At 37.3% G+C, this 144,179-nt stretch overlaps 10 protein-coding genes and 1 long non-coding RNA gene across 19 annotated transcripts in view; 8 read left to right on the top strand and 3 right to left on the bottom strand.

The window, feature by feature from the left end:
- The window catches only part of LOC110723179, a 23,164-nt gene extending 21,631 nt beyond the window's left edge, over positions 1-1,533 (top strand). For all 4 annotated transcript variants that reach the window (XM_021902508.1, XM_021902509.1, XM_021902510.1 and 1 more), the window contains 3 exons: positions 1-302; positions 823-1,026; positions 1,195-1,533. The exon at positions 1-302 is cut by the window's left edge and continues 129 nt beyond it. In XM_021902508.1, coding sequence (XP_021758200.1) covers positions 1-302; positions 823-985 — 465 coding nt within the window. In that variant the 3' untranslated portion in view covers positions 986-1,026; positions 1,195-1,533. The remainder of the gene's footprint in view (positions 303-822; positions 1,027-1,194) is intronic.
- A 27,926-nt stretch (positions 1,534-29,459) lies between these two features.
- LOC110723178 lies at positions 29,460-31,266 on the top strand. The gene is made up of 2 exons (XR_002511677.1): positions 29,460-30,329; positions 30,896-31,266. It is a non-coding gene; the product is annotated as an uncharacterized LOC110723178 (long non-coding RNA).
- A 21,768-nt stretch (positions 31,267-53,034) lies between these two features.
- Positions 53,035-55,937, top strand: LOC110723177. 4 transcript variants are annotated; one of them, XM_021902506.1, is made up of 3 exons: positions 53,035-53,206; positions 53,908-53,982; positions 54,692-55,937. In XM_021902506.1, the coding sequence occupies exon 3, from the start codon at positions 55,115-55,117 to the stop codon at positions 55,685-55,687; it is 573 nt and encodes a 190-aa protein (XP_021758198.1). In that variant the 5' UTR covers positions 53,035-53,206; positions 53,908-53,982; positions 54,692-55,114; the 3' UTR covers positions 55,688-55,937. The 4 variants fall into 4 exon arrangements, with proteins under 4 accessions (XP_021758198.1, XP_021758196.1, XP_021758197.1 ...); XM_021902504.1 differs by having other exon boundaries at positions 53,035-53,233; XM_021902505.1 differs by lacking the exon at positions 53,035-53,206 and adding an exon at positions 53,240-53,516.
- A 2,066-nt stretch (positions 55,938-58,003) lies between these two features.
- Positions 58,004-61,026, top strand: LOC110722994. Its single transcript, XM_021902267.1, has 3 exons — positions 58,004-58,868; positions 58,961-59,919; positions 60,037-61,026. Exons 1-3 carry the CDS (start codon positions 58,004-58,006, stop codon positions 61,024-61,026), a joined length of 2,814 nt encoding a protein of 937 aa, XP_021757959.1.
- Positions 61,027-63,913, top strand: LOC110722993 (ATP-dependent DNA helicase PIF1-like). Its single transcript, XM_021902266.1, has 3 exons — positions 61,027-61,162; positions 61,213-62,271; positions 63,843-63,913. The coding sequence occupies exons 1-3, from the start codon at positions 61,027-61,029 to the stop codon at positions 63,911-63,913; spliced, it is 1,266 nt and encodes a 421-aa protein (XP_021757958.1).
- Positions 63,914-65,659: 1,746 nt separating this feature from the next.
- On the top strand, positions 65,660-66,819 carry LOC110722992. Its single transcript, XM_021902265.1, has 5 exons — positions 65,660-65,718; positions 65,804-65,915; positions 66,056-66,234; positions 66,321-66,441; positions 66,712-66,819. Exons 1-5 carry the CDS (start codon positions 65,660-65,662, stop codon positions 66,817-66,819), a joined length of 579 nt encoding a protein of 192 aa, XP_021757957.1.
- Positions 66,820-70,887: 4,068 nt separating this feature from the next.
- Positions 70,888-78,208, bottom strand: LOC110723176 (alpha-galactosidase 3-like). Of its 2 annotated transcripts, XM_021902502.1 has the most exons (16): positions 77,948-78,208; positions 77,501-77,559; positions 76,594-76,650; positions 76,408-76,442; positions 76,180-76,283; positions 75,996-76,068; positions 75,154-75,212; positions 74,993-75,058; positions 74,811-74,894; positions 74,403-74,467; positions 74,244-74,326; positions 73,268-73,358; positions 73,038-73,096; positions 72,745-72,885; positions 72,356-72,465; positions 70,888-71,107 (listed from the first exon to the last, which is right to left on the bottom strand). In XM_021902502.1, the coding sequence occupies exons 1-16, from the start codon at positions 78,175-78,177 to the stop codon at positions 70,912-70,914; spliced, it is 1,512 nt and encodes a 503-aa protein (XP_021758194.1). In that variant the 5' UTR covers positions 78,178-78,208; the 3' UTR covers positions 70,888-70,911. The 2 variants fall into 2 exon arrangements, 1 of the variants encoding a protein (XP_021758194.1); XR_002511676.1 differs by lacking the exons at positions 70,888-71,107; positions 72,356-72,465 and having other exon boundaries at positions 72,819-72,885; positions 73,180-73,358.
- An 11,492-nt stretch (positions 78,209-89,700) lies between these two features.
- On the top strand, positions 89,701-92,047 carry LOC110723175 (probable sugar phosphate/phosphate translocator At4g32390). Its single transcript, XM_021902500.1, has one exon. The coding sequence runs from the start codon at positions 90,499-90,501 to the stop codon at positions 91,591-91,593; it is 1,095 nt and encodes a 364-aa protein (XP_021758192.1). The 5' UTR covers positions 89,701-90,498; the 3' UTR covers positions 91,594-92,047.
- A 16,635-nt stretch (positions 92,048-108,682) lies between these two features.
- On the bottom strand, positions 108,683-111,645 carry LOC110723174 (protein NRT1/ PTR FAMILY 6.2-like). The gene is made up of 5 exons (XM_021902499.1): positions 111,471-111,645; positions 110,950-111,167; positions 110,307-110,854; positions 109,704-110,044; positions 108,683-109,464 (listed from the first exon to the last, which is right to left on the bottom strand). The coding sequence occupies exons 1-5, from the start codon at positions 111,562-111,564 to the stop codon at positions 108,938-108,940; spliced, it is 1,728 nt and encodes a 575-aa protein (XP_021758191.1). The 5' UTR covers positions 111,565-111,645; the 3' UTR covers positions 108,683-108,937.
- Positions 111,646-116,757: 5,112 nt separating this feature from the next.
- LOC110723173 (putative pentatricopeptide repeat-containing protein At5g59200, chloroplastic) lies at positions 116,758-119,429 on the bottom strand. Its single transcript, XM_021902498.1, has one exon. It carries the CDS (start codon positions 118,745-118,747, stop codon positions 117,305-117,307), a length of 1,443 nt encoding a protein of 480 aa, XP_021758190.1. The 5' UTR covers positions 118,748-119,429; the 3' UTR covers positions 116,758-117,304.
- Positions 119,430-129,074: 9,645 nt separating this feature from the next.
- Positions 129,075-138,774, top strand: LOC110723171 (AFG1-like ATPase). Of its 2 annotated transcripts, XM_021902496.1 has the most exons (14): positions 129,077-129,333; positions 130,495-130,631; positions 130,728-130,870; positions 132,279-132,424; positions 132,558-132,637; positions 132,734-132,991; positions 134,086-134,196; positions 134,938-135,060; positions 135,183-135,304; positions 135,376-135,445; positions 135,532-135,624; positions 136,237-136,364; positions 137,237-137,378; positions 138,527-138,774. In XM_021902496.1, exons 1-14 carry the CDS (start codon positions 129,228-129,230, stop codon positions 138,659-138,661), a joined length of 1,794 nt encoding a protein of 597 aa, XP_021758188.1. In that variant the 5' UTR covers positions 129,077-129,227; the 3' UTR covers positions 138,662-138,774. The 2 variants fall into 2 exon arrangements, with proteins under 2 accessions (XP_021758189.1, XP_021758188.1); XM_021902497.1 differs by lacking the exon at positions 134,086-134,196 and having other exon boundaries at positions 129,075-129,333.
- Positions 138,775-144,179: the final 5,405 nt, after the last annotated feature.

Here is a 144,179-nt window from a genome sequence, read left to right as displayed (position 1 = left end):
GTAAACACAAATGCCTTTAATTTTTCGATTGAAGATTTCCCTATTCTTCCTGGAAGTAAGCCCATACCTATTAAAGTCAACCAATCGAATCCCCCGGAGACTAAGCAGGTCAAAGAGACATCAGTGTCATTGGATAGCATTGAGTTTGATAGCTTCAAACATTCATCTCCGAGATCTCTGTCACTGTCAGAAGCAGGGAAGCTGTCAGATTCCGATGTTTCGGCTATTTTGGACCTTGTGAGTGACCCAACAACTGTGACAGTACTTGAAGACCAGGATTTATCTAAGAGCGAGGAAAAAATGTACGAGTTTCTTATGCCCTTGTTGCTTTTGCACATTCAATTTTATTCTCGGTTCTCTTTTAAAACTCTCTTGATTTTTACTTGGATGCTCTTTCTTTTTCTTGCTTTGCACACCTTTTTTTCAAATTTTTTCAACTGATTAAATTGTTATGTCCCTTACGGGTTCCTTATGATGATTCATGTTAGCCGACCCCAAATCATTTTGGGACTAAGGCTTTGCTGCTGTTGTCATGTATATATGTTTGTGTGTGTGTGTGTTGGGGAAAGGGGGGGGGGGCGTGTGTGTGAATTTTCTCACACTGGAGAAGGGGTGAGACAATAACAACCTCAAAAGCCTTGTGAGTTTTTTAATACACTCTCCTCCGCCATGTGTAGCTCAGACCCCTTGTCAGTTTTCTTCTTAATTTAACGAATTTTATTTGCCATTTTTATTGTCTACCCCTGCCAAAGTTTTGCAGCTGCTTCATATAATCATATTCTGATTTGTCTAATCCTTCATCCCTTTGTTTTGGAAATGTAGGGTGGTCCCTGTGCAGCCATTGCAACTGGCAGATGACAGTGAGTTCCCCCCTCTAAGCCGTCCTCCAGAACCTGTTATAACGCTTAATAAGAAGGAATTTCCTCCTCTTCGGGCATGTTTGAAGTCACAGAAAAAGGGGAAGTGGAAATCAGTATTTAAATAGGTGCAGCAAGGGGTGTGGAAAGGAATTGCAACAATATGAAGGTATTGAAAGGAACAAATACACCACTCTCATCTTTATGATGCATGTAACTTTTTCGACTAACCTCTCCCTTCCCCCTCCCTCCCTTTCCCGAGTTTTGTTGATAATTGCTGTATGGTCGGCATATATGTGAAATTGTCATTTTAACAACTTACTTGGTGAATTTACAGGAGTAGGGTTTGTTGCTGTGATTCTGTGACTAATATGATGACTATATAAGAGAAGAAAGCCAGTGATCGCTAATATGAGGGATAGAAGCTGTAGCTGTTTAGAAGTAGTTGCATTTGCAGCAAATAGTTCAGAACATGTTGTAAGAACCTCTTAGTTATAGATGCTCGCTGAGCTCGAGACATTCTATATGTTTCCGTTTTATTCAATTTAACCTTATTCAGATGCTTTAGCAAAAACTTGTAGGCAAAAATACATGGTTTTTGCTTAAACTGAATTCTCTGAATGTCATCAACAACTTACCGGAATTGAAATCTTAGAAAGACCAAATTGGAACTGTATGACCAAAATACCCTAAAACCTTTAAAGAGCATGTACTTGACACGAAAAAAAAAAAAAAAGTATACATTTAGTGATTGTATTTTGAAAACATTTAGTGATCTTTTAATAGACCATGAATAATGGGAGAAGTGGAAATCATTAAGAAACGTGATTTTACTTTCTTGATTACAACTAAAAAGATAAATATTTTTCCCAAAAATCTAGAATTCAAGACTATGTTTAGTGGACTGTCACATTGAATAGGATAAACAAATATCGACTAGCTTAATTGATATGATAATGGGTGTGATAAACTCATAATCACCTTATATCAGCTTCAATTTGTGGGATCTATATACAATTACAAAAATTCGGTACGACAAGGGTTCAATTTAATGAGAAATTGGTAGATCAAATCGTCTCGTCTTTAAAAAAAAAACAAATTTTATTTATTTCCAAGAAACAAAAGTAGCAAGAAACGTCCAGATACAAATTTACAATATGCTTTAAATCTGAGTATACACTTTGCACTTTGTAATCCACATTTCACGAACATTTACATCAAAAACAAAATCCAAATGAAACCACTCATCATCCGAAATAACTCGAGTTCTCTTATTCATTGTAAAAATGAAAGTTGCTCCAATTTTGCAATAGAAATGATGTTAAATTTACATAGCAGAGTACGACTCCGACATCTTAGGGGTGAATATGTACATTGCACAATCATGAGACTCTACAGAAGCTCCAAATGACGATACTGCATCACTGGCAACTAAGTTGTGCTGCTACCAACAAATTCAGTATATTAGTATAAGATATTAGCTATCAGAACATTATTTCAAATATCATTATTTGAAATTTTGAACTCGATGACCACATGCTTTGTTTATATTTTACATGCTATTCATGCTTCCTTATTTCTATTGAATGGATCATAGTGTAGGAAATTTGGACACGAGGAATGCTTGAATGTGCCAAGAACAAGACACTATATACCAAAATCTGATCTTAGGATAAAACTTTCCATATTGGCAAATTGAATAAAAAGAAAGAAAATGTTCAATTACCTTCCACAAGTCTCTAATGGAGACGCTGATTGACGATTGAAGTCCTAGTACACTCCATTCAGCAGTAATCAAAGCAGCACTTGAACATCAATATACTACATATTAAACAACAGTCCAACAACCCCTTCCCTCTCCAGAGATAATCAAACAAGGCAAAAACAAAGGTCTATCCATCTTTTCCAGAGCCATGAACCCTTCTTCCCTGGACACCAAGAGGATCTACGAAGACAAAAGATTCATAATCCTTAATTAGCATATATAATATTAGATACAATGTATATTTTAGATACAATGCATACATTATTCCCTATGTTGCTACATTGATGATTGTATAGTCTTCCCCAGGTTGTATATTATTTCCCAAGATAGCATTTACCTAGAAACTATCGTATATATACTCTGCCAAGCAATGAGAATGGCAAGGGATTACTTTCTTACATGGTATCAGGTTAAAATCGAATCCTCTGCCTTCCCTCTGTCTCTTCTTCTTCTTCCTCCAATCAGCCGCCATGTCCTCTGACCCACCAAAAGCTCTGGCTTTCCATCCCGCTATCGCTGTCAACAATATCAAAAGTCTCATACCTATAACCTTGGAGATGAGCAAAACTCCATTATACTCTTTTTGGGCAGAGCTATTCAAAGTCCACGTCCGTGCTTACGACCTTATTCACCACATAATCCCACCAGAGGAACCCAACACCACCGCTGATGCCGCAATCTGGGCTCGCCTAGATGCACTTGTCCTCCAATGGATATATGGCACTATCTCTCGTGACCTCCTCACCACCATTCTCGAACCAAACTCCACAGCACAGCAAGCATGGGATCGCTTGCGTGACATTTTCCAGGACAACAAGAGTACACGAGCTGTGCAATTGGAAGGTCAATTTTCAAGCCTCGAGATGAAAAACTTCTCCGACGTCTCTGCCTACTGTCAAAACGTCAAAATGGTGGCCGAACAACTAGCAAACGTTGATGCTCCGGTATCAAATGAACGCCTCGTCCTCACTCTTATTCGAGGCCTCCCAAAATCCTTTGATGGAGTTGCTGCAATTTTACAACAAACCGACCCACTCCCTTCTTTTCACAAGGCACGTTCTATGCTCGTTCTTGAGGAATCCCGCCTCGCTCACCAAGCAGCCTCCGAATCAATCGCCGCCGGCACAACCCTACTCACCGCCGGAAGCGAACCTGATACTTACCTTGATGAAGCACACTCTTCTCACGATGCTTCACGCACTCACCATCGCCAAAACAGAGGAAGCAACAACCGCGGCGGTCGCAACCGCGGTGGTGGTGGCCGCGGCAGGGGCCGCCACAATAACAACCACGGCCAACACCGTGGAGGAACCAACGGTGGCAACCACCAGCAGCAGGGCTACTGCAATCAACAATGGCAGCCTTGGGGTCCTTGGGCTCCGTGGCCTCAATATCCAAACCCCTGGGCCCAACAACAGCCACAATGGCCCATTCCCCCTTGCCCATACCCCACCTCATGGCCACGCTCCTCTAGGCTTCGTCAGCAAGGGATTCTCGGCCCACGACCTCAACAACAAGCATTCTCAGCCCAAGCACCATCAACAGTCAATTATGCGCCTACCGATATCGATGCCGCATTGCATACTCTCTCCCTTACACCACCAGATGATGGATGGTACATGGACACCGGCGCCACTTCCCACATGACATCTCACCAAGGTACTCTCTCGTCTTATTTTAATTTGAGCACTCAACGCAATATTATTGTTGGTAATGGGCATGGTATTCCAATTAATGGTGTCGGTAGTGCTTCCCTTCCACCTCCCCACCCTCCCTTTTCCCTTAATGATGTTCTTCATGCCCCCAAATTAATCAAAAATCTGATTTCGGTTAGAAAATTCACTAGTGACAATTGGGTTTCTATTGAGTTTGACCCGTTTGGTTTTTCTGTGAAGGACCTTCCGACGGGGACAACTCTTATGCGATGTGATAGCTCCGGCGACCTCTATCCCCTCACCACCGCCATCTCTCAAGCTCCATCAAATTTTGCTGCCCTATCCTCCTCCCTTTGGCATGATAGACTAGGTCACCCCGGCATAAATATTTTGCATTCTCTAAAGGGAAATAATTTTGTGGATTGTAATAAGATTTCTACTGCTAGTATTTGTGCTTCTTGTCCTCTTGGAAAGCATGTCAAACTCCCCTTTTCCCCTTCCCTTTCAAGTACTTGTATGCCATTTGACATTATCCATAGTGACCTTTGGACATCACCTAAAATGAGCTCGGCCGGACATCTTTATTATGTATTATTTTTGGATGATTTTAGTAATTTTTTGTGGACTTTCCCCATATGCAAAAAATCTCAAGTTCACTCCTATTTTCTCCAATTTCATACTTATGCTAAAACTCAATTTGAAAGAGGTGTTAAATGTTTTCAATGTGACAATGGTAAAGAATATGATAATGGCCCATTTCGACTCTTTTGTGAACAAAATGGCATGGTCTTTCGCTTCTCTTGTCCTCACACTTCTTCTCAAAATGGTAAGGCGGAAAGAAAAATTCGCACCATCAATAACATGGTTCGTACCCTTCTAGCTCACTCCTCCATGCCTCCCTCCTTTTGGCACCATGCTCTACAAATGGCCACATATTTACACAACATCCTACCATCAAAAACCATTGGTCTCAACTCTCCCACACAAATTCTCTACCAAAAAGATCCATCATACTCACACCTTCGTGTCTTCGGTTGTCTTTGTTACCCTCTTTTCCCCTCTACATCCATCAATAAACTACAACCCCGTTCCACTCCATGTGTCTTTTTAGGGTACCCCGCCAATCATAGAGTATACAAATGCTATGACATGTCCACCAACAAAATATTCGTCTCCCGTCATGTCCTATTTGATGAGTCTCAATTCCCTTTCTCAAAAGTCCATACTCCAACTGCCACCACCTATGAATTCTTGGACCATGGCATTTCTCCAACATTACTGCAACAATTATGCTCCCAGCCTTCCTCTACGGGCCAGCCCACTCCCACGGCCCAAACCGTGACCCCTCCCACACAAACCCACTATCCCACTACTCCTCCCTCTCCTACACGCCTCCCTTCTCCTTCTCCAAATGAAGCCCAGCCCATTTCTCCCATCACTGCCACCACAATTCCAAACCCACGGCCCACTTACACAAATCAGCCCACTCCACAAATAAATCCACCAACTTCTCCTCAAATGGCTACAAGGAGCTCCCACGGGATATTTAAACCAAAGCGTTTATTTAATCTCCATACTTCTATCACACCCTCTCCTCTTCCCCGTAACCCCATTAAAGCACTTGATGACACTAATTGGAAAAATGCCATGCTTGAGGAATACACTGCTCTAATTAAAAATAAGACGTGGGAGTTGGTCCCCCGTCCTCTTGATGCAAATATTATTCCTTGTATGTGGCTTTATCGCCACAAGAAAGATGCTAACGGTGTTTTTGGGAGGCACAAAGCCCGACTTGTTGTTAATGGCAGGAACCAACAGGTTGGAGTTGACTGTGATGAAACTTTTAGTCCGGTGGTCAAACCGACAACCATTCGCACCGTCCTTAGCATTGCCCTCTCCAAATCATGGTCCATTCATCAAATGGACGTCAAAAATGCATTCTTGAATGGTGATATTGAAGAGACCGTCTACATGCATCAACCACCCGGTTTTCGTGATAAAAATAAAACGGGTCATGTTTGCCTCCTCAACAAGGCCCTCTATGGTCTCAAGCAAGCTCCACGGGCATGGTACCACCGATTTGCTACTTTTGTGTCAACTCTTGGGTTCATTCATAGCAAATCCGACCACTCTCTATTTATCTATAGTCATGGAAAACAGGTTGCATACATCCTTCTCTATGTTGATGACATCATCCTCACAGCTTCCTCCGACACTCTCCGCAAGTCTATAATGGGTAAATTAAATTCGGAGTTTGCAATGAAGGACCTCGGCAATCTCAGCTCCTTTCTTGGTATTTCGGTCACTCACCATTGCACCGGCTTATTTATCTCAACAAGCTTATGCTAAAGACATCATAGCTCGAGCCAATATGTCTTCCTGCAAACCCTCTTCCACCCCGGTCGACACCAAGGCTAATCTAAGTGCAACTTCCGGTCCACCCACCGAGGACCCAACTCTTTATCGTAGTTTGGCAGGAGCTTTACAATACTTAACCTTCACCCGCCCCGATATTTCCTATGCAGTCCAACAAGTGTGCCTCTTCATGCATGACCCACGCAAGGAACATATGCAAGCCCTTCGCCGCATTTTGAGATACATACAAGGCACTTTGCAGCTCGGCCTACACTTGTACCCCTCCTCTCTCTCGGGGCTGCTATCCTACACCGACGCCGACTGGGGTGGCTGCCCGGATACAAGGCGCTCCACCTCAGGCTATTGCGTCTTCCTTGGCGACAATTTAATCTCGTGGTCAGCAAAACGACAGCCCACATTGTCACGTTCAAGTTCCGAAGCCGAATATCGAGGGGTAGCCAACGTTGTTGTCGAGTCTTGCTGGCTCCGCAACCTCCTTCTTGAACTTCGATGCCCCATCAAGAAAGCCACGGTGGTCTATTGTGATAATGTGAGTGCGGTTTATCTCACCGGCAATCCCGTTCAACACCAACGCACTAAACACATTGAAATGGATATCCACTTCGTTCGTGAAAAAGTAACTCGGGGTCAAGTCCGCGTCCTTCACATTCCCTCTCGTTACCAAGTCGCTGATATTTTCACCAAAGGGCTGCCACAGATTCTATTCGAAGACTTTCGTGATAGCCTCAGCATTCGATTACCTCCCGCTGCGACTACGGGAGTGTATTAGATACAATGTATATTTTAGATACAATGCATACATTATTCCCTATGTTGCTACATTGATGATTGTATAGTCTTTCCCAGGTTGTATATTATTTCCCAAGATAGCATTTACCTAGAAACTATCGTATATATACTCTGCCAAGCAATGAGAATGGCAAGGGATTACTTTCTTACATATAACAAATGAAGGTATCAGGAATTTCAAGTAAAAACAAGCTGAAGTAACCAGCAATTTGTCTCCATATCCCTACAATAAATTCCCTCTAATGCAATTGGAAGATCTAGATTGTATATTTATGGAGTACCTTGGTTTACGCCAATCACTTCTGTGTTGCTAAGTATTTATGGAGTACCTTGGTTTACGCCAATTAAAAAGTAGATTTTTATTTGGATAAAATAATATATTAAGATTAAAAACTAGAGTTTTATTTAGATAAAATAAATAATAAGATTAAAAAGTAGAATTTCATTTAGATATATAAAATAAAATATTAAGATAAAAAAGTAGAGTTTTATTAGGATTAAAAAGTTAGTTATAGTATCAGTACACCTCTAATAATAAATACTTAATATTAATATATTTTGATATTTCTCTCCAAATATTTTGATATTAATTAATTAAAGTAGAGTTGTAGAGTTTTATTAAGATTAAAAATGTTAGAGTTTTAGTATCAATACACCTCTAATAATATTTACTTAATTACAAATAAATTATAAATTAAATTAAATTAAGGTTAATGATATGCGTCAACTAAGCAAACCATATTAAGATTTAAAAGTTAAAGTTTTATTAAGATTAAAAAACTTAGAGTTTTAGTATAATATATATATTTCTAATAATTGTCAAAGTAATTAAAAAACAAAGATATTTTGTTGATTAATCAGGATAATATCATATCATATAACTAATAGTTAAAGCTAATATTATACATAATGAAGTGAACCAACTAATAGTTAAAGCTAATATTATACATACTAGTAACTAAAATATAAAGCTAAACTTTTAGCCAGGAGGCGTGAGAGAGAGACACTTGGCGCTCCAGTTTTTCGCCAAGTGTCGCTCCACATAGGCGATGATTAGATAATAAATAAATTAGGATAAAAAATTAATAAAGTAATAAATAAACATATTTTTTTTGACGGAATAAATAAACATATTTTATGATAGAATTGTTAGTTTAGAGTTTTATTTTCAATAAAACTTCTCATGCTTCCCACGTGTAAAATAAGATATGACTTTCACAAAATTTAGGATAAACTTTAATAAAATAATAAGTAAATATATATTAGGATAAAATTGTAAGCTTGGAACTTTATGTTCAATAAAACTTTTTAGTTTCTCACGTATAAAATAAACTATAACTTTAAACAAATGAACACCGACATTATTATATATATGAATTTTTATTGTGAAATAATGTTGAAGAAGAATTAAATTAACACATATTTTGAACAATTAAAGGTGAATAGATTTACAAATTAGTTATAATAATGCCTCTAGAGAAAAATTATTACTTTATTTATACTTATTTCATATATAATATTAAAACATAAACATTATTTAATTGTAAAGTGAACCCGGGGCATCGCCCGGGGTACATACTAGTAACTAATATATAAAACTAAACTTTGGCCAGGTGTGATGAGACGGCGACACTTGGCGTTCCAATTTTTTTGCCAAGTGTCGCTCCACGTAGGCAATGATTAGATAATTAAAAAATTAATATTAAAATTTAATAAAATAATAAATAAATAAATATTTTAGGATAAAATTGTTAGCTTACAATTCTGTTTTTAATAAAACTTCTCATGTTTTTCACGTATAAAATAAGTTATAATCCTAGAAAAATTTAGGATATAAATTTAATAAAAATAATAAGTAAATATATATTAGGATAAAATTGTTTGCTTAGAATAAAACTTCTCATGTTTCTCACGTATAAAATAAACTATAAAAAACATTCAGTTTAAATTCGGGATTATTGGGTAAAAAAAATGAGTTTGGGTCATTCCTAGATTCGAGTTGGGTTTCATTTAGGTCAATAATTTGGGGTTATATTCAGGTCAGGTTGGAACAATAATGTCTTCCAAGAAATAATTATTACTTTATATTTATTTCATACGTAGCAAATTAATCTAATGAATGTTAAAAGATAATTAAGGATATATATAGTATAATAAACCCGGGGTATCGCCCGGGGTACGTACTAGTATCGACCCTAAATATATATATATATATATATATATATATATATACACACACACACAAAGTAACTACCAAATGGTAATGACACCATTTTACAACATTATCATATATATAATTATATATATCTTATGCCAACTAGTCGCATACTCCCTCCATTTTTTTAAATGCAAAACTTGTAATTTTACACCATTCATTTATCATGTTAATAAATACAACCATATTATACATCATTAAATAGATTCATCATAATGATGTTCATTTTGATAATATCATTTGTTTACTTTTCATATACAATTGAATATCATAGTTTTTTTTTGAATAAAGATTGATTCATAAATAAAAAGTTATATGACATCTACATAGAGATTTATATCTAACAAATACATAACACTGAATCAGATAAAAATATCTTTTCAAAAAAAATTGCGATCATTGTTGCAAATTGTACATTTTTCTTACCCTCTTTCATATCGACGAGGGGGTCTATAGATCCATTGTAGCTTTGAAGAAATTTAGTATCTGACTCTCCTGATTGTAATTGAAAGATTTACCTCTTCTTCAATCCCCATGAAACAACTACTTGTACCACACGAAACTGATAAACCAAAACTAAAACAAAACTAACCATAAAGGTACTTACTACATTCAAAACCCAGTATAGGGGTACTTACTATCATCAAAGAATGTAGGTTTATTGAATTCAATATCAAAAGCATAAAGGAATTAAAGGGAAAGGGTCGGAAATAACCAAATTTCTGGACTATTTCGGGCCTATGAAACACTTACTTTGAAGAACCCTAGAGGAAAAAAATAAATAGAGGAAACGACTAGGGTTGTTATTTTTTTTTTTTTTTTATTTTTTTTTTTTTTTTTTTTGGTAATTGAATATCATAGTTGATGATAAAGTAGACAATAGTAAAATTAGAAATATAATTTTGTAAATAATAATCGGTGATTCATCCATCCAACTGTAGTGTTCGGTACGGTGTTGGTTATGGAAGGGACGTAAAAGTCTGGGATGGGTGGTATGGTTTGTGTAAAACCAAGCTCTCGACAAAAGTATCAAAAGAAACACATAGAAATTCCCTGTGATTGGCATATTCATCATAACCCAAGCGAACACAAGGAAGCCGAGGTATATAATCCAAAGGAACCAAATTAGCAGCAGCATCATCATCTTTAGAAAACGATAACCTCCAATTCCAATTCAATGTCTCCTTTTCGTATTCGAGTATCCATATGTGAATACTCTGAGAGGTTATTCTGCAGACTGCTATTGAATCATCATCGAATTGATATACAAATATGTTAGTCCTAGTCCTAGGCCAAGTCACATCATCCCCTACAACAGTAGTAGTTGTTGTTGTTGGTTCTGGAATATTGAAGAAGGTAAGTTGTTCAGTATCAAGGTCGAATCGAAAAAGATAAGTATCATAATCATAAATACCAGTAGCAGGAACCCAATACGCAGCCCCTTGAAAGAAAATCCAAGCAGCTTGCATTCCCATCAAGGAAAGACCGGCGACATTGATTCCGGAATCAATTTTAATCGTCCAACGATGATCCACGAGAGAATAGACGGCTATTGGCACTTGTGATGGTACAGACGAAAATATTATCATCAACTCTAAAAGCGACTACTTTGTAATTGCAGTTGCAACCAACTCCTAAAGCATAAAATACTTGTTCGAGTTTGGTACCAAACATAAGAGGGCAACATTCCCAAAAGAGGGGTTCCATAGTCGCAAGTTTCTTGAAAGATACTGTTCGATGCCCGGAACCTCACCCCACCGCTCGTGCATAATTCTGTTAACTTGGATAAAACGATCATCCTCCTCTTCGTGTTCCACCAATGTCAACCCATTACAGCAACCATGATAATAGAGTGGCGCCGCCCGACTTTTATACTTCCTCCGTTTTTTTTTATTGCATCATAGGGTTTTGGAGGCAAAATTTGGTAGTGGAAAAAAGTAAGAGAGAGAAACGTAAAAATACAAAATTGTCCATGTAATGTAAGATAAAATAAAAAGTAAGTGTGAAAAAGTAAGGGTATGTTGGGTATTTGCAATGTAAACATAGATATTTTTTATCCTAAAAAGTAAATGATGCAATAATAAGTAAACTTCCTAAAATATTAAGTGATGCGATAAAAAAAGAGCGGAGGAAGTATACTTCTTCACGCCTTTCCCATAATAAGCTTCTCTTATCACTAATACTATTACTAATACTATATTTTGTAAATATGCTAGCTACATCTGTTGCGTTAATAATGTGTTCCATCATTAATACACAACTGCTTCTATTACTATTACTATTATTTTTTTTTTATTATAAACTTTAAGATGCCTATCTATAAAATATTCAGAATCGATCATACTTCTCCAACTTTTACAAACGCACTTCATTCTAATAACACTTTTTACCGGCAACTTCACCAATATCTCCTCTCAATATGTCCCATGGCAATATCTCCATATTTCTCTATCTGTAACCCTACCAATCTCCAATATCTCCGCTTTTTCTTTTTTTATTTTTGTACATTTTGTATTGATATTCTTGGTCAATATTTATAGCCTACAAAAAAATTACCTAAATTATATGGAGTATAAAACTTTCCATATGTCTAACTTTTCTAATTCAATTTACAATAATATCATGTTACCATAAATAATCTTATGCCAACTATCAAATCTAATGAGCTCTAATGGACGGTCGAGATTAAAACATAATGGAATGAATTTGTATGATAATCATATAATTGATTATTGTTACTGAAATTAAAGCATAGTTACTCCAATTACAATATTGCTACAAAATTAACACGGTTATAAGGAAATACGGAGTAAAAACAAAAAGATTCCTACTGCAATTCCTCACGGTTATTAACAAAAAAGATTCTTGCAATTCCTCAAAACTAATTACTCCTACTAAATCACAATATAATTCGCGAAATTCAAATTTATCACCGTGAGAGATGAAATATGTTACTCACGGGGCAAAAGCGGGGGCAAAAGCGTCTTTTTACTTGTTTAATTGGACATGTCATGTGTATGACTCATTTGGTTGACTGACGGTGCAAACCGTCTCCCAATCGGCCAATCTGCCTCAACGAAACCCTTGGAGTGAGAAAATCTCAAACATTGAGGGAGTCCTTTTGAAATCGCGAAGTTGTTCGAAGATTGGAGCTCCCTAGCTGGTAAGTATACTATAGAGCCTTAATTTTTTGTCACCTGGTTGAATTTCAATATGTTAGTGATGTTTGATTTTCAATTCGAACTTGTTTGATTTTCAATTCGAACTTGTTTGATTTTCAATTCGAATTTGTTAGAATTATTCCAATTTTCGTAGTTGAACTTGAATTTCAGGTCACGTTTGATGCGTACTTTAATTTCTTAGCTTAGCATTGTTTGAGTTGAGTTCCTGAAATGAGCTTAGCATTGCATTAAAATGTATTTATTGCATTTAATCGCCTTTGTGTCTATTTTGGAAATTGAAATTTTATATTTTTGTGCTAATTAGGTTTGTTTGTTATGTGCAATTGAATTCCTACCTGAGAAACTAGTGCTGCATCAAATGGACCATATTTGTATATGCAGTGTAGATTGTAGGAAATTAGTAATTTGTTTGAATATTGTCAATATGCAGATTGTAGGCCTTGTAGCAATTAATTAGGATAATTTCTTCGGTGGTTGGAGGCTGACTATTGGAAAGGATGGTAAGTGTCATTGTTATCTAACGCTCTAGTTGAACCTTACATTGATAACTTGAAATGTGTGAGTTTGTGTAGTTGTGATATGGGGATTTTGTTTATTTTGAACAGGGCGATATCAACGTATTAAATCATACTAAGAGGAAAGTCTTAAGCAAGGAAGTCTTTATGGTATGTTAAGCTGGTAAGTTTGTCTGAAATGTAATATTCAGTCAAATGTAATAATCCATTGCTTGGTGGTCTGTAGGATGATACTTTAAGCATTGGTGGTATAGTGAAAGCAAAGGGTGAAGTTATAAAGCAACAATGTAATATTTTCCGTCGGGTATGTGATTAACTCGGTTGTATTAATAACGAATAAGAGAACCACATTTGTTAATGTCCTAAAAGTAACTAGTGTTCTGTAATGTGATTGCAGCCACCAAACATGAATTGTCGAGTTGAGACTTTTTCTAGGATATGCAATACATTTGATGAGAGGAGGACACGATGGGTAAATGAAATAGGCTTAGGTGGGCTGTTGAAAGTCCCAACTGACATTCATTTTCCCCGACAAATGGGTTATTGGCTAATGAGTCGTATTGATCCGTTGAATAAGTTGCTAGTTGCTCCGGGTGGAAAGCAATTTAGGTTATCGGCTAATCAGGTACACTGGGTTCTAGGTATCCCAAATGGTGGGTTAACTGTTCCCACTGGGAAATCCATGTTAGGTGATCTGCAAAAGAAGGTGAATGAAATCTAGCAAAAATATGGCCAATCTTCAAAGACCAGATCGCGCAAGGATGGAGGGCGTGTTTATACTTCTGTTGGAATACTTGTGAATTCCAGGTTGATGGAAAGGTTGGAGGGTGAATGGGATGTTGATGAGGAAGAGGAGTTTAAGACTATTTTCCTGTTATTATCATTGGATATGGTTTTATGTCCTACGCAGTCTCCTAGGCTGGCTTGTGATTTATTTCCCGCCCTTACGTGTGCTATGAATGCTGCCTCGTACAATTGGTGTGAGCTTGTTCTGAATAAGTTGATGGAAAACGTTGCTAGTTTTGCGCGTCGTTTTTATTCTACGGGAGTAGCTGGAGGATGTGGTGGATGTACCATTTTTGCTATGGTAGGTTTGTGTGCATCTCTATATTACTATATGCCTTTACATTGTACCGCCTTATGCCCTTATTACAAAGTTCTTGCATTTGTTGCTTGTAGGTATTCTATTTGGATAAGCTGGATAGGTTTCCCGTTCAGTGGGGTGAATTCCCTAGGATTAAGGTTTGGAACATAAATCAGATTAGCTTAGCCACTAAAGAAGATCGTATTGCTTGCGGTGGTGATTATGGTGTGATGGGGGTTAGTAATACTATCAATTTTGTTGCATTGTCTGTTGCCAATCATATGAATGAGTGTTTATCGGTGGATTAACCCCGTGTTGCTTCTTTGTTTTACATTTTATAGATGATGGATGTATCTTATGGTGAGAGCCACCCAAAGGAAGCATGAGACACAGATAGACCTTGCAGGTTAAATGAATATTTTCATACTCCTCAACATGGCTGTAAAGCGAAGAAGAGGAGGGGTGCACCACCAAACTCCTTTCCACATCAAAGTGAAAGCTCGAACCCTTTGTATCATGGAAGCACGCTATTTATTTCTGATCAATTGGTTTCTATACCCCCTGCCGCTACAAGTCAAGAGTTGTATGAATTTCTCCCAATGGTGGCAACATTAAGATGATGGTTGTGTTGTTGATCAGCCCAAATAACTTGTATTCTATGCATTGTTTTTACTTTTATTTTAGCTTGTAAATCCTGATTGTTTAATTATCTATTAGAACTAACTATTAATAGGGAATAACTAATAATCATATTGAGTATTTGGATGCATAAACCTGAACATCAGTAATTGGGCTGATTGATGTGACTGATTGGGCTGGACTGCGTAATAGAATAGGTGTATGCTTTATAATACATTTGTCCCACGATAGTCTTATTAGCGATTGGCCCAGCATGTACATAAGCATTATTAGTTCTAACTGGTTTACATACTCACACTCAAACCATACTAACATCTTAATTAGCATGATTAAACTAATTGCTTTAAAAAGATAATCTAGTTACAAATGGTCAAGATACGATTTAATTGTTCATAAAATCAACATATATGACCCCATATCAGTAGAGTTGTTCATAGACGGGTCAGCCCGCTGAACCCGTCCAATCTGGCCCCTTTATATCAAAGAGTAATAGGTTAATGATTTTTAAGTTAGTTGAATATGTAGTATATTTTATAAAATAAATACAAAGAGACTATATTGGACTCTAACCTATTATTAGCTACAACTGCGTTTTTCAATTTCATATACTTGTATGAAATAAGTTCACTCTTTCCTTTTTTTTTTCACAAACATATGTCACAAGTTAAATATGTTTTTGTCTAATGTCATTAGTGTTCAAGAAATTTTTAAATAACTAAATCGAAATAATATTAACATATGTAAATGATATAAAAAATAATAATAATTAGGGTTAGATATATGAGAAACAAAGATTGTAGGCCCGTGAGCCTGTGGGCTAGCCCGGCCCGTGAATAGAGGGGGCTTGGACATTTTATGAAGTCCGCATAATAGGGCTCGGGTTAGTTACAATTAGATCTACATAACAGATAAGCTAATTACATGTCCAAAACACGATTACATTGATCTCAAAATTACCAAAATACCAAACTGCATCATCTAACTAAAGTTCCATTGTTAGTTAATAAACTAAACATGTCCAAAATATGATATAATTGATCTACATTATCAAATATGATCCCCTAACAACTAATCTAATTACATGTCCCAAATACCATTAAATTGATCTCAAAATGACCAGAATACCAAACTGCATCAATATACGGAAGTACGTAAACATGTCCAACATGCGATTTCAATGTAAAATACATAAGCAAATATATTCCCATAACACATTGAGTATTTCACGATAAAAGTACGGCTTAATTGATCAGATAAGTACCAAAATACCGAAATGCATCAAATTAAACATGTCCAAACCACGATTTAATTGTTCATTACATCAGAAAAACCCAAGAAAAATCCAAGCAAAAACATACTGTTAAAAATCAACAAAGATGAAAATGTACTATCAAACCAAACAAAAATTTAAATGTAAGCCAACTAAATCATGATATATCAAATCCTTAATCAAATGTAATTGGCTTCGCTTACTTAACCTCTTTCTGTCAAACTTTTCAATGGTGGAAGCCGAGTGACCGTAGTCGCTTTTTCCTGGTCAGAAACCTCCGGGGACCACTGGTCACGGTGATGCGACATCCTTGGGGCTGTCCGAACTCCGCTGCCTCACCTGCCACTGCCTTGGCCTTAGCCTCACTGGTGCCGCCACTGGTGCTGCCACCTCTGGTGTTGCCACGGCTGGTGATGCCACGACTTCCTTACCTTCCCCCTTTGCTCTGGCTGCAGATTTGTCTCCTTTCCCATCACCAACTGGTGCTTGCGCTGCTGCACCACCCCGACCAGTTGCCCTCTTCATTGCCGTTGTCTTCGCTGCCTTGGTGGGTCTTGTTGTAGGCCCCAACCTTAGCGGAGTATCCACCGCCTTCTTGCTCTGTCGCTTTTGCTTCGATGCCTGAATGGACTGTGCCCGTGGACGGCGAATGTTAGAAATGGCTGAAGTAACTCGATTCAATTGGGTCTGCAGGCTTTGACAAATGAACTGATGGTCGTTCAATTGCTCACTCAACATTTTCTCCTTCATCTCAAGGAATTGAAGTTCTGTGTATTTTGGCGCATCTGAGGGCTCCATTGGCTGTTTTCCTTTGTTCTGCTTCACCATTTTTGCAGGTTTGGAAACTTTGTAAATTTTGGAAAAGACAGTTGCAAAATACAGGGAGGGGAAGTTTGGAATAAGCAAAATGAAGTTTGGAGAGAAATACAGAGTGTGGAAGTTGATATAAAGATAGTGGGAGAAGAAGTTATGTGATCAAGGGGTGATTTCATACGTAACTCCTCAACTCCCTAAATTCTTCGCGCCAAACTATGTGTAGGAATTAGAAATGGAAGTTAATAATGCCACGTGGACCTTGTCAATTCATTCTTTTTTTTTTGACACAATTCAAATTTTGGTACATTATGATTATTTATGTGACACAATTAGCAAGTTTAATTTCTCCATACTTTTGAAATTCCTATGGAATTGTCTGAGTTACTGCGACCAAAATTCACGAGTAAAATATTAACTAGATTCAATCTGGTCTGTGTTTCCGCAAAGAACAAGCAAGATAAGTATCAATGTGCGGTCAGAATGCTGGATGACACCCACCATATACGTCCTCCGTTTCTATTCAGTTGACGCATGTTTGATTTAGGCGTATATATTAAGGAGATGGGATAGAGTGAGAGAGAAAGAAAATTCAAGTAGCTTGTAAATGGAAGGTAAAATTAAAAAAAAACTTTCCTAAAATGAAATGCGTGTCAACTAAAAAGAAACGGAGGTAATACGCCTTACCCTTTTAATAATATAACGTAAGAGATACGAAAAATTCGTGTGCGTGAATCTATCAAATTCAATTCTATAGTTTTTTCTAATGGCATTTTTTTTTTAATTTGATTTTGTTTTTTTAATTTTAGAGGTTAGTTACTTTTTAGATGGTAGTTTTTTTAAAGGATGGTATTATTTTCTTAAAAAAAAAGGAAAGACAAAAATAAGAGGGGTATTTTGGGAAAGTAAAATTTATCACCCAAAACCCCCTCTCACCTTATACATAGGATTTGGTATTTTTTTTTTATTTTGTGTGGTAGACTATCCTTTACATGTGAATATTAGGGGTCCTTACGCTGCGAGTCTAGATCGGGAATGGGGTACTGCTACTAGCCTCGCTATCATATTAGATCGTGCTTTATATAGTCGAGTTATGACCGATCGTTGACGAGTCTAGTTTGTTCGAATCCAGTCGATTTCGACTACTTTTCAACTTGTATCATCTTTGGTAAAACTCCCTATTCACTAGAACTTTTCTTCATTCTCGGAAAATTTTGTTAATTGACAACATTATATGTGATGCTCCGAGTACATACGTAATGTTTATTTATTTCTTAATGATCTTAAATAGAACGAAGTAACTTATAACTAACGAAATGTGAAGAATCTTGTAAGTAAATTTGAACGAAATGTATATCAATGTTTTAAAATTTTACATGATTTATGTAATGTATCCTTAATATTAAAAGTGTGATCTCACATTTCGTTTAATTTGGTCGAACAAGATCAATCCGTTTTGATCCGATATAATTTTCCATAAAAAATACAATTCGTTTCCCATATGCTTTAATGTTTGGATCCGATCCAAATTAATAATTCAGCTCAAAGAATAATGCCCACCCCTAGAATCGACTACAAATGAAACGGATAAAACTATCCTTCTACTCCGGGATTGTTCTTATTTGAGTACGAAGTCCATAAATACTACGAGTACGGAGTACGACATGAAATCATCATACATTAACCAAAAGTTCAAAACACAACTCTTTATTGGGAAATGTTTTGTCTAATTTTTTTTTTCTATTTTTTACGTATACAAACATGCAAATAATTACAACATTGTTCTGATTGGTCAATTTTTGGGGCTACTTCAGTTTTTTTTCCCCTTAATTTACTCTGTGGGTCCTGCTCATTACTTCTATTCTCTGTCTTCTTCAATCGTATTTCCTCTATCCTGCAATTAATTCTCTGTAACTCTCCTTTCTCACACTCCAAAAAATGGAAACTGGAAGCCAAAGCACTGCAACACCAACACCTTTCAACCTACAGTTTTGGAAGCCCGATCCAAGCAAAAATTCAGCTGAAAACCTAGCTAGCTTTGACGCTTACTTCATTTTCCTGATGGCTGATATCACCTCCTACCGTGATTACCTTGAAGCAAAGGAGAAGACGAATGGATTCATCTCTGATAGCGAAGAAGAAGTCGAACGGTTGGCTGCTGGAGAAAAAAAGGAAAAAGATGAAGGCGATGATGAAACTGAGACAGACACCGGTGATGAGGAAAACCAAGAGGGTGGGGAACAGGACAATCAGGAGGTTGACAGGGAAAATAAGGGAGGGCGGGCAAAAGATACCAAGGCTAGTGGGCAAGACTGGAACTACGACGGTGACATCTGGTATGATTCTGACTCTGAGGTGGACTTCGGCGCCAACGACTCTGACAGTGTCAACAACACTAGCAGCCAGTATTGGGGCGGCCGTTACATCTAGTCTCCAGATCACTCACAAGGTTAGGGTTTGATGTTCTTGATAATTGCCTAACTGTATTATACACTATGTTCTTGATATTTGTGTAGTTGTCTCAATGCATTTACCAGTATTTTACATGAGGGCTTGTAGTTGATTGGTTAATCTTGGGTGTGTGAAAAATTTGTGTAGATTGTCTTGTTCTGTAAGAATGTCCTGCTCCTGCTCATTTTCGGAAGAAAATTAATGCGGTTTGTTTCTTTAATTGAATTCAACTACTTTAACTAGTGTCATCTAGAATGTAAGATCCTTTGTAATTCTTTACATCTTTTGGATTTTGATATTAATTCATACAAGAGTATGCTATTGTTAGTGTTTGTAGGCTTCAATTTAGGTATGATAGGGACAGTGGAATGTGTAATTGCGGCTCATTTATGTCTCATTGTTTGTCATTGAATCAATAAATAGAGTATTGTATGGTGGTTGTCTGATTTGTGTATTGCCATTTCTAGTATAACTGGTATACCATATGTGTGTTTGATAAGATTGTGTGTTTGATAAGTCTGTGTGTTGTGTGGTCAGATCTGGGTATGAAGTGAAGTGTACTAGCATTGGTTGATAGACCCGCTTAATCATAAATTATGTAATAACCCTTGATTCTACTATCACAATCACACCTAACTGGATTCTAAGTTCGTCTAAATTGAAATCTATTAACCCCTATCTAGATTACATTACATGAAATATATTTTGGCCTGTAGAATAATCAAATGCATAGGGGCTAATTGGTCATATTATTATACTCACACATGTCTATAGAATGGAATGAATATGATCACACATGTGAAATTGTATCTGTGAGATCGTATAACGGTTATATTTTTTATTTTGAACTGCCATTTATAGTTTCTGACTTCTTAGGGCTAAGGATGAACACATAATTTGAGTTAAGTAATAGAATTGAAGCCTTTTCTATTCGAACTGCTTGATATTTTAGTTAGTTGTATATTAGCATGAGTACGTGTTAAGTTCACCTCTATTCGATTACTTCTTCCCACTATTCTTTGGCTTGTTTTCCAGCTATGGTTTCGCCTCTTTGGGCTTAGTCAACTAGACAACTACATATCTAAGTATCATTAGTTCGTGAAATGCTAGAATATGTAATTCGTATATATTGTTTGTATATTCCCTTAGAAGAGCTCCTAGTATCTCTCACACTCTCCCATAATCTTCTGAATATCCTGCTGAATATCTTCTGATTATGGAATCTCCTATGAGATCATGAGTGGTCTTCAAAACCATGTGAACAAAGTGGAATTGTGAGATGTTGGTAATGGTTTCTCAATTAAGTAGTTATCCTATATTACATGGTGAGAATGAGATACAATACATATGAATGCCAAAATTCGGACCCTTTATTCCATGAATTGATATCTTAACCTTTAAAAGACACATTTTTATATGCCAATTCCCTTAGGGGCTAATGTGATTTTCAGTGTTTGGGTGCCTAGTTGTGTTGATCAAGAGCTATGGAAGTAAAATTTTGTATTGCAATAATGTTTCCTTCACAACACCCTTTCACTTGATCAATATATATATAGTAGATCAATATTTGTCTAACACCTAAAAACATCGACACAACATTCTACCCTGATTAAGGATTCAATGCCACACTCGTGATGCTCATTCAATTCCTAACTACACACTCAATGCAGGCCTCTATGCAGTTGATATCGAGGATGTAGGTTATGTGGATAGCGAAGCCAAATCGACCCTTTACCCCCTTTTGAAGGTCCTCTTGGAAGCTTATGCATCATCTCTCTAGTCTGTATGCTGTACTGATGTAATTAGGATTAAACACTTAAGACTTTTGTACTAGATTGATTTATTTGTGAATAACTGTATATTGCTCTATGGGGACTTAACTTTGGCAGGTCTGTAATTATTCAACCTATCTTTTGATGCCTTTTATGGCTTAATCTAATATTGTCATGCCTTTTAGAGCTACATATAATTGTCTGATCCCTTTTAGGGCTTAATCAATTCATATTAAACAAAATCAATAAAAATTACTACTAAAACCACAATAGGCAGTCAAAACAGGTAGATAAACATGCAAATCCACACATAAGTAGCACATGTAGGAATACATCCCACATATTAGTACATAGTTTCCCAAGTCAGCACTTGAGCTTAGTTAATACATACCATAGAGTTTAATAGGTCCACATCAAAACATAGTCATAACATAAATTAAACAACAGTATCAGCTTAACAGCATAACAAAATTAAACATAGTCATCATAGAAAATCCAGACACATAGAGATAGCTGAGTGCCACACCATCCAACCTCCATCTCCAGCCTAGGCCACTCCATCTGACTGCTCTCCATCTCCTGTCACTCCCCCGGAAGGTCCTTCACCACCAGATGGCTTATCAGCTTCCTGTGCAGGGGTTTCCTCAGCAGCCTGTCAAATTATGCCAATACATGTGGTAAATAAAGTGAACCTAATATATGGACACACAAGGATTAACATTGTATGTGAATTTACCTTAAGGGTTCCTAGCATCCTAAGAGGGGTCTCAGCATCAGCACACACAAGGATCTCATCAGATTTAACCCTGCTCTGGTCCCAAATTATAGCAAATCCACCACTCAGCCCTACACTCTCATCAAATGTCCAATTCATATCACCCTCAATTGCCTCCACAACCTGCTCAAAGGACTTCTTACCAACCCTAGTCTCAGAAATGATGAAAATCATTGGCTTGTGGACTTCCTGAATTCTAAGGCCATTTTTCTTAAAGGATGGCCTAGTAATGCCATGAGCATTCCACAGCACAATAGATGAACCTAACTCAAAAGGCTTTTCACTATCAACATAGCTTGTTTCAATGCTAACATCCATGAACCTAATGAAGGGGTCGACCTTGTACTTTCCCAAACAAGCTACCACATCGACAGTACTAATCTTAGCATGGAGGTACAAGATTTGCAGACCATCAGAGTAACAAGCAAGTTCAGTTCTTGTTTTCTGAATATTAAGTGGGTAAACAGGGCCCTCAATCTCTAACACAGGGATTGAGTCAATTATTTTAGCCAGAAAATAGGGCACAATCTCACTAATCTTAGATTTGTCATAAATTACATCAGGATTATCACCATATAGTTCCTTAAACACATCAACTAAGTTAATCATACCAACAATATCAATCAAATTAGGGAGATGGGCTAGAACAAATTCACCTGAGGGGCCAACCATGACCATTCCATCCAGTTCCTCGCTCAAGGGACTATCTGGACTGCGAATGATCTCCCTGATAGTCCTGTCACTGACAATATCCCTCGTTCCATTTGCCTTTTTCCCAGTATAGTACATGAATCTGTTGAAATCTAGTTCTGGAGTTCCAGCCTTCCTACTTTGGCGGAAAACTGTTTTGGCTTTGGTTGCAACAGGATAACAACCATCTGGGTAAGTTGGGTTTTCAGGATCAAAGTTTGGGTTCGCCATGCTAAGAAAGTTTTGAATTTGCTTTGGTTGGGTACTTTAGGTTATCACCTGTGTGCAAAATATCTGTTCAAAATCTTATATAGAGATGTCCATTTAATTAACAGGTGTCCATCATCTATCCTTCGAAACTTAAATGTGGCGGTCATCAAACTTGAATGGATAAAAACTTCACGTCCATTGCATTAGTACATTGAGAAAAAAAATTAAAAAAATTTCCCCAAAAAATAAATCGAAGTAAGATTTTAAAAATTGATATTTTAGCAGAGCAATTACTACTTTAAGTCCTACTGACTTTGCAAAACAACCTATTGTCAAGAATTGCAGCAAAATTTTTGATTTAATTTTTTGAAAAAACTATTTTTCTATGAGTTGTCTTGTCATAGCTTTTGTAAATTGAAGAAAAGCATTAGCTGACTGTATGCATGTACTCTGTGGCTGAAAATCTGAAGAAAAATGTACTGACATCTTAAAGCCCAAGTATATCTTTTGAAGATTTTGTATGATATTTACAGCAACTTCCCTTACTAAATATTTATTATTGGACAATGTACAGTAACTGAATTTCTATGGGTCTTCGTAATTATGCTTCCCTTTACGTTTTTTAAATTTTTATTTATAGTCCTTATACACAAATCAACGGTGATATATGGCTACATGTGTTCAATCCGTGTAAATGAAGTAACTAAAGTTGTTAAAATATGATATGCAGATAAAGATTTTATAAATTAAGAAAAATTTGTGCTCATTAAATAAATATGATTTATAAACAATTTTATTTTTTCCCTTTTTTTTAACAAAATAAAAATTATGCGACTTCAAAATGACCACGTTAAATTAAAATGAACGGTAAACATTGACACGGTCATCCTTACATTCAATTATAACTAAGGGTTCGGTTACATTTAATGAAATGAGCTTCACTGAATTAAGTTAGCTGAACTGAACTATAGTTAGTTGATTTGTCTAGAAATGAACTGAACCGAGCTGAATGTGAGGGAGTTGAATTGAGCTAAACAATGAATTAATTGTGAAGCGGTCGTAAGAATATATACTAGTTACACACATGATCAGTTTTGTAATTTGAAAAACATATTAGGATGATGGCGAGGAAATATATTATGTGAGGAAACATTGTTTATGATTCACAATACACGGCGAATTGGACGGGTGTGTATATACTGGATAAGTGCGAGTGTCGGCTTTATACACCAGCATACAGTGCGTGGTCATCTTTGGGGTGGTGTGCATATAATATACGATGCAAATAAATCAAGATGTGAAATAAACCGACGTTAGGAATTAATAACATCGTTTTTTATTATTGATCACACGGATTATGGTAGTGAGGGGTACCATTATTTCCGATTCGATCAATCCACACAAATCAATTGACGGTTATGGTAAGTATATTATCAACAAAATGCATGTATTATATTAGCTAAATCGACCGACCCGACAATGAGAATTACATAATGTTAGAACACCTTGAAATCAATTTCAAAGTTGTTACTTCGTAATATTTTGATGAACCGGCGAGCATGATGTTAACTTTGTATGTATTCATGATATTGTTAACGCGTTGAGGGTTTTGAGTTTAGGCTTCTGGATTTATATTCGAGCTCGTAGCGTCGAGGGTTTAGTGATTAGGGCTTAGGGTTTTAGGGTTTAGGGTTTAGGGTTTAGGGTTTAGGGTTAAGGGTTTAGGGTTAAGGGTTTAGGGTTTAGGGTTTACGGTTTAGGGCTTAGGGTTTAGGGTTTAGGGCTTAGGGTTTAGGGTCTTGGGTCTAGGGTTTAGGGTCTTGGGTTTAGGGTCTAGGGTCTAGGGTCTAGGGTTTAGGGTCTAGGGTCTAGGGTTTAGGGTAAATGGGTAAAATGGTAAATATATCGACTAATAGTTGTTTATTTTCCACGATTTTTGAGAATAACTATTTCTTTAGGGGACCAGATTGAAAGGGAGAAGTTTCTAGTCATGTCTTTGTCCTATATGGGCTATATCCTTTGTTTTTTTTGGCCATAAACTCCTCCGAAATATCCAATCAAGAAAAAATATAAAAATTTAAAAAACACTTATTACTGGCATAATGCAAAAGAATCCAAAATCAATTATCTCCCAATTGCACAACCTTGAGCTTGGTAGATCAAGGCGCAAAATCAATTTCCACCCTCGAAATAAAACAATGTATCTCAAACCTGTGTGTGCATCTACTGAGTCGGAATTGAAGTTCAACAAAACAAAATACTATCACGTTGATAGTGATTTTACACCTGATAATGAGCTTTCTTTATATGCTTTATTTTCTGAGCTTAATACGTATCCAGAGAATGGATCCCAGTTTATGTCTCAGTTTTGGACGATGATAGAACACGATCAACAGGATCAGTTCCTACCGGCATATATCCCTCTTCTAGATGATATGGATGCTTATTTACACAAGGGTGTGTCAGTGTTCATGAAATGGTTTTGCTACAATGTTGAAGACATGGATCCTCCGTTCATTCCAGATGATTTAGTACCCATTTTTGATATGAAGATCATTATGTCCCCGGATGAGATTCCAATATTCTCGGTCCCTTCGGATCCAAGAGAAGTTGTGTTTGGAAGTAATATGTTTGGTGTTCACGTGTTGGAGGTCGATAATATGATAACACATGTTCACTTAAATGTCCTCTCTTTTGTTGCTTCATTGAGTCAAACTAGGTTCTACAGCGTATGTATTAGTTCTCAAAGAATTACGGGCTCATTAAAAATTAGATGTTTCATGAAGGGCTCTAAGTTAGTGATATGGAATGCTAAGAGTATCCATCGACCTTCGTTTGATGAAAATTTTGCCATCCTATTTGAAGCTTATTCGCCTATGGTCGTTGTCTTGACTGAAGCTAGAGTAAACAAGCCATTTGTGTACTTAATTCGCAAGGTCTTGGGTGAAGATTACTTCATCGAGGTTATTGGTCCTGACAATGGATTAGGGGGTCTTTTAGTTATTTGGGATAGACGTGCGATACCATATATTCATATGAAGCAACAGACTTTATCGGGTCATGTATTGTCCACAACTATAAGTGTAAGTCAAGATTTAGGTTATAATTAGTCTATTTGTTGTATTAACTTTGGGTAATTAACAATATGAAGCCTTTGTTTTGATTTTGTACAGCCTGGTTGGCAGCCTAGAGTGATTTTGATGAATGAGGATGATTTAACTACTCATGCAGAAGAAGATGAGGGCAGCGATTGGGATTGATGTTGGTGTAGAGTTAAAGCGTACGAGTATATGTTATGTATTTGTCGCCTTGACGAGCCAAGCTAGAATGAATTGCTTTGTTAGTGACTAGTAGTTGTAGTGTTACTTTGTATTTGTTTTGAACTTAAAGAGCCTGATGTGGTTTAATGTGGTAATTGGTGATTATTGCCCTTATTTAACTAAGATCAATCAAAAGCATTCCACTTGTGTGCGTTTTTGAACTTCATATGTAATTAAAGGGAACTTTTGCCTGATCAACCCTCAATAACCTAGGGTCTATATTATTATAAGTTGAATAGTTGAAGCATCATAAGGTTTTGCAAATAGTATGGTGTCATAATCTACGGAGTATAAAGCTGAATATATACACCTATTAATAAGAACAAAATTTTACTTAAACAAGTATGGAGAAAAAGCCAGTAAAAGATCAGGATCAGCTGCCTGGGAGAGAAAAGGAGCAATCAAGAAAACTGCAATGCAAATTAGAGCAGTCATGATTATGTATAATTATCCGAAGGGAGAGTTTGTTTTGTACTATATTTGATATCCGAAGACTGTATTTAAATAGCTCAATAAAACGTGAATTTGTCAAAGGAAGGTAAAATATATAATTATGCAGTTAGATAGCTGAGAATGATGTTTATACATAGAAAATATAACATTGCTGAGAGGAGAAAAACAAAAAAAAGTAAATTTATAGCAGTAGCTGTTGTAGACTTGGTCATTAATTAGCTAGACTAATTCACTTGCTGAACATGGAATAAGGTCATATCTTGCTTATAATTTAATATGGCAATCGCGCATCAACCTAGAGCAGGTTCTGGGAATGATGTTGATTGAGTTAGTAAATAAATCTTCGATGTCAGAGATGTTAAGCAACTGTGTACAAATGACTGTTATTATTACGGAGTAGTTTGTTCTTATATTGAGCAACAACATTTATCCTAGTGATAGGACAGATTTAGATTGATGTTAAAACTTCAGTGAATTTCAGCTTGAAGTTCACTAAAAGGAGAAAATTCACTTTTACTCAAAAAAAAAAAAATAAAGAAAAAAAAAAACTCACTTTTATTTATTTATTTTTTTGACGTCTTGTAGTGCCCCATGATAATTTAATTTACTCCGCACTAATATACTACTTCCATTTAAACATCTAATCGATGCAAATATTTTAAAGGAAAATTTGTCAAAAAAAACCTTATAAAAGCTCGGTTTTGTCAAAAAAAAAAAAAAAAACCTTATAAAACAATTTTTGCAAAAAAAAAAAAAAAAAAAAACCATTTTGTGCTAATTTTTGTAAAAAGAAACCAGAATTTCTTAATTATTACAAATATATCCAATTAGTCTTTAATCCTCCTAAATTATCCTCTAAACTAAACACTTAGCCATTTAATAATGAAATTAATTTTAAAAAAAGAAAAACAAAAACAAAAACCCCACCCCCACCACCGGCCCAACTACCCCTCCCCAACCGCCACCCCTTCCGGCCTCCCCCCTCCCCCTCGCCAGCGGCGGCCGGCAACCCCACCCCCCTCCATTTCCCCCTCTCACGCATCCCCACCCCCACCCATTTTCCCTTTTTCATTTTTCCCCAACCACCACCCTTAAATTGAAACCACCCCTTCCACCCTATTCCCACGGCCGGAAAACGGCCGCCCTACCCATCCCCCACCTTCAATTGAGTCCCTACCCCGAAACCGACACCTCTTAACCCAAAACCACCACCCTAAATTTACAAGATGAAAACTTTGCCAGATTATACACTCCTAAACCTAAATTTACAAACTACAATCCATGTCAAAAAAGGTTTTGCTACCAAAAATGAGTCACAAATCAATAACAAGAATAGCAGTCAAATCTTACAAAAATATCAGAAGCAACAAATAGAGCAAGAATATCAAGAATCAAACCAAGAATCAACACAGTGAGCAACCCAGAATCAACACAGCGAGCAGCCCCAACAAAAGACAAATAGACCACACAACAGCCGGAACAAGGATGAAAAGCCATAAACCAACCTTGGGTAAAAAAAAAAAACAACCATGAGACAGGTGCCAAGGTTTCTTAGTGAATGACTTAAAAAATACAAATACACAGTGTAAGAATAAATACCTACCAAGCTACTCATATATGAACCTTATTGGTTTTAAGATCCTTCCACTTAATTCATTGTGCAAAATCAAGGTTTCTTTGTATTTTTCTGCATATTTGATCTTACAGTAAGCAGCTTCCCTGACCCAATCCATTCGTTGACTAACAAAATCGTAACAGACCATCCTCTTAACACGATCTCGCATACTAAACTCCGCCCAAGTCAGTATATAGAGTTTCTCATTGTATGCTTCATCAAAAATGACTTTCACACGTGCTGGGTTCATGACATAATCGTGTAACTCTGTAGTTGTTAGAAAACTGCTAAAAACTTCCCAATAGTAGCCTCTCACTTTAGATTTCCTAACCCACATGACCGTCCTCAATGTGGAAAACCCAACAAACCTAATTTCCCCCAAAAGTGAACAAGTGAGGCTGCATTTCATGCTCCGGAAGCTCCATTTTATGAAACATTTCATTTACATATTGAAAACATACCACAAACTTCATCCCATTCATCTCCATCAACCAATTCGAGGTTGATTCCTTTTCACAATAAAGTGGAAAATCTGATTTTAAATTGTCTATAATCTCATTCATCTCCAACAAGTGAGGCTTTGGTATAAGGTTCCACACTCTTTTTTTATTTGAAAAAATTTCAGCTTTATAATCTGTCCTGTTAGAATTGGTAAGTACTGCCACGACTTTGCATTCATTTGTGGAAGGAACGAATCCAATCGCGAACCTAGATCTTAAGTGCACTAAAGGGCGGACATTATAATCAGAAATTGATGGCAACCTAAGACATATGTTTGTTACCAAGTTGCATATGTGCAGCTGACCTCAACCCAGACCCACACCTCACAACCCAGACCCACACCTCACAACCCAGAACAACAGCCCGTTTGCCCCACAACCTACTACCCAAACTCACAACCCAAACCCAAATACACACTCACAACCCAAACCCAAAACCCACAAACACACAAACCACATTCACAACCCACAAACCCACACCCACTAACCACAAATTCAATTCAATTCGCATAATTCAATCAAATTTGCATAAAAACAGAGCATGTAGAAATCAACAAGTTAGAATCCACAAACCCATAAATTCAAACTGTTAAAATATGATTGAATAAAAAAAAAAGAATTTGAAAAAATTGAGCATACTGAGTGGTTGGTGCTGATGTCGGAAATGGTGGTGGAAGCCATGAATGTCCACGTATGAATGGAGAGAACCACAAAAAGATAGAGGAGAGAAAGAGAGGAAAAATGGTGGTGATCAGAGAAGGGAGAAAAGAGAGAAAATAACGCCGGAAAATTAAGGTCGGTGTTTGAGTTGAGTTGTGGAGGGAGGAGAAAATACAAGTTTTTGAAGCTGAGATACTTGCATTCCATCTCATGGGGGTACGCTCATCATTTTGCAACTAATAGTATGGGTAAATAATAAGACATTTTACTCGTTTAGGTTTTACGCCAAATCAAATATCAGCGTTAACAAGACCGTTAGTTGTTGTTAACTGGAGGAATTTGGCGTTAGTTTGCAAACGGACCCCCGTTTCATCCTTTTTTTTTTTCGACGGACCCCCGTTTTATCCTTTCCTTTCAGAAGAAAAATTCATAAGGGACGAGTCAATTGAGGGAAATTGAACCCTAATTCATAAGGGACGACTGAATTGGGAGAAATTGAACCCTAACTTTCGGCTGGGACGACTGAATTTGGGGAAATTGTAAAGCGAAGACTGAATTGGGGAGAACGGTCTGCTGGGGCCGCTACGAAAGGGAGAAAGCTATGGTTGTTTGCGACTACGAAAGGAAGGTCTGGTCTGGTCTGGTCTGGTCTGGTCATTGCTACTGTCTGTTGCTTGTTGTTGTACTCGCCACAGTACTACTCGTCGACCTTCTGTGTATAAGGTAATTACTATGCTGTTATGCTGGAGTTTTAATTCTAGAATTTGTATTTCAATTCACGAATGTTTCTCTTTGCTTGGGGGATATGAATTAATTAATGGAATTACTTAGTGGAATTGTAACAAATTGCTAGGTAGGGTTTTAGTTGCGTACTCTGTAATTCTGGATTTGTGGAATGTTTATTTCAATTTCATGAATGTTTGTCTTTGTTGGGAGAAGGGGAAGGGGAAGGTCAATTAATGGATTTACTTACTGGAAATGTAATAACATTTTTTACAATAATTGTTTTGGAATTGCAACCTAGGGTTCTTTAGCGTATTCTTTAATTATGGAATATGAATACCTGGATTTTGATTTTTTGTAACAGTAATTAATGACTTAGTACTGGAGTTTGATTTATAGTGAAAAGTAACTGATGCATACTGTCTGGTGATAGCCTTGATATATCCTAGTGTAGATAAACCCCATTGGTCCATTTCACTTAGATTGTAGGCAGCACTTCCTTTATCCCTGTTGGACTCACCTTTCTCTTGGTCTACATCCATTCCTGCTGGCTCATCGGAATCTAGAGTCAACATGTCAGTCTGACTAGAGAGCAGGCGAGATGTTCCGATTGGAGAGTCCTCAGGGAGACGATCAAGCAGGACAACAGAGAAGTTCTTATACAAGGAGAGGAACAAGGCCTCATTTTCACTGAGGGCACGAAAGAGAAGTGCTTCTTTTGCTTCCAAGGAGTCACGTAAAGACACCTCTTCCTCTTCTGCCTTCTCAGAAGAAGAAATTAAATATTGTATATTGCCATTGAGCATGATTAAACCTATCAAATGACCAAACTTAACGTTTGTTTAACGTCATGATTATTGTAGCAATTAAGGTAAAATTATAGGGGTACCGCTAATAATGAAAGTTTAATGAAGGATATCATTGATAAAAGTCAAAACGACGAGGGTATCATTGATAATATCCCATAATTTTATTGTACATCGAACATTTTTGCGAAAATTGACCATTTTTCTTTACAAAAGTTACCTTTTCTATTACAAAAGTGACCCATACTTTCACAAAAGTGGCCCTTTTTTCATATAAGTGACCCTTTCTTTTCACAAAAGTGACTTTTTTTTTTTTTTTTTTTTTTTTTTTTTTTTTTTTTTTTTACCAAACAAAACAGAGAAGTAACATAGGAATTTTCATCAATAACCACTATCATTCGCTTTAAATTCGAGAAGCAAAAAATCCCAAATTCACCGGAACAATCAGCATAAATGTTTGTGGGAAACACCATAATGAAGACTAACACCGTAGCGAAAAGAAACGAAGATTAATTTGCCATACCAAATAGCCATTTTTGTGCCACTTCGATAATGATTTGAGATGAAGCTAATCATCTATTTTTGTGTCTGAAGGTTCATAAATGTTGATAGAAACAATTGATTGAATTTCAATTATATAAATCAAAAACTCAATTTAAACAAAATATTGAGAAAAAATCGTCATTTGAGAAATTGGTTTTACGGTCGAAATTTTTTTATCAACAAAAGATTAATTGTAGGTTGAAAATTTCAGAATAGAGGAAGTGATTTCTTAGGCATGGAAGATTAAGAGAAAATGAAAGATTAAAGTAGGAGAGAGAGGAAAGTAAGAGTAGAGAGAGAAACTGAAAGAAGAGAAAAGATCTAGAAAATGAAAAATAAGGAAGAAGTTGTAAACAGACAGATGATAACTTACTTTATTTGAGCCGATTTACAATAATGCTATTGACACCGGGTGTTTTATAATATTTGTGTTTTCGTAATTCTTTATTACGTATGCATGAGGAGAAACAGTCAATGATTCATGTGATGTTTTGTTGATATATACTTTTCAAATATTAATTTTTATATTTAGTTCTAAAGTAAAATTGGAAATGTTAATGGTAAATAGTGAATCGGCATAAAAATAAGGAAGTGCATCTTTTTTTTTTTTTTTTGAAGAAGTATATTATATTTTAATTGTTCATTTTAAATGGTTTACTACTCGAAACATCAAAATAATTAAGCTTATAAGTAAAATTTAATTTACTATTCATATAAAAATGCATGTCAAAGTCACGCATAAAATATTGTAATGAAATTTTTTTTCCATTCTTAGCTATCTATGTTATATCATTTTTCTTAATAAAACTATACAATTAGTTTATTGTATATTATGTTAGTTTATTTTTTTAAAATATAAATTTATTCATCAAACAATTACTTACGTGAGGGACGGATTCAATTTCATACGAGAAATTCTTTTCCTATTTACGTTAAGTAAATATTTGTAGAGAAGTCAATGAGGGGAGTTTTAGTGGAGATCTACCATGCATTGCCCCATTTAGATGGAAATGAGTGAAGGTTTTGTGGGCGATGAACTAGGATGGAGTAAGCTTTGTACCAGCCATAGGTGGTGGGACAAGTGTGGATTTAATGGTGTGCTTGCCTCATACCTACAGATTTAATTTACAGTAGAAATTATTATAAGGTATTTATAGGGATGTCAATGAGGCGAGTTTTAGTGGAGACCTGCCTCACATTTGTCCCATTTAGATGGAAATGGATGAAGGTTTAATAGGTAGTGAGCTTGGATGGAGTAAAAGGTGTATCCGCCATTGGTGTTGGGACTAGAGCTGTCAAAAACTTACCCGACCCAAGAACTCGACCTAAACTGACAATGATCTGAACCCAACCTGTTCCCGGACAATGGGGTGAAACTAGTGACCTGTAACCCGACCTAAACCTGACCATATGTTAACCAACAACCGATTTGATCCAATACTTTTTGACCTGAATCCGAACCTGATTCCGACCTGAGAGTAACCGCCAACCGATTTAATCCGACCCAACAACAATCTGAACCCGAACTAGTACCCGACCCAATTAGAACATGTACCCGAGTCATGGAAGGTTTAACACTTTTTAAGGAAATTATTGGAATTGAACTTGAACCAAAACCCAACTCCACACTAGCTCAAACCCGAATGTCCCATCTATTAACCCACTCAAACCTGAATCACACACAACTTGAAATTGAATACAATCTGAATTTGGCTTGAATTGAACTCGACATATATCCGAAAAGGTGAACGACCCAGAATAAACTTAACTGAAATTGATCCGACCCAAACTTGAACCTGACGTGAGGCTAAATTGACCCGATATATAACCATATCCTAATTATACCCAAGACACGATTTGACCTAACCCAAATCCGACTTGAATACCCGAATCGATAACTCTACTATAATACACGAAATCGAAGCGATTTAGGAGGTGTCGGGAGATGGTGTTGGAATTTCACATAACACTACGGGACAAATCCCCCCATATAATATTGTGTGGACCCATATATCACCATTATCCGGCGACGTAAAGACCCCGAGCCCCAAAACCTCAAAACTTCCTTAAAAAGCGTGGATTATAGCCTTCAATTTTGTAATTTTTTTACCTTTATCGCTTGAAAATAAAAATTGCCGAGATTCTTACCATGGTCCCTAATACCCTCCAAGAGTTCAATTGGGTCGGTGGAACCATCTAATATGCCCTTAAACGGTCATTTTACCTATTCACAACTTGAATTGATTTCGTAAACTCAAGCCTACCACGGACGTTTATGACAACATATAATGATCAAAGGTGGTTTCAAACGGAATTAAATGGCCCCGAGATATATCCCTTAGGGTCTCAAGGCTTTTCGCCACCGAGCCCCGAAACCTCAAAATTTCCTCTAAAACATGGATTATAGCCTTCAATTTTGTAATTTTTTGACCTTTTTCGCCCGGAACTAAAAATTGCCAAGATGTTTACCATGATCCCTAATACCCACCGGAAGTACAATTGGGTCGGTGGAACCAACCAATATCCCCTTAAACGGTCATTTTACCCGTTCACAACTTGTAGTGATTTCGTAAAATCAAGCCTACCACGGACGTTTATGACAACAGATAATGATCATATATGGTTTCAAACGACATTATATGACCCTGAGATGTATTCCTTAGGGTTTCAAAGCTTTTCGCAACCGGACCCTAAAACCTCAAATTCCTCAAAAAGTGAGGATTATAGCCTTCAATTTTGTAATTTTTTAACTTTTTATCGCCTGGAAATTAAAATTTTTGAGATGTTTACTATGTCCCTAATATCCTCCGGGAGTCAAATTGGATCGGTGGAACCATTCAATATGCCCTTAAACGGTTATTTTAACCGTTCACAACTTGCACTGGTTTTGTAAACTCAAGCCAACCACGGACGTTTATGACAACATATGATGATTATATATGGTTTTAAACGGCATTATATGACCCCGAGATATATCCGTTTGGGTTTGAAAGCTTTTCGCCACCGGGCCCCGAAACCTCAAAATTTTTTAAAAAAGCGTGGATTATATAGCCTTCAATTTTGTAATTTTTTGACCTGTTTTCGCTCGAAAATAAAAATTGCCGAGATATTTACCATGGTCCCTTGTATCCTCCTGGAGTCAAATGGGTCAGTGGAAACGTCCAATATGCCCTTAAAAGGTCATTTTACCCGTTCACAACTTGAAGTGATTTCGTAAACTCAATCCTATGACGTAATTTTATGACAACATATAATGATCATATATGGTTTCAAACAACATTACATGACACCGAGATATATTCCCTAGGGTACCAACACTTTTCGCCACCGGACCCCAAAACCTCAAAATTTCCTAAAAAAGCGTGGATAGCCTTCAATATTGTAATTTTTTTGACCTTTTTCACTCGTAAATAAAAATTATTGAGATCTTTACCAATGGTCCCTAATACCCTCAAAGAGTGCATATGGGTCGGTGGAACCAACCAATATGCTCTTAAACGGTCATTTTACTCGTTCACAACTTGCACCAATTTCGTAAACTCAAGCCTACCACGGACGTTTAAAATGGTATTATATGAGCCCGAGATGTATCCCTCAGGATCTCAATGTTTTTTGCCACAGGCTCTAAAACCTCAAAATTTCCTAAAAAAGCGTGGATTATAGCCTTAATTTTTGTAATTTTTTGACTTTTTTTCGCCCGAAAATAAAACTTACCAAGATGTTTACCATTGTCCCTAATACCTTTGGGAGTCCAATTAGATCGATGGAACCATCCAATATGCCCTAACACGGCCATTTTAACTATTCACAACTTGCAATGATTTCGCAAACTCAAGCGTACCACAGACGTTTATGACAACATATAATGATCATATGTGGTTTCAAACGACATTATATGATCTCTACAAGTATCCCTTAGGGTTTAAAAGCTTTTTGCCACCGGTCCCCGAAACTACAAAATTCCTCAAAAAGCGTGGATTATAGCCTTCAATTTTTTATTTTTTTGACTTTTTTTCGCCCGGAAATAAAAATTGGCAAGATGTTTACCATGGTCCTTAATACCCTCCGGCAGTCAAATTGGGTCGGTGAAACCGTCCAATATGCCCTTAAACGTTCATTTTATCCGTTCACAACTTGTAGTGATTTCGTAAACTCAAGCCTACCACGGACGTTTATGACAACATATAATGATCATATATGGTTTCGGCATTATATGACACCGAGATGTATCCCCTAGGGTCTCAACACTTTTCGCCACAGGACACCAAAACCTCAAAATTTCCTCAAAAAGCGTGGATAATAGCCTTCGATTTTGTAATGTTTTGACCTTTTTTCGCCCGAAAATAAAATTGCCGAAATGTTTACCATGGTCCCTAATACCCTCCATGAGTCCAATTGGGTCGATGGAACCATCCAATATGTCCTGAAACGGTCATTTACCCTGTTCGCAATTTGTACCGATTTCGTAAACTCAAACCTACCAAGAACATTTGTGACAACACATAATGATCATATATGGTTTTAAACGGCATTATATGACCCCCGAGATGTATCCTTTAGGGTTTCAAAGCTTTTTGCAACCTGATTAGGGGATTTTTCCCCACCAATCACCATCTGACAAGTGAACCAATCAGGTTCTTCCATGTGTCCGTCACATGGGCCAATAGGAGCCTGCCACGTGTCAAGCAATGATCCGTCCACCATGGACCAATAACGACACGACACGTGTCCTTCCCATGACACCTGGGATAACCGGTCACCTAGGCCCAACTCTCTGAGGGAAGCCCAATCAGCCCAAGGTTAACCTAAACCTAGGATTGGCACGTTTCCCAAGGTTATAAATACCTCCCTTAATCCTCATTAAGGGAGATTACGCAAAAGATTCAGCAATTGATGACTCTCACCTAGACAAGTCTAAACACATTGATCACTCCTCCTCTAGAGGAACCAGATCTCCCACCTTTAATTTCCGCATCTATTACTCCTCAAACAAAGTACTAACTTGATCGTTGGAGGCGGAGCTCCCACCACAAGGAGTCTCCGTTGTTTTGCAGGTACAGGCGTCCGGTTCCAGTCTCGGAATTGTAACTCTCTCGCAGGACATCAGAAAACCCCGAAACATTTGGCGCCGTCTGTGGGGAGAGTACTTCTGAGATGGCATCCACGTTTGTACCGACTCCTGAAGAGAGACGTCCCCTGGACGACCTTCTAGTTCAGTCGGACCACGATACTGAGAATGAATTTGAAGTTGAAGCTCACACAGCTTCAGACGGGACCCTAAGGGCCCGACGTACCCGTCATACCGAAAGGAGGGAACGGGAACATCTTCAAACTGGAAGTGAGCCAGCAGGCGCACCGCCAGTTCGGCAGAAGCCGACTGATGGGTCTGCTCCCATCACAAGGAACGAACTCATGACCTTCATGAGGGACTTTAAGGGAGAAATTCAAGAATTGATCAACAAGAAGCCGCCTGCTCTGGACAAGGAGCAGTCGGCTAAGAAACCCTCCACTTCACTGAAGAGGAAACCAGTTCAAGGGCGAGAGGCGACCCCTCATCCTAAATCTAGGAAGTGGGAGCCACCTGCCCTTGATTTCACAAAATACCGTTTTCCTACTCCAGGAAATAGGAAACCTGTTCGTCATATTCAGGCGGACGGGTCGAGGAAAACATACACAGACGCTCGGCTACTGCTAGAGCAGAAGAAGAGTGACCGATTGTCAGAGTCGGCCTCTACTTCAAACTTCCAAGACAGTCTGCGAAATACCTCGATGAGGCATACTCAGTCGTATCATGAGGGTCAGTCAGGCGGCACCTCCCGTCAGTCCGGCTTTCATAGCGACCAGGCGGTACCAAACTTACCGTTTGTACCACAACAACAGTATTTTTTACAGCCACCTCCGTTTGGTGGACATGCAGCAAAAAATGTCCAACCTATGGACTGGCAGCTACGGTTGCTTAGACTTGGTGAACAGCCATCGGCCTTCTCCAAGGAAATTACTGAAGCCGCTCAGCCGGCCAAAGTGAAAAATGTATTAGTAGGCGCCTATGACGGCACTACTAACCCAGAAGACCATCTGATGGCATTCACCAACCTGATGTACCTTCAAGGGTTGGATGATCCCACTTGGTGCAAGTGTTTCCCAGCGACTCTCAAAGGAATCGCACAACAATGGTTCGGCAACCTGCCGACTGGTTGTGTAAAAAACTTCAGGACGCTTGCTTACTTATTGACCTCCAACTTCGCCATGAACATCCCTGCGAAGAAGACGACCCTTGACTTAGGAACAATTCAGCAGGGCGAGAAGGAGGGGCTTCGTTCTTACATCAGGCGGTTTAACCTGATGAGAATACAAATTCAAGGGTTACCGGATGAAGTAGCCTATACTGACTTTTTCAGAGGTCTCAAAGACGGGTCGACCTTCAAATTTGATTTGGTCCGAAAGAGGGTGGCGACTCTTCAAGAGGCCTTGATTGAAGCGGAAGCCTATATACAGGCGACTGATCTTTGTAGTACGGTAAAACAGTCAGACGGGAAAAGGTCCGACAAAAGAGAAGGACGACAGAAACAGTCGTCAAACAAAGACGAGAAGAGAAAAGAGGTCTGGGCGGCTGATTCCTCTAAACAGCCGGCCCAGAAAAAGAAAAAAGAATTCAAACCATACTCCCCAAAGTATGCGCTTAACAAGGATAGCCAATTTATCCTAAAGGAAATCAAGGGACGGATCTCAATTGAGAAGCCGGTCCCCATGAAGGGTTCTGCAAACTATCGGAACCAAGAAAAATTCTGTGATTATCATGAATATGTTGGTCATCACACCAATGATTGCATCAGTCTCATGCGGTATCTGGACCGCCTGGCTGAGCAAGGTGATCTTGACACTTATGTCAAGAAATCTACGGGGAACACTTCCTCAAAAAAGCAGTCGGCCAAAAAGAATCAACAGGCCGACAGTTCCGATACAGATGATGCAGTCGTCTACACCATTGCAGGCGGCTTCTCAGGAGGCGGCCCCACTATTAGGGGCAACAAAGACAATATCAGACGGTTAGATGTAAATTCCGTTCACCAAGAACGACCCTCCAAATATTCATTTCCTGAGATTGTCATCACTGAAGAAGATCTAGGAGGGGTAAGAGGGCCGCATGACGACCCTATCGTTATTGAATGTAAAGTGGCCAACCAGAGAGTTGGCCGAATCCTCATAGATACCGGAAGCTCCTCAGATCTCATTAGTAGCAAATGTCTGTCGAAACTAAAATATCAGACTGATTGCATACATCCGGCATCCCACCCTTTAGTAGGGTTTGGAGGAGGAGTCGTCCATCCAGTGGGACGAGTGGATTTACCCATCCGCCTGGGCGAAAAAGGGGAAGGACGACACATGGTAGTCCGGTTCCTGTTAGTAGAAGAACTCTCGGCCTACAACATGATTCTGGGACGACCAACCTTGAATAATTCCAAGGCTGTTATAATCCCATCTCTTATGTTGCTCAAGTTTGAGAGGGATAATGGAACAGTCGGGTCCCTAAGGGGAGATCAAAAGATGGCCCGAGAGTGCTATCTCTCGGATGTCAAGCCCACTGTTATGGCCACTGGGTCAAGTGGTGGAAAAACAGACCTTGACAATGTCAAGGAGAGTGCGCCTGTTCAAGAAGCAGGCGGCAAGAAGAGAAAGGCATCCCAGACGGGGGCCGCAAGAAAAGACATAAAATAGCAATCATTGGCAGAGGAGCGGTCGGATGAATTCCGCCCTCAGCCGGCTGGTGAGCATACGGACCTGATCTTAGACGACTCGTGTCCTGACCGAACAGTCAAAGTTGGGACGACTGCTCTGAGAGTCCTGGGTGACGACTTTTACAAACCATTGAAATAATACAAGGAAATCTTTGCATTCGAAGTCCACAAAATTCCAGGCATTAGTCCTGACCTGGCGGTACATAAACTGGCTGTGGATCCGAAAAAGAAGCCGGTAAGTCAGGCGGCAGCCGCCGAAGTTAAAAAATTACTTGATGCAGGGTTCATTCGGCAATGTTACTTCCCAGACTGGGTTGCAAATGTGGTGCTTGTTAAAAAGCCGAATGGCACCTGGCGAATGTGTGTAGACTACACAGACTTAAACAAGGCGTGCCCCAAAGACAGTTACCCTCTGCCTAAAATTGATAACCTGGTCGACTCAACAGCCGGCCATGCTTTGATGAGCTTTATGGAAGCCTACTCTGGTTTCCATCAAATTCCTTTATGGAAGAAAGATCAGGAGAAGATGGCCTTCGTCACTGATCAGGGGTTATACTGTTACACGGTCATGTCGTTTGGTCTTAAGAATGCCCCGGCCACTTTCCAGCGAATGATAAACACTGTGTTCTTTGATCAAATTGGGAGAAATGTCGAGGCATATATGGATGATATGATTGTCAAGTCTAAACTTCAGAAAGATCATCTGTCGGACCTCCGAGAAACTTTCGCCACACTCAGGCGGCACCATGTCATGCTCAATCCCAAGAAATGTGTCTTTGGAGTTGAGTTTGGGAAATTTCTCGGATTCCTTATCAATCAGAGGGGAATAGAGGCGAACCCTGAGAAGGTGCAGGCGGTCATTGACATGCAGTCGCCTCTTACCATCCGAGAGGTTCAGAAGTTAACAGGTTGTCTGGCGGCCTTGGGAAGATTTCTAAGCCGATCAGGCGACAAATGCCTATACTTTTTCCAGGCAATTAAGAAAAAGGCAAGGTTTGAATGGGGGCCGGATGCTGAGGCGGCCTTCCAGAAATTGAAAGTTCACTTGCATTCCTTGCCGAGGCTGGTCAGCCCTTTGCCCAAAGAAGTACTCTACATGTACCTGGCCGTCTCTGATCATGCGTTAAGCGCTGTTCTCCTTGCTGAAAGAGACGGCTGTCAGCTCCCGGTCTACTTTGTCAGTCATATACTGAAAAATGCCGAGTTGAGGTATCCCTTAGTGGAGAAATTTGGTCTTGCACTCTTCATGGCTGTTAAAAAATTGAAGCCCTACTTTTTGGCACATGCAGTCGTCGTGTATACAGACCAACCTATCAAGCGGCCACTGACAATCATGGAGTCGTCAGGCCAAATGATCAAATGGGCCATAGAAATACAGAGCCTCGAAGTTACTTTCGAGCCTAGAAAAGCAATGAAGGGGCAAGCCTTTGCTGACTTTATTGTTGAGATGACTCGTCCTCCTGACTTTCAAGTTATAGACCAAGTCTGGAAGGTATATGTGGACGGAAGCTCTACTTCAAATGGTTGTGGAGCAGGCGTCATATGTCAGTCGCCAGAGGGCGACAGGTACGAGTATGCTCTACGCTTCAGTTTTCAGGCCTCAAACAATGAGGCAGAATATGAAGCTTTACTAGCCGGAATCCGCATGTGCAAGGCGGCAGGGGCAAGAAAAATAGACGCCTGTTCCGATTCACAATTGATAGTGAGTCAGTACAATGGCGAATACGAAGCAACCCATCCGGCCATGATCAAGTATTTACAGGCGGTCCGACAAGCAGTCGGCTCCCTTGAGGATTTCCATCTGACCCAAGTGCCGAGATCAGAAAACAACCAGGCGGATGCACTTTCAAAATTAGCATCATCCGCCTCCTGTGATACTCCTCGAACTGTTTTTTGGGAAGTAATGGAGAAGAGAAGCATCGAGGAAGACCCTATTGGAATCCTAGACAGAAGCTCAACCTGGATGGATCCAATCAGGGCATATCTGACAAACGGTACCCTGCCGGATGATCATCAACAGGCGGCAGCACTGAAAAAACGAGCAACCAGTTTTGAAATAATAAAGGGAGAACTTCACAAAAGGGGGTACCTTCAACCCTTCTTAAAGTGTGTTTCTCCAGAAAAGGGACGAGAGATACTAGACGATCTTCACTCTGGTTACTGTGCTTCCCATATAGGCGGTAGAACGCTTGCTCAACGGGCAAGGCGGCAAGGCTACTTTTGGCCTACTTTAGAAGCAGATGCAATGGAGATGGTGAAAAAATGTGACAAGTGCCAAAGGTTTGGAAAACTAATTCACCGTCCGGCTACTGACCTCACTACCATTCATAGCCCACTACCGTTTGCTAAGTGGGGCATGGATATTCTGGGTCCATATACGCCTGCTACAGGCGGAAGGAGGTACATACTTGTTGCCGTCGACTACTTCACTAAATGGGTAGAGGCGGAGGCTGTAAAGGGAATCAAGACGAAGGATGTAATTTCATTCATTTGGAAAAATGTCATCACTCGGTTCGGGGTTCCCATGTCTAAGGTTTTAGATAATGGTCCTCAATTTGAGACGCCTGTTCTCAAAAGTTGGTTGGGTGACCAAGGAATTGCACACTACTTTGCATATGTCGGTCGTCCACAAGCAAACGGCCAGGTAGAAGCCTTTAATAAAATCATCTCAGACGGTCTCAAGAAAAAGATTGAACGAGCAGGCGGCCTATGGGCGGATGAATTACCACATGTTCTCTGGGCCATTAGGACGACTGAAAAAGGGGCGACTGGAGAAACTCCATTCCTCCTAACTTATGGTGCGGAAGCTGTTCTTCAAATAGAACACTACGAGCCGACTCTTCGAGTAATGTTATATGACGAAGAGGCAAACTGGGAAGCCATGCGCCTGACATTAGACTCACTTCCTGAAAGGAGGGGCAATGCTGTCTTGCGCCATGAAATTTACCGCCTGAGAATGACTAGATCATACCACAAAAAAGTACACAGGTGTCCACTCAAAGTGGGGGACTTTGTACTTAGAAAAATGGAAGCAGTTGGTAGGGCTAATGAGTCTGGCAAACTAACTCCCAACTGGGAAGGACCCTACCGAATCTGTGAAGAGGTCAGGGACGGTACCTACCGTCTGGGAACACCAGACGGACAACCGTTGCCTCGAACTTGGAATGTAGATAATCTTAAGAAATATTTCTTTTGAATGATGTAAATAGTCAAGGGCTACTTAATAAAAGTTTGCATACTTAATATTCAATTTTGTACTAAGAGGGGCACGCCTACTAACAAACAGTCGGCTACTCTCCATGTTTAATTTTTATTCTTACTTCAGAGGGGCATGTCGTCTGTACCTTTACAGTCGGCTACTCTCCATTGAGTATTTTACTCTATCTTCAGAGGGGCATGCCGCCTGTACCTTTACAGTCGGCTACTCTCCGTTGAATATTTTACTCTATCTTCAGAGGGGCATGCCGTCTGTACCTTTACAGTCGGCTACTCTCCATTGAGTATTTTACTCTATCTTCAGAGGGGCATGCCGTCTGTACCTTTACAGTCGGCTACTCTCCATTGAGTATTTTACTCTATCTTCAGAGGGGCATGCCTCCTGTACCTTTACAGTCGGCTACTCTCCATTGAGTATTTTACCATAGGGGCATGCCGTCTGGACATATAGTCGGCTACTCTCCATAGAAGAGGGCCGACTGGTTCCAAACACACAGCCACCCCCCTTATACTTAACTAAAAATGATCAGGGCCTGGCCGACCCTGTGCCTAAACAGGCGGCTACCCTCCTTTTACTTAGCACCTACGTTCACCAAGAACTAACCAAGGCCACAGGCCGAATGATCAGACCAGGCGCCAAGCCAACTGATCCAATCTTCAAAACTAATACGACCTGTCCCAACATCATAGCAGGCGTCCGGCGGCATCCCTCCGGATGAAATTCGTCGCAGAGAGCAGCTCCCTTTTTGGTGGAACATTGCTCTATAAACTAATTACACGGCACCTATACGACTGTCCCCAAGGGCAACCACGTAGCCGTTTTTGAGACAAGGATAACTCTATCACTAACCAAACCAGTGGTAGCAGTTGACATCTGAGTCAGATGACCGCCTGTATTACTTGGGATAAATGCAGGGGGTACCTCTTGAGTTAATAGCCAACAAACATTGGCGAATCAAAAGGTTCAGCCGGCCTCCGCCGCCTGGTACCTTTACTACTCAAGCAGGAGTGACGGCGACTGAGTAACACCAAAGTTAACTCATAGTCACTCTCTCAAACTTAGTCTGGAGCCTATAAGGTATGAGTCGTCCGCCTGTTTTTAGCAAACAGGGGCTCTCAACCACTACTCCTGCTAGGTTAACAACCTATGAGTTAAAAGCCAACAAACGTTGGCGAATAAAGGGGAACAACCGGTACCCACCGCTTGATACCTCTACTACTCAGTTACTTGGCGACTAGGTAACAATCATGTTTACTTGGTCACTCCTTAAAAATTTAGTATGAAACTAAAAAGGTGTTCATACAGCACCGGCTCACACTAAATTAAATATGGCGGGGAACAGTCGGCCTAGACGGCCTAAAGTCTCTAGCCTAAAAACATGACAAGTAGGAAAACACTTTCCTACTTGGTTAATTTTATATGACAGAACCGCCTGCCTAAAGGGGATCCAGTCATTAAAATGGTTCGAATACCGATTGGATAAATGGCCGACTGATCGTCTAGCCTGGAAACAGACAACCAGTCGTCCAGGGGCATAGGCGGCGTGACTAACTATCTGTACCTGTCTGCAACTATCGGCCATGTAAAACAGTCGGTATAGTGTACAATTGGATAGCAGAATATTCAATACTTAAACAAATTTGAAGCAAAACAAAAATATTCATTAAAAAGAAGCCGGTCATTAAAGACCGACAAAATATTCAGAGCCCCGGCCCCCTGGCCGGGTAAATACAAACAAACGGCACGCAGGCCGTGGAAAGAAGACATAAAGCTTAAGGGGGCAGATCTTCAATATTAGCAGTTGTCGCCTGGTCAGCACTCTTCTTGCTGGACTCGGCTTCAGCTGCATCCTTCTTTGATGCATTACCCCCAAGCGGCACAAGCGCCACTACCGGCTGCTCCTCCTCCTCCAACGCCTCTCCCTCAGCAGCCGCCAACGCCTCTTCCTCAGCAGCCGCCAGGATCTCCTGATTATATCTATCAGAACACTGGCAGTACGTTTTTTCCCATGAGGCAAAGTCGGAATTGGGGAAGAGGCGGCCCCAAGTCATGCGCTGGATTTGAGCAGAGTCTTCCATCATCTCCCGGACCAGCTCTTTCTTTTCTTGCTCGGCCTTTTCCGAGAGCTCCTGAGTAAGACTCTTCTCCTGGGTCACCAGGCGTTCCTTTACGCTCGCCAAGGATTTCTCCAAGGTTTCGTATGAGGACATCTTGTGGCGAAGAGGTCTCAGCTCGGCCTTGAGGTTGTTGATGGTCGCCTCCAGCTCGCTATTCCTCTTCTGGGCCGCTCTAACTGAGCCCGGATAGCGGCGGTAGCCTGCGCCTGATAATAAAGAATATCAATGGTCAGAACTTCATTTTGGGCAATTTGAAACATCGCCTTATCACAGTCAGAGGCGGCCATAGCTTTTGCAGCCTTTACCTCTTTGTTCTTCCGGTCAAGCGGCTTGCGAAGGTCGTTCACTCGGAGCAGGGCCTAAGTAAAAAGGGGAACATGCGTCAGTTTCCAAACAAAAAGAAAACAGGCGTCCTGGAATTCAAATACTCAAAAATATGCTAAGTATACCTCAGTAAGGACCCCTGCAATCCCGTCTAAGTCAAGGGTGCCGACACCCCTGACCGCCTCCCTTTCAGCTGGAGGAACGGCCTTGATCATAGACTTGGCCACCTCGACCAAGTCAGGCTCCTGAGGGCCGGCTGCATCAAGCATAAACAAACGGATTAGACCTAGTAAAGAAGGGAGCAAGTCTAAAATTTACAAGGACAATTTCATACTTCTAGGTGGCCCAGCTGGAGTTTTAGAAGAAGTGGTCGGCTGTTTCTCAGCCGCCGCATGTTTCCTGGCAGAACCAGGAGAGCTCGCAACAGTCGTCCTCCGGGCCTTGGGGTCCGGCTGTTGGGAAGAAGAAGCTCTTGGAGCGCCCGTCTAAAAAAGAAGAAAAGAGTCAATATATGCATAAACACAACTCCAAAAAGAGGGTGAAAGGTTCGAAGCCCACCAAGGGTGCCCCCTTGTTGGGGGAGTCGGTTGAAGACTGTTGCATGATGGAGGCCCGCAACATGGCCGCCGCAGTCTTGGAGGCGGTAATTTTGCTCATGGCGTCCGCTGCAAAAACAAATAGCAAAGTTAATAAAAGTCATAACAAGAAATGCACGGAACAACAGAGTATTCGACAGGCCGGCTACCTCTTGAGCACCGACTGCTGAGGCCACAAGCGGCCAAAAAGTACTCGTCGTAGAGCCATTTGAAGCTCGGGACGCAGTGCAGGGGTACTTGCTCTCGTACCCCTGAAGTAGAGTTCACCTTCGACTCTACTTTGAAGAGTCCTTTATCTAGGATCTCTTTCTTAGCCTTGGGGGGAACAGGCGGCATGCTGCGGCCGCCTGCAAGAAGGTGCGGATTCCTGTTCCACCTGTTGAAGCGCTTGTTCAGCTCTGTGTCTGAACTCTCAATGATGAGGAAGGTGCTCCGCCAGTCCTTCCATTTGTTTGCTTTACCTCTCGTCATGAGGTAGCCCCTGTGGCTCGTCAATTGATACCAGCCGGTGTCGCCTGCCTTAGGGGTCCGGCTGAGGTAGTTCATGTGGGCGAAAGCCTCGAAGCTCGGCTCCACCCCGTGTAGTTCGCACCCGGCCACATAGCCGAGTACGTTGACCCAGGAGTTCGGGGCTAACTACCATAACCCCAACTCATACTCATCCAAGATCCGCTGAACAGCCGGATGTAGTGGGAAGCGCAGCCCAGCCTTGATGGCCGCCTCGTAGCAGCCAAAGCAGGCGCTATCATAACTGGTACCAGCCGGCCAGACGACTGTGTCTTCTGGATCCGGCACGAACACTAAAAAGCCGGGGCCCATTGTGTGGTTTGCGATAAAGCTCTCCACTTTCTCTTGCATGGCTGTGATCCGGCCCCGAGGTACCGTGCAGTAGTAGGGGGTATTTTGCTCTCGGTGAGAGGCGGATGGCTCCGCCCATTCGTCCCCCTTCTCAACTGCGTGAGAAAGCCTCGCCTCTTGCAGGCGACTGTTTTTCTCTTCTGTGTCCAGAGAAGCATGGCCAGAAGAGCTAGACTCGGAATCGTCCTCTGACGAGTCCGAAGAGGACTACTCCTCCCCTCTCCCGGAGGGGCCCGCCTCCTCTCCTTTAAAAGGAGCAGGAGAGAATGTAGAATTGTCAACTGTAAAATGGGAAGGGGTCACTTTGACTCCTCCCTCAGAACTGTCGGCTTTCAAGCCGCTTTGTTTCACTTCCACATCTGGCGCCTGGTCAGATGTTTCACTAATCGGCACCCTGTGGGAGGAGCCGTCTGAGTTTGAGATCCTGGCAGTCTTTTTTGTTCTGGCCATCATGCTCTGCATAGACACAGATACAGTCGGACTTTGTATAAAGGGCAAAGATGGGTCCAGAAAAGGGCAGGCGGCACTCCTAGTCCTAGATTCAGCCGTCCCCGGTGACTGGCTGATCACTAACCTAGGTCGTGTCGTGTGCTTCCGTGGTTCCATTTCAAAAAAGAATAAAGTAAAGAGAAAAGTAAGAGTAAGAGAACCGACGGTTACCTGAACGAGTGACGATTGATGAAGTTTTGAAAATCCTTTGCAGTCGGGTTGTCAGAGCAGGCGGTAGGCAGAAAGGGTCCAAAATGTCAGAGCAAGTTCAGGGGTCCGAATGTTCTCTCACAAAGTTTTCAAGTGTGAAAATGACCGAAGTCAACACTCCTTTATATAGGCGAAGTGAGAAGGCGAAGGGTCACTTCCAGAATTCAAAATTTTGGCGGGAGAATCTCTCGGCCTCTCGCCGAGTGACACCTGTAGCAGGTCGTCGCCTGTTACAGGGCGATACCTGTCACAGGTAACACGTGACCAGTCACGTGCCACCTGTGAGGGGCAAATGATTAGGGGATTTTTCCCCACCAATCACCATCTGACAAGTGGACCAATCAGGTTCCGCCATGTGTCCGTCACATGGGCCAATAGGAGCCTGCCACGTGTCAAGCAATGATCCGTCCACCATGGACCAATTACGACACGACACGTGTCCTTCCCATGACACCTGGGATAACCGGTCACCTAGGCCCAACTCTCTGAGGGAAGCCCAATCAGCCCAAGGTTAACCTAAACCTAGGATTGACACGTTTCCCAAGGTTATAAATACCTCCCTTAATCCTCATTAAGGGAGATTACGCAAAAGATTCAGCAAATGATGACTCTCACCTAGAGAAGTCTAAACACATTGATCACTCCTCCCCTAGAGGAACCAGATCTCCCACCTTTAATTTCCGCATCTATTACTCCTCAAACAAAGTACTAACTTGAACGTTGGAGGCGGAGCTCCCACCACAAGGAGTCTCCGTTGTTTTGCAGGTACAGGCGTCCGGTTCCAGTCTCGGAATTGTAACTCTCCCGCAGGACATCAGAAAACCCCGAAACACAACCAGTCCCTGAAACCTCAAAATTCCTCTAAAAGTGTGGATTATAGCCTTCAATTTTGTATTTTTTTTACCTTTCTTCGCCCGGAAATAAAAATTGCCAAGATATTACCATGGTTCTTAATACCCCGCGGGAGTCAAATTGGGTCGGTGGAACCGTCCAATATGTCCTTAAACGGTAATTTTACCCATTTGCAATTTGCACCGATTTCGTACACTCAAACCTACCACACGGACGTTTATCACAACATATAATGATCATATATGGTTTTAAACGGCATTATATGACCCCGAGATGTATCTTTTAGGGTTTCAAAGCTTTTTGCCACCGGGCCTGGAAACCTCAAAATTCCTCAAATAGCGTGGATTATAGCCTTCAATTTTGTATTTTTTTTTACCTTTTTTCGCCCGGAAATAAAAAATGTCGAGATGTTTACTATGGTCCTTAATTAATATCCTCCGGGAGTCAAATTGGGTCGGTGAAACCGTCCAATATGCCCTTAAACGATCATTTAACCCGTTCACAACTTGTAGTGATTTTGTAAACTCAACCCTACCACAGACGTTTATGACAACATATAATGATCATATATGGTTTCAAACGGCATTATATGACACCGAGATATATCCCCTAGGGTCTCAACACTTTTCGCCACCGGGCCCCGAAACCTCAAAATTTCCTCAAAAAGCGTGGATAATAGCATTCGATTTTGTAATTTTTTGACCTTTTTTCGCCTGAAAATAAAAATTGTCGAGATGTTTACCATGGTCCCTAATACCCTCCAGGAGTCCAATTGGGTCGGTGGAACCATTCAATATGTCCTGAAACGGTCATTTAACCCGTTCGCAATTTGCACTGATTTCGTAAACTCAAACCTACAACGGACGTTTATGACAGCATATAATGATCATATATGGTTTTAAACGACATTATATGACCCCGGAATTTATCCCTTAGGGTTTCAAATCTTTTTGTCACCATCCCCGAAACCTCAAATTACTCAAAAAGCGTGGATTATAGCCTTCATTTTTTTTTATTTTTTTTTTACCTTTTTTCACCTGGAAATAAAAATTGCTGAGATGTTTACCATGGTTTTTAATAACCTCCGGGAGTCAAATTGGGTCGTTGGAACCGTCCAATATGCCATTAAACAGTCTTTTTACCCGTTCACAACTTATAGTGATTTCGTAAACTCAAGCATACCACGGACGTCTATGACAACATACAATGATCATACATGGTTTCAAACGGCATTATATGACAATGAGATATACCCCCTAGGGGCTCAACATTTTTCGCCACCGGGCCCCGAAACCTCAAAATTTTCTCAGAAAGCGTGGATAATAGCCTTCGATTTTGTAATTTTTTGACCTTTTTTCATCCAGAAATAAAAATTGCCATGATGTTTACCATGGTCCCTAATACCCTCCAAAAGTCCAATTGGGTCGGTGAAAACATCCAATATGTCTTGAAACGGTCATTTTACCCGTTCACAATTTGCACCGATTTTATAAAATCAAACCTACCACGGACGTTTAAGACACCATATAATGACCATATATGATTTTAAACGGCATTATATGACCCCGAGATGTATCCCTTACGGTTTCAAAGCTTTTTGCCACCTGTCCCTGAAACCTCAAAATTCCTCAAAAGCGTGGATTACAACCTTCGATTTTGTAATTTTTTGACCTTTTTTCACCCGGAAATAAAATTTGTCGAGATGTTTACTATGGTCCCTAATACCCTCCAGGTGTCCAATTAGGTCGGTGGAACCTACCATCCAATATGTCCTGAAACAGTCATTTTACCCGTTCGCAATTTGCACAGATTTTGTAAAATCAAACCTACCACGGACGTTTATGACAACATATAATGATCATATATGGTTTTCCATGGCATTATATGACCCCGAGATTTATCCCTAATGGTTTCAAAGCTTTTTGCCACCGACCGCGAAACCTAAAAATTCCTCAAAAAGCGTGGATTATATAGTCTTTAATTTTGTATTTTTTTTTTACCTTTTTTTCGCCCGGAAATAAAAATTGTCGAGATGTTTAACATGGTCCTTTATACCCTCCGTAAGTCAAATTGGGTCGGTGGAACCGTCCAATATGCCCTTAAACGGTCATTTTACCCGTTCACAACTTGTAGTGATTTCGTAAACTGAAGCCTACCACGGATGTTTATGAATACATATAATGATCATATATGGTTTCATACGGCGTTATATGACACAGAGATATATTCCCTAGTGTCTCAACACTTTTAGTCACTGGGCCCTGAAACCTCAAAATTTCCTCAAAAAGTGTGGATAATAGCCTTCGATTTTGTAATTTTTTGACCTTTTTTCGCCCGAAAATAAAAATTGTCGAGATATTTACCATGGTCCCTAATACCCTCCAAAATTTCAATTGGGTCGGTGGAACCATCCAATATGTCCTGAAACGGTCATTTTACCCGTTTCTCAATTTGCACAAATTTCGTAAACTCAAACCTACCACGGACGTTTATGACAGCATATAATGATCATATATGGTTTTAAACGGCATTATATGACCCCGAGATTTATCCCTTAGGGTTTCAAAGCTTTTTTCCACCGGTCCCTGAAACCTCAAAAGTCCTTAAAAAGCGTGCATTATATGACCCCGAGATTTATCCCTTAGGGTTTCAATTTTGTATTTTTTTTTACCTTTTTTCACGCGGAAATAAAAATTGTCAAGATGTTTACCATGGTCCTTAATAACCTCCGGGAGTCAAATTGGGTCGGTGGAACTATCCCAATATGTCCTAAAACAGTCATTTTACACGTTCGCAATTTGCACCGATTTCGTAAACTCAAACCTACCATGGACGTTTATGATAACATATAAAGATCATATATGGTTTTAAACGACATTATATGACCCTGAGATGTATCCCTTAGGGTCTCAAGGCTTTTCGCTACTGGGCCCCAAAATCTCAAAATTTCCTCAAAAAGCTTGGATTATAACCTTCAATTTTGTAGTTTTTTTTTACCTTTTTCGTCCGGAAATAAAAATTGCCGAGATATTTACCATGGTCTCTAATACCCTCCGGGTGTCCAATTGGGTCGGTTGAACCATCCAATATACTCTTCAACGGTCATTTTACCCGTTCACAATTTGCATTGATTTCGTAAACTTAAGCCTACCACGTACGTTTATGAAAACATGTAATGATTATATGTGGTTTCAAACGGCATTATATGATCCCAAGATATATCCCCTAGGGTTGCAACACTTTTTGCCACCGGACCTCGGAACCTCAAAATTTCCTCAAAAAGTGTGTATTATAGTTGGAGTTGTCAAAAACTAACTCGACCCGAGAACCCGACCTTAACGGACAAAGATCTGAACCTTGTCTGTACTCGAACAATGGGGTGGAAGTAGTGACCATTAACCTGACCTGAACCTGATCTTAACCGAAAACCCATTTGGTCCAATACTTTATGACTTGAACCCGAACCTGCCCCCGACCTGATAGTAACCGTCAACTGATTTAATCCGACCAGAAGACAATCCGAACATGAACTAGTACCCGACACTATTAAAACATGAACCCGAGTCATGCATGGAAGGTTTAATAAAATTTTATATACCTTTTATTCAGCTTATATACTGGTATAATTCTGTAAACCCTCAATCCGATTTGATAAAATCTTTTGTTCAGCTTATATAACTTTTGTTCTCTATTACTCGTATATAGGTTTAAAAAAATCTTGATGATGCTTGATCAAAATATGGAAGGCGTAATTATATAGTTCAACTTGGCCACATCGATATTTATTAGAATTGAACTTGAACCAGAACTCGACTCAACACTAACCCGAACCCGAATGTACCATCTTGTTAACCCATCCAAACCCGACTCAACACAGCCCGAATCTGAAATTAAATCCGATTTGAATTTAACTCGAATTGAACCCGACCTATATCCGAAAAGGTGAACGACCCGTTATAACTTGTACTGAAATTGACCCGACCTGAACCTGAACCTGATCTGAAGCTATATTAACCCGACACAACCTGATCCTGATTTAACCCGAGACCTAATTTGACCCGACCCAAACCCGACTTGAATACCCGAATTGACAGCTCTAGCTGGGACGGGTGTTAATTTTATGGTGAACCTGCCTCATTAGTCCCCTTCGCACTCACTTCTTGACCCTACTACTGCAATTTTTTTTTTCAAATGTCACTTTTTTCATACTTCCTTCGCTTGATTTTTTTTTAATCGCAATGTTTGAACATATATAATTTTACACACACCCTTTAGTTGTCCTTTATGATTTATACTTTGGAAAAAATATTATCATGTGTGATCTTGTTATAATCATCTCAAAATATACTTTTATCATATCAACTTTTTTGATTATTATTAAAACGTAATAACATATATTAATGTTATAAAATGTGCATTGGCAGGTATGAAATCCCTACTGTTGCGATTACAAAGGAACGAAGTATATACCTTGAAAAAATATAACAATATAAATTATGTAATACAGTATAACTATAAGCCATTTAATTACACAATATTAGTGTTATTTTTTTTAATTATGTATTGAATTGAAATTATAACTTGATTTGACAGGTAAGGTGATATTGGATATTAGATGGGGATGGATATCAAGTGGGTGGTAAGGAGGTGATGGATTTTTGTATTTGGTGGGGGGGGGGCAAAAATGGGATGAAATTATTACTTGTCATGGGTAATGAGACAGAAATAGAATAAAAATTTAAAATGTGGATGGAAATAAAGGGACCAACATTTGCATCCGACCTGTTCTATTGTATTCTTATATCTTTAAACCTTATAAACATGCAAATGTAAATACTGTAGCTGGTGAATAGTGCTGTGTGGTGCTATTACAGCCTTGCCCTTAATTTTAATGCATTTCCGATATTGCCCTTGCTTAGCTTTATTGCAAATTTTTGCCGTGTGAGCTGAAGCCTACAGCAGTCGTTCGTTCTGTCTTTGCCTGCCAGCTAAGGTGTTGTTCGTTCTGGTTTTGAAGGTTCATTTTGTTCTTGCTTTGTTATTTTGCTTTGGGTCTTTCCTGTAGTTGGGTTTGTTGCGTACACTTCTGGGTTGATGATGAGGTCTGGAATGGATTTCGTACGTTTTAGGTATGGTTGTTTCTCGCACAGTGGCTGGTATGTTTTCTTGTTCCTCTGGATCGTGGTGTAGGTTATGTTGTCTTTGGTGTAGCCTTTGTGTTACCTTAATGGAGTCATTTACTTGGTCGTTACTTCAGTGTCTTATTTTCTGTAATTAAAAAAGACTTTGACTTTGAATATGAATGGAAAAGTCTTGTAGTTCTAGGGTTATGTAATTGGGGTGCCATTGGTTACCGTTGTCTATATATAGAGAGGGAGAGTGTTCCTTTTCTGAGTGTGGGCGATCTGAATTTCTTCTAGAGGAGTGTATGTTTAAGAGGTTGTGCTTTGTTATAGATGAAATTATATTCTGTATTTGATCGACTTGCTTTGTGAATATATAGTTTTTTCGGATTCCCTGACAAATTGGACCTAAGATTATCGAAACTTAATTCATGGTAATATCTTTGCCGGTGTTCTTTTGCTGTTTGACTCCCCGTGATAATGGTTTGATCTTCGTTTTTGTGTTTGCTTGTGGTGTTGGAAGTGGCTCTTTAGTGGTATAATTGCTCTGTGGTGTGTAGGAATTATTTGAACCATTAAATAGGTCTCTGTGTCCTTAAATGACCGTAGTAATTTCAATACTTTGTGAAGGCAAGAATTAGTGGGAATACTTATTAATGAACATATGGATTGGTTTATTCTTACTGTGGTTGTTTGTGGGGTTACAGGTTTGCTGGTTATGCTATTTGCGTTGTTGCTGGTCGCAGCTCATTTTCCTTCTTCAGCTTACAACATTTTTTAAGGTGGTTGTTATGCTTATCTTGCCTCTTGCTGTTGAACTCCTTTGTTTGATAATATGCTTTTTCCTAATGTGTTGCTATTAGCTTTAGGTATATCATGATATTTTAAAGATTTGTTTAAAAAAAAAAAAAAAAGAAAAGGCACAAAGTGTGTCGATTTTTTAGGAGAGTTAAGGTTGCCTGTTTTGTTTGGTAACATGAAGAATATGGTGTTGCATTCATTTGTTAGACTTGGTGCATTAGTTAGTGAGATGGTTTAAGCAAGGAAACCATACTCTTTGATGGGTGATCGCTATTGTGTTGTTATAAGTTTAAGGCTTAATGTATTATAGAATTGAAGGATTCGGGTGATGATGTGCATTTACAAAGGAGTATGTAGGAGGAAGGAAGATTGAAGGAATCATGTGCCTCATGTTTAATTGAAATATATACTGGTTGGCTTCTTTACACCTTTCCAGTTGTTGGTATTTTCATTCGTATTACTGTTTGTAAGTTGAGGGTATAATCGATGTGTTGTTACTTATATTGCCATTAAACATGGACTTACTGTCTTTGTATAGCAGGGTTCTCTTTGTATAGACTTGTTTTTTTCCCTTTGATTGATTACAGTTTATGTTAGTTATTGTAGATAGGGCTTAGTGCTTTCTTTGCGAGAGAAAGAGTGTGTCCTGTTCTACATACTTTGTCCTGAAAATAAATTTTGCCATTACAGGTTATGGCTAGAGGATCAAATAGAGTCTTTGTTCCTTTCCAGCCTCTTTTGGAAAAGGTGGTTGCTTGGCTGCAGTTTCCATCTCCGGTTTATGGCTTTATAGATGCTGCTAAGAACAATGTTTTTGTACGGGTTAGTAAGCCTAGCTGCCGTACGAATTTCGTTTTCTACGGTGGAGATGCTGCTTCTGTCGAAGAATCTCGTGAGAGAGCAGCTCATAAGGCTGTGAAGAGATTAGTCAGCCGTTTTAATGTTCGCGTGTCTGATTTCCCTATGAACGGATTAAGATGTACCGCCTGTGTGTAAAATTATATAAAAAAAAATAGATGTGCTGAGTTAGTACAGCACAGAGAAGATTTGAATTCCATACGTGCAGAGTGCAGTACAAGAGAGGTTGTATCGTTTCATGATGTTCATGTTGCAATGGATTTTGCACAGTTTTTGGGAGTCTTAGTGAGAAAGACTGGTGTCACTGTGATTGGTATTGAGACCACTAGGTTAGATGGCCATGTCTATATGTCTTGGCTGATGGTTACCTGTGCTCACAATAGTATTGCCATGGAATGCATTTTCAGTGACCCTTGTACTGAACCAGCAATTGCTGAGCAAAGGGTTACAAAGAAAGCATGCTTCTTTATAGCTTTTGTGTTCAATCTAGAGATAGTTGATGCTATCTATGGTGCTGCAGCAAAGATGAGTGGAGAATGTTCTCTGATAAGGGAGAGGTATTTGGTGCTGAAAGGGCATATTGAATGTTTGGAAAGGAATGTTGTTCAGCCTCAACCTGCTACCTGTTTGGCTAGCGATTCATGTGTGATGCCAACTGACGAGGCAAACCAGATTCCAGTTCTGGCACTTCCGCCAAGTCTACCAGTGAAGCGTAGGATCGAGAGAAATGAGCTGAATGCAAGTGGCGTAGGAGTCCATATTTCTGATCAGATGGTTACTGGTCTAGCTGAGTTATCTGCTGTTTACAAATGTGCTAGGACTGAATAGCTCTGTGTATAAGGTCTAGCTTCTTTTGGAATTTATATAGTTAGGGGTGTGTGTCCAGTTGTTAGGATTTTACTGCTGTTGTGGTCAGCTTTACTTTGTATTTAACTTTTGCTTAGCACTTACGCTTGTCTGAACTAGCGGTGCTAGCTGGTATGATGTAGCTGGAATTTTGGGCCTGTAATGAAGCCCGTTCATGTATTTCCTATTATGGCTACCTTTTAATGAATGAAATTATTATTTATTTAGTGTTTATCATGTCAGGTTCTGAGTTTTGCCTTATTCTGTTTACTTAAACAGGTCAAATAAATCAACCTGAACCCGACCTGGTTTTAAACGGGTCGACCTAAACCCGAGCCGTCTAAACCTGTTTTTTTTTTTTTTTTTTTTTTTTTATTTTAAAAATACCCTTGTAATTTGTTTAACATGTATTTATACATGTATCATTCAACTAACATAAAATACAAATTCAAAGCAAACATAAATCCATTATAATTCCATTACAGTTCATACAATCCTACAACAATAAAATTAAATATGATAAACTGGCTGGGTATTATCAAATAAATAATAAATAATTAGGCAATAAAATCAAAACAGGTGCTGCTGCGTTCGACATAATTCAGTATCTTCATCATCTTATTCGGATTCGCATGTTCAATGGGTTCAGAAGGAATGAGGCTGTCAACTATCTGTTGATTAAGAATAAATTAAATAAATAATTAAGCCAAATGCAGAGAGAAATCACAAAAAATGCAAAAAATTAGTTAACAACATTCACACCATTCCAAGCTTCCAACTCATGATGAAAAAATCAACTCATAAACAAGCTGAAATATTCTCATAAACTCATAAAAAAATCAAAGTAAATCGCATAAATAGATGATAAAAAATCAAATAAAATCGCATAATCAAAGTGATGAAAAAATAGCATAAACAAATAAACCCATAAACAAACAAACTTCAATCAGATTAAAACAAGTAAATTATTGAAATAGAAGAAATAAAACGCATAATAACATGTAAATTACTGAAATTGACGAAAAAAACGTATCAAAACACAAAAAAATTAAGTAAAGAGAATGAAATTAACAAGTAAATGACCTTGGGAATGTTGAGATGAATATTCAGCAAGCTAAGCTTCAATCAACAATTTTAATGGAAAAGAATTAAAAACAAGAGGGTAAAGAGAGAGAACTAGAGAAGAGAGAGGAGAGAGAAAGAGAATGAGTAAATATTGAATGAAAAGCGGCGTGAGGTATGATTTTTTTTAGGGTTTTTTATTAGATAGTTTGGGCTTAATTGGCCCATATTTGAAAATTAGGTTGTAGAAACAGAGTGGTAAACAGGTTTAGGCGGGTTGGGTTCGGGTTGACCCGACCTGAAACCGACCCAATTAAATAAATGGGTTTAGGCAGGTTGGTTTCAGGTTGGGATTTCCAACCTGAACCCGACTTGTTTAACTTCAGGTTGGGTTCGGGTTGACCCAATTACATAAACGGGTTGAAATTCTCTATCAAAACCCATTTATTTCGGGTTGGGTTTGGGTCGGGTTATCGGGTCGGGTCAGCTTTTGCCAGCCCTATGCATTACCAGTTAAATAAGTCAAAGTGCTGTCCTTGGTTTGATTTACTGCTTTGTGTAATTATAATCTGGTTTTTGGTAGATTGTCACTATGGCATACCTCAATTATCTCGAAAGCGATGCAGTAGATTAAATAAGGCTTCCCAAAGGACATCACAGTCAGCATTTGCTAGGTACATACATTTGGCAATGTTGTATTACTTAGGAATGCTAGCAAGGGTTTTCGGGAAAGAAAAAAAATAATCTATAGCTTTAAACGCAGCCCGCCTTTACCAGACACCCAGCTTGGTGTTAAAGGTCGTCCACGGACATGTATATCAAAGCGACAGAAATGTATACAAGAACTTTCTATGCCTCAGTTGGATAGGTATACCATATTAACTGAATAGCCCCTTTTATTGTCATCTTTTCTGCTGTTTAAATAAAGCCTCCTTTTTCTGTACATAAATGCTAGCATGCTGTTTTTTTCCATGGTAGTGGCTATACTGTGTTACATTGTCTTGAAAAGTTTGTCTTTAGCTGTGATATACCGTGCATGATGAAGCCTCTGATTCATGTAGAGTAGCAGAACCGAAAAAAAATGCTTGTAAAAAAACACAGAAACAAGCTAACCTAGAAGGTAAATGATTCTGTGGTTATATATATTGCTTTCTTTGCTTTGCATTCTTATGAGATTTCTCATGTGTTTTTTTTTTTCTGCTCTTGATTCTTTGGGTAGATGTTCTTGCTGCTTCTATGGATAGACAGTTACCGGCAGAACCTTTCAGACTTGCTATGCCTTTCTTCTGTGACAAATGCGGTGCAAAAAAATTTATGTTTGAGTCCTTAGATTTTTGCTGTGGGAATGGAGACATTACAATAGCTGAGAATGTCTATCCTCATGAACTTGTGTACTTATTTACTTCTAAAGATGAAGGTGTTGTGCATTTTAGAAAATATGCTAGACTATATAATAACTTGTTTGCATTTAGTTCGCTTGGGGGTCATTACTATGCAAGCACTTACAAAGGGATTTATGTATTCAAATTGCATGGGCAACTGTATCATTTTGTTCCAGATTTATTGCCTGATGAGGGTAATCCAAAATACCTCCAGCTGTACTTTTATGACGGCCAGCATGAGGCAGAACATAGGCTGGGTTGTTTTCCTGAGTTAAGAGAAGATGTGATCAGTATTCTAATGCAGGTATCTCAACAAAATCCTTATGCTGTGTTCTTTCGGACTTTAAGAGATAAAACTATTCATGCAGATACAAGAATTGTGCTAAATCAAGCCCCGGTTCTTGATCAACGCATCTATAATGCTCCTACTGCTGATGATGTTGATGTCATCTGGCCAGAGAGTGCTTCATCTAGCCAAAGCTTGGGCCCTCATATATTAGTGACTGCAACATCTAATGAGTCTCCCCGAATCTACCATAATTATGGTCGCTATGATCCGCTCCAATATCCTTTGTTATTTCCTCGGGGAGAATGTGGCTGGACTCAGGGTCTTAAAAAGAATTCTCATCCAAGTCGGATAGCAACAGATACAATTCCAGATCCTATTATGTCTTGTGTTGTCCATACGGCAGCTGAATTATTAAATCAGGAAGAAACCCGTAAGCATTTCTTATCCTAAGCTATCTAATTGCATTTTTTTTGTTCTTATATTTTTGGATTTGAAACATTTAGGTTGCCCTTCTCACTGTAGGTTCAAAGAGGAAGAATACTAAAGCAGACAAGTTTATCTCTGCTAGGGAGTATTATGCGTACAGATTGCAGATCAGGCCTAATAATATGCTGCTGCGAGCAGGAAGGTGTTTCCAACAGTACATTGTCGATATGTATGTGAAGATTGAAAATACAAGGCTTGATTACTTTAGAAACAATCAGGACACAATAAGAGCCGATTTGTATAAAGGTATTTTGGATTCACTGGATATCGGGGAGACTCTTGGGGAAAATCTTGGTCGTAGAGTTATTTTGCCTCCTACTTATATTGGTGGTCCTCGTGATATGAAGAAGCGTTATTTAAATGCTATGGCTTTGGTCCAGAGATTTGGCAAGCCAGATCTTTTTGTAACAATTACATGTAATGCTAATTGGCCTGAAATAAAGGCTGAGCTTGGTGCTGGTGAAAATGCACAGGATAGACCCGATTTGGTTGCAAGGATTTTTAGAGCAAAGCTACTTGCACTGAAAAAAGAGATTATGGAGAAAAAAGTATTTGGGGAAGTTGCTGCCATGATCTATGTAATCGAGTTTCAGAAAAGAGGGCTCCCACATGCTCATTTCCTGATTATTCTGAAACCCGAATACAAGCTCAAATCTCCTGCTAACTATGATAGATTTGTCTGTGCTGAAATTCCTGCTGAGACTAATCTCCGGTTGAGAAGAATTGTATTGGCGCATATGATGCATGGCCCTTGTGGTATACCGAATCCAGAGTGTCCTTGCATGCGCAAAAATGGACTTAGGCGTACCTGTAAAAACAAGTATCCTAAGCAGTTCTGCAGCAAAACAACAAATAATAAGGATGGTTATCCTATGTATCGCAGAAGAGAAATTGGAGAAAAGGTTAGTATAAGAAATGCAGAGCTAGACAATCAGTGGGTTATTCCCTACAATCCTTATCTTTCTATGCTGTTTGATTGCCATTTGAATGTCGAGGTATGTTCGACTATTAAAGCAGTCAAGTATTTATACAAGTATGTATACAAAGGTCATGATAGAATTTCATACAATGTTGTGGATTCTAATAGCACTCCTGTTGATTAAATTCACCAGTATCAATCAGGAAGATGGGTATCTCCTTGTGAAGCTGCATGGAGGATATTCAGTTTTGATCTGTTTGACATGTATCCTTCCGTTTTGCCTTTACAAGTGCATTTACCTAACATGCAGACTGTTCGAGTTCATCCTCATGAAAGGTTACAGTCTGTTGTTTCAGATGGTAAACGATCAAGAACTCAGCTAACTGAATTTTTTGCCATGAATGCTGCTTCTAAACATGGCTTAGGATATCTGCATGGTGAATTTTGCGAGCACTACATGTGGCATCAAAGTGATAAGATTTGGAAACAAAGAGTTCACAACAGGATTTCAGTTGGGCGGTTAGTGTTTGTCTTTCCTGCAGAAGGTGAAAGGTTCTTCCTTAGATTGCTATTGTTGAATGTAAGGAGCCCTATGTCATTTGAAGATTTACGCACTGTGAATAGTTGTGTGTATCCAACTTTTCAAGAAGCTGCTCTAAAGCGGGGTCTTATTGAAGCTGATGATACAGCTAATTCGACAATGGCTGAAGCATGCGATACTCATATGCCTGTTGCTTTACGTCGCCTTTTTGCAACGGTTCTGATGTTCTGTCAGCCAAGAGATCCTGCTATTCTTTGGAATACCTATTATTCCTTCCTTGCTGAAGATTTCTCTCATAGGTTTCCAAATCAGACAGTGAAGATACAGCAACTCACTGTTAGAGCTGTTGAGCAGCACCTTGAAGGCATGGGAAGATCTCTTGCTTTTTTTGGACTGGAACACTTAACATTAGAAGTTAGTGATGAATTTAGCCGTACAAAAGATATCATAGATGCTCTTGATGCACCGATCCCAGAGGAATGCTTAGGTTGTCGATCAAAGCTAAATGCTGCACAGAATGTAGCCTTTGAATGCATAATGGAACATGTGCTGCAGCAGAAAGGTGGCGCTTTCTTTATTGATGGTCCTGGAGGGACAGGCAAGACTTTCTTGTACAATGCTCTATATGCAGAAATACGGTAGATGAACAAAATTGTATTGCCTACAGCTACATCAGGAACTGCTGCAGCAAACATTCCTTCGGGTAGAACTGCACATTCCCGATTTAAGATTCCAGTTGACCATAAGGGGTCATTAGTGTGTGATGTTCTAAAACAGGGTAGTTTACAGCATTGTTGAAGGAAACTACATTGATAATATGGGATGAAGCTTCTATTGCTAGAAAGGAAAATCTAGAGTCTTTAGATCTTTTATTACAGGATATATGTGGGAATAAGGTGGTCTTTGGAGGGAAGGTTGTTGTATTCGGCGGAGATTTTAGGCAGGTTCTGCCAGTCGTTCCTCGGAAGACTATGAAAGAAGCAGTTCAAGCAAGTATCGTTACTTCTTATCTGTGGCCTAAGTTCAGGAAATTTAGACTAACAGAAAACATTAGAGCGAGGGAAGATCCAGTGTATGCTGATTTTTTGCTTCGGTTAGGTAATGGTGAAATACAGCAAACAGAAAATGCTTTGGTCAATTTGCCAGAACAGATTGTACAGTGCACTGAAAGCATTCCAGACTTAGTGCCTACTGTTACTGTAACAACATTTCCAGAAATTGGTAATGTCTCCTTTGACAGTGAGGTTTTCACTAAAAAGGCAATCTTGACACCCCTGAATGATGACGAGGATTGTATAAATACATTCATGATTGAGAAGTTTCCTGGACAAGTTGTTACGTACAAGAGTTTTGATGCAATCCTGAACGATACATGCAACATATACCCTACTGAATTTATTAACAAGCTTTGCCCTGGTGGAATGAGTCCACATGAGCTTGTGTTAAAAGAGAACTTCCCTGTTATACTGTTGAGGAACTTGCTGCCCTCATCAGGGTTATGCAATGGTACCAGGTTAATCTGTAAAAAGTTTTATCCGAATGTAATCCAGTGTACGATAGCAGTTGGTCATTACAAGGGCGAAGAAGTATTCATACACAGGATAAATTTAAGACCTTCTAAATCTGTGAACTACCCGTTTATGTTTGAACGGAAACAATTTCCTGTAAAATTAAGCTTGACAATGACTATTAACAAGTCTCAAGGGCAAACTCTCAACCAAGTATCTGTCTATCTTCCACGTTCATGCTTTTCTCATGGGCAGCTTTATGTTGCATTATCAAGAGCCAAGAAATCAAAAGATATTTCTGTTTTTACCACACGTGATACAGATCAGCACTCTGCTAATAGTGTTAAGAATGTCGTGTCATTTACCACATGTGATAAAGGTAATTCAGTATAGCTATAACGACCCTTCTGTTATGATTATGCAATGTTTGGTCACCAGAATATACTTGGTTTCGTTTTAAGACTAGAATAGTCCATTATAGCTTAGTAGTACTGCCTTTGCAGTTGCACTACAGATTTTCCTCGGCTTAAATATGCTATACTTGTGATACACTCTTTATAGTAGCTTAGAAGTATCTGTTCGAATACTATACTCGCATATAAGATTTCATTTTTTTTCCATTTAGTATGCATAGAGTAAAATAATTTGTTGCCTAGAATAGATTAAGCAAGTCACAAAAAATGGTAGCAACCGCAAGTAACGTAGCCCGTAGGTTCGGGAGAACTTATGTTATTTAGAGCACTCCCAGCAGTGAGGAGAAAAGCCCTCACGAGTAAAAATAAGGGTGTAAAAAAAAAATCCGAACACTACATCAGTGAGTGAAAAAACACTCACCGATGAGTGAAAATAAAAATCCTCAAGAGTTGAGGGCTTTTGGTGATGAACAGTAACATGTGGCCCCCACTGCTTTTGTTGTTTTTTTACAACGGTTATATTTTGTATTTGAAATATAACCGTTGTAATTATTTTAAAAAAAAAAATAAATCACCAACGACCATAAAATTTTTTTCTCTATAAATAGACATGCATTTTGATATACTTTCAAAAAAACCCATAAATTAGAGAAATTAACATATTTTCCCAATTTCTTCTTGTTATTATTATTATTATAATTATTTCTTATAAAAAAAATTTCCAGTTAGTATTATTAATATTTTTAAACGTAATTATAAATTTTTATTAAATTATTTTTAAACGTAATTAAAAAATAAATTAAAAAATAGTGGAGGAGAAAGTGATGAGAGGTTTTTTTTTCTCCTCATTGCTGTGGTGAAAAAAACATTTGGTGAGAGAAATTGTATGGGAGGAGTGAGAAAGTGGGTAGAGAGAGATTGAGAGGTTTTTTTTTTCCTCACTGCTGAGAATGGTCTTAGAGTAGTAATTCTTGTGCCTTTTAAATTTTTAATAAAGTTTGTACTGTATTTTAAACTGAATATGTTTTGGGCTTTATTATTGTAGCCCATACAATTAGAATTACAAACTTTGCATACTAAGTTACTCTTTATAAATGAAATATGAGTACAGCTCATTTGCATAGATACAAGAGAAGAAGTACAAGTCAAAGGCACTATTCATAGTAAACAAGGCTATAAAATATCAGTCTTGTACTTCCTCTTTATTTTAGCCACAAAAAAAAAAATTCTGACTGCCCATTTAAGTCCCTAGGTGTTTTGTTAGCCATAATAATTACTTAATTTAAACTTATTGTAGAAGGAAAAAAGTACAACTCAGATTATTATGCTTGCTAGCTGTAATTATACTTGAGGAAAAAGAAAGTTAACTGTGACCAAACGGTTACTGTTAAGAAAAGGGTTTTTTTAACTTGCTTACCTACTTTTTCACCCTATAAATACCAAATTAGTTCAGCCCTTTTGAAGCATCAAATTATTCTCTAGGCTTTCCTCCTTAGCTGTGGTATATTCTCCTTTTTTCCTTGGTTTTTTTTTTAAGGGTTTTCACTTGAACGAATGAATCCTTACACTGTAGTTCCTGTTCACACAAATACAGCAGAATCTCTATAGATACATGCCTTACTAAAGTTGTAGCTAAGACTCTTGTTTATTTAATTTCTATATATAAGCTTTCATTTTAATGTATTATGTTTGTCATGCTTATTGCTGCTTTTTACATAGACCCTTTAAAATTTATCCCTACAAGTCTATGATTTTATGTTCATTTGTACATCCTTTATTTCCCTTTTATTGTTATGATGTTTTGCCATTGAATTGTTTAAAGTAAATCCTAGGTAGAAAAATGAATCAGTAAAAATGGTTGATTATCATAGTGCACCTCACACGATTATGCATGTATACATACAGTACACTCTGTACATGCAAATATATACTGCTTTAGGGCTACATTTTTCTTATTAAGATCGAAATTTTACAACCACTTTAGATGTATGCTTCATGCTATAGCTTGCTAATGTATACATGCTTACTATTTTACGTTCCGCAAATCACAGACTATGAATACACCACCAAAGATGAAGCTGGAACCTGTATACTTAGATGAGCTAACATCTCAAAGTAAGGACTACAAAGTGAAAGTGACTGTAACTGAAAAGGGAAGAGCTCAGCCTTCACCTAAAAAACCTGGTGTGATCTTTCAAACAATAATTCTACAAGATGAAAAGGTAACTATGGTTTGTGTGATTTAGTTTTACCAGTATATGTTAAACTTATTATGTGCTTTTTATGCATGACCTCTTTTCCCATGGTGGCTTTCTGTTATAAGTGCAGTAGGGGGAAGGAAGAGAAATAAAGGACAGTATAGATAACCATAATTCTGTTATGTATGTACAACAGTATAGATAACCTGTTAAACAACAGAAATAAAGGACAGAATGTTTACCTAAGGGTTTCTTCTTAGTTAGAAATAATCTGCTTATGTGAGTGTTCTTTTGCTTTCTGTATAGAGTAGTAGATTTCTGCAATGTAAGTGTCTAATTACTTCATATGCTGGCTATTTAACCAGAAAAACAGGATGTGATGTGCTCTTTTTGGAGACCAGATTGAAGCATATGAAGATGTTCTCAAACCATCTGGTCAATACGAGATTTCAAAGGCTCCTATATCACCTGTGGATGATCAGTACAAATTCAACCTTGAAGAACTTCCATACCAAATGACAGTTGGCCAACAAACTATTATTCAGCGGTTAAATCCAGAAAGTGGACCAATTGAGCCGAAATATCAACCTCTATCAACTATTCCTAGATCACTTGATCCGAATGCCAGATTTGGTTCGCTTCTTATAAATCTGCTATCATATTTTTCTGCCATAAATTATTTATTCAGGGTCTATATTGCACAAGTACTTTCCATATTATGTAATAGTATCCTGTTTATTGACACAGATATAGTTGGAGTGATTTTGTTTGTTGAAGAAGCACCAAGGCTGATCCCTAACACACGTGGTCATGACAGTCCAGTGCGAGAGATATCTATTACAGACACAAGGTGACAATGCACTGTCAGTGTTTCTTTATTATAGCTCATACATACATTAGTAGTTAGCTAACTTTTTGCCAATGCTTGAATGTAAATCAGCCAAGACCATGCCATGACAATTTCAGCATGGAATGATCTCACTGGAAAACCTTGCGATGCTATGATGAATTGGGCTGAAAAGTTCAATGTTGTCGGATTTACAGCACTGAAAACCCGCCATACAAGAGGTATCATCTACATCTTTGCAGCTATAATTGACTGTCAAATAGCTACTGATTTTGCATTTTCTTTCTAGGATTTCCTCTTAATACTACTATGTCGACAAGAATCATCCTAAATCCTAAAGGAGCACGGGCAGACATGCTTCGTGAGTGGTGAGTCTTGTATTGCATATATAGTGAATGTACAGTTAGGCCTTCTCAAAATACCAATATAGTTATGTCTACCTCTCTGTTTTAGGGTTCAATTGTATCAGCATGTATTTCTAGATCGCCAGGAGAGGATTTTAAATGTCAGATACCCAGGAACTGAAAAGAAAGTTGTCACAATAGCTGAACTCCGAAACAAGAAGGTCCTCTACACACTATTCTAATTAAGTTTAGAAAACTAACTAGGAAAAAAAAAGTCCATAAATAATGATTCACAGCATTTCCTACAGACATAATTATCACCTGATATCTGATATATGATTAATGCTACTAATGCACGCAGGCAGCTAATGCAACTCCTGATGAGATAGCTTGGATTAGAGTGACTATACCAGAAGCTGACTTGCAAAGGGTGAATGCCTACATAGGTTGTCTTGGCTGTGGAAAGCGAACACATCTTGCTCTAGGGACTCGTTTTCCTTGCATTTCATGCAAAAAATCCGATGCTACTGCTGTCCACAAGTGTAGTCCTGTTATTCAGTTTTATTTATGCTTTACAATAAAGTAATTATTACACGTGCCTTGACTAACTTGTATGTTTTTTTCAGAGTAACATTCAAGTTTGAAGCTATTGATGCCAGTGGAACTATGTCATTCACAACCTTTAATGATGACACAGAAAAACTTTTCCGAAAGACAGCAGTTGAAATTTGGGAGATGAAAACCACTGTAAGAATACACACCTTTCTAAATTTGTAAAGACTTTTTTCGAGCATACTTGTTATATATAGATACTTATCTGCACTATAAAAATACATTCAATGGCCATGGTTGACTTGATAGACTACTCATTATTTAAATGACCTTATATTCCAAATTAGAACCTATTTGCTGCAACTTTGCATTTTACATACCTTTTACTGCTGGTGAGTGACATTCGAGTATGTATGCAATGCCTATCATCTACTACCTATTTATGTGCTACTCTAAATATTACAGGGCAATTTTGATGCTTTCAAGGCTGTACAAGAAGTTCTGTCGACCAAGCCTTTTTTCATTCAAGTGACACCAACTTTGGAACTTGCAAGGAACAGTGTTCTCCTTTGAACTCTGAAAACCATTGAAGTGGAGGATGCAGAACCAAGTGCCCAGGTTCTAGGTTCATCATCTTCAAGTCTTAACAAAGAAGAGATTGTTTATGCAGTTAATCAAGGACAGAAAATACAGAAAATTTCCATGAATGAGGATGCAGTTTCTGAGAGAGCTAAAATGCATGGCAAACAACCATCTTTCTGTAACTCAGAGAGAAATGCTACTGACAGTGAAGACAATACAGAAATGAGTGATGAGCTCCTTGCTGAGATAGCTCAACTCCATGAGTTCAGGCTAGCTTCTCAGGCCTTCGACACAGACTGCTTTGATGCACCGTTTCAACCACCAAGTAAAGGAATCACAATCACAGAAGCACAAGCACCAACCACTGAATTGCCTACATGGAGCAGGCTTACTCGTTCCCGCAGCAATGCTAAAAACAAAGAACCAATGCCTTCTGAAAAGATGCAGGAATCAGATGATGAGGAGCATGGCCCTAGAAAGAAGCTCCAGACAGCTCTTTTCAAAAACAATTCTGAGAAAGAAAGTTCTGACACTGAAGACGCGTCTTGAAGCCTCCTTTGTGACTTTTGTTAGAATCCAGGCTAAAATATATATATGTGTGCCACCTTTTGCTGTTAGAATGTGGGTTTAAATCAATTGCCTTTATATGGTAATTTGCTAAATCTGGGATGTCTTTTGCTTGTTTAGAAGGAACATTTTGGACATCTTGTGTTCCCTATAAACATCAAGAATGTATATAGTACTAAACCTCTGTAACAAACGCTGTTCTACAGTTCTCTGTAGGACACTCAACTTAGTATGCCTAAAATCTTATATTATGTATATAGTAATGCAAGGGTAACTATGATGTACTAGCTTGTATCCTTAAATCAGGATACTTATCTATAATATAAGCTAAGTTATTATACGTTTTTCTGTTCAGTTTTTAATCACAGTTCATTGGCACCCTTTTAAGCACTATAGGCTGTAGCTAATAGTGCAGTTTGCTATTAATCTGATGAAAGGGCAAGACAAATTTCTATCTAATTTATATCTATAAATGTCATTTTCTCTATTAATATCAGTGTGGCTATATTCCTGTCTATGTATACATTCCCTTACTATTTTTCCTTTAAGATAATCAGAATGATCAAACTTACACTTCAGTTTAATCTTGCAGGGTATACAATTCATGGTGCTTTTTGTAACATAGAAAGTCTCGGCCTTCACATAAAAATCAATACAAAAAAGAAATATATATCGAATTATGGAACATAGCTGCTAATGCTTCTACACAGGCTATGGACTCTGGTAACAACTTCTCACTTGCTATTAGTCAGCTTTAGTATACAAATCCATTTTGTAAGAGCAGCCATCTGCCTAGATGTAATTTCAACAACAGTTTGATATTTTTCGGATCCATTTTCCCCTCTGTAGCAAAAAACTAAACTTTTATTGCATGTGTGACTAATGAGGCTGTGCATTTACCTTGTTCGCATATATAGCTATAGATTCGCTAATGGAATAAACTTTTGATTCGTTTTGTGCAATTTGAATATGTCACTATACAACCATATATTAGCTACTGAAATTGAACTGGTTAGTTGGTTTGAACAATACTGCTGCATAGCAAGTTAATAAGCAAATGAAAGATTTCAGTACTATCTTCGAATTAGATCTGCTATCATATCATAAAATACGTAACCAAGGAACTTACATAGTGCCTGCGCTTATTCTATCTTAGAACAGGAAAAACCTCTACCTATTATACTTAGTCTATTACTCTCAAAACACAACCTCAGAGAAAAAAAGAAAACCACCCAAAAAAAACCAAAAAAAAAAAAAAACAAAAGAAGAAAAAAGAACAAACATTCCTAATCACGTTTAATTTTAGATTGACAAGTGGATCCAAACAGTTACACTAGGACTAGATTGACATCAAAGATTATTAGGTTCCCTTTTCTGAGCTTGATCAAAGCACCTTCCTCTACCTGAACACCGAAGTAATCAATGAATTTGTTAACCCCGTTCTTAATAGAGCAGGTACTAATTATCTTCCCAATCTTAGTAACCTTCAGCTGAGCGCTGAACTTTGTGTTGCCATTCTGGAGAATTACATCTGTAGTGTCAAGGAAATCCTTAAAATGCACCCTAGCTGAATATATGCTGCTGAAAATAGGAACGTTCTGCAACCAACACAGTAACAAAAAAGCACTGTATTAGTCCATGCACACATACATAATAGGCATACCAAGAAGTGAATAACATCTTAGAAAACATACTATAACTCCTTGCTGAATATATGCTGCTGAAAATGAAAATAGGAAATATTCTTCCTGACAAGCAGCTGCAAGTTGAGTAAGACAAGCATTGGTCTTAATCATTTTAGATGAAAGTCCTTCAATGGCTGGTTTCCGCCCACGCTTTTTATGAGAACTTCTTGAGGTATCATCATGTCTTTTTTCAATTTTCTTTGCTTCCCTATCAGTCTGAATTCGGACACTAAATGAGTTGTCCCCTAAATAGGTAAACAGTAGGACATCACCTACATCTAAACCATTATCTCCAACAAAATCACTCCACCCTGCATCAAGATATATTCCCCAATCAGTACTGCATTCTTCGTGCACCAGAGTTACTAACCAAGATCCATGCCCATCACACATAAATAGTTCGATATTTAAAAAACCATCCTCTAGCACGTCTTTGAAACCATCAGGGATACGCTGCACATAAAGCAGTAGTTATACATAAGCAAGACTATGCAAGATAATACATAGACTCAGCAATTGTTAGGACAATGACAAAAATGAAGGCATACATAGACAAACAACAAAATACAGTTTAGATGCAATTGCAACAACAATAAAGCCACTAATAATATACTTGTATACCAGCTTCTTATCATGATCATCATCGCTCCCATATCGTACTGTAAATACTATTGGAAATTCTGCCATTGAATTCCTAAGCTAGACCCCTATTTTCTAATGAACATACACTCCAAGTTATGAAATGAAGAAACAACACCCCAAAAAAAGGCAAATACAGGTCGTGGTGTGCTTACTAACCTATAAAAAGTGTTTCTATTTATACATAGAATTAAGAGTTTGTAACTGTTACACTATTTAACATATTAATACAGGAAATTTAAGGCAGTACTACTGTAATTTATTTTGGCAAAAAAAACTGAAGTATAAGATTCCATATCTCTATGTTTTTTACAGCTTCTTAGATTCCTTTCTATTTTTCAACAGGCTAATAATTGGACATCAGAAAACTCCCAAATTGTTATTATAAGTTGATAGCCTTATGCAATATATAACCTTGTGCAATATATCGAATATGTTAGGTAGTATGCTATAAAATATGCTAATTAACAGTTTACTACAATAAATATACAACCACGCAAAACACAAATTACATAATCAAATTCAACGATTCTTTATGAGAAAAGCAAGAGCTTAATTTCAGATAATTACAACCTATTAACATCCTTTACTAATTAAACTGATTCTGGACTTCCCAAAAGCTAACTACGTATCTACATCTAACAATTCAACAAGGATACCTAAACAATGAAAATCATGAAAATACATCAGCATAATCTGATATCAAAAACTAACATCCCAAAAAAATTCCTACCAAGCCTTCACTTCATACCCTAGCAGTAGCGCAATTAAACCCCAAAAACACACTTAACCATGAACAGTATAAAATCAATCAACAATCTTCATACGAAACATTGAAGAATCTTCACTTGTCTCTGGATTTCCTTCTTCATTGTTCCCAAAAGAAGAGTCTCCACCACTGCTGTCATCATCATCCTCTTTATAGCTATCACTACTTGATTCCATTTCTTCATCTAAATCAGCAACACCTTCTTTCTGAGATTCAGTTCTTGAATTAGAATTCAGATCACTTTCAGTAATTTCATCAGTCTCTTCGTCTTCCTCACTATCATCTTCTTCTTCAACGTCCTCTTTTTTCCCCTCTGCACCAACACCCTCCTTGTCTTTTTTGTCCGCTTCATTATTGTCTGAATCAATAATAATAACAGGCCATTCCCCACAACCATTTTTCTCAACGCCTCGTCTTTTCTTATTACTTGTTTCCCCTCTTTCTTTCTTGTTCTTGTCCTTTTCCTTGTTCAAGCAGTTCTAGATGACGGTCCATCTTTATCTTCATTTCAATGGTGTACAAGCGAAAGCTTGCAACATTTTCTTTTTTAGATTTCCGATCATTAGGCCTCCAAATTGGTGGTGAGAAAACCTTGCCGGAAGTTGCAGTGCTGTCAGTGCTACCCATCACCACGAAATTAGAATTGTGATTTCACAGAGAAGGGGAAAAAAAGGAGAAGAAAGACAGAGTGCAGGAAGCAAAACGCCACAGACCACGCAATATAAGGACATGAATTGACCAATCAATGTAACCATGACAGATTCTTCTAATATATGACTGTATGACTTCAGCACTAAAGCCGTTCAAATTCTTACACAATCTATTGCTGTACTTGCATTTTATAACAACACAAAAATAGAAAGTTCCTTTTGGTACATATGATTATATGCACAATGTTCATACACACATGCGTCAACCGCTTCTACTATCTTTAAATTTACATTCCAATTGGTCACGACACATAGCGGTTTTTTGACCAATTTCCTAGACATACTCGATTTTATTACTACTATTAACAAACAATATATTTATTAACTCATATTTTGACAACACCACGAATATCACAGCAAGCAAAACACTCAACGAATATTGCTTATCTTGCCGTCGGGGGGCACGCGCAACGCGCGTGCTCCAACGACTAGTATTTGTAAATATAGTGATTTCTATTCCCACCTAGAAGGTGTGGTTTTAGTTTTACATAGATGTATTCATGTATATGTAAATTTCTTTTAGGTCAAAGTATAGATTTGGTGATTTTTTAGTACACCGTGAATAATGGGAGAAGTGGAAATAATTGAGAAGCATGATTTTACTTTTTTGGGTTGTTAATTTTATTTTATTAGAACTAAATTAAATAACCTTTTTTTTTGAAAAAAAAAACAAGAATTCAAGACTGTGCTCAGTGGATTACATATTCAATAGGATATGGTGATAAACAAATATCGGCTAGCTTAGTTGATAAAATAAGGGGTGTGTTAACTCATAATCACCTTTTTTTTTTTCTTCTTTTAGAAAACTCACCTTATATCAGCTTCAATTTGTGGGATCTATATCTATATACAACTACAAAAATTCTGTACAATAAGGATTCAATTTACTGAGGAATTGGTAGAACAAATCGTCTAAAAAACAAACGTTATTTATTTCCAAGAAACAAAAGTAGCAAGAAATGTCCAGGTACAAATTTACAACATGCTTTAAATCTGAGTATACACTTTGCACTTTGTAATCCACATTTCACTAACATTTACATCAAAAACAAAATCCAAATGAAACCACTCATCATCCGGAAATGACTCAACTTCTCTTATTCCTTGTAAAAATGGAAGTTGCTCCAAGTTTGCAACAGAAATGATGTTAAATTTACCTGGCAGAGTACGACTCCGACATCTTGGGGGTGAAAATGTACATTGCACAATCATGAGACTCTACAGAAGCACCAAATGACGATACTGCATCACTGGCAACTAAGTTGTGCTGCTACCAACAAATTCATTATATTAGTCTAAGATATCTGCTATCAAAACATTATATTAACAACAATGCACACTAATATCATTATATTAACATGCTCTGTTATGTTTTACTTGCTACTCATGCTTTTTTCCTATTGAATGGATTATAGTGTGGAAAATTTGGACACAATGAATGTTTGAATGTAAGCCGACAAAAGCAAGACACTAGATACCAAAAATTTCATCTTAGAATTGTTGCATATTGGCAAATAGAGTAAAAAGAAAGAAGATGTTCAATTACCTTCCACAAGTCTCTAATGGAGACGCTGATTGACGATTGAAGTCCTAGTACATTCCATTCAGCAGTAATCAAAGCAGCACTTGAACATCTATTCCAAAGAGCAACAGCTAGCCTATTTCCAGACAGAGGACCTGCCCAAACCTGGAATGCCAATATACTGCATATTAAACAACAGTCCAACCCCCACCCCCCCCCCCCCCAGAGACAGTCAAACAAGGCGACTGTGATACGTCACTAGCAAAAACAAAGGTCTATCAAAGACAGGAAATAGGGTTCATATGATAAAGGATTACCTGTTGACAACCATCTTTTCCAGAGGCATGAACCTTTCTTCCCTGGACACCAAGAGGATCTACGAAGACAAAAGATTTATATTCTTAGCATATCAAACAAATGATGGCATCAGGAATTTCAAGTAAAAATAAGCTGAAGTACCTAGTAATTTGTCTCCATCTCCCTTCAGGCCTACAATGTATCTCCTCTAATGCAATTAGAAGATCTAGATTGTATATTTATGGAATACCTTGGTTTACGCCAATCACTTCTGTGTTGCTAAGTATTTTTAGTGTCTCAGCAGTCATGTTTCTTATATCACAGCCAATCAATAGAGGAGCCTGAGAATGCAAGTTAATGAATTCAATATGCATATACATATAAGAAGCAACTTAACATTAATAGTACCTCCAGCTGTGGCAAAAAATAATTTGGAAAGCAGATAAATTTATAATTTGATCAAACATTAAATCGGAGAGGTAAACATCTTCTGTTGTTGAGTAGATCAATTCACAAGAAATTGAAAGTGCTAATCATACACATTAGAACACTGTCAAATCACTCGATTGTCAGAAAAAAAAATAACATGGAGAATTAATCAATCATAGAGCTAGAGGTGTAAGAAGTCTGAACTTATCAAGAATGATCAATCAATTCCCACAAAATTTTCAGGACTGTCAAATTTGGTAAGAGTTTCAATCAGGACACTTTCATTTACCTGCCCTAGTCGTGCCTATAACGAGTCTAGTGGAGGTCACTGGTGCACCATGGAAAATCAATACAGTGAATAACAATGGAGTGCCAAAAAAAAAGAATGATTTAAAAATAACCTCCTCTTGATTGTTGTGTATTAGTAGACAGTCATTTCATTATAAGGCCAAGAGTATTACCAGTATTTAATTAGGTGTACCAGTATTCCAGTAAATCAACTGTACAAGTGACTGGGGATGATTTAAAAATTAAAAATATGGTGCGTCTAATAGCTGAAAGATTCATGATCATGCTATGGAAATGACCCATTAAACTGCTTATGCTTCTTGATTGTTGTGTAGTCGTAGAAAGTCATTTCATTTCAGGTCAAGGGTCATTAAGAAAATGTCTTTCTCATCACAGAGGCAAGGCTGCATGATGGGAGTCTCTTAAGAGGTATTGGATAATGTTCACGATGAAGTTTATGTAAAAAAAAATTAAGGAAGATAAGCAAGAATGGTTAAGTTACACATCACCTTCATCAAAGCCCAGATGCTAAAATGTGCACGATATTCATTGTAAGTCATCCCACCATTGCCCACCTCCAACATATCTGGATCTGGTCAGAATGAAAATAAAAAGTAAGTGGCTATTCTACCTGAATAAGAATTTCAGTCTGCAATCTTAACCCTTACCATTCCATCCACCAGGGCCAGCATAGGATGCCCACTTGTCATTCAGATCGGCAATAGTAGTCATGCTTCACAATTTAGGAGAAAAGGCTTGTCAGGTTAAGGGACACTTCTAAAGATTGAAACAAGGAACTCGAGTTCTTCCCAAAGCATACTTATTTAGAGATATTGTATATTTGTATGTGCAAATTTCTTTATGAAAGTCAAGATTTTATACAAATATGGTTCTGAGGATTGAAATAACTGGTTTGTCACTTCATTTGTTTCAGGCCAATCATGTCAAGTTTAAATCATTGAGATGATAGAATAATGGTCAGTGCTGTAATCTGGTATATAAGAATGAAAAGTGCACAATCTGACATGACCACGATTAATGGTTATTATGAAGAGAATGTGGTACGGAGTGCTAACCTTGCCCATGAATCATTTATGTCATCAGTTGTTCTCCAGCTATTCCCTACCTCCCCAGCCCACAAAGCAGGGTCATCAACACCCCTGTGTAAAATCAAAATGAGACCGTGGGATTTTCCAAAGATGTAAATTCTACCATTTACCTTATATTCAACATAAGTCTGTGAAGAAACTTAAATTACCATTCACAAAGTGAATAGAAAATTGGACGCTCGGTTGCATTAAGTGCATCATGCATGGGAGGATATCTGCAATCCACAAAATCACATGTTTTGATTAAGGTGCTTAATAGAGATTTAGGGGAAAAAAAAAAAACTCATAATTTGATTTGATTATTATTGACCTCTTTTTTGGCGGGATACCCAAATTGAAGCAGTTGTCATATTTCAAATAATCAACACCCTGTATGTAGCATCCAAACAAGGAGATACACACAATAAGACTAATTGAACATAAGTATTCTCACAAAGTCACAAACACACACATCAAATCAAAGATAAATTAAATAGTTACAAATACTATATTGTACATTCAAGGAGCACTTATATTTAGATTCACTAAGCTTATACGAACTATTACAATAAGGAAAAATAACCAAATTTGATGTGGTATTACAGTACAGTCAGAGCAGGTAGAAGGATGTAGCAGAGATTAGTTCACTTTCGAAATTCCACCCTTTTTCTTAATAGCCAATGCTACGGCAAGTGACCAAAAGTTGTGCAAAAATGCCAAATAACATGGTTGGAGCTTATAAATTTAGTTTTTCACTTGTTCAACAATGTTAAGGTTTACAAGCTACTTAAAGCTGTAAGACATCAATTCTTGTTAATACGTAGCAGTATTCTGTTGGTTACAATTACAGGACTTCACCAAAATAGGAATTTGGTAGTTATTGTTTTCTTATGTTAGGGACTTCAAGAGGGTGTTGGTGAGAGTAGTTCTTTATTCAAAAAGTGATTTTAGTAAAAAAGACATATATTACTTGGAAACTTTTTCCTCAAGTTTTTATTGCCAGGTCTCCACTGTTTCTATCCTATTTTGCTCCTCAGGGATTGGATCAATCCAAACGAAAAAGTATAACAATATAAACTACTCTTGAAAAATCTGTGAAAGTGCACTAGCCAATAGGAAATGGTTGTCAAAGTGTATATTGAGTTTAGGCATGACTAGATAGTAGATACTGACCCAAGAAGCAAAAATCTGGGCATCATCCTTTTCGTGGAAGATTGATCCTGGCCGGACTTGACATGTAAAAGCCCTATAAAATATGAAGAAAAAACATGGATGAACCCATAATGATAAAGCATTGGATTAAGTGACTCTTTAACACATACTCAAGGTTACATATAAATAAATCATAGTATCATACCCAGCATCAGAATAGATACCAAGCTTGAGGCCTTTGTCGTGAACATAATCTGCAAGAGCTTTAATTCCAGAGGGGAAAGTCTTTGGGTCAGGTACTAACTGATCCTGCAGATATCAATAATAAGTTAATAACAAATAAGAGAACAATGACATATTTAAGACATTTCAAAGATCTATAGTTGTACAAGAAATTCAAAGTCAAGAAAATAAAGAGCTGTGAATTGTGAACCTCTAAATTTCGTGTTAATCTGGACCAGCAATCATCTGCCACCAAAGAGTTAAATTAGTAACTGAAAAAGAAATGAATTGAAGACAAAGATAATGCGGCTATGTGAAATCAGAGTGAAATAAATCAAATCATAGTTGCATAGTCATTACATATAATCTATAGTGACAGAAAGGAGTGTATGCTCACCTATATTTACAAAAACATAACCTAAATCAGCCAATCCAGTTGAAACTAGTGCATCAGCTGTCAAAGGGAAAAGGCAAATACCATGTTAGTATGCAGTTAAGCCTCAATAAATTTATAATTATATATACATGATGTAACTATGTAAGGTAAGGCTGACCATCATCAACCAGGAAATCAAGAAATAGTATCGAATACTTCAAAAGAAAGTTCACAAGACATAATGAACTAGGTATTCTAAGTACGTAGTATATAAAAATCAAAAATTAAGTCCTCTAATTAAGAAAGAGATGCAGTTCAGAGTTCAAACTCAACATACCATCACAGCACCAACCCCTAAATGCTTAAACAACTAGTTTCTCATGTCTCAGTAATTCGAGCTAGTCACACTTAGTAAGGATCGAAAAAGTAGAGATTGCAGGCTAGAATACAGTCCTTTTCTTACTGAATAAAGTTGTACCTCTACTTTGTACTAGGGGAGCTACTCTTCGCATCAAAAATTTCAGAAATAAAGCCAAGGCACCCAAAACATCTAAATACTTTCACAGTTATATGACTCCATTTGATCAGAGAGTAACAAGTTCCATTTTTTTCCTTCAATTGTGCTATGCATAGGGAGCAACTCAGCAACCAAGGGCACTGACGTTGACATGATTAAATCCCGCCTTGAGTACCACCCCCAAGACTTCAATCACCTAAGCTAGTTGGAAGATTATTAATTCTAATCAAGGGGTTCCAAAATTATATTGAAAATATTATGATCAGTTTGAAGATTATTGGTCAACTGCCAAAAATCAGCATATAATAAGGACCTAAGAATTCCAATATACCCATAAATTAAAGGGAGAACAGTTTAATAAACAGCATTTGACAAACACAGAAACAAATTACAAGTTCAAACAATTTATACCTGTTTCCTTGATGACTGTCTCATTTATATTACAAGCAAAATAGTTCCAACTATTCCACCTGTCCATAATCACATAAAATCATATAATTAATCCTAAATAAATCAACTTAGAATATAAATTATCAATATCAAGCTTGCATTTTAATCATCCAAACCCCAAAATTAGCACTTTGACCAAAATGATTCACACCCAGATAACTTTCAGAACTCCTGATTGCATACAATCATAATGAACCACGCAAACTTAACAACACAAATTAAAAAAGGCTTTAATTTTCAAAAATATAACACGGGCTATTAGATCATACACTCGAGAACATGACGTGTATCATGCTCTCAATAGAACATATAACCAACCATTCAACAATTGGGTAGTTGGGTACTTAGAATATCAAATTAATAACAGAATAACAAAATAAAATCAAGAAAAGGGGTTTAAAAAAATACCCCATTTGAGGAGTTCGAGCCAAGCCATTAAAGAGCTGAAATTGGCCATACTTAGAAGTATCATACAAACTATAAAATCTTGAATTAAAATACAATTTATTGGAATTGAAATTGTCGAGAAGAGGGGGAGGTTTAATAGCTTTTGTGAAAGAAATTGATGAACAAAATAGAAATAAAAACAAGATGATTAATTTAGAAGGAGGTCTACTGGTGAAGATTTTGTGTTCCATTTTAATTTTCTCTGTTGAGCCTTTTGGTTTTGATGGACAAATTGACAAACTCGACTAATGAATGTTTTGAGTCTTTGGTGAATAAAGGGTTCAAGCAAAGTTCGTTCCGGAGTAGGAACTTGGATGCGGAGTAGCATTTTCTAAAAAGCCTCGTGCAAATCTCACGTTCTAGTTTTAATTGTGAGCACTCAATAATATAAAGTCGGAAAGGAACTCAATGACTTATGTTATTAAAAAGACTACTGGAATAAAAGTTAGTTTTAAAAGATAATTTCTTAAGGAAAAAGATAATTTATAAAAGTTTTATCTAGTCATCTAATTTTGAATAAAGATAATTATCGAAGATAATTATCTAGTTGTTTTAATATAAATAATTAAATTATCTTTTCAAATAAAATCCTTTTTAAAATAAAATCTTTTTAAAACAAACTTTTGATAAAGTTAGCAAGCAGTTTTCCTTGTGAAAATCTCTGATTATACGGCTAATGTTTATCAAGTTGTTGAGATAGTGGATTAGTGAGATAAGGCTAGGAAACCTCCTTCATGATCACCATCTGTCAAGATAACTCCACAAGTTGTTAGTGGGGTGTTGACATGTGGACGTGATTATAGTGGAGGTTAATGACTAAGCCTTCTCTATAAATACTCATGCAAACTATCTCAGCAAAACACAACTCTTGAGCATAAAAATTCCAGTAGTCATCTAATAACATAAAGAGAGTTATTTTCCTTCATATATTCTTGAGTGCAATAGGTATTTGTAATCACAGATTGTATTCAAGTACTTTGGGGTTGGGATTGTGAGTTTGTAAAGTGAGGTCAAGGAAGCTTCGCTGCTGAAGTCTTCTGTGAGAGTTGGGAACAAGTTCCTAATTTGTGGAACTTGTTAACGGGTTTGAATCTTCACTTGTAAAGAGTTTGATTACATAGTGGAAATTTAGAAAAGCCTATATCTTCTCTCGTCATTATTTCATTTAGTTAAATTCCGCAAAAGTTTTTAGATTTCACCTCAAATACAATTCAACCCCCCCCCCTCTTGTATTAGCCAGTTAGACTTTCAGTTGGTATCAGAGCGGGAACTCAGAGTACGCAGGCAACCCTGTTGAGTAAGTTCCTGGGAAAATGGCTTACACAGAGGAAAAGGAATTCGGGAGTACATCCATTCAAAGGCCTCCATACTTCAACGGCAAATATTATCCTTATTGGAAGGATAAGATGGAAATCTTTATCCAAGCAGAGAACTATCAGGTATGGCGGATTATACAAGTAGGAGATTACGAAATTACAAAAACAAATGCTAACAATGAGGTAATCCCTAAACCTATGGATGAATATGAAAAAACTGATTTCGAAAAACTAGAAATGAATGCTACTGCCAAAAAGTTTTTAATTTGGGGACTTGGACCCGATGAACATACTCGTGTCAAAGGGTGCAAGTCCGCAAAGGAAATTTGGGATCTTCTGGAAGTTACACATGAAGGAACGTCAGATGTTAAACGTTCCAAAATAGACATTCTTTTATCTCAGTATGAGCGCTTTGAAATGGGAAACAAAGAATCCATTAAAGACATGTTTACTCGATTTAAAAGTATTATTAACGAACTAACGTGTCTTGGTAAGATAATTCCTATAGATGAGCAGGTCAGAAAGGTCTTAAGAAGTCTTCCAGACAATGACAGATGGAGAGCAAAGGTTGCAGCTGTGCAGGAATCAAAAGACTTCACCAAGTTCAATCTGGAACAGCTTGCGGGTTCCCTCATTACCCACGAGATCCAGTCGAACAATCGGACTCAGGAGACTGTCAAAAGTCAAGGGCTAGCACTAAGAGCTAATGAAGAATCCGAAGAGAAGTCTGACATTGATGAAGAAGAAGCTGCAATGTTGGTGAGAAGGCTGAAAAAATTCTACCGTAACAACAAGTTTTTAGACAAAAAGAAAGGATACAGTAAAAGAAATCAGGAATCCAAAGCCAAGTCTTCTTGTCACAAATGTGGAAGCACCAACCACTTCATCAAAGAGTGTCCATTATGGGAATCTGAGAAAGGCAAGGGAAAAGAAGCTGATCAAAACAGAAACTCCAAGCCTAACTTTTCTAAAACAAATTTCAGGAAAGCAATGATTTCCACGTGGGGAGAATCAAGTTCCGAAGAAGAGGAACAGGAACACACAGACGATGAAGTAGCCAATCTCTGTCTAATGGCAAAGCATGATGATGAGGTAGTCATTCAACCTAGTTATTTGAAATCTCTCTCAAAGGATAAGTTAATCTCTTTATTGTTAGAAACCTTAGATGAATATAAAGAATTATGTGCAAAACTAATGCAAGCCGAAAAGGCAACTGGAATTTGTAGAGATCATGTTAAGTATCTGAATAGCTTAAGAAATGATGTTCAAGGCAGATTCTTTGAATTGTTAGATAAAAATATTATGTTAAAAGAATCCCTTGAAAGAGTCAAGAGTGAGAATATCATGCTGAATATTGAATTAACTCAATATAAAATGTTGTGTACTAACATTGATTCTTGCAGGTCTACTGAAATTCCTTTAATCTTGTTTAATAATGAACTAGAGCATGTTAAGAAAGAGATAAAGGAAACCAATGATAAAAATGAGAAACTAGAAAAGGACCTAGAAATTGCAAGAAAAAGTAAAAATACAGCAAGCACGGGTGTTCCCAAGTGGGTAAAGGAAGCTCAGACAAAAAGAACAGAAGGTCTAGGCTATGTTCATAAGAAGAAGTCCACTGGAAAGAAAAAGAAATATGTGAACTTACCTAGTGAGACCGTTTGTTCTTTTTGTGGTAAAAAGGAACATCGCGGTGAAGAATGTACTAAGAAAGCAAATCTGTACAATAAGAATGTGAACTATGTTTGGTAGAAGAAATCTGATTCAAATGTGTCAACACAGGAACCCATGAATGAAAGGGTTCCTGCTACTAACCCTTAATTTCTTTTGCAGGTCGCAGTGAGGGGGAGCAACCAGTGGTACCTCGATAGCGGTTGTTCTAAGCATATGACAGGAGATGAATCCAGATTTCTCTCACTGACGGCCTATACAGGGGGAACAGTGACCTTTGGAGACAATATGAAAGGCAACATTGTTGCTGTTGGCAAAGTAGGAAGGTCAAGTTCCCATGCAATTGACAATGTATTTTTAGTCGAGGGTTTGAAGCATAATCTACTCAGTATTTCTCAGTTTTGTGATAAAGGAAACTTTGTAAGCTTTTCTTCTGAAAAATGCAAAATCATCAACAATAACACTGGAAAAATCGTTTTGGAAGGAACTCGTAAAGGGAACACGTATACCGTGGACCTTAACAAAGTTCCAAAATACAATCTATCTTGTTTAAGTGTTATTGAGGATGATCCACTTCTATGGCATAAACGTTTTGGACATACTAGTCTTTCATTGCTTGACAAATTAAGGTCAAAGGACTTGGAAATCGGACTACCTTCTATCAAGTTCCTAAATGACAAAATTTGTGAAGCCTGCATCAAAGGAAAGCATGTTCGATCATCGTTTAGATCAAAGAAAATGGTAAGCACCACAAAACCATTGGAACTCATTCATATGGATTTGTGTGGCCTCGTTAGAATTCAAAGTAGAAGTGGAAAAAGATATGTCTTAGTTCTTGTGGATGATTATTCTAGATTTACATGGGTCATATTCTTACATAGTAAAGATGAAACTTTTGATATGTTTATGACTTTCTTGAAAAAGACACAAAAATAGGTAATCAACTTATTCATATGAGAACTGACCATGGTACGGAATTCGAAAATTCCAAGTTTGATGAATTTTGCAGAGAACAGGGAATAAGTCACAATTTCTCAGCGCCAAGAACACCACAACAAAATGGTGTGGTTGAGAGGAAGAACCGAACATTGGAAGACATGGCAATAACAATGCTAATAGCAAGTGGGCTTCCAAGGAATTTTTGGGCAGAAGCCGTCAACACAGCATGCTATATCATCAACCGAGCCATGCTCAGACCAATGTTGGACAAGACACCTTATGAACTGTTAAAAGGGAGAAAACCTAATATTGCTCATTTAAGAGCCTTTGGATGCAAATGCTTTGTTCACAATAATGATAAAAGAAATCTTGGAAAATTTGATGAAAGGAGTGATGAAGCAGTCTTTTTAGGATATGCATCTAATAGTAAAGCTTATAGAGTTTACAATAAGAGGACTATGTGTGTAGAAGAAAGTATACATGTGATTTTTGATGAAACTAATAATTATGATTGTATACAGGAATATGAAGATGGAGATTTTGAAATTGGTCTCACTCGTTCAACAGACCAAGATGAAGAATTAATTCCCAGAAAGCAGCCTGTTCGAATTACTGAAAATACTGATAAGGAACCTACTGAAGTTCCAAATAATACTGAAGCCTCTGTTCAAAATACAGAAGAAATAGAAAACACAGAAGGCGAAGCAAATGCAGAAGAAGAACACCATGAAGAAATGGAAGAAAGAGAAACTCAAAATAACACTTTTATACCAGCTCAATCATTCCATCCAAAGCCATGGAAACATCAAAGGTCACACCCCCTGGATAAAATTATAAGTGACCTAAGCAAGGGAACTCAGACGAGATCCCAACTGAGAAACTTCTGTGCATTCAACGCCTTCCTATCAACACTGGAACCTCGAAATCACAAAGAAGCCTTGGAAGATGTTGATTGGATTGTTGCCATGCAAGAGGAATTAAATGAATTCGAAAGAAACAAAGTGTGGCACCTTGAACCTAAACCAAAGAATCAAAAGGTTATTGGTCTCAAATGGGTATACAGGAATAAGCTAGATGAACATGGCACAATTGTAAGGAACAAGGCAAGATTGGTTGTTAAAGGCTACAATCAGCAGGAAGGTATCGATTTTGAGGAGACTTTTGCTCCTGTAGCTAGATTAGAAGCAATCCGTATTTTAATTTCATTTGCTGCATTTATAAGTTTTAAACTTTATCAAATGGACGTCAAATGTGCTTTTTTAAATGGTTTTTTAAAGGAAGACGTCTATGTTGAACAACCACCTGGATTTGAGGATCCAAACTTTCCTAACCATGTTTTTAAGCTTGATAAAGCACTGTATGGATTAAAACAAGCTCCAAGAGCATGGTATGAAAGACTTTCTAAATTCCTTTTACAAAATGATTTCAAAAGAGGAAAAGTTGATAAAACTTTGTTCTTAAAATCAAAAGGAACTCATTTATTAATTGTACAAATTTATGTTGATGATATTATTTTTGGTGCAACTAATGAATCCTTGTGCAAGTACTTTGCCGATTTAATGAGCAGTGAGTTTGAGATGAGCATGATGGGGGAACTCAACTTCTTCCTTGGGCTCCAAATTAAGCAAACTAACGAAGGAATAATGATCCATCAGCAGAAATATGTGAAGGAGTTATTGAAAAAATACAGTATGGAAAGCACAAAGATAAACCACACTCCCATGGGAACAACCACAAGGTTGGACCAAGACCCCAAGGGAACTCGTGTGGACCAAACAAAATACAGAGGTATGATTGGTTCCTTGTTATATTTAACTGCTAGCAGACCTGACATTTCGTTTAGTGTAGGTCTTTGTGCAAGATTTCAATCAGATCCAAAGGAATCGCATCTAACAGCCGTCAAAAGGATTCTACGATACTTAAAAGGAACGGAAGACTTGTGTCTGTTCTATCCAAAAAGTGACTCATTTGACCTAAGAGGATATGTTGATGCTGACTATGCAGGAGATTTAGTAAATCGTAAAAGCACGTCAGGTATGGTCCAATTCTTAGGCTCTTGCATGGTTTCTTGGAGTTCCAAGAAACAAAACACTGTTGCTCTATCCACTGCCGAAGCAGAATATGTGGCTGCTGCTGCATGTTGCTCTCAATTGCTATGGATAAAACAACAGTTGCGTGAGTATGGCATTATTTTAGAGTGCGTTCCTATTCATTGTGATAACACAAGTGCCATCTGCATCTCTAAAGATCCAGTACAACACTCTAAAGTTAAGCATATACATGTAAGACATCACTTTTTGAAAGATAATGTTGAAAAGGGCTTAATTAAGCTAGATTTTATTTCTACTGAATGTCAAATTGCTGATATATTAACTAAGCCTTTAAGCAGAGACAAGTTTGAAAAGATGCGTGTGGAATTGGGGATGCTACGGCTCAAGTGATTTTTGTTTGGAACCCCTAAGGTAAAATCGGATGTAACTAACAATGCTATGCTCAATCTTGTGTGCATAACACAGCTGAAATTACCCAGGGGAAAGATTTGTGAAGTATTGAAAAGTCACTTATACATACTTTTAATATGTTAAAAATATTGAGCCATGTTGTTTCAAGTTCCCTTTTCATCATTATTTATTCTCTGTATTATGATCACGTAAATTATCATCATAATTTACGATCAATTTGCACTTATCTATCTTTTTAATTTTTTTATCTGTTTTCCTTCTTGTTATTATCTATTTTTTTTCTTCCTTATTTTTTTATTCTTATCTTTTTCCTTCCTTATTTTTTATGTTCAATTTTTTCTATTCCTCATACAATTCAAAAATACAAAAAGATTTTTTTTCACGTAAAATAAGGAGCTAATATATTCACTACTCCTTACTTTCCGTATTTTTTTTATCTTTTACATATTTATCTTTTATTGTAATAAGTTTGAAAGTTGCAATTAATTCACCCTATTAAACTCCTACTATCCCTAAAACTACTCTACTACCTCACCATATAAACCGTCACTTTTTCTCACCCTTCCCAATTAAACTCTTTTTCCTTTAACACTCCACCCTCATCAATCACATCAAATTAACTTCTCCATATACCCTCATAAAAACCGGCCTCACTCTCTCTCCTTCCTATTCACACTATTCATCTTCTCTTTCCTTTCAACTCACCTTCATAACCATGAAAACCAATCTAAACTCAACGCCGAAACCACCAAAAACCCGGAAGCCTTCCTCTGCTGGCGGCTCCCCTGAACCAGTCCCACTTGCCGTCGTTCACCCTCAAGCTCCGACAAAGAGAAAGGCTACAACCGTGAAAGGAGGTGACAGAAAGAGGCGAAGCTCTCAAAAGCTTCCATCTTGGAACTACACTCACGGCTATCACATCAATTATGACTGGTGTACGGCAAGTAAGTTCTCCGAATTCATCTCCTTAATTGATTATCAAGAATGGGTGCAGTTGTTCCAAAATTGTTCTCACTATCCAATTTACCCTAAGCTTTTGTTTGAATTCAAAAATACTTTCAAACACAACAATGGTGTATGCACGGCTACAGTCAAAGATACTCACATTCATTTTGATGTTGAATATTTAGGGAACTTGTTTCAAGTCCCCACCTCTGGCTATAGTTCGTACCTAAAACACAAACAAATTGTGCAAATTGGGCATTATGATGAGAATAGAATAATCAAATTTATAGGTGGAAACCCGAAAAGCAAGACTTCACATCATAACATACTCACTCCTCTTCACAAATTATTGTTCAATTTCACATGGAGAGGCATTGTTCCTCGTTTGCAAAAACGAAGCACAGTATCCTTACTAGATGCAACCATCATCTTTTGTCTTGCTCGGAAAATAAAACTAAACTTTCCAAAATTGATGATTGAACATTTGGTTTTCTATGCTACTAAAACTACTATTCCATATGGACCTCTCCTCACTGTGTTGTTTAAGTCTTTTGGGATTGATGTTGAAAGTGAGTCACCCACTTATATTAAACCTGAGAACATTCTCTCGGAGCAATCTTTGCTTCGCCTGAGCCTTAAACTTGAGAGTGGGATAATTACTTTCTTGACTAGAGGAGGAGAGGAGAAAAATCGTGGAAAAGTGAAAACACAGGTTGTAGAGGGAGATACAAGTGAGTCAGAAGAGGAGGAAAGTGAATCTGAAAAAGAAGAAAGTAAAGAAAAACGAGAGGAAGACAAAGAGGAGGAAGAAATTTCTGAGGGGGAACCACAGGAGGCAGATTCTGAGAAAGAAGAGGAGACTCAGAGTGAGGGGGAATCTAGCTTAGAAAGTGAGAGTCTTGACCTCCCTTATACAGGGGGACTAAGGAGGAGTAAGAGGAAAATTGTCAAACCTGCTACTTCTACTCTAAATCCTGTGATTATTGAAGACATTAGTTCTTCTGATCACTCAGACCCTGATTTCACCCCTACACAAGTTCCTTTTGCTTCCGAGCCATCTCCTGTTCATGACTCCCCCCCAATACAAGCTCAACCCTCTTCCACTCCTGTTTCACCTCCAAAACTGACTTCTCCCTCTCCCTCCCCAGCTTTTCCTACATCACAGCCTACAGGCTTTGCTGCCTTCTCTGGAACAAATGCTTCTGTTTTTGATATTCAACAGGTGAAAGCAGAAATGGAGTAGCTGATAAAGATGGTGTGCACAAAGCTGGAGGACATGGAAAAGCATCTGGCTTCTCTTCAACGCCAAGTGCAGGTTGTGGCAGATGCTCAGGCAACCAGTTTTACTGGGATGGAGAACAAAGTTGATGCTGCTGAGAAGAACATACTGCACAACACTCAGGAGATATTGGAGACGATTAACAGGGTGGCTTTTGAAGAAGTGGAAGAAGCTTCTAATGACCCCATAACCCCAGCTGATGAACCTACCTATTCCCCATAATTGCAATTTCGAACTTGTTACTTTTCATTTATTTTGCTTGTTTCATTCGGATTTCAGTTTGTAACTCTTAACTTTTGTTACTCTTTCCTGCTTTTAATTTTCGTCTATGGGAACTTGGCTCGTATTTTTCATATGATTGTGTGTGTTTGCTGATGATTTAGTACCTAACTTATTTTTGCCTTGCATTATTTGAGCTCACTATTCCCTACGTAGTCTAGTGGGAGTATAGCAAAATGTTTTTTTCAATCTTTTGATAATGCCAAAAGGGGGAAAAGACAAACTTCATGGCGGCTAAGGTGTTTACCAAGGAACTCACACATCGAAGGTACAAACTTTTTCTAAGTTCCGTTAACTCAATAAAGTCCTAAGTCCTAGTAATCTAAGTTTTTAAAGTCTTTGTTAATTTTTTCTTTTGTTCAGTCTTTTTAAAATAAATACTTTTTAATATTTTTCTAAGTTCTTTAATTACTCTGTTGTTTTCATGTCTTGCTTTAAATTTTTGTTGCATGCCTGGATGATTTTATTTACCTAAGTTTGTCAATGTTTGTCATCATCAAAAAGGGGGAATTTGTTGAGCCTTTTGGTTTTGATGGACAAATTGACAAACTCGACTAATGAATGTTTTGAGTCTTTGGTGAATAAAGGGTTCAAGCAAAGTTCGTTCCGGAGTAGGAACTTGGATGCGGAGTAGCATTCTCTAAAAAGCCTCGTGCAAATCTCACGTTCTAGTTTTAATTGTGAGCACTCAATAATATAAAGTCGGAAAGGAACTCAATGACTTATGTTATTAAAAAGACTACTGGAATAAAAGTTAGTTTTAAAAGATAATTTCTTAAGGAAAAAGATAATTTATAAAAGTTTTATCTAGTCATCTAATTTTGAATAAAGATAATTATCGAAGATAATTATCTAGTTGTTTTAATATAAATAATTAAATTATCTTTTCAAATAAAATCCTTTTTAAAATAAAATCTTTTTAAAACAAACTTTTGATAAAGTTAGCAAGCAGTTTTCCTTGTGAAAATCTCTGATTATACGGCTAATGTTTATCAAGTTGTTGAGATAGTGGATTAGTGAGATAAGGCTAGGAAACCTCCTTCATGATCACCATCTGTCAAGATAACTCCACAAGTTGTTAGTGGGGTGTTGACATGTGGACGTGATTATAGTGGAGGTTAATGACTAAGCCTTCTCTATAAATACTCATGCAAACTATCTCAGCAAAACACAACTCTTGAGCATAAAAATTCCAGTAGTCATCTAATAACATAAAGAGAGTTATTTTCCTTCATATATTCTTGAGTGCAATAGGTATTTGTAATCACAGATTGTATTCAAGTACTTTGGGGTTGGGATTGTGAGTTTGTAAAGTGAGGTCAAGGAAGCTTCGCTGCTGAAGTCTTCTGTGAGAGTTGGGAACAAGTTCCTAATTTGTGGAACTTGTTAACGGGTTTGAATCTTCACTTGTAAAGAGTTTGATTACATAGTGGAAATTTAGAAAAGCCTATATCTTCTCTCGTCATTATTTCATTTAGTTAAATTCCGCAAAAGTTTTTAGATTTCACCTCAAATACAATTCACCCCCCCTCTTGTATTAGCCAGTTAGACTTTCACATTTTAATTTTCTCTCTCTTCCCACGTCTTCTGTTTGTGAATTTTGGATAAACCATAAACGTGAAGGATTTGAAGTACTAATAATACTTAGTATAATCTAGAAATGGATAATTATTGTTTATCTAAGCTTTTAGCTTAATTATGCCCCACATCTTATCTGTCCTAAGCTTAAGTCTTAACGACCTAACATAACAGACCATGATTTGAGTTGAGTTTTTTTGTATTGGGTTGGGTCGATTCACCGGTCTGGCTCGATTTTGATTGGGTCGTTTTCGGGTTACGGCCTAATTGCATATAAGGGCAACTTTGAGTATGTCACTATGTCTTACTTGAGTAAACAAACACCAATATGGCAATATCGTACGAAGTATAATATAAACAACTCGTGTAATTACAGTAATACAAACAACATAATGGCTTAATAGGGTAAGTAACAAATGGATGAGATTTGATTTGATTATCCAAAGATGAATTCTCGACACTATTTATAAAAGGATCCCGAGATGTTAAATTGGTGATTGAAACAATCTCGTACAATTCTTCACTACAAAATAGTCAAATAATTGAGCTAAACTCATTCTCAGGAGATTAATCACCTATTGATAGGCTTGAGATCACCCCATGGGACGATACACACATTCACTTCAATTTTGGGAAAATTCCCCGAAATTGGTCCGAAAGCATGGATTATAGCCTTTAATTTTTGATAACTTTCGACGTTTTCAAACCCATGAAAGAAAGAGGTCATGGTGCTTCATATAGACTTCATGTCTCCTCAAGAGGTCATTTAATTTGGTGGTTGAAACACTAAGCATATATATCATCATCCCATGAGTTTACAACACCTATCTCGAAATCTTCAAAAACACCTCATTTTGTGTATTATAGACTTTAAATTTGGCATCCATAAAACATATATTTGAGTTGAAAAGATTTTGCATTGAGATGCTTCCCGAACTTTCCAAAGAGCTTAAGTAGGCGCATTTAGTGTGCGAAACCATCTCAATCATGCATTTGGGCATCTCATTTTTGCCTTGGGCCACTCTTTGTTAATATGTCTTAAGATGTCTTCCCTAGCCTTATCTTGCCAATATTGCTTTATCTTGACTTATGTTGTCTTGCCTTTCTTGCTTGGGCCACGAGGCAAGCTAAGACGCTATCCTTAATTGCCAAAAATAGGTGTTTTTTTTAGGATGAAATATTTTTATATATTTTTTATCCTTACGTTTGTGTCTTCTGACATGCGTTGAGAGTTTTATTATACGAGTAGATAAATCTAGTATTAGTATGTGGCACCATACTTAATAATATAGTAACATACATAAAAAAAATCTCTTTACAACAACTTAAAAATAAAAGTTGGCCATTCTTTGATAACGATAGTATTCATGCGAGCAACTTTCTACTAGATCTAGATCTCACCCCAAACAAATCAACGATAAACCCTAAAATCAGCACAAAACTATAAAAATAGAAATCTCTCCATTAATGGAATAGACAAACCTTAATGTCTAATGTCTATATATTATTCTTTCCCTCTCGAAATTGAAGAAACTTAACCACCGACTATTCTTACTCTACTCTTCTTCACCCTTCTTTCCCTTTCATTTTCTTTCTCCTTTCTCTCTTTCCTACCTGTCCTTCTATCAATTTGACACCCACCTCTTTCACCTCTTAAATCCCCATTCAACTTTTTCCCATTTTTTTTTTCTATCTCACTTCACTCAATAATTATAGAAATCTCAAAAACCCCAAATACCCACCTTCTAAATCCCTCAAAAATCTAAAAAAAGTTCCTAAATTCATAATATTTCCATTTATTTCTTCCTCATTTCACTCCAAAATCATACATTTCACAAAACCCACCTTCTAAATCCCTCTAAAAATCATAAGTAGTTCCAAAGTTTTCTCATTTCACTCATATAAATCTCAAAAAACCCACCTCATAAATCCCTCCAAAAATCTCATTTAGTTCCTAAATTTTCTTAATTCACTCATATAAATCTCAAAAAACCCACAAAAACCCATCTTCTAAAATCCCTCAAAAATTAGTACAAAAAAACAATGAGTTCTAAAATGGTAGCTTCAACACCTTCATTAAGTGAAGGAATCATCAAGAAAATCATCTTAACTTACACATACATATCAATATGGTTGTTTTTTTCATTTAGTGTAATAATCTACAACAAATACATCTTAGACAAAAAGCTCTACAATTGGCCATACCCAATTACACTAACAATGATTCACATGTCATTCTCTTCAATCTTATCATTCCTTCTTGTTCGTGTGTTTCATGTTGTTGAATCTCCACTTCAAATGACGAAATCAATGTATATTTCATCAATTGTACCAATTGGAGTACTCTTTGCTCTGTCTCTTTGGCTATCAAATTCAGCCTACATTTACCTCTCAGTTTCATTTATCCAAATGCTGAAGGCTTTGATGCCTGTAATCGTGTACTCGATTGGAGTTATCTTGAAGAAAGATAGCTTCAAGACGAACACAATGGCTAACATGATATCAATTTCAATTGGGGTTGGGATTGCCGCCTATGGCGAGGCGAAATTCGATGTTTATGGAGTGATTCTGCAATTGGGTGCGTTGATTTTTGAGGCAACAAGATTGGTTTTGATCCAAATCTTGTTAACTTCAAAGGGTATTCAACTAAACCCAATTACTAGTTTATATTATATTGCACCTTGTTGCTTGATTTTCCTGACTATTCCTTGGCTATTCGTCGAATACCCGGTTTTAAGGGCGCAAACTAAAGGATTTGAGTTCGATTTTGTGATCTTCGGCTCAAATTCTTTGATTGCATTTGGGTTGAACTTGGCTGTTTTTCTTCTAGTTGGGAAGACTTCGGCATTGACTATGAATGTTGCTGGTGTTGTTAAGGATTGGTTGTTGATTGCGTTTTCGTGGTCTGTGATTAAAGATACAGTTACTCCGATTAATTTGTTGGGTTATTTGTTGGCGTTTTTGGGTGTTGTTTATTATAATCGAGTTAAATTTCAGAGTTTGAAGGCTTCTGAGGGTCAAGCTCATCAAAAGAAAGATAATGTTGTGGATTATGCTAAGATTAATGATGATGAAGAGAGTGTTAAGAAGTTGTTGGATGATAGAGATAGTAATGGTGCTAAGAAAGATGATTCTTAGCACTAAATGAATGATTATAACTCGATTTTGGATCGATTTATGGGTGTTTGGGTCGTGTTGATGTTTGGTTTTAGCTCGAGTTTGGATTGTTATATTGTATACGAGTACAATGCAGGATGATTGCATAACATGACTAGAGGATCAAATTAGCTTGTACTTGTACGGGTTGATCGATTTGTGTTGGTGCCAAATTCAAAGTTCGTTGTGTTGTCATGTCGGGTTAGAGATTTAAAACTCTAAAGCTTGGTGTTTTACGGTTAAATCTATCTACATGTACAATGGAGTATATTGGTTATTTGGTATTAGTCTATTAGATGGTTCAAATCTTAAAGCACATTGCAATGTCATTGCAAAATATTTCCATTAATGCTTCTTATAAGAGCTCTTTTTTCTTTCATTTAATGTATTAGTTAAACTTTTCAATGAATTGATGGTATAATAGTAAAATAAAAACGAACTCTTCAATGATTTATTGATTTTTGTTTTTCTTTCCAAGTTATTACCAATATTTGCTAGTTTGCTACTCTATTGTTAATGACTTATAGTCAATTACTAATGTACTACAATGGAATAGATAACATTATTCAAGAATTTAGTAATTTTTTTATATAATTATATGACCCTTTTTTTTTCTTTGAAACCTAATTATACGACCTTAAGTAAACTAAAATGATTGTTTATTTTAAAATTAGTGTAATTTTCTATGTCAAAAACAAAGTATTACTCCGTGCTATTTGAAGAAGAATTGTTGAAATGGTAGGACCAAATAATTTAGGCAAATAATTGCATATCAATCTCCCCAACTGTACAAATTTGTTAATTGACACTGATTTTGGTGTTTTACTTGCTCCTTGAAAAGTGTGAACTCATGTCTGACTGTTACACATGCAAGATCTACACAGTTAAAACTTAAAGTTAAATTTAGAATTTTCTTTTTTAAGGAAACAAATTATCCCAACTTTTTTTTTTTTTTTTTTTTTTGACATAAATCCCAACTTTTGTATGCTAAACCAAAATATTTTCAACTACACTATACTGAGTACTATTTTTTTTGTTATGTCCAATATGGAACAAATAAAAATGATTATGAAACATATCATTTACTAGTACTACCATTGAGCCTACGAGATTAAGCCAAAATTGAAACGCACCATCTTATACAAGATCATGACTTTATCGAAAATGTTCTCCTAAAACAAATAATGGATGGTATTTATGAGCCGAATAGAAAGTTTGATCTATAACTTAAAAAGCCTATCAAACTCTATAATTTTTTTAGTATAAAGAGAATTAAAAGAGCATTGGTGTAGACGAAATATGATCTCAAGTATTGAATACCACCTTAAATTTTGAACCAACTAAACTAGTTAACAATTTAACATTCACATTTAAGCTCTTAAAATACAATGTTACATGTCTAAGGGCCTGTTCACATTTACTTATTTTCAGTTCAGTTCAGTTCAGCTCCAATTAGTTCAGTTCAATTCAGTTCAGCTCCAATCAGTTCAATTCAGTTCAGTTTAGTTCCAATCAGTTCAGTTTAGTTCAGTTCAGCTCCTAATTTCCCTCTCTAATAAAATATTCATTTCAGCTCAATTCAGTTCAGTTTAGCTCAGTTCAGTTCCAATCAGTTCAGTTCAGTTCAACTCCAATCAGTTTAGTTCAGTTCAGTTCAGCTCAGTTCAGTAAATGTGAACAGGCCCTAAGACATTCTTGCAACTAAGGAATACTTGTATTATTTTTTCTAATACTTTGAATTTTTTATACTACTACTATACGTTAAGTTTCTAGTTGCAAAGCATATAATTGCTTTTCATAAAGAGTTGCTAAAATTTGCATGGAAGCATGTGATTTTCTAACTAATTAAATAATTCCCTTTATAGAAAGTTAAAAGTAGGTTGATTGGATCTCTCTTTTTACTCTTAATCCTGACTGGGAGTATGTATTATTGTAGATTATTGCACATTTAGTCCGTATTTGGTGCATATTTTTTCTTGGTTAGGTGAAACTATTTGTCTTTTTTTGCATTGTCTCAGATATTTTATCATGTGACGTTCAAGTAAATTATAAAAAGTACAATATTCCAGCACACTCAAACTACCACAAATCCAGAGTTTTATCGTTTCCTTTTATAGTCAATTATCAAATTAATTATAGAATTCCCTCAATTATTTTATAGAAACTATTTACTAGTGGGCTGGCCTTATCCATGTGTGCATAGAAATTGCTTTGGAGACTAGGCATGCATTGGACTTTAGCATTTCTAGAGATGGCATAGTGGTCTTAAAGTAGCCCATTAAGAGGCCTAATACATACTCAGAATCGTGCATTTCTAGAGATGACTTAGGACCTGTTCTGAAGAACTGAACTGAGCTAAAATGAACTGAATTGAACAAAATTTATTAGAGCTGAACTGAACTGAATATTTTATGAGAGAAGGATTTAAGAACTGAACATAACTGAAATTAACCTGAACATAACAGGCCCTTAGTGGTCTTAAATTAGTGGTATCCAAACAATGTGTATTGAGCCATTGATAGATGTACATACTCATCATTAGACATGGAGTGTAAAAAAGAAATGGTCGAAGTAGTAGATTATAGAAAAAGCACAACATGATACATCAAATCTAACCGGACTAAATTTGCCCTAATTAAAAAATTGATCTGATCTAAATTTTGACTTTACATGCTACAATGATTTAACGTGGCTCAAACCCGAACTACACTCGACCCAACCATACATGACCAATGACCCGAATTGACACTTCTTCCATCTAGTAGTTTTTTCTTCTAGATAAATCAATGAATTATTGCTTCAAAATGATTAAATAACTTTGATGATATAATTATGTAAATGCCAATGTAAATTCAAAGAGTAGTGCTCCACTAAACATATATAGATTGTATCATTGGACATCATGATTTTGTTTCTCCAGTAAAGTTTGAGAAAGTTACGGGCAGAAGAATTGAATAAACAAGTTTTGCAATAAATTTAAAATATGTGGTTCAGTATTGCTAAAAAAAATACTTTCTGTTTGGGTCCAATTTACTCCAATTGGGCCAGTTCATAAATGATTTAAATATGAGCCCAAGGTCAAGGTTCAACTCAATGATACAAGGAACGAAATTCGATACGAAACGCGGGACGGAAACGGAAACGGGAAACGCTACATTGAGTGAATCGGGAACGTTGGGTGTAGTTTAATATATATATATATATATAATATTAATAATAATAATAATAATAATAATAATAATAATAATAATAATCTGAAAAAAAAACTAAAAATTAATTTGAAATTAAAACATTGATTTTCATTTCATCCAAAAAACATTCATATTTCCCGTAAAAAAATAGTTAAAACATTAATCACTTGCAAGTTGTCCTTTTCAGTTTTCAAGACTTCAAGTTCCCAATAAGCTAGTGTAATGAGTAGGAGACTTAGAGACTAATGACATTAGTAAGTTTAGCACAAAAAAATGACATAGTAAAAACTCAGTAAACTAAAAAAAGGTGTAAATAATAACTTTATATGAATGTATATTCCTATTTCCTATATTGAGGGCCCAATATAGTAAGAAGTTCAAAAAGAAGTTTTGTCTCATGCATAATGCCCCCTCAACTTTTTCTTTTTCACTTTATCATCTTCAACAGCTGTATCATCTTCAACCTCGCGAACTCGCCATTATCAAACACGGTAAACCTTCAATTTTTGCCACTATTGACTCAGAAATTCGACCTTGCTGAAGAAGAATTAAAAAGGGAACGCTTCGACTACGAACTGAGTCGCGAACCCTAGCGATTTGGGTCGCGTTCGTTCCGCGATTCGGTACGAACGACTCAGATCGCGATTCGCCTCAACGTCCCGCGTTCCCTGTATCACTGGTTCAACTCTCCAATCCATGCCAAGTCAAGTCAAATAGTCCAATCAACGTGGCAAGCCCACTTGGCTCGTGGCCCATCTCTCCTATTGTTTTTTGGTGTTTAGAGAGCCACAAAGGCGGAGTGAGAATCGATCTGATCTCCTGGAATCAGGAGGGAAGCTCTAACTACTTTAGCTATCCTTCACCCTCTCTATTGTGCAAAGGTATAAAAGCCATTAATCTCCTCTCTCTACATTCATTCACTAAGAACCTCAAGCAATTAATACTATTGCATAGCTTTCTCTCTCTAAACACTATACTAACTTTGGTATCGGAAGGACCTTCCTTATCACAACCCCCGAGACCAGTTTACGTGTGTTTGCTATGCAGGAAGCCCTCGGCCCAGTTATAATTTGGACCGAGTTCAGTCTTCAGCCCACCAGAAAGGACCAATCCGAAGGTTCCATTGTATTCCGGAACACTCTCCGTTCTTTTTTTATTGCACCATGAGTGATTTCACTTATGTCAATGGATTACTTTGCCTAATAATATCTTTAATTATATTTTAGTAATAATTATAAATTTTGATATTTGAAAGGTAGATTTTAAGATGAATCCAACTAGATCCCAAATAACTATGTTTTTCCTTATGGATAAATCACAAATGAAAAAGTTTTTATGGTGCAATAAAAGAAAAATGGAGGAAATAAAAAAATTTAATCATTCCTTAGCTTGTCTTGCATCATTTTCCACTTGATAGTTTTGTTTAGTTATACCATTCCAAAAAAATAGGATGCCTTAAAGGACAGTACAATTCCTAAGAATCAAGGGAAGGATAGAGAAATTCCCAAACCCGAGATCAGTTTGGAGACTAGGGAATTAGGGATGCATTGGACTTTAGGCATTTCTAAAGATGGCTTTGTGGACTTAAATTAGCCCATTAAGAGGGCTAAAATGGGGTCCATTTTGGTACCCAAACAATGTATATTAAGTCATTGCTAGACAATACATAGTCAGAATCATATGCGAGTGTAAAAAAAATGGTCGAGGTAGTAGTAGTATAGATTATAGACAAAGCACAACATGATACATCCAGCCTAATCCGACAAAATTCGGCCTAACTAGAATATTGATCTGATTAAGATTTTGACTTGCATGCGGACAATGATTTAATGTGGCTCACATTCGAACTATACTCGACCCAATCAAACCCGACCATACTTGACCGGTGACCCGAACTGACACTTCTTCAATCTAGTAGATTATTCTACTAGATAAATCAATGAATTATTGCTTCTAATTGATTAGATACTTTTGATGATGTAATTATGTAAATGTCAATGCAAATTCAAAGATAGTGCTCCACTAAAATATATAAATTGTATCATTGGACCTCATGCTTTTGTTTCTCCAATAAATTGTATTGCAAGTGTGCACACAGTCTTAGGAAAATTATATGTACTATTATGGTTTGAGAAAGTTTTCGTAATACCCCTAATATTTTAGTATTATATCTATATATTTTACAAAGAAAACTCTGGCTTAATTTTTACTTTCTCTCAAATTTACAAGTTTTTTTTATTTTTTTTTTATTTTATTTTTATTTTTTTTATTTTAGGGACGAAGCTTGTTTTAAACAAGGTAGATTGTAATACCTGAATATTTTATGATTAATATTATATAGATTCATATAACAAAATAAGTAATTTGTAATTATTATTAACTTTCCTAGTCTACATAGTTTGACTTTTATACTTTGGAAAATATAAAACCTTTATATATATCTTATAGGACTCTTGTTGTTTACCAAACTATAAATACTCCAATTCCCTAATTAATTTCAGCTTTGCCTCCACTCCAATTGATCTTTTGTAGCTAAACCAATTTCCCCAAATTTCTTCCTGTGAGTTTATTGTACTTTTGCACCAATTCCTTTACAATGCAAATCAACAATTGGATTTTATACAATCCAAGTCAACCCATCATTATAATCAAATCATGCGAGTAGAACATGATTTCAAGAACATTAGAGCTGCTCGAACATGACCTCAACTTTAAAACACTTATGCAATCCAAAACTCAAAGAACATACTAGACCGTTCTCTAGTCATGCCTAATTCTATCATTAGTTAGATGCATCTGAGCTACGATATGGTTCTCTCTGGATTTGACCCAAATTTTAAGCCCTTTATTTTTGATAGAGTATATGTTCATGTTCTTGAAGCTTTCAGACATATGTAGCATGATTGATAATGAACCTCATTTCTCTAGATTTTTCTACTAGCTTAAATCATGCAAGCTACTAAAATGATCTAGAGAATTCTTGACAATGGAAGTAATTCAAAATATGATTCGCGAATTTTCTAGATCATGAATACAAGCATGATGAAGGAATTTGTAGAATCTTTTGGCCATTTCCTCCATGCTTTATCTACAACTATAAATATAGGTAATGGATATTCAATCATATACATACACATGCATAAGCATTTTTAGATATAGTGAGAGTCTGCCTTTATCTTTCTTGTAACTATTTTATCAAACTCTACATCTTTAATTTGTTTCTGGGTAGTCCACGTTCCACAATATATTACGAAATTCCAAATCGCTTGTAAATCACTTAACAACACTTCGATGGTAGTTTCGTTGGCAAAAATCTATTGGAAGTGGTTTAATACAAGCTGTTATTTGGGCACAATAGATTGGAGCTGGCATATTCACTTCACCTTAAAAAAAATGTTCAATAAAAATAATTTCAATTAAGTAAAATAAGTTTATAAATAAAATAATTTCATTTCAGTAAAAATCAATAACTTTAAAGAAGAAATATATAGCCCTAAGGGGGGCTGAGACCCGATACACTCTCATAGAGAAGGTGGAGTATGCTTTAGTGATGGCAAGTAGGAAGTTGAAGCCATACTTTCAAGCACACCTGATCAAAGTTCTCACCAGCCAACCAATCAAGAAAGTGTTAGAGAGCAAAAATCATTCATCCCGAATAACGGATTGGTCGAATCAATTAGCTGATTTTGGAATTGAGTTCGAACCCCGCAAGGCCATCAAGGCCCAAGCCTTAGCCGACTTCATAACTGAATGCGCTCATAGGCCTACTCCAACAGACACCTCCGCCCCTTGGGCTCTTTATGTGGATGGGTCATCTAATAAGGCCGGGAGTGGAGCTAGGCTAGTCATCTTCTCCCCGGAGGGAGATAAGTTTGAATATGCAGTCAAGTTTGCCTTCCCTGCATCAAATAATGAAGCCGAGTATGAGGCTCTTATCTTGGGGCTGAACTTATGCAAATTCATGAAGATAAAATCCATTCAAGTATGCTCAGACTCACAACTCATAGTGGGGCAAATGACGAAAGAATTTGAAGTAAAGGAAGAGAACATGAAAGCCTATTTTGAAAAGGCTGAAGGCTTGACAAGATCATTTGACAAATTTGAGATCAGGCACATCCCCCGCTCAGAGAACCAGCAAGCTGATGCTCTTGCCCGATTAGCAAGCTCAGCTGAGGGGATAGCCCCCCGAAACATCATGTGGGAAGTGCTAGAAAAGCCAAGTACCCAAAAGCCTACTATCATGGACATTGATAGAGGGGAAACTTGGATGGACCAAATTATTCAATGCTTAAAGGGGGAGCTACCCGAAGACACCCCCGACTTCAAAGTGATCAAAAAGCGGAGTGAGTGGTTCTTACTTCATGATGGGATCCTCTACAAAAAATCCTTTACTCACCCGTCGCTGAAGGGCATAACCCCGGAGGACGGAAATTATGTACTTAGAGAAATTCATGAGGGGGCATGCGGTAGCCATTAGGGTGGAAGGACTATAGCTGGAAAAGCGCTAAGGGCCGGATTCTATTGGCCAACCCTGAGGGATGATGCTGCCAGAATTGTCAAGAAGTGTGAAAAATGCCAAAGGTTCGCTGACATGCCTCATGTTCCGGCCAATGCACTCACAAGTATTCAATCAGTCCTACCCTTTGATCGTTGGGGCATGGACATCTTAGGGCCATTCCCCGTAGCCTCGGGGCAAAGAAAATTTCTGATAGTAGCGGTGGATTACTTCACCAAATGGGTGAAAGCTGAGCCGGTGGCAACTATAATTGATAAACAAGTCCAGAAGTTCATCTGGAGGAATATCATCACCCGCTTCGGGGTACCCCGCATCTTAATCTCGGACAATGGTCAGCAATTCAACAGTGGGCCAACCATAGAGTATTGTGGGCGTTTTGGAATCAAGACAAGGTTTTCAGCTGTGTGCCGACCCCAGACAAATGGCCAAGAAGAGGCGGCAAACAAAACAATATTGAAAGGGTTGAAGACAATGCTGGAAGGCACGAAGGGGTCTTGGGTGGATGACTTGCCCGGGATCTTATGGTACATTCGTACCACAATAAAAAAAGCTACGGGGCAAACTCCTTTTGCCTTAGTATATGGGAGTGATGCAGTACTCCCCGTGGAAGTTGGGATCCCATCCCCCAGGGTTACCTTCTATGACCCCGAGCGGAATGATCAGCTGAAGCCCTTGACCTTGGACTTACTCCCAGAGATGAGGGGAGATGCTTTGCTTTGCTCTATAGCATACAAGCAAAGGACAACTCGTTATTTCAACAAAAAAAGTCAAGGCAAGGCCCCTGGTTGAAGGTGATTGGGTGCTCCGAAAGTGTGAAGTTGCGGGCAGGCCCTCGACATTGGGCAAGCTAAGCCCCAATTGGGAAGGCCCCTATAATAAGATTACAGAGGTAGTCCACCCGGGACCTATTGCTTACAAACCCCTAATGGCAAGGTCCTCCCTCGGCCATGGAATGCAGACAACCTTCGGAGGTTTTATGTTTAATGCATCTTCATCACAATGATGCCCCAGGGGCAATAAGAGCTGATGCTAGGAGATCAACTTCAATATAGCGCATCATTGTAATGACTTTCATATTTTTTTTAATATAATGAAAAACCCTCGGTTGGGATGTTTGCCCCATTTATTTTGCATTTGTTATTTACTTAGTTTATTTTTGAAACTTTTATATCGCTCATTAGCATAGCCAACGTTCATTTAATAGCACCACATGTCGGGCATAAGGCATTTTGGTTTGCTAACACTAAAGTTTGTTCCAATGTTTGGGGCAAGATGCTAGCCTATACTCAAGCATTTGAGATAGTGTCCTGGCCGAAAGATCACTCATAACTTGGGGCTCGTTTAGCCCCCATCCTAATTTAAAAGGTTGGAAAAGCATAACTCTTATAACTTGGGGCTTATGTTAGCCCCAAAATTGTTTTCACTTTGTTATAACAAACAGGGATAGCTTAGATCACTCATAACTTGGGGCTCGTTTAGCCTCCGCATGTTCACCCAAATCACGTCCTTACAAAAATAACATAAGGCTCGTTTAGCCCTCGTTTATGCCTAGGTTACTTGAAAAGCCTAGGGGCTTCTTTTTGGCCCCTAGGGGTGAGTGACCAAGCAAAAAAACAAGTATTAAACAAAGCAAGCTGGAGTAAGAGCACATGAAATCTACTTCAAATAAGAAAAACAAAGGCAAAGTCTAAAGGTGCAAATATACAAACCGAGTTAGAAATTCGAAAACAAAAATATCACAAGTCTCACAAAAGAAAATACATCCTAGGAGAAACCAGTCAAAGTAAGGCAAGGGGCTACTCCTCGGTCATGCCCTCCTCGGCAAGCACCTTCCTCTGCTCCTCCTCATCGGCCTCGCGAACAAGATCCTTAATCTTGCCTTGTACCTTGGGGTACGAATCCTGGAGACCGAAAGAGGTAAAGGCAACCTGCATATGAGTCAGGGCATCCTCAATCCTCGCCTCAAAGTCCATGTATCCAATCTCGGACTGGAAATCAGCACAAGCCAGAGACTTCTTCCATTCAGCAATTACCTCCTCCTGACTTTGCTCCACTTTCCTCTGAGCCTCGGCAAGGTCACTCTTCATCTGGGCCAGGTCGTCCTTCCTCTCCTTCAGCTCTTTGGCGATCAACTCCTTCCCTTCCTTAGCCTCCTTGAGTTGAGTCTCAAGGGCCTTGATACGGGATGTCCCGGCCTCCCGGGCATCAGCAAGCTCCTTCTTGGCCGTTTTCACCGACTTCCGAGCCGAGTTAAGCTCCTCCTTGAGGCCATGGATTTCGGTCCTAGCCTTTGAAAGCTCAGCTCGGAGACCCTCAACATCTTGCATGGCCCCCCTCCGGTGCTTCTCGGCGAGCACACTCAAAGTCATACCGGCCTACATTTTCAAAAAGACAAGAAGATGATGGTTAGATGCAACCAAAATAAATATAGAGAAATTTGAGGTTGTATAGCAAAGTATAACTTCAAGACGCCAGCAAAGGCCGAGGAGATGGCCTTGTTGGGATCCTTCTCCACCACCTCGATATCCTTAGCCGAAGGGAATCGGACCATGGCTTGCCTTACGGTCTTCTTCCGACCCCTCTTCGTGATGCCGAGGAGAGAATCAGGAAAGTAAGGGGTCATATCCTCGTAACTTTCCCCCCCTTCCTCCTCGCTCTCCTCCTCCCGAGGCTGCTTTCCTCGATCCCCAAAGCCCTCAGCCTCCAAAAGCTCGATGTGAGTGGAGCCGGTCGGGGAGACAAGCTGAGACCCCAGATCATCTATCTCCATGTTAGAGGTGGCTTGGGAGGATCCTTCTTCCCTCTCAGCCGTTTTCCTCCTCAGCTTTGAATTATTCGGGTTCTGAAAGAACAAATCACAAGTGAAGTCAGTAAAAAAGCAACATTTCATAAAACCAACTTCAAAGAAGGGGGCATACCTGGGGAGGGGGAGGAATGCTCATATTCCCCTTCCTCATGGAGGACTTGACCTTGGCAGCTCGAAAGTTCACCTCCGACATCTTCTTCTGAAATCTCTTTGTCAACTGCTTGAAGGAAACACCTGAAATCATCATTTGCACAAATATGTTAGTGAACAACAAGGCCCAGGATAAAGCATAGAAGTGGAAAAAACATAAGTAAACAAGAATAAATCCTACCACTATCATAGGTGTGGCTCAAGCCCACCACACTCAAAAATCGCTCTTTCTGAAAGTGTTTATCCTTCAAAATCCACATGGTTGGAAGCTTCACTTTGGACCCTCTTTCCTTATAGGATTGCAACCAAACAGCCGTCACGGCCTCATCAACCTCCATGGCAGGAACATTGTAGTTCAAGCCAACCCTAGGCACTCCGCTATGATCTCGGGGAACCCTCCAACCCCCAGCATGGTAAATGAAGAGAAAGGTATGGTGAAAGCCCTTTTGACTCGTGGGTTTAGTGTTTATTGTGAGATAGAACTCCCTATCATGAAAAGCATACCACCCATGGCTATCCACATTACCCGGGACCTCCTGAAGCCTATGTGTGTTCCTAAAGGCGGTTATGGTGCAAGGCTCCAAGTAAACTAAAAGTGGCTATGTACGCGTTGATCGTCAACCAGGAGTTAGGAACAAGCTGAGTTATACTAAGGTTATACTCGATCAACAACTCCTCAACAAAAGGGTGTAGCGGAAATCTCAACCCGTTGTCCAAGCATTGCCTATATACAGCTATACACCCTGGGGGAGGGTTATCTACAGTGCTATCACCCCCAGGAGGGGAAATGAGAAAAGGCTCCCTAATGTGGTACTTAATCTGCAAATGTCTAGTACCCTCAGACAAAGACCTAAGCCAAGTAGTGGAGGGATAACACATAGAGGGGCTAACTCTCCTAACAGGGGGTTTAAAAGCCACCGGCGCCCTAAGAGAAGCAGAAGTATCATCCTCACTTGACATTGTCACCACTCCGTCAATAAGCAATATGTTCAAAGAATCTCTAGAAGTCGGTTCACATGCAAGAGAAACTTCCCAAGGGGAAGGAGGCAAAAAATAATCAAAGCCTAAATCATGCTCGGGGGGTGGGGATGGCACACATGGTTAAGGCACACCCAAAGGAACAGAAGAATCAATACTACTACCAATTACATTTGTTACAAGCACTCCCCCGCCCAGATTTCCTTATACAAATCATAAGATGAAGGGCCGGGGAGAGGGTCAAGGTAATCTTTAGTCGCTTGGTCGTTCATGATACATGCATAGCTCAACTCAAGACTACCCCGAGGAATTCTCAATGTACATAAAAAAATACAACAAGCGTACCTCTAAGCCTAACATCATCACAAGCGCAGCCGAGGAACAAGCAAGCATACAAGGAAAAAGTAGCAAATAAATTACTAAGCATGGAGATATGATACTTAAAGAATAAAAACTAAGTATAGAAGACTCACCAAGTACTCAAAGAGGCCGAAAGAATTATCTTGAAGCTAATCAATCACCCCGGGGAGAAATACTCCTGCAATGTCAACAAAGATTCCAAGTGTTAGAAAAATCTCAAGGAAAAAGCCTATCTGAGAAACGAATTCGAGTAAGGGGTCAAGATGAAAAAATGAGCAAGTGCCCTCGGCTATGCCTCACACCCCCTCGGCTAGAGGTATGCCCTTTCAGCTCACCCTTCGAGCACTCAAGACCACCCCTTCGGCGCGCCATGCACCCCCTCGGCCGCACCAGCTCAGAGCACTCTCCCTTCATGCTAACCTCACAAAAAACCCGAGAAACCTCTCTTACCTCACTCATATTTAAAAAAAAAAAACCCCGAGTTAAACCCCTCAAAAATTCCCAAATTGAAATTCTACTAAGGGCCGAAACTTGGGTATGTTACCCCCATCTTCACTCTTTCCTCAGCCTACTCTCGACTCTCTCGCATCTCACACCTCTCGGCACACCCGCGACCCCCTCGGCTCTCTCGCATCTCACACCTCTCGGCACACCCGCGCCCCCCTCGGCATTCTCTATCTCTCCTACTCTCTCAGCATAGAGCGCCTCTCTCAAATATCACTCTTCCCTCGCCCTCCGCACAGCTACCCTCAAGGCAACCCTTCTCTCCTCCCTCGACATTCGGCTCGCACAACCCCCCCCCCCCTCGGGCAGCGCGGAGACCCCCTCGGCCTACACACCAACCCCCTCGGCTTGGCACCCCCTCAGCCAAGCCGAGCTTAGCTCTCACTCACACCTTCTCCTATCCCCTCAACCGCATCACCCTCCGCATCAAAGCTGAGAGCTGGGCATGAGACCCCCTCGGAAATCACCTACTCCCTCGGCACATCACAATCAACCTCCCAAAAAAACTGATCCCTCTCCTCGGCCTACCTCAGAAACGTTCATCTCGAAAATAAATAAATAATAAAAATAAAAATAAAAGTTGTGCCAGATACAAAATCCGATTCAAGCATATCCCTAGCAGAAATTCGTTTCCAAGTTCAAACACCCTCAGGGTTCGATTCCTAGGACTTTATTTCTGTAGCTTGATTTACAACCAAGCCCACCAAAATTCAAAATTCATAAAAATTTCAAACACAAACCCGAAAATCAATCACATCACACTCAAAAATGCCAAGCATACCCTAGCCGAAAATTAAACTCAAAATTCGAAAATTATTAAAATCCCAGATTCAATTCGTATTACCCTTAAAAATTCAGAAAAATCCTCAAGCGTTTATGATTAATTTCGGCTGGGCATAGCCATTCTACCTCGGGATTCAGTCAATTCATAGTTCAAATATGTACACCCCTAGGTGAAATCAACATTTCAGAAATTGCAAGTACATAAACGCCCAAACAAATCTACAAATTTGAATCAAAAGTGAAGAATTTTCACATACCTCTTGAAAATCTTGATGAACTTGGATGAACTTGTTGATATGAAATTGGGTGATGTGACTTGAACACTCAAAAGAACTTGGGAGAAAATTGGGAGAATTTTTTGAGAATTTCTCTAAGGCAAATGAGAAGAGTGAGAAGCAAATGAAAGTACAGTGGGAATTCATATGTTCAAGCTAAGGAGATGGCAACTCCTCAAATCCCTGGTTCAAATGGGCCTAAATAATGCTTGAGCCCAGAAAGTCACCATTGAAGGATTAAGCTTAATTACCAGCTTAATTAGCAAGGATTCATCATCAGATTATCTCTATAATTCCCAAGCTTAGTTAAAATCAGAGCAAAGATATGCCTTCAGCAAATACATGAGGCTCGGCCTGAAGAAAATATTCTGAAAATGGAAATTTCATCAGTTATCCCTAAGCCATTATCAGGCTTAATTCTCAAAACTGCTCAATCATCTGAATTAAAGTACCTTCTATGCATTGCTTGGGGCTGGTTTTCACCCTTCCAAGTCGCTTGGGGCTCTTTTTAGCCCTCAGATACCCTCAGGGCTCATTTTAGCCCTCAAGTACACCTCAGGATTTACTTCAACATATGTGACAACTTCTTTCATCTCTATTCCGCATGATATCCGAACTTCATGCGATCTCGTTCCCACATCACGCGTGGGGCTAAATGTTTGGGCCTAGTCCATTGTCCTAAGCCCAGTGACCTGGAATTACGAAAATACCCCTCCATGATCCAGCCCATTATTAGTCAGAGCAAAGTACGGATTTACCCCTAATCTGTCCAATTAAGTACAACTTCTGCCACCTGAAAGTACATCTATAATAGCTCTCCAATCATTGATATGATGGTAACTTTTTTCTAATTCTCTAACCTTCTCTCTCTACTTTCTCTCTCTAAAGTACTCTTTATCTCTCTACATTCTCTCACTAGAAAGTACGTACGCTGACTTAAGCATCGGAGGGGCTTTCCCGGGTCACACCCCCGGGGCAGTTAACCTTCTTTCTCTTTTGCAGGCCTAGCTCTCGGACAGCAAGGCATAGCTGAGGGAAATTCGGACATTCATTGGACATAGTTCTAGGACATCTTGATTACCCTTACTACCCTAAGATTCCCAGGAGCATTCTGTTTCCGGAAACATAAGGCCCGTTCATTTCATCTTATTTTTGCTGAAGTTAAATTATTTTTATTAAACTGAAATTAATTTTACTAAACTAAAATTATTTTTACTGATTTTCTATTATATTTCTTTTTTAAGTTTACAAATTTTTACTGAATTGAAATTATTTTTGCTCAATTATTTATACTAAATATTATTTATTTATTTTTTTTAAGGTGAAGTGAACAGGCACTACTAGAAAACATGTTAATTGCGACGGAAAATTTTCGTCGGAAACACCTTGTTTTCCGTCGGAAAACCCATTTCCGAAGGAATTCCGTCGTAACCGGTTGTCGGAAAAGTTGTTGTCGGAAAAACACCCTTTTACGACGGAATTTCCGTCATAAATGGGTTTTCCGACGGAATTTCCGACGGATTTCAGTCCGCCGAGAGTTTTTTCAAGCCCGGAAAAGTCCCTCGGAAAATTTCGACGGAATTGAATTCCGTCGTAAATTCTCGACGGAATTTCCGTCGGAAAATGCTTTAAAAAAAACAAAAAAAAGGGCCACCGCCACGCTGTACCACCGCAAGCCGTCCCACACCACCTCACACAACCAACCAACCACACCAGAACCTTACCCACCAGCCACCTACACCAAATCCACCACCCCACTACCCACCTACAACCTAGCCCTAGCAGACCACCACCGCCACGGCGCCACTACCCCCCACATCAGCTACATCCAGCTCTGGCTCCCTAACCCTAACCACACCACCACCGCCACTAACACCACCAGTCCACCACTGACCCCCAAACTAACCTAAGCCCAGATCTAAACTATCCCACCCAAACCACACCACCAATCACCGCAACCCGAACCACACCACCATTCACCCTAACTCTAAACCCAGCCACCATCAATAACTGTAACCCAAACCACACCACCACTCAGGCCGCCACTCTCCCCACCCATATCCCAAACCCACAGCCACCACAACCATCTCCAGCCACCACACGCATGCACATAAGCCACACCCACCACCACCATCGAAATCCAAAAAATAATAATAAAAAAAAAACAGAAACAAAATCGAAAATTTAAAATATAAAACATACCTTAAATTGAAATATGCTTTGAATTTCACCATGGAAAGGTTTAACAAGGCCAAATTCGGCCATTTAAAGTCTAGATCTAGGCTTTAAATGGACGAATTTGGCCTCAAAACCTTTAATTTGCTTTATTCATCATGAGAAGAAAGAGAAAGGGCGACTCCCTTGACCAATTTTGGTGTGATTGTGGCGGTGTTGTTGGTGATTGTGGTGGTGTTGTTGGTGATTGTGGTGGTGTTGTTGGTTTTTGTCGAAAAGGGGGAAAGAAGAGGAAAGAGAGAGATGAAGAAAGTGAACATACGTAGCAAGAAGAAGAGAAGGAGCAGAAATAAAGAGAGAGAAGGAGAAGGAGAAGAGAAGGAGAACAACGGCTGAGAGAAGGAGAAGAGGAGAGAGAAGGGAGAAGGGAGAATGAAGAATGAAGAAAAAGGAGGCTGAGGCAGCATTTTAGGGTTTTTAAAAAATGGTTTTTTTAAATATATTCCGACGAAAAATCCGTCGTAAATTTCCGACGGACTTTAAATCCGTCGGAAATGGAAAATTACGACGGAAAATTCCGTCGGAAAACACATATATTCCGACGGATTTAATTTCCGTCGGAAATTTCCGACGGATTTCCGACGGAATTGTTAAATCCGTCGGAAAATTCCGACGAAACTAAAATCCGTCGGAAAATTCATTTTTTCCGACGGAATTTAGTGTCCGTCGGAACCATTCCGTCGCTATTTGACTGTTTTCTAGTAGTGAGGGCTTAAATAACTACTTGATACTATTTTTAGCATTAGTGTTATTTTTACTCCCTCCGTTTCATTATAGTCACAACACTAGGCGTTGCACATGACATAATACATAACTTTAGGAAAATCATACTACCTCCGTTTTTTTATTAGTTAACACGTTTTGACTTTAGCACTATTCACACACTCCCCTTTGACCAAGTTTTGTGATTTATACGTAATGAAAAATATAGTCATGTGGGGTCTTGTTAGATTCGTCGTCACGGTATATATTTTTAAAATATCAGCTTTTTATAATTTTTACCTATCGGTAACTAAAGATATTAACATCTTGATTTGTGCATTGACAAACGTGACTAAAGAAACATGCCAACTAAAAAGAAACGGAGGAAGTATTATGTTTTGGGAAAGTTTTACTCCGCATGATTATAGTTGTCTAATTAACAAATGTTTAACTTATTCCTGAAATTTAGGGAGTATACTTGTCTAGTTTATAGTATATACTTCGTACATGTTATCACTCCAAATTTGTATGTGATTTGAAGTATAAGTTAGGAGGTAGCACTTTTGCAAAGTTAATGAAGCGACTAAACTTGTTATATTTACAGGTGAGAGAGTTCATATTTTACTCAATTGGTTCCATGGAAACTAAAGCTTAATCTTAGTACACATTCTTTTTCCAAGTACATTTCATACAAAAACTTATTTTATTAACTCTAGTACAAAAGGGAAGAAGGGAGAGAAATGAAAGAACAGTCAATCTCACTCCAAAAAAGCTATGTACATTTACAAGGACAAAAAACAACATAGATTTTCTCATGTTGTAGTCTTTAGCACTCTTCTTCTGGTGAACTTTTCCCTGAAGTTAACTGCAGAATTGGCTTAGGCAACCGAGCCTTATACCACTTAGCCGAAAGAAGGTACAATCCGAAATTTATCAAGCTTAAAAATGACAGGAGCCCGTAGAAGCAGTCAAGTCTTCCCTTGTTAATGTTGTCTCCTATCCATCCTTCACCTGAACCAAAGCTTGAGGTAACTTTCTGCACGACAATAACCAAAAAGCTGCTTACGAAGAAACCTAGTGAGATTGTAACAAAGAAAAGGCCCGTGCTCAGTCCTTTCATCCCTTTTGGGGACTCGGTTATGAAAAAATCCAACTGGCCGGTGTATGTGAAAGCTTCTCCAGCACCCATTAACAAGAACTGTGGGATCAGAAGGAAAACACTGACTGGAAGAACTGATGTTTCAGAGGTAGATTTAGCCACTGATCGGCGCTTCATTTCAGATATTGCAGCAACAGCCATTCCTACAGCAGAGAGGAGTAGACCCAGAGATATTCTTTGCAGGTTGGTGAGACCTGTTCAGAAGTAGAAATGTATAAAAGGTTAAGTAACAATCAACTTGGACATGTTTTAATTTCGGATGTCCTAAGATTAACATCTTTCATAGGTTTGAATTGTGTCGGAACATAAGTACAAATGAGTCCATGTCATGCTACTAGTAACTCATTACCCAATGTTCAAGTTAGTTTAAGAAATAGTGTGATACACAAATAAATCATTATTGAGTTAAAAGGTTCTTAAAGAGATTGCTTACCAGCTTTTCCTTTCCATTTCTTCCACAGAGGTATGACTACGCGATCATAAACTCCCAGTGTGATCAACACAGCTAAAACAAAGAATACAGTTAGCGAGGCAGCAGGTATTTGAAAACCGCCAATGGATCTCTCCATAGTGGATGCTTGTTCGACTGAGAAGGTGAGTATCTGTGCATATGTAGTCCAAAATAAGATTGTTGTTGCCCAAATAGGCAGTAGTCGGATCACTGCCTTCACCTCCTCCACTCTTGTAATCGAACATAGTTTCCAGGGATTGCAGTCCAAGACACCATTTTTCACATGATCTCCTTCAGAGATGACTGCAGCTTTATCCAAGAAACTACAGAAAAATGCAAGTAAATTAAACAGTGGGACCATGATTAAATTGGCATATTAAGACCATTGTACCTTACAACAAAGCATCAACTTTTAATAATTCTTTCTTTTAAGCTAATATTTTATGATTGTCCTTCACAAACATGGAATTGAAATGTGATATATGAACAATACATGAAAAGTAAAGTTGTTTTTCCTTTTCGAGAAAAATAAAAGGATCAGAGACACTTATACTGAAATGAGTTGGGTAATGCAAAGCTCCTAACCTGAATTGAGTGGTGTGATGAATTCTTGATGCATCAGGAAAATTTTCAAACAGCATGTCTGTATTATAAGGAAGTTTCATTCTCCTTTTCGAGGTGGCAGCTACAATTACTTGCAGAATATGAGAAATGGGGCTTCCATGACTTTTTTGGTATCTGTATCTTTTGGTTCCCATGAATAATGCAAAGATGGCAATAAACATTGATGCTGAGCAAATTCCGTAGGCCAAGGCTCGACTAACTTCCTCTTGAACATAGACAAGCACTGTAACCGCCACTAAAGTTCCTGTGCTAATAAAGAAGAAGAATCTGTTGAAGAAATAGGCCAAGTTAGCCTTTTCCTTCTCATCACTCTCATCAAACTGGTCAGCTCCAAAACCTGAAGCACTTGACTTCAAGCCACCTGTCCCGAGTGCAATGAGGTAAAGCGAGAGATACAGAACTCCCATTTGGAAGTTACTAGCAGGCTCGCACTTGTCTGAATTGGCGGTGTCACAAGGTGGTGGATGCAAGTTTGGCAGTCTAGTTGACAGAGCTAACAGGCCAGTTCCCTGGTCAATCAGTGTTAATTAGTATTCTGACATGCAACCAGGGATGAATAAACAACCAGACAAATTTGTAACAAGAAAAAAATCAATCAGCTTACAATGGTCTGAATAACAGCAGAGATAGCAATGGTTCTGAATCTGCCAAGGAAGGAATCTGCAAGAAATCCTCCCAGAAAACACAAGAGAAATGACGTTCTCATAAAATCAGTGACAATATTGGCTGAAGCTGAAGTAGTCATGTGCATGGTTCCAGCCAAGTAAGTGACAAGGTTCACTGCTATACCCATCGTCGAAAGCCTCTCACATAATTCAATTCCTGTGGACAGACAAAAAAGAAGACCGATATGTAACTATGTAAGGTGAGACAAATGTGGATGCTAGATAAATTAGGGACTTAGGGTGTTGCAAGTGCACCCCTTTCATTCTCTACAAGGTTAGTTTGTAACTCGCGTATTTTCACTTAAGACTTGGACATTTAAGAGTTAAAACTTGAATCCAAACCTCATTATAGATATATGACAAAAACACGGGTATCTCTAGGCTCCATTTATCTGAACTATTACAAGGACAATATAGAGCAGAGTTCAGAAACAAGCATAAGTTCCAAGGCATCACTTACCTAAAATAAATCCTGCAGGTATCCAACCACCAGTTTTAGACTTGTCAGCAGGCAATCCGTTATAGTCAAAAGCTTGTGCATGGACGGAACTCATCTTCTTTCCCGGCTTGCAATGTTTAAAATAATTTGATGATCAAAGCCTAACACAAAAACAATTCAATCATGTGAACAACCAGGAAAATGGAGGAAATATAAAAGTATCGACCATGAGTACCAATGTTAGTAAATTTAGTAGAATATGATAAGAGAATAAGTTAGATATTTGAGCAAGAGAATTTTGGTTATTACCTTCTTCTAGCTCAACTTTACTTAGAATTATACAATCAAAGGATAGGGTGTCTCCTTTTATAAGCGAGGATACTAGTAGCGACAATGACTACATTTTGTGCTGAAAACAGCTGTTTCAGCAAAAAGTGCTTGCATAATGAAACTGAAGATATTAAGTAGATTGCTATTCCTGACCAGTGCTTCAGCTAAAATTAGAATGAGACTGAAACTATTGGATCAAAGATACGACAAAGTTGCAATCTTTAAGTAGTGCATATTAAAAGTTGTATTATAGATTAACAATTTAACATTAACATTAACTCAGTGATCAATGCTATTGCTACCCCACTGGTATATGGCTCTTAGCTCAAGCATTAAGATATCTTCCCTCCAACAAAAAGATATCTTAACAAGTAATGAGATTATTACTGCATTAAGAAATTGAACAAATTTTTGCAGCTATGAAGCTGAGCGTTATCCACTGAAATAGTGAATCATGTCTGAGGAGGAACTGTTGTCCATGAAAATTGACTGCAACATTACAATTATTTATGTTAAAAGCCTTAAAACCAAATAACTTACCCTCTTTATATGAAATTATCAAAAGAAAATGTGAATTTATTTTGTGAAAAATTTGGACCTATGCTCAATATAACTCCAGAGCCTTTAGCTGCTTAAGGAAATGTTATGGAAACTAAGACAAATCAGAGTAGTACTATGTAAGAAAGACTAAAATTTCTGAGACAATGCCCAAACAGGTAATATCATACTAAGCATCACGGTTCATTGTCAACAAAGCCATCACTGTAAGAATATGTTTCTTCATCATGATTACTGATTAGCTTGAGGCATGTAAAGGACTAGATTGCAAAAAATACAGTAGACAAAATGAATGTGACTGTCTGTCCGGTGAGTGGTCTACCTTCAGGCACAAGCTATAGTTGGATAGCTCACAATGTCACAAGCATGTAGCCACAAGATAATTCCAAACATACTCACAGCACTTCATGGTGCAAACCTTGAGTGACGGAGACAAGAAAGGCGTGTCCAGGAGTACCATAGTAGAAAATGAATAGGGTTGCAGGGTCATGTCAGAGTAAATTCAGAATCTTCGAGGAGCATAGCATGAATGCTAAATATCATAATTGAATTGTCTGTGTCAAGAATCTTAATCCGATTCTATGATCTGATAATGCAGACCTGTACTGTTAAGCGGTCAAGCCTAAGCCAATCCAAAGAAAGATTAATCTTTACATTCTTATATACCTTCAATCCAATTGGCTATACACGCCCAAAAACCAAAAAAAAAAAAAAATTCCAATTGGTATTCTCGGGTTAAAAATTCAAACTTTATCAGTATGTTTATCTATACAGATATGTAACGCAAAAAATATTATAGTTCAAAAAGATCACACACAGGCACACTTCATAGATGTTAGAATCAATAGGTAGGCAAAGTACTAAAGTATGCATAAAAAATTTAGGCAATGCAAATGGACAAGTGGCAATTATTTATTTAATCTACACTGCACTTTTTGTAAACATGGAGGAGGCATTTAGCCAATCAGTACAGTGTGTGACTTGATTATAATTTCCATCAGCTCAGTGGAGTAATTTTTCATGGAAGGCTTCAGCCAAATCAGTACATGCAAGTGGTTTGTATGTGGCTAAAACAAATAAGCCTATAGGCTGTAGCACCTTAATGATTGTACTCATAAATTAATCGGTTAATTAAAGATACTGATTAAACTGATACAGAAAAAACACTAAAGCTATCAATCATGCAAATCTTCTGCTCCAAAATAGAAAAATTCAGCATATAACATAAACCAATCAATTGGAGAAAAGGTAGATTAAAATAACTTGAGATCACCAGTAAGATCGAAGAAACTCAAAAGCTACATCGTGTGCATGATGTTAAAAGCACAAAAAGTGCACTTAAACAAAGAGTTTTGAACAGTGAACAATCAACATACATAATCTTTTATGTTTCTTGATTACTAGGCATAATCTGCACAGAATGTAAACCTAACTATGAAGATTTTGTACTACTACATCAGATGGCTACTCTTCTGCAAAGGACATGTAAATATCTTGTAGCAATATTAGTTAAGTAAAATATCAGTATCAGTTTGATTGTGCAGCAGCAGTGAAAATATCGGTTTCCTCAGTTTGCTACTATGTTAGATAACCTATCTTTAAGTGCTATTTTTAGTGGACAGCAGGAAATAGCACAAGAAGGTTTAATAGTTCCTTAGTTTAATGCTAGTTTTTTTTTTTGGCGAGGACTAAACAAAGACGAAAGGAGTGCAAGGCTTCGTTTCTGGCTTCGACAACCAAGTAGTGCTAAGCTTCTATCCTTAGTGTAATCCTAGTTATGTCGCTGCCAAGTAGTGCCAACTATGTTTAGCACCTTACCATATCATAGTATTTAACAAATCTCATGTACTGAGATATGCTGCTTTTAGTAGGATTCTTTGGAACAAATATCTACCAAAAATCACCTAGTTTGGTGAGCAAACTAATATAGAAAGATGAATATTAAGATATTCTATATCCAGAGCTTTGTTTCCAGTGTTCCACCTTCCTTCCCCACACCACAAAATAAAATACTATAGTACTCCGTACTTACTTTCTTTATCCCAATTTATTAATGTCACATTGATAAGGGTATCATGTTACATTAATATAACTTGATTTATCAGAAGATATAACTGTTAAATAGTGATAGTCAAGAGTAACAAGGTTTTATGAAGAAAAATACGAAGTACATGTTTAGAGATGAAGTTCCATTGCCATGGTAATGAGCATGGGCTTTCCTTACAAATTCATTGTCAATTCCATAAGTAATAATCACCTGCCAAACGGGCTTTAAGAGTTCAAGTCATTCATATAGAATTATGAAAATGTTAAATATGGGTTGGGCCGCACCCGTCACGGGAGAGTGCAAGTCCACCACTTTTACAAGATCAAGGAGGTTCCACCTCAAAACCATATGGCAATGAGGGGAGTAGCCCCTTAGCCTTATATAGTGGTGGTAACTCTTGAATTCTTTCAATGTGGGATTTCATTACCACTACACTCCTCTTTTAGTGTTTAGGGGCCGTTTGGTTCGTACAGGGTAATCGGAATGGAATGAACAAAGGGAAAGACAAGGAATGGAATGAAATTGCCTAAAATTGTGTATGTTGTTTGTTTTACAACAAAGAGAATGAGCCCCACCACCACACAGCCACCTACACTTTCACTCTCCACCGTTTCCAGCCACCAAACCCCTCGCCGCTGCTCCCTCACCGTACGCCTCCCTTTGCCGGCCGTCCCCGCCCTCGCAAATCCTCCCTCAGCCCCGTAAAACTTACCTCAGCCACGAATGAACCCTAGAAACCATTCTCCCTCACCATAAAAACCGTCGACAACCCTTCCCCCACGGGTTTCGAGGGTGGTGGGAGAGGCGGCTGACGATTTTAAGGGGAGGGAGAAGAGTTTTTAGGGTTTTGCGGTGGTTATGGGACGTTTTATGGGGGAGGGGCAGATTTGCCGGGAGAGGGGAAGGGCAGCGACGGGAAGGGGCGGGGCGGGGCTTTGGGAGGGCTAGGCGGCGGTTTAACGGCGATAGGGAGGGCTGGGTGGGTGGTGGTGGTTATTTTTGTGGGGGTTGTGGTTGTTTTTGCGGGGGTTGTGGTTGTTTTTGCGGGGGAGGGGAGGGCGGCGAGGATCGGGGTAGGGTCGGCGGTGGTCAGGTATGTAGGTGGGCTGGTTTCCGGTGGTGTTGGTAGGTGTAAAGGTGGTGATGTGGTGGTATTGGGGTGGCTAGGGAATGGAATGGAAATACCTAGGGGGGGTGGGGAATGGACTTAGAAGGAATTTGGGGAATGGAGGGGGTAAAGGGAATGAAAGAAAGTGCTAAACAAACATCAACAAGGGGAATTAGGCAAGTTGATTCCCATTCCCTTTCCCGAATACCCCCAACCAAACGGCCCCTTAGTGTTTTAGTGTGGGACAAGAGAATGCTCACATGTGGGTTGTTCATGGGCTCAACAGAAAAGCTACCTTCACAGTATTTGCATCTAATCCATATGATTGATGAACTAAAAAAAGATTAACAGCATTCTTTATGACATGGAGAAAAGTGAACACTATGCTTGCAAACTTTCCACAGGCAAACCAGTACTTATTCTTTGTGCCGCTGAATAGTATAGAGATCCAACTCTAGTCTGGCTAAAGGGCTCTGGTTTCGGCAGAGTTACCATTCTTACCAACAAACAGAACACAAATAAAGCACTTACTTAAAATATAAGATGAATTTAGGAGCAAATAATCCTACTGTAGAAACTTACACAAAGTGTGACACTTGCAGAGTTGCAGCTTTGCAAGTGTTCCATCAGTAAGCTATAACAAGATAGTAATCGTCATAACTTCCAGGATATTTTGCTGAGTTGTTTCGATTTCCATAATGGTATGACCCTAAACCATTAAAAAAAAAATAGAGTAACTAAGGATATCCTGCCTGCAAATTCTCTAAAACTCTTCTCAGCTAACTATCTAAGCATAGTTTCTATCACTGTTTGGCAGAATAATCTTGGCTATAGATAGCTTATGCACACAAAGGTTATGTATACATAGGTGTTTTGTCAAATAATTGAAAATACAAGTTAGGCTAATCAAGAAGATGAGAAATAATAGCTCAGAAGACAAATTGAAAAAAAAAGGTCCATTATAATTCCTTGACTTCGGATCCATACTTAAACCAAATGCACTCAAGTATGTTTATTCTTACATTTTTTATAAGATTTCATTGATATTGTAAACTTATAGAAGATTACACTTATAGAAGATTACTTTACACTAAAGCAGTATGCAAACTTTTCCATCTCGTCTCCCTTGCTACATTGTAAAACTCTTACACTTGCACACTTACACCACATACTAGACAATTGGAGACTTTGATCATAAACGCAAATATTAAAATATATATATATATATATATATATAATATATTTAAAAAAAAAATTCTTGACCCATCAATCATGATGTTTGACACCGAGTCGAAGGAGCAGAGCTCCTACAATTTATGAACAGTATAATTGCAATTTGCAAAATGGGCATAAAATTTCCACTTGTTGAAGTAGAGTTTATATCATTGAAATCTGACCTTCATTTTGGCTTCTGAAAAGGAATTTAGATTGCAATGGTGTGCCAGGAATGTCTACATAATCTAACATTCAATAGACACAAATCCTGTTAATTCACAAGCTACTTTACAGACCGAATCCCAATAAAATCATCATGCCTGTATGATGTGAAGTAGCTCTTATAAATAGCTTGTCATCAGAAGATTCTGCTTTTTGGAATGATGAAAGAAGCCCCTGTTTACAAATAATCGGAGTAAAAGCATTATTAACCAGCTTTTCACTAAACCAGGCATGTCCCAAACTGCGATCCTCGCCATATCATATGAAAGCTTTGCAACAAGTTCAAACTGCATACAGCTTTTCATCATTCTCTACGTTTTTCTTACATCTTATGCATATCCACATTCATTCATTGCGCAATTTATAGATATCTAGTTAAACCATTGTGCATCCAGGAGTCTTATTTATCCCCTTCCGGTCCATCAATTCTCTGATGGTGTATTTGTTCTCCCAAATAGACAGTTTTGCATAGATATTGGAAAGAATAACGTAATCTGCCTCATGCATCAGATCATTCCCAATCAACCTCTCTGTGAGAACTTCATTAAGCTTTACCTCACCTTGACCATTATAAGAGTTGATCAAGGTTCGCAATATTATTGAGTTAGGTTCGATGGGCATACTTTCAACAAACTTCAGTGCCTCTTTAACAAGACCAGCCCTACACAACAAGTCCACTATACATCCATAATGTTTCATTTTAGGTGTTAGACCATAGTTCATCATTGACTTAAAATAATATCGACCTTGATCAACTAAACCCGAATGACTACAAGCATTCAACACGCTGACAAATGCTGTATCATCAGGATTGACTCCATCTTTTATCATTTCCTCAAAAAAGGAAACAGCTTCCATTCCATGTCCATGCATTCCCAACCCCGAAAGCACAGAAGTCCAAGATACAATGTCCTTTTCCTTCATGTCTCTAAAAATACTCATCGCCTTCTCAACATCACCACACTTCATAAACATATTGATCAACGAATTAAAAAGCTCGACACTTTTACGAATTTGTTTGCTCTCTATAATAGACGCAGCCCAATTCCCAAGCTCAAGATCACTCAAATCACCACAAGCCGATACAACAATTACCATTGTAAACTCATCGGGGCAAACCTTAGCAACCTGCATTTGTCTAAACAACTCAACAGCATCAACCGACAACCCGGACCTCATATAAACACCAATCACAGCACTCCAACTCACAGAATTTCTCTCAGGCATTTCATCAAACACCTTCCGTGCACCCTCAATTCCTCCCTCACAACACCCATACATATGAACCATCGTATTCCCCACATGTAAATCTCCATCAAACCCTAATTTCAACACCGACCCATGAACCTGTTTCCCCAATTTCAAATCCCCTACTCCACCACAAGCCTTAAGAACAAAAGGGTATGTAAAATTATTGGGCAAAACCCCATTTTTTACCATAAAACAGTAAACATTCAGCGCACAATGCTTCAAATCAGATGTTTTTGCAAAACCCCTGATCACAGTATTATAGAGAAAGGTATCGTAACAGCGAGTATCAGCTTCAGGGGAGAAAAGAAAGGAAGAAGCGTAATCAATGGAGTCGAGATCAGAAGATTTAGAGGTGAACTTTGTGAGGATTAAAGGGTTGCAATGGAGGCCAAGCTTAAGAATTTGAGCTTGAATTTGGAGGAGATGAATGAGAGAATTGCAAGATTGGAGGAGAGAAAAAGAGTTGAGTTGGGAAGCTCGAAGTGGTGGTTGTTGGCGTTTGGAGAAGAGAGATTGAATGGTGATGGCATGGAAGAGCCTCCTCATTTGGGTGGCGTAGACTCGCATTTACCGTTATTTTTGGGAGGGAAATTGAAGTTTTGGACTTTTGGAGCCATCAATGTTATGTACTATAATTTTGAATAATTTTTTTAAAAAAAATTTAAAATATTTTAATAACTTAACTTATCATTAATTTCCGTTTCCTTCCATCTTCTTCAACCTCCTTGCTTCCGTTCTCGTCATCAAACACTATCCCTATAATAAGATACGGTATAAATTACTGTAAGTGCATAGGTTAACCACAAATAGTAGGTGTTTGCCTTTCTCCATTGCTTTAGTCGATTTCTATTGAAGAATTCAAACTCCAGTATCGAGGAGAAATATAATGCTCGGTTAACGTCTTCCAAGCCACTTAAGTAGGAGGCTTTTGTATTTCTAGTAGATAGTGTAAAAAAACTATAATACCCCTTTTGTTTATGAGAAACTCGGAATTTCTCCTTTGTAATATTGAAAGACAATATTGACTAGAAAATCGAAAAAAAAAGAAAATTTGTAAATTACCACCCAAAAATAGAACCATTTTCGAAATAACCACCCATTAAAAAATTTATTTTAAATTATCACCCCTTAAATTAATTAATTACGCAGATACCACCTTTTTTGAATTTCCGATTGAATTCAGATGTGTGGGGCCCTCCTAATGGCTAATAACGACTAGTTCTTGCTTCCCAAATGAATTCCCTCTCGATTTTTCCCTATATAACATATCTCCTACCCTAATTTGCGATTTATACTGCAAATTCTCCCCAAATTTCACAAAATTCACCCCAAACATATGAGCTTGTTGTAATTGCAGAAGCGTCTCAAGAAACTTCATAGGCGAATTCGCATCAGGTAAAGACTTTAATTCTTTAAACTTAGGGTTCTTGTAGTACTTAAATTGGGGAAAACTGGTTGATTGTTGATTAGGGTTTATTTTCTTCGCAAATTAGGGTTCTTATTGTATTTTAATTGGGGGAAATTGGGTGTTTAGTTAATTAGGTTTCATGTTCTTCGCCCAATTTTGGTTTTCTATCATTGAATTGTTGCTATATCAGGGAAAATTGTGTTTGCAAATTGTTTTCGCCCAAGCTTCAAGCAAAACCCCAATAAGACAGGAGTAACTTCTTTTGTGAACTAAATCTAAATTAGGGTTTTAATCTGCAATTTAGGATCCTAATTTGAAGAGTGGGTGAGAATTTATGGAGATAGGTGGATTTGCTGAGAGAATTGAGAGAGGAGTAGTCTTCAATAGCTTACATTAGTGAAATCGACAAAAAAGAAAAAAAAAATAGGAGGGAGGTCACGACTGTGGGCCCCACACATCTGAATTCAATCGGAAATTCAAAAAAGGTGGTAATCTGCGTAATTAATTAATTTAAGGGGTGTTAATTTATAATAAATTTTTTAATGGGTGGTTATTTCGAAAATGGTTCTATTTTTGGGTGGTAATTTACAAAGTTTCCAAAAAAAAAACGAACGGAAAAAAAGTTAGGAAATCATGTTGGGTGTGGCCCAAATTTTAGGCCCTTTATTTTGATTACAAATTCTTAAATGGACCTGGTTCACACTAATTTATTGTGGATCACTAACATTAGAGAAACTATGGTTAATTTATTAATAAAAAAAGTCACTATAATAAAATGAAGGTCACTATGTTGAATATAAAAGTCATTTTGGTAATACATAGGCTATAAGAGGTTAATTTTTTTAATGAAATATTTTATAAAGTCAATATAAATAATAAAGGTCACTATGTTAAAATTAGGGTCATAACCTCGCACTTGAAGTTTACAATAGTATTAAACATTATACAACTTTTAATAAAGGTTACTATGTTAAAAATAAGGGTCGATATGTTCAATATAATGTCAGTTGCGTGTGTATAAACTTCGGGTCCACAATAATATTATTGTGGACCAGGTCCACGCAAGTATTTCTGTCAGAGTATTTATTCATGTTCTAGAATTTTTCGGATATATATAGCATGGTTGATAATGTTTCTCATTTCTCTAGATTTTTCTACTAGCTTGAATCATGCAAGCCACAATCTAGAGAATTCTTGACAATAGAATTAACTAATAATATGGTTCGTGAATTTTCTAGAAGGATTTTCAAGACTCCTCCGACCAAATCATCAATGCTCCATCTACAACTATAAATATAGGTAATAGGTATTCAATCATCATATATATACACAAGAAGCCATACCATACACATACATAAGCTTTTTATTGATACAGTGAGAGTTTTCATATAATGATTTGTGTATTTTTTGATAATTTTTTTCACGTTAAATGTTGTGTGTCCATTTTTACTACTTATCTTGCTTCTATCTTTTTCCTAATAATTTTATCAATCTGCACACCTTTAATTTGCTTTCGATGTGCACTCACCAACCCTAACATGTCCAAATCAGACCCATTTATTTGAAAATTGGGTAGTCCTTAAACGTCCCTTGATATATTTTGAAATTCCTAATTGCTTGTATATCACTTTGCAACACTTGATATATTTTGAAATTCTTAATTACTTGTAAATCACTTTGTAACATGAATATAAAAATATTTCTCATTTTAAACTCATCACGGCAAACCTCTAGCAAACTTAGCATCAAAATTTCTCTTAAGAACATAATGGTACGTGAAATTATCGGGCAAACCCCCATTTTTTTTTATGTCATAAAACAGTAAACATTCAGAGCACAATGCTTCAAATCAAAGGTTTTTGCAAAACCCCTAATCACAATATTAAACAAAAAGGTATCGTAAAAGACTAACAACGAGTATCGTCTTTGGGGAGAAAAAAAAAAGAAGAAAGGTAATCAATGACGTTGAGGTTATAACATATAAATGTGAATGTAATACCTGTATTTTTATACATATTTCATTTGAAAAAGGTATTTTGTAAAGGTACTTAAATAATTTTAATGTTTTAATTATGGTATTTTAATTATTTATTCTATGTAAGTTTGGAAATATTTTATAAAAGGAATGTTTATTTTAGGAAAATTTGTAAATTACCACCCAAAAAGGGGTGCTGTTTTGAAATTACCACCCAATAAAAATTTTATTTTAAATTACCACCCATTAAAAACAAAATTCTTTCAGATTACCACCTTTTTTTGTTTTCCGGTGGAAAATCTATTTGAGGGCCCCACATAACGGCTATAAACGACTACTTTGACTCTCTCTCCCCGATTTCTGTTGTTTATAAATTGTCAAACTTCAATTTAAAAATTTTTGCCCCAAATTTCATTCTAAATCCCTCAAATTTCAACATATACTGTTAGAAGAAGATATAAACTGAATTTGCAGCAAAGGTATGATTCCAGTACTTCGTAAATTAGGGTTTTTTTCCCTAATTTAGTAATTAGGGTTCATGAGGCAATAAAATCTGTTTTTGCAATTAGGGTATTTGTTTGCAATTAATTGTGCGATTTAGTTAGAATTCTGCTAATTGAAGTTGATGTGGTCCAAATTTGTTCTTCAATTGTTTATTATGCTGAATAATTGTATCTTATGCGTTGTGTTTTGCGATTGAATGATTTGAATGATTCATTGATGCATGGAGTTGTAAGCTAGTTCTTTTTGTTTGTTTTTGGATTATGTCTTGCAGAATTGGAGGAGAATAAGTACAACCAAGCATTCAATTTCCAGAAAAAAGTAGAATTAGGGTTTTGATTAAATCCTATATGGGTAGTTGAGAAGTTGACAGAGAATTAAAGGAAGAAAGAGGGAAAAAATTGATGATTTGTGGTTAGATTAACAGAAGGAATTGAGGAGAGATGAAGAGTATGGAGTTTAATGCAATAGTTAGAACATTAGGTCGAAGAAAAGAAAAAAAAAGGAGGGCAGTTAAAAGGGTAGGACCCACAGTCGGATTTTCAACCGGAAAACATAAAAAGGTGGTAATCTGAAAAAATTTTATTTTTAATGGGTGGTAATTTAAAATAAAATTTTTATTGGGTGGTAATTTCAAATTAGGACCCCTTTTTGGGTGGTTTGAAAATTTTCCTTTATTTTATTAAGTATTTTATAAAAGTTGGGGTTTATTTTAGGAAAATATGATTTTAGCAAATTTTATTAGGGAAGGGATTAGGAAAAAAACTAAAAGAGGAAAGTTTAGGGAAAAAGGTTGGTAGCGAAGGGGTATAAAAAAACCCTCTTATGAGGCAACCAGAGTGGAGAAAACCTTCTCTCCCTTTTCTTCTTATTTTTTCTTCTTTCTTTTTTTCTTCTTTCTTCCCCTTCCCCTTTTATTTAGGACCACCACCGCCGACAATGTAACACCCTAGAAATTCCTTTCTTTTAAAATACCTGTTTTGCCCTGTTTAAAAATCTAAATAGGAATATCTAAGATATTACCGCCACCGTGAAAACGGCTGAGGCAATTATCAAAGATACACAGCGGAAGACTATCCTTAAAACCATCCAAAACAAACCAAACCAAACGAAAGTAAAGTCAAACAAAAACAACCTACAATTTGGAACCATTGTAGGCCCTTAACAAAACCAAGTGAAACGTGAAAACCTCTGCATTAGTCTCACAAGCACAATAATAATATAATCAATAAAGCAATAAATCACATCATAGTCATATGGAAACTAAGCATGCTTCGCTCTTCACTCATGCCCATCATGAATATGCTTCATCACCTGAAAACGTCCTTCCTACTTGTCCCCACTACTCGCCATTAGAAAATGGGTCGTCGTAGGGCCAAAGTAAAAGCAAGGTCAAAACACACAAACACACACAATCAGCAAGGCTGAGTACATAAGCGTAATTAAACATACTAACATGCTTTCACCTATCAACACACACTTACCTCATTGCACCTGTCCACAAGCATACACACTAATCAACAAGACACAATGACTAGACACTAACTAATTCATTTTGCATTGATTACGCATCGAACGGGTTTCCACCTATTAACCTCCCCCAAATAAATTTGAGGTTAACTGGCACGGGAGCTAACCGTGCCAGCAACAAACCTGTGCCACACATAGGTGGCGGAATTCCAGCGCATAATAATAATAAAAAGGAATATATAGCGTCCTCTACTCCGTTAGAAGTTATGATCAAATATAAAGTCACATAACTCCCCCCATATGTTCATACTCAAGGTATATGCGTTCCAAGAGTTTTGATGCGTAATCTCTTTCACTTTACGTTATTTACATATTATTAGACTTGGTGATGACCCTCAAAGCATAACAATTCAATCATCAATAATAATTCAATCACTCAAACATACCAATTTAATTCTTGAATATTTAGTGACCACATAATATTTAATGTTGAATTAACCATTTTTAATTCTACCTCAGTGTCAAAGACACCTTAAACACATAAAGCGCCAAAAATCCTATCCCTCGGTGTTAAAAACACCTTAAGTGCACAAAGACACCAATATACAATTTATTCCTTGTGTACATAGACACTTATATAGCTATTTTCTCATGCTTAAAGCATCAATAAAAATTATATGAACCGTAATAAAATTTCCTTTCAATATTCCAAACATAATTAAACAATTAGTTTAATTAAACATGCTTTCTATCATGCCATAAATAAATATGTAGTCCATATAATCATGCCAAAATATAATTTTCCAATCCATAAACCATCACAAATAATTCATGCTTCACAATTCAATCACCAACACCAATAATTCACAACTCAATACATAAACCTTAGCATGATACTACTTGTAATTGATTGAAATTAAACCTAGCATGATTCTACATCATCAAAATATGCTAAGTACGCAAACGTACCTCAAATAAGCCCTTAAAGTGGCCAAATACACTACAACACCTCTCTTATCACGTCTCCTACATAAAGGGACAATAATACTATATCAATTGCTCTTATATACACAATTTCCAGCAACTTAAATCCGCTTTAGACTATTTAAAATAATCTAAAAATTATTTTAAAACCCCTAATTAAACTCTTCTTTAATGGGTAATTAAACCCTTTTATAAAATCGCAAATCTACTACTTTAAATAAAATTCCAGCAACATATTTCATCAAAACTCCCTTAAAAACTTGGTTAAAACATACTATTATGCCCAATTAATCAATAAAATCAATAGATAAACAAAAGCCCCAAATCAAATAGTATAAGAACCCTAAAAATTACATCTTTAATAAATTAGAACCCTTACTTTAATTATATCCAAATCTGAAAATAATACTTATAATAATCTGAAATTATATCTTTAAATCAATTAAAACATGATTTGATACTAAATTAACCATTTTGAAACTAATAAAATCAAAACTAAACTAAACTAATAAATAAAAATAAGAAAAGGAAGAGGAAGAGAGGAACCAAGCCAAAAAGGGGTGGTGGCTGGCGGCCTGCTGCTGGCCGGAGGTGGCAGCGGCGCCGGCGGACAGCTGCGGTGGAGCCGCGGCAGCAGCGAGGTGGTGGCAGTGGTGTTCCTACGTGAAGACAAAGAGGGAATTAAAGAAAAATAAAGAAGAAAAAGAAAAAGAAAAGAAGGAAAAGAGGAGAGGGGAAAGGCGTGGCTGCTGGGGTCGCCGACAGGTGGCCGACGGCTGGGTGGCCGTTTCCGACGGCGGCAGTAGCATGGGGTGCGTAGCTGCTCTGTTCTCACGGGAAGGAGGAAAGGGGAAAGAAAAGAAAAGAAGAAAAAAAAAAGAAAAGAAAAGGAAAAATAGTCCATTTTGACCATTTGACTTTTTGTGTGGGGAATTTTGGGGATCTAGTAGATATATATAGTGTAGGGTAATTAGTGTAGGTTTGGGCTTCATATAGTCATGGACTTAAAATAGTTAACCCAAATACAAAAGTAGGATGAATTAGTTTATTGACTTAAATATAAATACTTGCTCTATTAATAATCCAATAATTAAAATAGTTAGTTTGACCCAAAAATATATTTTATAATTAAATAAATAATTTATAAAATACATTAAAAATACGAGGTATTACAGGAAACCACCACCATCGGTGGGCCGCCGACCACCAGCAACCCAGCCGACAGCAGCGGCGACCACCAGCAGGTAATGGTGTCGGTCTGCTGTTGGCAACCTCCTTTTTCGGAAAAAAAATACTTAAACTTTATTGTTTAAAATTAATCTATGCTTAAATCTAATTGTTAATTATGAGTTTTGGGATTCAATTTTGATGTTTGATTATAAGTATTATGTTGATTAATTTTCAGATTATGTTTTTAATTAAAAAGCCCCAATTTTTGAAACCCTAGGTTCTTGATTTATGAATAATTGAAGGATTTTGATGTAAAATGGTTTAGATATTTGATATAGTGTTTTAAGGCTTAATTACAGCAAGTTTTAATTAAAATAAAGTGCTGGAATTTTTAGTAGAGTATATATTCAAAATTAAGTTTCTTGACGAAATTTCAATTACCCATTAATTGGGACTTAAGTATGATGTTTTAAATAGTATATATTGCTGGAAATTTATTTAGAGTGGATTTTAATACTCTACTATGATTTTAATGTGTAGGAGACTTTGAAGTAAGCAATTTTTATTAGTCGTGTCGAATTTAAGATCGTATTCAAGGTACGTTCGCGTACTTAGCATATTTTAATCAATTACAAGTAGTATCATGTTAAGGTCTATGTTTGGAATTGTGAATTATTGGTGTTGGTGATTGAATTGTGAAGCATGATTTATTTGTGATGGTTTATGGATTGGAAAATTATATTTTGGCATGATTATATGGACTACACTTTTGTTTATGCCATGTTAGAATGCATGTTTAATTAAACTACATGTTTAATTTGGCTTGGAATATTGAATTTTATTATGGTTCATATAATTTTTATTGATGCTTTAAGCATGAGGAATGAGCTATATAAGTGTCTATGTACACGAGGAATAAATTGTATGTTGGTGTCTTTGTGCACTTAAGGTGTTTTTAACACCGATGGATATGATTTGTGGCGCTTTATGCGTTTAAGATGTTTTTGACACTGAGGTAGAATTAAAAAGGGTTCAACATTAAATATTATGTGGTCACTAAATATTTAAGAATTAAATTGGTATGTTTGTTTGATTGAATAATTATTGTTAATTGAATTATTATACTTTGAGAGTCATCACTAAGTCTAATAATATATAAATAACGTAAAGTGAAAGAGATTACGCACCAAACTCTTGGAACATATATACCTTGAGTATGAGCATATGGGGGGAGTTATGTGACTTTATATTTGATCATAACTTCTAATGGAGTGAGTACAGGACGTTGTACATTCCTTTTTATTATTTATTATGCGCTGGAATTCCGCCACCTATGTGTGGTTTTGTGCTGGCACGGTTAGCTCCCGTGTCAGTTAACCTCAATTTATTTGGGGGAGGTAGAGTTGGAAACCCGTTCAATGCGTGATCAACGCTAAATAAATTATTTAGTGGTCTAGTTGAAAAGTCTTGTTGAATGTTGTGTGTGCTTGTAAACAGGTGCATTGAGGTAAGTGTGTGTGTTGGTAGGTGAAAGCATGTTAGTGTGTTATTTACGCTTATGTACTCAGCTTTGCTGATTGTGTGTTTTGGCCATGTCTGTATCTTGGCCCTATGATGACCCATTTTTAATGGAGAGTAGTGGAAACAAGTAGAGATAAGCTTTTTAGGTATTGAAGCATATTCATGACGGGTCATGAGTAAAGAGCGAATCATGCTAGTTTTCATAAGTTACGATGTGTTTTATGCTTTACTTATTTATGAGATTTATTTATATGTGGAACTAACGTTAAGTTTTGGATTTGGTTCGGTTTTTAATAAGGGCCTATAATGGTTCCAAGTTGTAGGTTGACTTTTATTTGACTTCGTTTGACTTTGGTTTTAACTTTACTTTCGTTTGGTTGACTTTTGAGTTGAATTGTTTTGAATGGTTTCTGATTTAAGTCTTCCGCTATGTATCTTTTATAGTTGCCTTAGGCGTTTTCACGGTGGCGGTAATGTCTTAGATATTCCTAAATCGTATTTTTTTTAAAAAAATAGAATAGGTATTTAAAGGAAAGGAATTTCTATGGTGTTACAGTGAACATTGTGAGGATTAAAGGGTTGTTATGGAGGCCAAATTTAGGAATTTGAGCTCGAATTTAGAGAAGTTGAAGAAGAAAATCGCAGTTTTGGAGGAGAGAGAAAGAGTTGAATTAGGGCATGTTCACATTTACTTAATTTCAGCTCCAATCAGTTCAGTTCAGTTGAGCTCCAATCAATTCAGTTCAGTTCAGCTGAGCTCCTAATTTCCTTCTCTCATAAAATATTTATTTCAGCTCAGTTCAGTTCAGTTCAACTCCAATCAGTTCATTTCAGTTCAGTTTAGCTCAGTTCGGAAGCTAGAAGTGTTTGGAGGAGAGAGATTGAGTGGTGATTCCATGGAAAAGCTAGAGCTTCCTCATTTGGGTAGTGTTGACTCACATTAACCGTTATTGTTAAGAGGGAGATTGAAGTTTTGGGCATCGAACAAACAAAATTGACCCATAAAAACCAAATGAAATAAAAGTGGGTATTCAATCAAAAGGAATAGGATTTGGGTCGGGTTTTCCTTAATACTTCTATTACTTTAGTGAGAATTGAATCACAGACCCTTTAAAAGTAAAGACGTTGGAACTCATGAAACTACTAAGCCATAATTAGTATACATGAATAATTTTATAGCATATACTTCGTATTACTTATACATTTTTAATGAACTGAGGCCCCAATCAAAGTTGGGCCTTGTGCGGCCACTAAGGTTGCACACGCTAATGGCTAGCCTTGTACTTCGTAATGCCATATTTATTTTTGTTAAAAATTGTAAAAGAAAAAAAAAATACATGAAGAAAAGGTTACCAGTCACTTTGGTCTAATGAAATAGAATGGGGTGTAAAGGTGGGAGTAATCATATATAATCAAAAGGTGGGAGTAATATAATAAGGCCGGTGAAAGGTTGGATTATTAGAATCAAATTTTCCTAAAGGAAATAATCTAATATATATATATATAAAGGGGAGTTTTTTCCCGAGTTTTTAGAGAGCCATATATGATCTAATTTTCTTAGTGCACCACGTAAGATTATAAATCCTAGTAGTAACCAATTAAATGAGAGATTATTACTTTTATAATTAAATAATTCAACTGCCACGTAAGCAAAATTAACAAATGAGATTTTTAAATTTAAATTAATTAAATATAAATTATTTTCTTTAGATATTAGGAATTTTATCAAAATATATAACTAATTTTAACACATAAATTTTTAAAAAATAATTTAAAAAAAATGTGCATTGCACGGGTTTCATGTAATTATTTATATTGTATACCTATAAAGTATAAACCATCGTATACATTACACGTTCACCATGTTAAAAGAAGCCACATCCTCAATATCAAATATCGCAGTTTTCCTACATTTTGGCTCGCCTCCTTCGTTACTCTTCTTTCCTTATTAATGGAGTCACAAATTCTGATGAATTCCCAACAACCAATTACGAATTGAACAAAGGAGGAGAGAGAAAATGATCAGACGAATTTCACAAATTTCCAACATCTTCTCACATTCATCTGTTCGTTATCATCATCAATTTCTACACAAATTCATCAGATTCTACTCTAAGCGTCCAGGTAATTCAATTCAATTCAATTCTCCTAACTTTTTAATTTGCGCGTAATTGTAGAATGGATTTCTCGAGTTTCACTGTTATAAACCTAGTTTTCTTCGTCGTCAATGTAATGTGATCATAATTCTACCACATATATGTTTGTAATAGTAATGTGTTATGTTACTTGTGACTCCTCATTTTTACCCTCGTGTTGGATTCTTGACATGACATGATTAGGTTATTAAATAGACGAGTCTGACATTTGGACACACGTATCATGTCGGATATGAGTTCCCGAGTCCAATTAACATTAACATAGTAATTGGTAACTGTTGATTAAGTTGGATTTGATATTTTTTTTTTAGCTGGATTAGTTCTTCATTGTCAATGAAACAGTTTTATATAGAATTTTGACCATTGGAAATTACATTGATCAATTGTTACACTAAAAAAGAGAATATCTTTACTAAGAGGAGGTGGGGTTATGAAATTCTTGCCTAATTCATGATTGGTTTAGTGAAACCTTTGGTTTCTTCCATTATGATCCAATCTATTTGGTGTCAAGGTTTTACCAGTGATGTATTGGCCTAGTGGCAAAGACTGGGGGGCTAATTGGTCACACGTTCGAAACTGTATACCCCATTTGTAATTTGTAATGCCCTTTTTGGCTCACTTGGACCAAAATAAATGATGTCAAACTCAGATTGTTTTGATACTGCTGAATTCGAGTCTTGTTTGAAGTGAAATAAAAATAATTGCTATTGTACACGAGGAGATCAGAATTCTGGAATACGTACTGTTAGAATCTAGATGTTCTAATGGCAATGGACATAACAAAATTACCACAGTTCCAAAGGTTGCCTAGGAGAAAAAATTTTATGTCTTTGGATATATCTTGTAATTCGTTGATTGAACCCTCTCAATTCTATTGGTGTTTTAATATCACTAAGATGTGCTTCTAGGTGACAGAAGATGCTAAGATGGGTCATTGTTTAGACTGTCTTTTGTATGCATCTTTTGTCTGTAGACTAGAAAGTGGGTGAAAAAGTGTAAGACTCCTGTTTGTATTGCCTGAATTATCTCTACGGATTGAATCAGTTATTGGTTGAGATGTTGGTGTGTGAGGTTTATGATAATTTGATTTGTTTGGAATGATACACTAACTAAAAGCTATCTCATGCAGGACCATTGGTACAATACCAGAATCTGGTTGACCAAGGGAAGTTACAGCATGATCCATATCAAGAAAGAGTCGCTTCAGAGTTGGAAAATCTTATGGGGAGGTTGGAGAAATATGAGAAGGATATGGAGGAATATCATGTATGCCAAATGGCTGATATATTACATTTTTAGTAGTTTGTGATAGTGAGGATATGTATCTCTGAAATTTACAACTGTTTTGGCTTCTACTTGCAGCAAAAGTTAGCCAGCTGGGAGAAGAAAAGGGAGGAAGAGCATCGCCGGATTTTAATGGAGGAGGCACAGCGTAGACAAGAGGGTGGTATGTGGTCAGAAATAAAGAAGAAACGAAATACATTGGTTGACAGTTGGGCAACTCGGTGAGGCATGCTGATTAATGTCATAGTTTTAATATTAGATGTGGTTGAGATGTCTTGAATAAGTGTACTCAATACCCCCCCCCCCCCCCTTCCCTCTTTTTTTTTTAAAGGTGATTCCTTTTTCTTAACTAAACTTGATTTTGCATACCTCTTGCTGCTTTTTCAAGGTTTATTTCTGTTTTAAAAAATTGAAATTATTCCTTTGCTTGGAGGGTGGGAGGTGGAGGGCGGGTTGGGGATGGGGTGGGGGTGGGGGAAGGTGGATGGAGATATCTTGCTTGTTTTGATCTTCAGAAATATGCATACATAAGCACTGGTCTGGAGAATTAACTGCAAATCGTGTCCATACATCTGATATCTCTAGATGTTCTTCAACTTTAGTTATTTGAAAGAAGATGTCTAAAACACATATGAAATGCTTACCATATTCCATAACTTGCATCAATATGTGTAATTTAAAACTACTAAATTGTATATGTATGGATAAGTAGTTGTAGTTTCTATCATGACTTGTAAAAAAATAAAAGGCTCCAATATAAATAGTTTGGGGTAATTAAAAGACAAATTCATTTTCCATTCTGATGTGATCACATTGATGCAACCATTGAGACTTTTGGTGGTTCTTTGATGTTTATTATTCCAGTCATTATTAATTAAGAAGTCTTATGTAAAATACTTTTTTATTGTATGTCTTTGTGTTTATAATTTGTATAGTGGCAATGAGAGGGATCCTATTGTCATTCATTTGGTGGTATTTATGCTTACAATTAGTGAAACAGTTTTTGACTTTTTTTCAATTGCAATTCAATTGGCCTTCTCTTTTGATTTTTTTCTGCTCTTTAAGATATTGAGGAAATGTGAAGTATTATGTTCAAGAAATTGAGTACAAATCAATGAGCCTTCATGCACTTTCCCCAATAACTTCCTGTGCCACTCTTGGTTGGTGCTTTAAGTTTATTGGTGCTTCATTGGGGGAATTTTGGGTTCCCGTCTTTTTGATTCATCATAACTTACGATTTAAAGACGATAAAACTTTAGATTATCATGAATCTTGTATCTACTGGCATTTTTCAGTTTTTCTTACATTTTTTGAGTCTGTGAGGCTGACAGAAGATTAATTTGAGGGAGAGGGGGCAGGGGTTCTTGTGGTTGATAGTGTGGTGGAAGATTTCTGGTCTAGCTTCCTTTTTTTCTCCTTTTGGTTGGGAGGGTGCAGGGGAGGGAGGAGAAAGATGGAGTTTGTTTGCTCTGCAGAGTGTGTGATGTAGGTTAGACTTTTGGTGCAAGTAAAGTTACATTTTGTCTGCTGTATATATGTTTTAAATGATTGCTTTTCTTATGTTCCTGAATCTTTTCTTGTTACAATTATTATGTTTTCTTATTGTTTGAGATTTTTTTTTTGGTTCAGGAGAAATGTTCAGGATGTGGAACCAGGAGTGGGAAAGCGGGTTTCATACCTGAATAGGGAGAAGAAGTTAGATTCTATAATTGGTCATCGTCCAGTTGCTCCTGTGGCCCCAAAAGGATTATATTTGTATGGAAATGTGGGAAGTGGTAAGCTGTGATTCACTGTCCTAGACATTTTTTTTTTTTTTTGTAAATGTTCAGTGGGTATGGGTTCCCCCAAAGTTGCTTGTTGAGTTTTTAGAGAGGATATTTCTCAACTCTTTTCTGTCTATCTTTGTAGGAAAAACTATGCTGATGGACATGTTTTATAGTGCAACAGAAGGAGTTGTTAAGCATCGAAGAAGGTTTCACTTTCACGAGGTAAAAAACGGAGAAAGATTTTGAAAAAAGAAAAGATTTTGGGTATAGCGCGGCTGATGATTAAGCCGTTTGTTTTTCATGACCATTTACTGGCAGGCTATGCTAGAAATTAATGAACATATGCATAATATATGGAAGAATCAAGTGGAAGAAAAACCCATGCAGTCGAGTATATCTAGCTGGATAATGAATCTTCCCTTTGATACCAAAGTCAAAGAATGGTTGGCTGGGGAAGAACACTATAAGCAAGAAGTGCAAATGAACCACATTCTTCCTGCTGTGGCAGATAAATTTTTGGTTGGTCAACAAGTTGGTCAAAGAGGTGCTAGCATTCTTTGCTTTGATGAGATACAGGTTAGTTTATCTAGTGATGTTCGAAGGTGTTGTGCCTTATGAGACTATACCTGTGTCTATATGGTGGGGAAACATAGATGTGGTTGCATGACTATAATTTTCTCATTGAGATGTGAGAATTTTAAAATGTATTTGCAATATATAGATTTTTTTGACTAGTTAGGGATTGGAGAAGGAAATTTTGTCTATTTTCAGGGCTCGTTTGGTTGAATTTAGGAATTGCAAATTTCTTGGAAATTTGATTTCCCATGAAATTGAACTTCCTGGGAAATTCTAAGAAGTGTTTGGTTAACCAAGGAAAGTGGAAATAAAAAACAATCGTTCCTAGGATTCTTATGTGTATTCCTGTTTTCTCTCTTTTTATATCCACTTAGCCTTCTCTTAAAAGACTTCTTCAAATTCTAGTTATATAACCTCATTTTTTGGGTTCCCACTTTACAAATGTTCTTATTTACTTGCTCATGATGTTTCACTCATCCTCTTCCACTTTCATTTTATCACTTTCTCTGTTTTCTTTTCTTTAACTTGTCTATTAACTTTTTTTTTTCTCTATTCTATTTTCGTCGATGGTTGACTATGGCTTTGTTGTTCTTTTTGTTTGTGTTGTAGTATATAAACGATTTGACACGAAGGTCATTACAAGTTCAATAGTTAGCTCAAAATTTCGAAATATAGCTCTCAAGAATTAGCTTGTATGACTTGATATTCCAATGTAGTCTTCTTGGGAATTCCTAAGGGTATCAATAAGGGTAATATGGATTATGGAAAAGTTCAAAGTTCAAGATTACCCATATTGTTATCAGAGATGCATTTAAACAGCAGTCTTGTATTTCTGATGGCTTGATGCACAATAGAGAAAGATCAAATTTTGGATGAATCATGCAAAGTACCCAATTATCATTTTGTAGTCCTTTTTTTTATTATTATTTTTTTTTTTTTTATTATTATGTTGTTTGTTGTCTAAAAAGTTTATAAATTGGGAATCTGCTTCACTTGATTTTAGATACTCTCACATCTAGTAAATGTACTATTTATAAGACGTGTTCCTTGGTTTTGCAACTCAGTTTGACTTGTATTTTTTGTTTTCTACACAGGCTGTTGATGTATTTGCTATTGTGACCTTATCTGGAATTGTTAGCAGATTGCTGAGCACTGGAACTGTGCTTGTAGCTACCAGTAATCGAGCTCCCAGAGACTTGAATCAGGTAGGCATTTTAGGCTTGTAATTGAAGGCATTTGCTTTTTGGGTGATTCTGGTCACTTCTGATGGAAGTGATGGCAACGTTTTGCCTTTTTATTTTAATATGTATTATGATAAAAAATGATTGTTCTGCATTTTGCTCTGTTCTGTCTTTTCCTGATTCTTCATGTTTGGAAACTGAAAAAAAATGTTAGCCATGCAATGAACTAAGGTATATATAAATACCGTGAAACATTTTGGACTTCCTTTGTTCTGTTTTATGCACAGTGCCTTCATTTGCAAATTGCAACACCCTGGCGAGCTTTGTTCTGTCAGCTTGGATTTTTATTTATTTCAACTTAAACGGACTTGAAACTTTGAATCCTTAACAGTACAAAGAGATTTTATTTGTATATTTCTGATTGCTATCTTTTATGGTCAATGTATTAAAAAATCCCTCTGTGCCCCATTATTTTCACTTTCCTTTCTATGTTTATCCTCTTTTTCTTTCTTTTTTTTTTTTTTTTTTTTTTTTTTTTTTTTTTTTTTTTTGTGTGTGTGTGTGTGTGTAAGTCAATGTCGAGCTAATTTTTTTTTTTCCTTCTCTTCTTTCTTTCCATTGATGCTTTTGACACCTTATCTTAAAAGGATAACACACTTTTTCTATCCATGCCAAATGCATAATCTTTCTCCTTTTTTTGTGATGATTTTGAGTTATGCGAGCTGTAAATCAACTATTTTAACCCTGAATACCTTTCATCTGCAGGATGGAATGCAGAAGGAGATCTTCCTAAAGCTGGTTGAGAAGTTGGAAGAACATTGCCAGAATGTTCTTATCGGCAGTGAGATAGATTATCGCCGACTTGTTGCTCAGGGATCCAAAAGCCAGGTGAGAGCTGGTTTGTACTTAACAAGTATTACTATACAGGAATTTTTTTTTTAAACCTATCAACTCTACCTTGCATGCTTGGTTATGGTTTCCCTTCTTAATTCAGGTATCTCCATTCACAGGTCAACTACTTCTGTCCTTTAGATAGCAAGGCATTGCAGGAATTTGACAAATCATGGTATGAGGTCACTAATGAGTATGGAGGAATTGTGACAACTGAGTCTATTCCAGTGATGTTTGGAAGGTATTATTTTATTTCTTCAAGTCTTTTATGATTTTGTATAGCCTGTTTGATTAATTAGTTCATTTATGCAGGTGTTTAGATGTTCCTCAAAGCTGCAATGGGGTTGCACGTTTTTCATTTGAGTATCTTTGTGGAAGACCGGTAAATTAAATTTGCGCGTTGTCAATTCTCTTTGCTTTTGTAGTAGTTTATATTAAATACCAACATTTGTTTATTATTGCTGTTAGGTTGGGGCTGCAGACTATATTGCATTAGCTAAAAACTACCACACAGTCTTTATTTCTGACATACCGGCAATGAGCATGCGTATCAGGGACAAGGTATGACTTGCTCTGTCTTTTCATGTGCTTTGTAGTGGGTAAAAATTGAATAATTTCATGATTTTATCCAATAAATATTTAATGACTAAAAACCTCATCAGTTTAGATCAATTTGAATATCCCAAAACTTAACAAGGATCTTCCCCAAGTAAATCTCTATCTTAGCTGTGGCGGCTTCACTTATGCTCTATAATCATGACATTAAATACCAGCTAATAGGTTATGTATTGGCCTATACATATCAGTTATGCATTTCAAATTATTACTCCCATACTTCAGTACAATTTTTTAAGATTATCGACTTAGCAAGTATCGTGCTGGACTATTGATATGGACGTAGATACTTGACAAACTATTTTGGACAAACATACAAATTTCTTAAAATTTAGTTTGACACCTGGAGAGATACAGATATCGAACACTAGTAGTCAAGCCTGAAATCCTGAGACATAGCTTCGTAATTGTGTTAATTTTCTACACTTGCTCAATGAAATTATTGCTATGTATACTGATTAGTCATGTCCAAATGTAATGCATTAACCTCTAGGAAACTGTTTCATGTTTGAGCAGTATATCTAATGCTTTGGATGTGTCAAATGTTATCGATTTCAGGCACGGAGATTTATTACTCTCATAGATGAACTATACAACCATCACTGTCGTCTATTTTGTTCTGCTGCTTGTTCCATTGATGACCTTTTCCAAGGAACCGAAGAAGGAACTCTTTTCGATTTGGAAAGGCAAGTGCTAGTTTCTTCATGCCTATCTTTGCTTTGTGAATTGTCTTGGGCAAATATTAAGTTAAGGTGTTATATTTATTGATCTGTCATCTCTTGACTCAGATATTGTGTGCTAAATTTTAATTGTTAGAAATATCAGTGCAATTATATGGCAGTGTGTTACTGGTTATAATATAGGGTGTTGAACTGTTGATACTACTGATGGGAATTACTGTTGGCCATACCATCCAATCTTCTAATAAATGTATTTCTAAGCTTACTTGTAATGCCGTTTTGTGTAGCTTTGCTTCCCCCTTCCTTAAACATGAGCTGGCCACAACCGAGATCCATGCTATATAATCCTAAGTGGCTTGGTATGCCCCATGCCTATCATTGTTTTTATATGAAATGTGGTTGGAAATTTACTTAGCTTTTTGGACAGAGAATATCGGCTGCATGCCTTTGTCTGAATATTTATGCACCCATATAAAGTCAGTGCCTAAAGTCAAATGGTGTTTGAGTTTATAGTTTTGATCTGAACATCACATGATGATTGACCGCTATGGAAATTAGACTGCAAAACTTCATAACAAACTCTTAACATGGGTGTAACTTTTGGCTTATCTTTATATGCTGTCTTCAGGTCATCTGAAAGCTAAGTTGTTAAGCTCATTAACAGATGACTAGTCGAGTTGGACTACATATATCATAAATTATATGAAGTGCATAACTACTTTTCATGTTTTTTTGTTTTAGTGCTGTAAGTAACTTGGTTAATGTAAGTACTAAAGGGAAATTGAGAACATTTATGTCATGGAACTTGTGTAAAATTCTCTTGTAAAAAGCATTTTTATAGTTGATGAACACTGACAGAATATGGTTTTTTTTTCCAGTTTTCAGTTTGAAACAGAGATGGAAGGTTCAAAGCTTCGCAGGGATGTCTTAACAGAAGGCAGTATGGGTTCTGGTGGTTCACCAAGTGGCATCATATCCATACTATCTGCACAAGAAGAAATGTTTGCCTTCCATCGAGCTGTAAGTGGTTTCTTTTTGTGCAAATTGTACATAGAGAATCCTCTTTCATTTTGCAACTTTGTAAGGATAAAATATCTTCAGTAAATATAGAGGAAATACTGGTTGATCTTCATGATCAACTAAAATTGTCAATCATAGGGGTGTAAATGAGATTTCCATCATTTAATCGGGGACGGTATGGTAAATTTGTCATTGACAATTGGCATTCTTGCCATATCACTACTCCAACTCACGTTACACAATTCATGACAACAACATTTTCCATCCAACTTTCTCTCTCCTCACTCTTCTCTATCTCCCAACAATGGATGCAACGATATGGAGGGAACTTGAATGGAGGACATGGTCACCCCTACCCTTAGGGGTTGACCATGCCATAAATTTCACCCTTTAGTCATAGGGTTTTCATTTAAGATTAGGGAAGGTGGGTGAAGATCAGGGAATCTTCAATGGTGGTGTCGGGAAAGCTTCAATGGTGCGTGGTGGAGATGGGGAAGCTAGGTGGAGGTTGATGAAGCTTTAATGGAGCAAGAAAGAGTCGAAAGCTTTTCAATGGTTAATGTCATGTAACCCAATTGCGGTTACGGCGTCAAATAAAATGATGTTTCACCATGCTGATTCATCAAGTGGGGGTCACAAAAGCTGAGGTGGAAAATATGATTGACAAATTATGTCAATCATGAAGATTAACTGGGCAAGCCTCGTAAATATATACTACCTCCGTTTCATATTATTTGCCAAAAAAAAGAAAAAAAAAGTCTCTCAAATAATATCTTTTGTTGCAAATAACATAAAGCGGAGGTAGTATATCGAGGCCAAGTCTTTCCTGACAAAACTAGCAAGGTACCCTCCCCCCCCCCCCCCCCCCTTCCTCCTCCTTCCCCCTTATGGGCACCTTTCTCAAAATTAGAGTTTGCCAAAGGCTAATGTTGTTACTGTAGTATCTTGCTGTTTTAGTTGCATAAATTGTTCTTTCCAAACATGCTGACTCAATATTTCTGCTTGAACAAATACTGCACGTTCTACTATCTCTGTCTCCCTGTTTTATTTTGTAGTTTTCTTATATTCCTGTCAATGGGAAATATAGAATTTGTTGCTGTTAATTAATGCTCGAAGTATATGTGCTTAACCCGATGCTTTCCTTGTAGATCTCCCGCTTGATAGAAATGCAGACCCCTTTGTATCTGGATGGAGTTCGTGATTTGCATCCATACTTCCAGAGACAACCCATTCATCATGAGAACAATCATACAAGAACATTGCAATCTCAAACATCCATTTGACCTTTTTTACTTTAAAATTTTACCCGATCACCTGTTTTTTTCCTGTATCTGTTTATTCTTTGACTTGGGTGTATACATCCTCCTAAAGTTTATCGATTGTTTTACTATATGCATATGAGCTAACAGTTTCCGTTACATTCAAGTTATGGAGCATGAAATTGTATGTGCAAGTGTGCAACTACTACAATATACAATTATAGATCTACATGCACACGATGTTTGCATGAAACTGATGAAACTGATATGTTTTGATTGATGTGCATGAAACTGAGACATTTTAGATTGTAGTAAAAAAAATAGGGTAGTAAAAAAAATAGACGTATGCATGAAATTGAGACATTTTACATCTAGAATTGAGGAAGGATCGAAAGGGCAAAAAAATCCGGTTGGTTGTATACATTAACTCGAGCTCACAAAGACATAAACAATCTTTTTAAAATAAGGTTTAACGAGTAGGAAATTAAGATGACCAAGATTTAACAACACAAGTTGAGTCACCTTCACAAGTGACTTGATGCCCTAACCGTGGGTACCTTTGGCCTCCCTTTTAGGGAAGAGACCATTACCATACTAAAAACCCCTGAAAGAAACTTATGGGAGCCCCATGTTGAAGAGTAGGGAAGCCATGGATTGAAAATTCATAGTTAAGCTAAGCTTATTTCCCATACAGACATTGGGAGACTGCGAGGATTTGGACCCTGAATTTCATTATTATTGTCTTTGTCAAGTCAACCAGCAGCCACTTTGCTCCAACTCCTGCATCTTTTAGGTAGTCATTTGAATTGCACAAAAAAAAAAAAAAAAAAAAAAAAAAAGAGTGATGTAATTAGTTGATATGTTACGCATCGAAGAGAATAGGATTGAACGTCCGACCGTGAGAGAAGTTGTTCAAATTCTATCAATAAGCTATTTTATGGTGCAAGTGAGAACGAGTTATTGAAGATTGTGGGGAGTGAGTGATCCGCCTAAATTAAGCCACTTTATGTGGCATGCCTGCAAAGGCTCCCTGGCCGTGATGGATGTGTTGCACAGGAGACATATCTCAGATTCGAATGGGTATGGTGTGTGTGGTGCTGTGGGGAAGACGATTCTTCATTCTATCTTTTACTGCTATCATATTTACATAGCAACTTCTCTGATCTGATTGTTGAAGTTCCTCATGATTTTTTAAGGGACCTTTTCTGTTGGGTGGCGAGTAAGCTTGAGAAAAGACAGCTTCGTGTCTTCTCTTCCTTAGCATGGGTAGCGTGGCATTGTAGGAATAAGGTGATTTTTAGTGTTAATGGTGTTGCTATTGCTTCTAGTTTTGTGACTCTTTGTGAGGACTAAACATGGGCACGGGCCGTGCCCGTGCCGCCGCGGGCCGTGCCTGGCCGTGCCGGGGTGGGGGTAATTATTTATCCCTACACTTTATACCATGCATTACTCCCTACACCCCCTAACTTAAACGGCACCGTATAACCTTTACTACATATTTATCCATGCTGCCATTCCACTTTCTCTAATTATTCAGAATCCGACGTCGCCAGCTCGCCACCATCATAATTGTCAGGGCTAATCTCCTATCCTCCTTTTTTCCTTTTTTTGTTTTTTTTTTTAAATTTTTTTTTTAGATTTGCGGCAACCATTGTATCAAAGGGTTGGTGATGATACCTTTAATCCTTTTATTGCTCTATGATTTTGCAAAATGATTTATTTTTTTTTTTTTAAAAAAAAGAAAAAAAAAACTATCTTTTTTCCAAATCTAAGTTGATGTTTAATTTGATCGTATAGTTGATCTGATCTAGAGTGTAATTTTGTAGTTTAATAAAAATTTGGACTAAGTGAACTTCATTGCTCAAAACTGAATGTTAAACCATATATTTAACCCAAATATTTTTAATAACAAGGCTCATTAATATTCATGTCATGTTTATTATTATTTTAATATATGTTCATTTATACATAAGTAGATGCTCATTTACATATAGAAGTTTATTAAAAAAAAAATCGTCTTATCAAAGTCTTGTGCTGATGTAGCCAATGTAGGTACATAGTCAAGATATTGATAAATGTTTTTATGAGTTAATTTTTTAGTTCATTTTGATGTAGATATATGTTATCTTGACCATGTACTTAAAAGAGAATGAATTTATATTGCAATGTTCAATCCCTTTATTTAGATGCATAGTCAAGATATATAATATTAACTTTCTTTTGAATTTCATAAACTTCTAAAAATTCTAATTCAATAATGTTCATTTTATTTTTGATAATTATATTGTTCATTTATATATTAGTATATGATCATTCACATATTAGTCGACGATCATTAGAATTCTGATAAATGTCCATATTTATCCATCTTTTTATTTTATATATTTTCTATAGATTTAATAAGGACTTTCAATAACAATTTGTAATTTCCTACATTACATGGAAGTAAGTGCGTGATTCTTATAATTATAACTAAATTATATTTTAAGAATGTAAGAATGTCCCAAAATTATAACATAATTCAATTAAAATTGTTAGTCTATCGTAAATGTTCATTTTAAAATTTAAACTTGTTATTAGGTGATTTTGGGCTAGTAAATATAATCTATCATGCAATAATGTACATTTTAGACGGAATTCATGTCATTAATATATGATCATTTTCACATTAATATATGTTCAATTGGATTTGATACATGTTCATTATTATTCTCATTGCATTACTTGTTCAATCTCATATTGAATATTCATTATTTGAAATTTAATACCTATATACTCAATTTACTCTTATTAAAAGATGTTCATTTATATTTTAATAATTGTTCATTCTCATATTGAATTGTGTTCATATTTATTTACAAAAATGAACAATTAAAAAATACATACTAATGGTCATTTACATGAAACATATTGAATATTGAATTTGCCATAAGCATCTATCAGACTATCACTACCCCCACAAAAAATTTCAAAAATAATTTAATTAGCAAATAAATATAAATTTAATACATTTTTTCATCTATATTAATGTTGCACAATTAAATGTTCAATTATAAATTATTATATGCTCATTTAAAAAAAAAATCATATGTTCAATTATAAATAAGTACATGTTCATTTATAATAAGCATTAAAATGTTAATTTATAATCTTTAAGAAAAAATTTCATTTACAAAATATATATATATATATATATATATATATATATATATATATATATATATATATATATTCGTGTAATAAGTCATTTTCTCTTTTTCACATAACATAAATATTGAATGTTCCTTTTTATTTTAGTAGATGTTCAATTACATAATAGTGTTATAGTGTATATGGTCAATTACAATATCACATATTAACATACGGTTGTTCGTTCATAATTTTTTTTTCAAATATTTCATGTTGATTTCAATTTTGAATCTCAATATAAGTCTTTTCTCATATGGATATATGGTCCTCACATATTGATAGCTTCAAGAATTTATTCACATATATATTTCATGTTGATTTGTGTATTAATAGATGTTCATTTCCATAATAGTAGATGGTCATTTTCAAACTAATATATGTCCATTTATGTATTAATAAATTTTTATTTCCATGTCGATCAGGTCAACTGTCTTACTCTACAATATTCATATTTATACGAGAATTGGTTTGTTTTAGTTCAAATCCAATAATTTATTTGTCTTTGTCTATCAGTTAAAAAAAAAAAAAATTGTTGTTATTATGAGTTAGAATGCACAATAGCAGTGCAAGGAAAAAAGAAAAATGTCAATAAGAAGGAAGCCAAGAAGGCATGAATGGAGTCGCCAAGCAACATATATGAGCCTATATATAATACAAGCTTGAATTTTTCAAATTTGGATCGAGAAGTTTTATTGTGTTTGATAATTATATGTGGAATTGTATTGTATATTTTAATATCTAGTAGTACGTTCAAGTTTTATTATGTATTATAATTTTAAAACTTTGTTATAATATGATCCAATAAAATGTACAATACCATGCGTCAATTCAAGTAATAATCTATTACACAGAATTATCTAATTAAAACCATTAGAAATATTATCATCCACTCCCTTACAACTGGAAGAAATATCTTTTTAAAAAGTGATTTTGTATGAGCCTTCAATTAAAGAAATGATGATTTATATAAATACTCAACAAAAGCCTCATTAGAACAAACAAATTTTTTCATTTGTAATGAATTATCATTTCTTCATCTCTTACAAAACCGTCTTTTTTAGTCTAAAACTCTTTCTCTCCTTGCTTAGATTTTCTCAACTCTTTACAAGAAATAATGTCCTTGTTACCCAATGCATAAATAATAAATGATCAAATGATCAATATATAAATGAGCATAAACAGTAACACATATGATCAACCATTATATGATAACATGTTCATTAATCAAAAGGCATATGATCAATTACAGAAAATCAAACACATATTAAATCCCAAAACATAACTACACAAAACTGTTCATTTTTTTATTAGACAAAAGAGCATATATAAATTAAGTAGGAAGATCTTCTAAGAATACACAACGGGAATAACTCAATGATCAATAATGAATAACTCAATAACACATATATTACAAAGAATTACTCATATATCATTGTCACAGTAACTGTTGTTACCTCATCATAGTTGCCACGATGTCACCACAACAATTAAAAATCACCATCATTGCAATTCTAATGCAATTAAATTTTCATCCTAAAAATTACGTAATTTTGGATTAGATTTTCTATATGATTCTCGTATTATTTGCTTGTTATTGCTACGATTAGGCTCGTGATTTTCTTCTTAAACTGATAATCATTTCGAGCGAACTTGATTGATGTGCGTGTGAACTCAATAACTTCTTCAAATTGCTCTGTTTGCTGCTTCAATTTAGAGTTCCATTTTTTGCTTGATCCAGGGTTCCTTTTGCAATATTTTTTTCCTTCTGATTTCTCCTGATTAATATGATTATAATTTCTGCTCATAACTTGTTATGTTGACGGTGTTGGCTGGGTGAGCGAGGGTGTTGAGGTGAGGGTTGCATTGTTAGTGGAAGCACGGATATTGTTGTTGGGAGGTAGGGGCATCAGTTGTGAAGCGGTGTCGTTTGGTAGGGGGTGCAGGAATTTTTGCCTACCCTTGGGTGTAGCCAAAAATTTGTAGGGGTGGGGGCCGTGCCGGCTCCGCGGCGGGCCGTGCCGTGCCTGAATTTGGCACACCCCAGCCCACGACACGACATGGCCCACGTGCCTTGTGGGCCGTGCCGTGCCGGGCCGCGGGCCAAACCGTGCCAACCTTTTTTTTTTTTTAATAAATGAAATAAAAAACGAATTAAACGATATATATTTTTTTTAGTACAACTTAATATATGTGATTAATTTATGTTTATGTTAAATGTTAATGTTAATATATTTTGTTTTCATTTTTTGAACAACTTTATTTTAATTTAGGTTATATAAATTATTTATCTAATTAATAATTATGTTTAAGTTTATTTAAACAAATAAAAACAATTTTATTAATTTAGCAAAAA

The sequence above is a fragment of the Chenopodium quinoa genome, unplaced genomic scaffold (assembly GCF_001683475.1).
Source record: "Chenopodium quinoa cultivar QQ74 unplaced genomic scaffold, ASM168347v1, whole genome shotgun sequence".
Classification (NCBI taxonomy): domain Eukaryota; kingdom Viridiplantae; phylum Streptophyta; class Magnoliopsida; order Caryophyllales; family Amaranthaceae; genus Chenopodium; species Chenopodium quinoa.
The sequence above is the reverse complement of the archived record's forward strand: the minus strand, read 5'-3'. Positions and strand labels throughout refer to the sequence as shown.

Coding starts and splice junctions, on each gene's coding strand:
- LOC110723177 (XM_021902506.1), top strand. CDS start 55,115: ATGGATTTTGCACAGTTTTTGGGAGTCTTAGTGAGAAAGACTGGTGTC.
- LOC110723174 (XM_021902499.1), bottom strand. CDS start 111,564: ATGAGTTCCGTCCATGCACAAGCTTTTGACTATAACGGATTGCCTGCT. Junction 110,045..110,306: donor CATCACACCACTCAATTCAG/GTTAGGAGCTTT, acceptor ATTTTTCTGTAG/TTTCTTGGATAAAGCTGCAG. Junction 109,465..109,703: donor GAAATGGAAAGGAAAAGCTG/GTAAGCAATCTC, acceptor ACTTCTGAACAG/GTCTCACCAACCTGCAAAGA.
- LOC110723175 (XM_021902500.1), top strand. CDS start 90,499: ATGAGTTCTAAAATGGTAGCTTCAACACCTTCATTAAGTGAAGGAATC.
- LOC110723171 (XM_021902496.1), top strand. CDS start 129,228: ATGATCAGACGAATTTCACAAATTTCCAACATCTTCTCACATTCATCT. Junction 130,632..130,727: donor AGGATATGGAGGAATATCAT/GTATGCCAAATG, acceptor TTCTACTTGCAG/CAAAAGTTAGCCAGCTGGGA. Junction 136,365..137,236: donor ACTCTTTTCGATTTGGAAAG/GCAAGTGCTAGT, acceptor TTTTTTTTCCAG/TTTTCAGTTTGAAACAGAGA.
- LOC110723176 (XM_021902502.1), bottom strand. CDS start 78,177: ATGGAACACAAAATCTTCACCAGTAGACCTCCTTCTAAATTAATCATC. Junction 76,069..76,179: donor GGTATCTATTCTGATGCTGG/GTATGATACTAT, acceptor CATATTTTATAG/GGCTTTTACATGTCAAGTCC. Junction 74,895..74,992: donor TTCTATTCACTTTGTGAATG/GTAATTTAAGTT, acceptor GATTTTACACAG/GGGTGTTGATGACCCTGCTT.
- LOC110723173 (XM_021902498.1), bottom strand. CDS start 118,747: ATGCGAGTCTACGCCACCCAAATGAGGAGGCTCTTCCATGCCATCACC.
- LOC110722993 (XM_021902266.1), top strand. CDS start 61,027: ATGAACAAAATTGTATTGCCTACAGCTACATCAGGAACTGCTGCAGCA. Junction 61,163..61,212: donor GTGTGATGTTCTAAAACAGG/GTAGTTTACAGC, acceptor TATGGGATGAAG/CTTCTATTGCTAGAAAGGAA. Junction 62,272..63,842: donor ATTTACCACATGTGATAAAG/GTAATTCAGTAT, acceptor TTTTTTTTTAAG/GGTTTTCACTTGAACGAATG.
- LOC110722992 (XM_021902265.1), top strand. CDS start 65,660: ATGTCGACAAGAATCATCCTAAATCCTAAAGGAGCACGGGCAGACATG. Junction 65,916..66,055: donor CTGAACTCCGAAACAAGAAG/GTCCTCTACACA, acceptor TAATGCACGCAG/GCAGCTAATGCAACTCCTGA. Junction 66,235..66,320: donor GATGCTACTGCTGTCCACAA/GTGTAGTCCTGT, acceptor TGTTTTTTTCAG/AGTAACATTCAAGTTTGAAG.
- LOC110722994 (XM_021902267.1), top strand. CDS start 58,004: ATGGATAGACAGTTACCGGCAGAACCTTTCAGACTTGCTATGCCTTTC. Junction 58,869..58,960: donor ATTAAATCAGGAAGAAACCC/GTAAGCATTTCT, acceptor TTCTCACTGTAG/GTTCAAAGAGGAAGAATACT. Junction 59,920..60,036: donor ATTGCCATTTGAATGTCGAG/GTATGTTCGACT, acceptor TAAATTCACCAG/TATCAATCAGGAAGATGGGT.